This window comes from Salmo trutta, chromosome 16, assembly GCF_901001165.1.
Source record: "Salmo trutta chromosome 16, fSalTru1.1, whole genome shotgun sequence".
Lineage (NCBI taxonomy): Eukaryota > Metazoa > Chordata > Actinopteri > Salmoniformes > Salmonidae > Salmo > Salmo trutta.
In genome coordinates, this window is record NC_042972.1 from 23497637 (window position 1) to 23641815 (window position 144179).

Genomic DNA, 144179 nt, shown 5'->3' on the forward strand with positions numbered 1-144179 from the left:
CTGACAGAGCTTGAGAGGATATGCAGCGAAGAATGGTAGAAATTCCCCAAATACGGGTGTGCCAAGCTTATCAAGCTTATGCCACACATATCTCCCTCACTAGCTTTAAGCACCAGCTGTCAGAGAAGCTCACAGATTACTGCACCTGTACATAGCCCATCTATAATTTAGCCCAAACAACTACCTCTTCCCCTACTGTATTTATTTATTTATGTTGCTCCTTTGCACCCCATTATTTATATTTCTACTTTGCACTTTATTACACTGCAAATCTACCATTCCAGTGTTTTACTTGCTATATTGTATTTACTTCGCCACCATGGCCTTTTTTGCCTTTACCTCCCTTATCTCACCTCATTTGCTCACTTTGTATATAGACTTATTTTTCTACTATATTATTGACTGTATGTTTGTTTTACTCCATGTGTAACTCTGTGTTGTTGTATGTTTCAAACTGCTTGCTTTATCTTGGCCAGGTCGCAATTGTAAATGAGAACTTGTTCTCAACTTGCCTACCTGGTTAAATAAAGGTGAAATAAAAATAAAATAAAATAAATTATAGCATCATACCCAAGAAGACTCAAGGCTGGATCGCTGCCAAAGGTTCTTCAACAAAGTACTGAGTAAAGGGTCTGAATACTTTTTTAAATGTAATATTTCAGTTTTTATTTAGAACAATTTAGCAAAAATGTCTAAAACCTGTTTTTGCTTTGTCATTATGGGGTATTGTGTGTTGATTAATGAGAGAACAAAAACAATTAAGATTTTTTTTAGATTAAGGCTGTAACCTAACCAAATGTGGGAAAAGTACGGAATACTTTCCGAAGGCACTGTACATGTAATCAGGACAAAAATCCTGACCTATGGTTCGTAATGTACCCATGTAGGGAAATAGATCCTGCGAGAAGAGCCCCGTGGCTTCAGGCTATTCGGTCTACACATAGGCATGGCTATGTGTGTGGAAAACATTTAATCAGAGGTAAGACATTTAACTTGTTTAGTACAGTCCGTTTGTAACTCAACTCACTAATTGTAGCTGTTCAGTCTAGCTTAAAGGTGCTACACATAGGATGTTTTTTTGCATTATAATTTCAGAAAATGTCCATAATACCCAAAACATTAAGTACACTTCCTCTTTCCATGACATAGACTGACAAGGTGAATCCAGGTGAAATCTATTATCCCTTATTGATTTCACTTGTTAAATCCAATTCAATCAGTGTAGATGAGGAGGAGAAGACAGGAAAAAGAAGGATTTTTAGGCTAGGATTTTTAAGCCCTGAGACAAGTGAGACATGGATTGTGTATGTGTGCCATTCAGAGGGTGAATGGGCAAGACACTAAGATTGAAGTGCCTTTGAACCCTTGTCTCAGAACATTTTGTATTATTCTGTACGTAAATCTAAGACATTCCATTTAGTATCATATGTTACGTTTGGTATGGTTACATAAGACAGATGGTTACATAAGGAAAAATCAAAAGTTGGTCGGGTGGATGATTGGGGTTGCGAGTTCAAATCTCATCACAGACAACTTTAGCATTTTATCTAATTAGCAACTTTTCAACTACTTACTACTTTTTATCTACTTTGCAACTACTTAGCATGTTAGCTAACCATTCCTCTAACACTACCCCTAACCTTAACCCTTTAACCTAACTCCTAAACTTAACCCTAACCCCTAACCCTAATCCCTACCATAGCTAAAGTTAGCAAGCTAGCTAACGTTAGCCACCTAGCTAGAATTCGTAACACATCATACCTTTGCAAATTTGTGACGTATAATACGTTTTGCAAATTCGTAACATATTGGACATTTGAAAACTTGCAATATATAACACGATTTGCTAATTCATAACATATAGTACATTTTGCAAATTCGGAACATATTATACGAATTGTAATTCTTAACATATCATATGAAATGGGTGATGGACATTCGCAAATTAATATACCAATACGAAACATAACATATCATACTAAATGGAGTGTCTCGGATTTACATCACAGAATAATATAAAATGCTCTGGTGCCAGGTTGTTGAACAGGGTATGGTAGTAGGTGCCAGGTGTGCCAGTTTATGTAAAGAACTGCTACGCTGCTGGGTTTTTCACGCTCAGCAGTTTCCTGTGTATCAAGAAGGGTCTACCACCCAAAGGACATCCATTCAACTTGACACAACTGTGGGAAGCATGGGGAGTCAACATGGGCTCCGTACTGCCCTTTCACACCTGGACAAAAGGAACACCTATGTGAGAATGCTATTCATTGACTACAGCCCACGTTCAACACCATAGTGCCCTCAAAGCTCATCAATAAGCTAATGACCCTGGGACTCAACACCTCCCTCTGCAACTGGATCCTGGACTTCCTGACGGGCCGCCTTCAGGTGGTAAGGGTAGGTAACAACACATAAGCCACGCTGATTCTCAACACGGGGGCCCCTCAGGAGTGCATGCTCAGTCCCCTCCTGTACTCCCTGTTCACTCACGCGCGGCCAGGCACGACTCCAACACCATCATTAAGTTTGCCGATGACGCAAAAGTGGTAGGCCTGATCACCGACAGCGATGAGGCAGGCTATAGGGAGGAGGTCAGAGACCTGACCGTGTGGTGCAAGGACAACAACCTCTCTCTCAACATGATCAATACAAAGGAGATGATTGTGGACTACAGGAAAAGGAGGACAGAGCACGCCCCCATTCTCATCGACAGGGCTGTAGTGGAGCAGGTTGAGAGCTTCAAGTTCCTTGGCATCCACATCACCAACAAAGTAACATGGTCCAAGCACACCAAGACAGTCGTGAAGACTGCTGCTTTAATTATATGTTATTCTTATCTGTAGCTTTTTTTAGGTATTTTCTTAAAACTGCATTGTTGGTTAAGGGCTTGTAAGTAAACATTTCACTGGAAGGTCTACACCTGTTGTATTCGGTGCATGTGACAAATACAATTTGATTTGGATTTGATATGTCCAGGCTGTCACGCCCTGATCTGTTTCACCTGTCCTTGTGCTTGTCTCAACCCCCCTCCGGGTGTTGCCCATTTTCCCTATCATCCCATGTGTATTTATACCTGTGTTCTCTGTCTGTTTGTTGCCAGTTCATATTGTTCGTTCAAGCTAACCAGCATTTTTCCTGTCAGTGCCCATCGTTTCCCAGCCTCTCTTTCATCGTCCTCCTGGTTTTTGACCTTTGCATGTCCAGACCCTGTACCCTCCCGCCTGACCTCTCTGCTTGACCCTGAGCCTGCCTGCCATCCTGTACCTTTGCTCCACCTCTGGATTACTGAACCCTGCATGTCCCTGAGTCCGCCTGCCATCCTGTACCTTTTCCTAACCCTGGTTTATCAACTTCTGCCTGTCTTGACCTGTCTTTGCCAGCCCCTGTTGCTACAATAAACAGTGTTACTTCGACAGTCTGCATCTGGGTCTTACCTTGATTCCTGATACAGGCTGTATCACAGCCCAGCATCGTCCGGGTTTGGCCGGGGTAGGCCGTCATTGTAAATAAGAATTTGTTCTTAACTGAATTGCCTAGTTAAATAAAAAAAATATACACATTTTAAAAAAGTATTATGGACATTTTCTGAAATTACAGTGCGAAAATAAAATAAAAATCCTACTTGTAGCACCTTTAATGTTGCATAATGTGAACACTCAAGAGCAGGCAATGTTGAAAATGACTCTTTAGACATGTTGAACTTTTCTTTAATGTTATTTTGTAATTGACTAAAACAAGCAGACAACAATAAACTTGTGTTTGAAAAATGTGAGGTTTTTTTCTATGAACCAATGGGGTAACCTAGGTAACCACAGCTTGTTTCCCCACAGGCGGGCGGGACCATAACATTCTATCTAATACTGACTGGGACTATAGAGGGGCTGGAATATGTGAAAACCCACATTATTTATATAGATTATGTGAAATCCTATTTAGATCACTGTCTCCTTGGCTCTGTTTACTGCTGAGTGTTCTGTGGTGTGTACTATGATGTGTACTGGTACTGCTCAGTATGCTGTGTGTATGTGTCATGGTAGAAGTTTCCACTTGAAGCATATTCTGTCAGTGTATGCTTTTCCCAGCAGAGGGCAGCCTGATGCTGGTTGACCATGTAGACGCAGCACAGTGAAATGCCATGCTTTGTAACCACTTCAATAACCTGCCAAAATAAATATCAGGAAATCAACTACATACACTGATAAAAACACATGTGTATGATAAAGACTGTGTCCAGAGAAGTAGGGGACTCATACATACCCTAAACCTATAGGATGCCAGGGGCTTATAATGTGATAATAGATTATAAAATAGGCTTACCATTTCCACAAGACAGCACCACATTCCGTTGTGCTTTGGAGCAATCACAGCGAACGCTGACATTACACAAAATCCACTAGTATTATCAAATGTAAGATTTGTCTAACTTATTATGGACCATCTTCAAACAGTCGAGTCATGAAGCACTAATACAGAAGGGAGTTTAAAATGTAATCCAGTTGATTTAAGTATTTTCTCCCAAATCTACTGAGGCATTATTAGACTTTGCCAAGAGGCCCTGTGGAGATTCCGAAAGAATATTGTAAGTGAAGAAGAATACTACTGTCACTCAAGAGGGTTCTGTGCTGTCATGGAAGTGGTGGACTCATAAGAGCAGAAAATGTGTCTGTGCCTGAAGTGAACCGTTGCGGCTTAATGTACTGTGTTTCATATAATGTGCATTGTGCACAAAGTATTCAACTCTGAGCACAGCAAGTGGAGGTTACTAACACACACTGTAGTAAAATGTATACACCCAGAACAATGATAGGCAATCTGCTGTTTAGAAATTTGTTCATTTCAATGTGTCCTAAGCCTGATATTTCCTACTAGGAAATCCAAGTAATAAAGTTATCACCAAAGTTATAGACTACAATCTCAATAATATAGTGACTAGATCAGGATCTAATCAGTGCTATAAAGTCACTGTAAATGTGGCAGATTCCACCCCATACTGAGAGGAGACATATTACAGTAAAGTGTCTTGAAGAAACCTTGACATTGTCATCCTTTTTCAACCTAAAGTGACCTGTACTAATGATCTGGCAGTTAACCTTGTTTCAGCAGTCTAACCTATCAGTGTTACCATCCCAGGGGTCAGTTCAGGGTCAGTCATTAAAAGCCTGGGTGTCTCTCCTCCACTAGTGGCTCATCTCACGGGTCAAATGTCATTTTACCAGATCCTGGCTGTATCTAAAAACATACAGTTGTTCACAAAATAAATTCCTCACCTCCCTCTCAAATCTTATCTGAGAGCAGCCAAGGTCCCTCCCTCAGATCTCCTCCAATGAGCTTTGAGAGGGAGGCAAGGAATTGAGGGATGAAGCAAGGATTTTACAGCTATTAATGTTTTCAGACAGTCCCACCACACTGCATGGGATCCCCTGCTCCCCACTGGTCAGTCAAGAAGGTAAAATGGATAGAGGTCAGTTCCCATTGGCAAGGGAACCACTGTATTAATGAGACCATTGAGAGATATGAAGAGTAGAGTGAGGTATTACTCAAAGGATATGTTATTACCAGGATAAATACCAGTAGGACAGTAAATTATGTGAATTAAAGTGGCATGACTGAAAATAGAATTGGGTAAATGTAACGCAAATGCTCCAGTGCCTCGCTCGCTTTCTGACTTCTTATTGTGCATTGTGCTTAAATATTTTTTATTAAAAACCCTGGGAGTGAGAGAGGATATTATATATAATGTGTTAGTCTTCAGACGCTCACTACAGTAGAGGTTGACCAGCATGGCTCCCAAAGAGGCTAATGTGTTAATGAATTACTCAGGATGCGTCCCAAATAGCACCATACTCCCAATGTAGTGCATTACTTTTGACCAGAGCCCTATAGGTCCTGGTCAAAGGAAGTCCACTAAATAGGGAATAGGGTGCCATTTGGAATGCAGATTGAATGGGAAATGGACAATGGAGCCTTGTTGGGCCTCAAGAACAGGATCCTTCACTGCAATACCTTGGGGCTCTGAGTTGAGTTAGGAGAGATTGGATTTGGGAAAGAGAAGCTTCTCATTCAAGATTCACAGAAATTGCTTCTTGGCTATGTTCAAAGTCCAGTTGTTGGCTGCCACAGGTCAATATCTTGTTCCAAGTGTCTGAAAGAATGCTCTTCTAAAAAATACCACTCTGGAACCATGTGCTCTATTCATGATTTCAAATGCAGTGCCACTGCCAACATACTATTCTGATTTTAATGCTGTCTTTTACTGTGATTTTAATGCTGTCTTTTACTGTGATTTTAATGCTGTCTTTTACTGTGATTTTAATGCTGTCTTTTACTGTGATTTTAATGCTGTCTTTTACTGTGATTTTAATGCTGTCTTTTACTGTGATTTTAATGCTGTCTTTTACTGTGATTTTAATGCTGTCTTTTACTGTGATTTTAATGCTGTCTTTTTAATGCCCTTCATTGCATGACTGCTTATTTTGGATGATATTACAACTAATATCCTAACAGGAGTCATAGCTTTACTTGGAATCAGATATGACATGCAGTAATAGAATTTTAGTAAACTCTTCATATCATTCGTAGATACCATGAAACCTCCAGGCAATACAAATCTGTGGAACATGTCTTTAGACATTCGACCCTGTGCACACGGTTTTGAGAATCAGCAATGCTCAAAAACAGAACGCCTCATGACACAGAATGGTAACAGTTCAAAGCCATCTTCTTTCACTGACTTAGTGGTAAATCTAATCTTCAAACTGTCTTTGAAATGAAGGCTATGTGAGTCATACAGAGTTATTGCTGAGTAATACTTTCCACTGGAGAAACATGAAAACCTATTACCTTTCATCATTCAGACAGCTGTGTCAAAACATAGCATTCAGTGTCATTGACAATTTTTACAACTGTCAACATTGTTGTTAAAAACATCAGCCATGTTGAGGTTAGTGATATTATTAGGCCTACATCAGATAACAAAAAAGCCCTGTCTGTTATGAGGGACATATTCAGAGGGCTGAATTGAGATCTATAAAGCAGCCTTTCCAGGTCACCAGTGTCTGTGTGCTAACGATGATGTGCATCTTTCAATCTCATCATTTTGAAATCTGTCAACGTGTATCAGCAACACTGCTAAATATCTTTGTCAGATTCATGTGCATAACCACTGTAGTGTAATTACCCTCTCTGCATGTGTGTGTATGTGAGGGAGTGTGTCTGCATGCACGTGTACGTGAGGGAGTGTGTATGTGTGAGTGAGAGACTGAGAGTGTATGTGAGCGTGTGAAAGAGTGTGTGAAAGAGTGTGTGAGGGGAGGCGAGTGTGGGAGGAGTCTGAGATGACTTTAGCATCCAACTCTTCCTGGCTTGCTGCAGCAGACCGAGAACTTGCAGGAAAAAGGGCGGCTGGAAGACGCATTGGAAATCGCACGATGCAACACTTGCGCATACACCCTGCTTCAAGGCAGTGGTTATATTGAAACATATCATTTACTGAACATGCAGTAAATGCAGATTCTTTTTTATTTTGTATTTTTACAGACATTCTAAAATGTTATGTTGACGACTGAGGGGAGTTATCCTTATTTGTTTTGCAGTTCAAAATCGCATTGATCGCCTTGCAACCTCAAGTGCAATTTGGGACACTGAAGTTCTCTAAAACGCATGAAGCCCACCCTGCTTTACGCATCTGCCGAAGAGATTTGTAGGGTACGTTGTGGTGTCTTAAGGCGAAGTCTACAGGCTTCCATAATTAATACCTAAAGAATCATGTCATCTCATACGAGAGTCAAGAAGGACAAGGAGATTGTTGGGGATTACGAGACTCAAGTGAAAGGTTGGTACATAGAGATCGCATCAAATTACAAATGTCTATGGGTTGGTATTTGCTTGTGTTTTGACGGTTAGGTTAGACTAATTTATTAGCCTAAATGCATCTAGAGGGAGCAGCAGTAGCCAAGAGTAAACTTGCATAACTTGGAATTCGGGAGTGAACGACATTGATGGCATCAACAAGATGTTGTTTTTACTTCACCATAAATATAAGCATTTCTTTTACGCGCAATGGGCTGTTTTTGTTGTCGTGTGAATTCCCATGGTCAAGAGGTCCCTGAAGCCAGATAAACATCTATTTTCATCAGATAATAACTCCAATTCAACATCATTTCAGTAAAAGCATGACAATGCACCTTACATATTTGCTAGGTGAGTAGGTCTAGTCTGCCCTACCAAACAAAAGAGACAGCTGCATTTTATACATTAAATGCATGCTTTATCTTGTGGACAAATATACTGCCTCCATTGTGTTGTGTATTGGAGAAAATGGGGGGTCATGTTCGCAGTAACTGCAAAAACTTAAGGTGAAACCAAGGAAAAAGTCAGTAACTGTCATCACACACGTCAGTTACTTAGTGCCTTTTACCTTGGTTTCACTGAGCTTTGTGCTGCTGTGTCTACGCTTGACCTTGGTATTATTTATTGTTCTTCGTTGATACAAGTATCAAACTATATGACAAGGACAGCCACATACAAATAAATATATTAACACAAGTTTGTGTTAAAAATAATCATCATGGAAACGTATTCCAGTGGGTGTACCAAGCAAGAAGGCAGTAACTGCCGTCTAGGGACAAAGGTCATGTTAGAGGTCAGGGTCAATATGAATAAAAAATAACCTCATAGTAAGACAACCACATCTCCAATGTTCTGCCTACAATTCATTTGGCTGGACAATAAAAAAACTTTGAAGTCATTTTTCTCAGTTTCACTCTATGAGCAGTTACTGCTCTTTTGCTTGGTAGGGCAGTAGTGCATGGACACTTTCCCACGGAATAGTGAAAATGCATAACACCACATTATGCAGCAATAACATGGTCCACAATATGTGGGGAACTTTATCGTTAATTTGTCCTTAACAAGGGAGAGAGATAGAAAGTGTGTTTGTGTGGCCCGTTTTTCCTTCATTTATAGAATGTAATAGATTACTTTCAGAGCCGAGGTCATCATTACACCAGCTGGTCTGTTGTAGTAGCCTAGTGTCTCAGAGACTAAAGGTCATGACCTCTGACCTGATCACAGCCTTCTCTGACCTATACAGTGGATCATCATCTTAATGCATGACCTGGTGAATCCCAAAGTAGCCCCTCGCCACTACCAACTCATTCTGAATGCCCTCCGTGTCACGTGTTGGTGACAACTCCTAGGTGTGACTTAAATAGAGTAACCTCGTATGAACCATCCTGATCACGCATGCTTACATTCTGTTTGCTACACAGATAGCAGAATGTAAGCTCGTGAGATCAGGGTGGTTCTATGGGGCTATCAATAGAGTAGCGAGGTTATTAATTAATAAACCCATCAACTTTTGGACACACTTGTGATGCAATTTATGTTCCACATTTAAATAATAATGAAACCTCGGTAACAGTTAAACATTCATTTGGGAGGTATTTCATTGGTTTTATGTATCAAGCCTCGAAATCAGGCACAAACAAACATACCTGTAGGGTGTCCAATCAAAATCATGTATTTTGACCAATGGGTAAAATAATATGTTAATTGTGTAGATAATCCTTTCAGAAAAAGAATGGTCCAAAGCTCATGTCTCTATTACCCTTGTAGGATGTTTTACCCATGTAGGATGGCGAAAAATTCGGGTGACTAAATCAATGGCCAGAGAAAAAGGTGGTCAAAAATAAAGACCATTCCAGAGCATTGTGTCAGCTAGGCTGGATGCTTTGCGAGAATGAAGGCTACCTAACAGGCTCACTTTCCTGTTGAATTCGTCATCTTTCTTCTCGATATAGAGGTCAAATATATATTGATTTTGAGACATGACATGTAGTATTTTCACATTTTAGTACATGCTTTTCATATTAATGCTAAATTCCTGTTCTTTTTCTATGATATGTCACAAAAACAAGTGTATCTGTGTGAAATGTCAACAGAGCAAGGAGCACACCACAAGCATTTTATTTACAAAGCCTTTTACATTTATTTCAGCTCATGTTATGCTAATTTAGCTTTTTGCGACCGGCGGAAACAACTTTGAAGACGACCACCACAACATGTAAAAACCTTATGTCGCTGCGAGAAAGCTGCATAATCATATGTTTTCCCGCACTTTGGGCAGACTGGGTGGACACCATAGCACATGTAATATAATTTGGCACACCTCTCAATTCTTTAGTATGAAATTGCGCAAACTCCAAACATATTGCGGTGTGTGTTGGGATAGCACTTTGCTCTGGAACCTGCATCCATGCTGGCTCGGTTGAAGTGGCTATCGAAGGGTCTAGTTAGCCAATACACCCTCGATTATTTTCACTCTCTAAGCTTTGGGACACTTGCGCATATTGCGGAGGCGAGTGTGAACGCACAAATGGAGGGCCTACGGGAAGTGGGTGATTTGGGATTGAGCCACCATCTTTTCACTTCAGTGTCATTTCAGTAGAATTCATATGATATCCATCTATTCAAAGAAAGAGATGGGATGAGAAGAGATCTTTCAAAGATGTCTTGGGATGACAGTGACCAGGGATGGCCTTGTTAATCAGTAACATCCTATCATGTTAAGCCCCAGAGTAAGTTAATGCAACATAAAAAAAAATGTACACTCACAAATAGGAAACTGTTAGTGCTGGAACTATAGAGGGTCTGGCTGCGTAATCTCTCTACCAGCAAATAGCTCAGAAACACCATAAATAATATATGTTGTCAGCATAAATTATGGAACCATGAAAGGGTTTTATTGTCTGACTGCTGCTGCTAAATATGTGAGTGCATCTCAAATGGCACTCTATATCCCTACATAATGCACTACTTTAGGGTGCCATTTGGGACTCCACCTGTGACTGTAGAAGATAGATGGTGGTTCTATCTAATTTGTGGTCTCCTGAGTGGCGCAGCGGTCTAAGGCACTGCATCTCAGTGCTAGAGGTGTCACTACAGACCCTGGCTCGATTCCAGGCTGTATCACAACTGACCGTGATTGGGAGTCCCATAGGGCGGTGCATAATTGGCGCAGTGTCGTCCGGGTTGGGGTTTGGCCGGGGTAGGCCATCATTGTAAATAAGAATTTGTTCTTAACTGACTTGCCTGGTTAAATAAAAAAATATCTAAAGTCAACCCAGCAGAGTTTAATATAGTGTAGATATCTCTACTGCACTCCTCTAAAGCTGATCGCTGCTCCAAGTTGACGCATTAAGAGGATGAAGGTTCAGTACACCCTCTTATTCATGTAAAAAGCCACTTATAGTACAGTGAGTGCATGCATTTTTAGTAAGTGTATATGATCCCTATAATAATTTAACCTACAACCAACCTTGGCATTGCTATAGCCGTGCTCTTACCAACTGAGCCACACAGGATCACATATAGAATCCTCTACCCTCCAACATGTTTATTGAAGAAGCTTGTGGAAGAACAGCTGAGCAGACAATATAGCACTCAAGACAATAATAGTCTGATGAAGTTCAGAATGACATAGTTTGATAGATGACACAATGGAAAGACCCTCTGTTAGAAATGTTTCTAACCAACAACAATCTACACACTTTTTCTCTGTCAATCTATCTTTTACTAAAGAAAGATATACATTGATCTTTTCTCTCCACCAAAGTGTGAGATGCTGTGTTAAGTAGATACCAGACACGTGTAGGGTATTATCACACTTGGATTGAAATATTGTTACTAATTTTAGACTGTACTTGCAGCAAACACTGAAATCCTCTTATCACCCCTTGTGGGGGCAGGGTATGACCGTAGTGCATCATAGACAATCTGAGCTGCTCTCGCTGCTTTTTAATGAGACATGGAGGTACACACTGTAGCATGTTGTGTAGTTTACTGAAGTCTTGGTTGACTCCGTGAGTGTGTGTTTGTACGCTCGTGCATGTGTGTGCGCATGCCTGCATTAATCAATGTCTGTGTACGTGTGTGTGCTTGTGGGTGTGAGAGAACGTCTCAGTTTCAGGAAAAGCTTTTAAGTTGACAGCTCATTTGCCAGGCTGTCTGGGATCAGTTCAGTTGGGTGTAAGAAGGGCTATAAGGGCTACACTCTGGCATCGGGGTCAAATAGTGCTGAGTAGGTAGCTGACTAAACAGAATTTACTGTAGTGCAGTCAGCTGTCAGCCCTCCATTTATAGACCTGCAGCAGATTTCTATACAATTATGTGTTCTTTCTTGGTAGCCTGGTCTCAGATCGGTTTGTGCTGTCTTGCCAACTCCTACAGTCAATGTCACGTCTCCAACATTGACCATAGGAGTTGGAAAGACAGATCTGGGACCAGGCTACTTTCTTTGGAGAATTTGACTTCAACATTGTTGAAGGACCAACCGACAGAACGTTTCCATGATGAACAGTCAATGGCGCTATACCTGGCTATGTTGACATGTCATGACAGATGACGTCATTAGTTACCTTGCCATGACACTGGATGTTGTATGTATGGTATGTGGTCCAACCACTCATTAACAAGCCAGTCACTTCCTATGAATGATGCGTCAAATGCTATGTGTCAGAATGAACTGAAACCATGCGCCATTAATGGTGCAATGTGTGAATATACAGTATAGTACAGTACAGTGTGAATATACAGTATAGTACAGTGTGAATATACAGTATAGTATAGTACAGTGTGATTATATAGTACAGTACAGTGTGATTATACAGTATAGTACAGTGTGAATATACAGTATAGTACAGTACAGTGTGAATATACAGTATAGTACAGTGTGAATATACAGTATAGTACAGTACAGTGTGAATATACAGTATAGTACAGTACAGTGTGAATATACAGTATAGTACAGTGTGAATATACAGTATAGTACAGTGTGAATATACAGTATAGTACAGTACAGTGTGAATATACAGTATAGTACATTGTGAATATACAGTATAATACAGTACAGTGTCAATATACAGTATAATACAGTACAGTGTGAATGTACAGTACAGTGTGAATATATAGTACAGTACAGTGTGAATATACAGTATAATACAGTGTGAATATACAGTATAGTACAGTACAATGTGAATATACAGTATAGTACAGTACAGTACAGTGTGAATATACAGTAGTGATTATACAGTACAGTACAGTACAGTACAGTGTGATTATACAGTACAGTACAGTGTGAATATACAGTATAGTACAGTACATTGTGATTATATAGTACAGTACAGTGTGATTATACAGTATAGTACAGTACAGTGATTATACAGTATAGTACAGTACAGTGAGATTATACAGTATAGCACAGTACAGTGTGATTATACAGTATAGTAAAGTACAGTGTGATTATACAGTATAGTAAAGTACAGTGAGAATATACAGTATAGTACAGTACAGTGTGATTATACAGTATAGTACAGTGTGAATATTCAGTATAGTACAGTGTGAATATACAGTATAGTACAGTGTGAATATACAGTATAGTACAGTGTGAATGTACAGTACAGTGTGAATGTACAGTGTAGTACAGTACAGTGTGCATATACAGTGTAGTACAGTACAGTGATTATACAGTACAGTGTGAATATACAGTATAGTACAGTACAGTGTTAATATACCGTATAGTACAGTACAGTGTGAATATACAGTACAGTACAGTGTGATTATATAGTACAGTACAGTGTGATTATACAGTACAGTACAGTGTGCATATACAGTATAGTACAGTGTGCATATACAGTATAGTACAGTGTGCATATACAGTATAGTACAGTGTGCATATACAGTATAGTACAGTGTGATTATACAGTATAGTACAGTACAGTGTGATTATGGAGCAGGTAAGGAGTTCAGACTGGAATAGACCACATTCCCTTGTTCTGTGCACTGATGTCTTTGCATGAGCGCATGTACAGTATATAGTATTTTGACAATACATTAATGTTTATGGAATTACTCAGCCTGCTTTCATATTAATTTCCATTTTTAGCTCTAGCTCACTTTACTAGCCAGACTTGAGAAAACAGTTTTGAGTGTGTTGGAAGTGGAACCCAGCTGCAGTCTGTTAGCTAACCTTGGTTTGCTTCCATACACATATTTGCATGTTTTCCAAAGAATCTCAGTCGACCAGCTCGACTCCAGTGACACGCCGTTAAACAAACCTCTGGATGTACTGCATGCAGCAAGGCACTGCCGTCTACCCTCAGTAGCACTATCTTCTAGTACCCCCCCACTCCTACTCAACTGAATGAGGGTTGTTAAGTGACCTGGATCATGGGTCATTTCCGTGCCTAGAGAATACTCCCTCTAATGTCATTAGACCCTTTTGGAGTCAATCCATTTAGGTCTTACGCTTAAATGCTTCATTTGGTTTGATCTAATTAGATGCATGCATACATTTCATAGATAGATAAGCACATAGAAACCATGGCAATTCAGGAAGCATTGGTGTTGTAGATCTGCTTTTACCGAAAGATCTTTCAGATTGGAGGATAAAGTAAGAGCAACACATTTTCCGACAAACTGCCTTGTTGGCGCCTTGGGTCGTAAAAATGACTGTGGTGTTGCAGCACGGTTGCGCAATATGTTAATAAGTAAAGGTACTTTACAGTAGTCTTGCCACAGAGGAAGACATTATTGCAGTTTTGTTTCCTTTGATCATTGTAGGAAGAAGAATGAAGAGGCTGTGTTTGTGTGTGTCTAGCTTGTGTTCCTCCTGTCTGTCTCCACCCCATAATACATGTATTGCAGTAGATCTGTATTCCATGACTGTCTGGGCCAGTTAACACCCTTCTGCTCATCAGTATTATTCATGATGGAAACATGCTATGACTTACACTGTCATGAGACATTATGGTTTAATTGGAATAATGTAGCCTGGTCTTATATCTGTTTGTACTGTCTTGCCAACTCCTATGGTGTTTGACGTGACAATTACCATAGGAGTTGACAAGGGAGCACAAACAGACCTGGGATCAGGCTAGCAACAATGCTGCCCCCCCCTCCCCCCCATTCCCACCTATACTGCAGCCTGCCACCCACTCTGTGTGCTATGCTTTCACCCTCACCCCTCTCCCTTCTCCTCTCTCCTTCTGCACTTCTGGTTTTATGTCTGCTGCTATGGTAACATCAACAATCAATGTGAAAATCAGCAATAGATTAAGGCTGAATTGAGAGAGAGGAGTAGGTAACTGAGCTGTACTTCCTAACCTCCTGCCAAATGCATGACCACATTAAAGATACATATTTCCCCACAGACTCACAAATAATTAGAATTTGTGAATTCAACCAAAGAGTGTGTAAAGACATACAGTACTATAGTAATTACTGGTCACAAGCGTTCACAGGAAACGGCCTCACTGCCATGCTTTGTGCCAAATGATGTTGGAGTGTCAGTCTGTGTTAGGTGTCATGTGATCAGCCACGCATGGATAACAGTGGAGAGCGAGACAAGCCCAGAGAGAATGACACTGGCCCACAATGTAGGCTACCCCTCTGCCTGTTGGCTTATTTGCATATTCAAGCCTGTCTCAAAAGACGGCTTGAAATGTAGCCTACACGTTTTGTGCTTTTGTTGGAAGCAGTAACTCCCCATACGTATCTATAACTGGGCTAATAACTTGCTAACTAGCAAAGAACATCAACAAATGGGGTGGCAGGTAGCCTAGTGGTTAGAGCGTCGGGCCAGTAACCAAACGGTTGCTAGATTGAATCCCTAAGCTGCCAAGGTAAAAATCAGTCGTTCTGCCCCTGAACAAGGCAGTTAACCCACTGTTCCTAGACCGTCATTGTAAATAAGAATTTGTTCTTAACTGACATGCCTAGTTAAATAAAATGTGCACTCTCTGTGCTCTTATCTGAACTGATCTGAAATGCGCATTCACTGAAAGACCGCTCATGGGCTACCCCTGCCAATAGAATTCTACTCTGTTGCTCTTTGGCTCTGCCTACAACAAAATCACAGACTCAATCTTGCAAAGTTAGATTTGTTTGTTGCATTGAAAAGGGGCTGATAAAATGTTGATTCGATCATAGAAAAAACGTTGATCTATGTAGTGCAAACTAATGGGGTGAACTCAGTGAAGTTAAATCTCTTATCTTCTTCTTCTATGATATCATGGCAGTCCAGTGTACGATCGATCATGATCTGCCCAATTCTGTACTACCATGAAAAAAAAAATCTAAACCAAATAAATCCCTAACTTCTACCACACCCCCCCCCCCAAAAACCCTCCCCAACCCATTAAACTTGATCTATATCATGCTGAAACACTCCACCCTGTTCAGCATGTCAACCATTTCAACAGTAACACATGATACTCCCAATATCTCTTTTGCCATCTCCACAATAACCTTCATCCTGTCATTTCTGCTTTCCACAACCCGAGTCGTATTGATAACCTTACCAATACAAACTATGAAGTCAACTTTATTCATTATCAAATTGTCCTTTGACAAGATTTCTGAACAGGCCTCTTAACCCTGCCAGGACCATCAGAAGCACCATCCCCGACAGTAGGTCCACTTCTGTCCATGTAAGCTCCGTCAGTCCGCACTGTAGTTCTACCAATCTTTTTTACGGCCTCTGCATATGATACATCATGAATGGTGCTATGTCTCTGAGCCTCTCTAGCCTCTCTCTGTACATGGCATCCACCAAATGCTGCACGGTGTTCTACCCCACAGTTACAGCACTTAACCTTCACATTGCTTCCACATTCACCGTAATCATGTGCCCCTCCACACTTGGCACATCTCTTATTTCCTTTACACTGAGCAGCTACATGTCCCATTCTTTGGCATTTAAAACACTGCAGTGCATATGGGACAAATTCTCGAACATTTAAACTAAGGAATCCTATCTGTACTTTTCCCGGCAAGACTTTCTCAAAACTTAGCATCACTGATAAGCTTTCACTTCTTTGACCCTCTTTCCTACTGATCAACCTTTTGGCCTCAATCACTCTGCCTTCCTTCACATTTTCTTTAATATCATCTATGGACATAGATATTGGGATTCCAGTGATGACTTCCTTTCAATCTAGCATAAGCACCAGGGACATGGCTTTTAATTTTCTTCCAATTAAGCGTTTCCATTTTCAGAATCTTCTTTTGCTGAGCCCGGCTACTACACAATATTAATAATCTACCATTTCCAATGAACCAAGCTAATTTCACTTCACCTACCTCTTTCTCTACGGCATTAGTTAGTCGGACAAGTGAGGCCTTGTGGTCTCATCAAACACTATCACCACTTTCCACTCCAACACATCATTACTCTTGCTTCCTACCTTGGCCCTCTTTATGCTTTCTTTACTAGACGCTCCACTGCTTTCAATATCATGATCTCTCTTCTTCCTATGTCTTTCCACAACCAAACATTCAGATCCTTGACTCTCATCCTCCAGCTCCATATCATCAGAACTGACCCCCATATTGCTCTCATTCCAGCACAGCTGTTGCTTCACCAACTTTTTCTCCATTTCCTCCATTTTGTCCTCGCTACTCGCCGCCATTTCCCATCACTGTGTTCGGTCTGTTAAAATGTGTCAGAACTTTGGCGCCAATCTCTTATGTGTCTCCAAAGCATGGCATTTCTTCTGCATTGCAGTCCTGGAGGAAGTGGGCTGCCGCGCACGTGCACAGTTTAGTGGGAGCATTGCTCTGCAGCAGGGTTATTACTAGCCAAAGCTATTTTCACGATAAGCAGACCTCAGGTTTGTGTAGGAGTCTGGACAGGCAGCAGGGTTGGTTGGCGACCAGACAGCGGTCAAGATGTAGCAACACAACAGCTGAGCCCCAGACAGACCGAACAGGACTAGCTACTACAGTAATTGTGGGAAGGAGAAAAGTGCATTACTGTATTACTGTATCTCTAAACAAATCTGCTACTCCCTATTTTAGGTTTTCCAAACTCGGTGTTGGGGCCCCCGCTGAGTGCATGTTTTGGTTTTTTCCCTAACACTAAACAGCTGAATAAAATAATCAAAGCTTTATGATGATGAGTTGGTGGGGGGGAAATGCAACACTGGACTGACTTAATAGGTGTCTGCAATTATAGTAATGGATAGACCAATTCAGAGACACTGGTTACGGCCGTGGTGATAGAAATCACCTTCTATTTGGGAAAATACCAACATACATGTAAGCACATTAGCTACAGGACAAAATATCTGCACTGTATATATGTACTGTACCTGCTGCACAAGCATCCACATTGCACACAAAAATACATGTAATTATATCCGTACGAATCCAACTGTGTGTGTGGTGAAACAACAGCTGTAAACATCCACCCTCTACTCAGCCCAGACTGACTTGTCTTAAGCAACCAGAGGCTTTCTTTCTGTTTTTTTCTTCATATTTCATTCTGTTTTTAAACTTACCCTCAGGTTTCTGGGAGTAATTCATATTTGGGTTCAAATCCTTGTGAAACCCACCAGACCAGAGCTGTAGCCACTCAGCTTTTACTGATGAAAACAAACACTGTGGATCCGTTCCAAATGGCACCCTATAACCACCATAGTGCACTACTTTTGACCAGAGCCCTATGGGTCCTAGCATTTGACAGGCAGACATGCTTTGTGCACTCATTAATGAAGTCTCACTAACTGTGCCATGGGCTTTGGAACATCTGAGTCATTTTGGCAAAACACATCAGCTACCAATTAGAGATGTTAGTCTGAACTCACCATTAAATAAAATAAACATTGCTCCAAACTACCGTGATGCCTGACTTGACTAAATCAGATCACATTTTGTTATTCTAAGGTAGAAACATCAAGCCCTACATTACATTACATTACATACATACCTGTACGTACCTATATTCCTGCAGGCTTGAAGAAAAGTCAGTGCTCCCAAATTACAGGTATTTATTCTAGAGGTCGACCGATTAATCGGAATGGCCGATTAATTAGGGCCGATTTCAAGTTTTCATAACAATCGGTATTTTTGGCCACTGATTTGCCTATTTATTTATATATTTTTTTTATATATTTTTTATTATTATAAATATATTTTTTTACCTTTATTTAACTAGGCAAGTCAGTTAAGAACACATTCTTATTTTCAATGACGGCCTAGGAACGGTGGGTTAACTGCCTTGTTCATGGGCAGAACGACAGATTTTTACCTTGTCAGCTTGGGGATGCAAACTTATGGTTAACTAGTCCAACACTCTAACCACCTGCTTTACGTTGCACTCCACGAGGAGCCTGCCTGTTACGCGAATGCAGTAAGAAGCCAAGGTAAGTTGCTAGCTAGCATTAAACTTGTCTTATAAAAAACAATCAATCAATCATAATCACTAGTTAACTACACATGGTTGATGAAATTACTAGTTTATCTAGCCAGTCCTGCGTTGCATATAATCGATGTGGTGCGCATTCGCGAAAAAGGACTGTCTTTGCTCCGACGTGTACCAAACCATAAACATCAATGCCTTTCTTAAAATCAATACACAAGTATAGATTTTTTAACCTGCATATTTAGTTAATATTGCCTGCTAACATGAATTTCTTTTAACTAGGGAAAATGTGTCACTTCGCTTGCAAACAGAGTCAGGGTATATGCAGCAGTTTGGGCCGCCTGGCTCGTTGCGAACTGTGAAGACTATTTCTTCCTCACAAAGACAGCCAACTTCGCCAAACTGGGGATGATTTAACAAAAGCGCATTTGCAAAAAAAAAGCACAATCGTTGCACGACTGTACCTAACCATAAACATCAATGCCTTTCTTAAAATCAATACACAGAAGTATATATTTTTAAACCTGCATATTTAGCTAAAAGAAATCCAGGTTAGCAGGCAATATTAACCAGGTGAAATTGTGTCAGTTCTCTTGCGTTCCTTTGCACGCAGAATCAGGGTATATGGAACAGTTTGGGCCGCCTGGCTCGTTGCCAATTCATTTGCCCGAATTTTACGTAATTATGACATAACATTGGAGGTTGTGCAATGTAACAGGAACATTTAGACTTATGGATGCCACCCGTTAGGTAAAATACGGAACGGTTCTGTATTTCACTGAAAGAATAAACGTGATAGTTTCCGGATTCGACCATATTAATGACCTAAGGCTCGTATTTCTGTGTGTTATTATGTTATAATTAAGTCTATGATTTGATAGAGCAGTCTGACTGAGCGGTGGTAGGCACCAGCAGGCTCGTAAGCGTTCATTCAAAATAGCACTTTCGTGCGTTTGCCAGCAGCCCTTCGCAATGCATTGCGCTGTTTATGACTTCGAGCCTATCAACTCCCAAGATGAGGCTGGTGTAACCGATGTGAAATGGCTAGCTAGTTAGCCGGGTGCGCGCTAATAGCGTTTCAAACGTCACTCACTCTGAGACTTGGAGTAGTTGTTTCCCCTTGCTCTGCATGGGTAACGCTGCTTCGAGGGTGGCTGTTGTCGATGTGTTCCTGGTTTGAGCCCAGGTAGGAGCGAGGAGAGGGACGGAAGCTATAATGTTACACTGGCAATACTAAAGTGCCTATAAGAACATCCAATAGTCAAAGGTATATGAAATACAAATCGTATAGAGAGAAATAGTCCTATAATAACTACAACTTAAAACTTCTTACCTGGGAATATTGAGACTCGTGTTAAAAGGAACCACCAGCTTTCATATGTTCTCATGTTCTGAGCAAGGAACTTAAACGTTAGCTTTCTTACATGGCACATAATGCACTTTTACTTTCTTCTCCAACACTTTGTTTTTGCATTATTTAAACCAAATTGAACATGTTTCATTATTTATTTGAGGCTAAATTGATTATATTGATGTATTATATTAAGTTAAACTAAGTGTTCATTCAGTATTGTTGTAATTGTCAAGCGGAAAAAAGCGGCCGATTAATCAGTATCGGCTTTTTGGTCATCCAATAATCGGTATCGGTATTGGCGTTGAAAAATCATAATTGGCCGCCCTCTAATTTATTCACATTTCCTACAATAATGCAGCTGTTAGGGCCTTATGGTTGTATTTATTTATTTAACCTTTATTTAACTAAGTCAGTTAAGAACAAATTCTTATTTCCAATGACGGCCTACCAAAAGGCAAAAGGCCTCCTGTGGGGACGGGGGCCAGGGATATTTAAAAAAATAAATAAATACAATATAAATATAGGATAAAACACACATCACAACAAGAGAGACACAACACTACATAATTAGAGACCTAAGACAACAACATAACAAGGCAGCAACACGTGACAACACAGCATGGTAGGAACACAACATGGTACGAACATTATTGGGCAACAGCACAAAGGTCAACAGCACAAAGGTCAAGAAGGTAGAGACAACAATACGTCATACAAAGCAGCCACAACTGTCAGTAAGAGTGTCCATGATTGAGTATTTGAATGAAGAGATTGAGTTAAAACTGTCCAGTTTGAGTGTTTGTTGCAGCTCGTTTCAGTCGCTAGCTGCAGCGAACTGAAAAGAGGAGCTATCCAGGGATGTGTGTGCTTTGGGGACCTTTAACAGAATGTGACTTGGCAGAACAGGTGTTGTATGTGGAGAATGAGGGCTGCAGTAGATATCTCAGATGGGGGGAGTGAGGCCTAAGAGGGTTTTATAAATAAGCATCAACCAGTGGGTCTTGTAGAATAGTATTTTGCTATGTTATACATTTACAATTTACATTTTAGTAACATTTAGCAGACGCTCTTATCCCGAGCGACTTACAGTTAGTGCATGTAGTGTGGTTCATGTGTGTGTTTCACAGTTCTCACCTGTGCATTGATTCTGTATGTGTTTTTAGGGCTGTACTGCAACTCTGTATAGGCCTGCAGCATCCAGAGAATAGTGCCCATCAAGTGTACCCTCCTTCCATAGCCTTTACTGTTCTATATATAACTAGAGCTAGGGCTCTAGGAAGGGAAACATCATGAGGCTATTATCTTTATCACACTGATCACATTATAATATCAACCAGTCATTTGATCTTCACATGGAGTACATCCCAAATGGCACTTTTGACCAGAGCCCTATATAGGGAATAGGATGCCATTTGGGACGTACACACAGATTACATGATTTGATTTTTCCACTAATTTATCATAAACTACCCCCAAAACAGATAAATAGTTGACAGGTAGGGAAGGTATTACCCCCAACACAGATAAATAGTTGACAGGTAGGGAAAGTATTACCCCCAAAACAGATAAATAGTTGACAGGTAGGGAAAGTATTACCCCCAAAACAGATAAATATTTGATAGGTAGGGGAAGTATTACCCCCAAAACAGATAAATAGTTGACAGGTAGGGAAAGTATTACCCCAAAAACAGATAAATAGTTGATAGGTAGGGAAAGTATTACCCCCAAAACAGATAAATATTTGATAGGTAGGGGAAGTATTACCCCCAAAACAGATAAATAGTTGATAGGTAGGGGAAGTATTACCCCAAAAACAGATAAATAGTATTACGGCTACATAATAAGGAAAAAGCATGCTGTTTGATACTCTATTTTTACATAGTAGGGTTGCGAGGCTGCCTGACACTTTATTACTGCTCCTTTCAGCAGCAGATACAGGCTATTAATTGTCTATTGAGAGACTCTGTCCCTTTTCCCTATTTAATGCAGTACCTTTGAGCAGAGCCCTGGTCAAAAGTAATGCACTACATAGGGAAAAGGGTGCCATTTGAGACACAGCCACAGAAAGTTGCCCTTGTCCCAACCCATGACTGTATATATGAATGGACAAAGCCATCGATCATGTGACACCATTCATTCCTATGTGAAGACTTAATGGCGCATTGAAACCAAAATCAAGTTGATTAAGATGGCGTCTAATGGACACATAACATGCGCAGTTTGAACTACTCTAGGAAGTGTCTCATTGAGTACCTCAAGTTGAAGGCTGACCGGGGTACTGCAGGCTGCCATTAGTAACTAAATTATCCTTACAACTCCTTCAGTTCAAGGACATTCATTTGGTGTATTAGAACCAATTATTGGTACAATAATTCTTTTTTTTCTTCTTTTTTTATACACAAAGATGTTTCCATTCACTATAATGGGGGATCCTGTTTTCTGCTAACAATGCCTGAAGTACCGTGGTCGGCCTTACACTTCCGTGGCTTCAATGAGAGGGGGCAGTAATTCCCCCCTGGTCCTAGCCCAATATGCTAATAAATAGAAGGGCAGCTGGGTGGGAACAGAACACAGAACATACTGGAACTCAGAAGAGGAACTCTGGCCAGGCCAGTGGAGATGCCTCCAGGGTCCTGTATCCAGGCAACTAGGCAGCCATGGAGACCATGTGGATACATTTCCAACAAGGTGGCTGAGAGGGTGAGGGCACACACTTTTGCTCTCTCTCTCTCACACACACACACACACACACACACACACACACACACACACACACACACACACACACACACACACACACACACACACACACACTTGCTATTTTAATTCTGCTTTATTCATCAATACAGAAACGCCATTGAGAAGTAAACAAAAGTGCCTTTCATATGCAGGGGGCAGAAGAATCTGGTTCATTGATATATTTCTACAGACTTCCTGTCTGTTTGCTGAGTAGTGCATGATGAGAAAAAGGCTGCCAAGCTGGAGACTTGGAGTGGCTCAGTCATGAGCTCCATATTTTTGGACAGGTTCTGTTAAGGGAATCAAGAGAAAAGCTCACCACCACTTTATGATGGGAATACTGCATTGGACCATCTCTTCAGAATCTAAAATGTAGAATACAGATTTTCTTATTTTTGTTTTGTTTTACCGTATTAGTTGGATGATGTGTGGATATGATTTTACAGAGCTGCGTGTGTGTAAGAGTGTGTGTGTATGCATGTGCGTCTTTGTCTATCTGTCTGTGTCCACATGCATATGTGTGTGCGTCTTTGTGTGTCTGTTTGAGTGTGTGTTTGACTGCTCATAGCTGCAGTAGCATCCTACATGTGAGATGCATGTCTGCTGATTTAGGCAGACAGGATGGAGAATAGAATGTAGGTCAGGCCTCTGAGATCTACACATTGTGCTGCGAGGGACCACAAAAAAAGACTTTGTCATTGTCATGGATCCCTATTGAACTTTCATTGAGTACACCTGGCCCCTATTCCCACTGATTGTATTTGTATATATGTGCTCTTTGTTCACCATGGTGCTGTCCATTATTGTTACAATGTCCGTTGGAGCGTGTGAGTACCTGTGCTGTGTGTTTTGGTTTTCATGCCGTTGATTACGGGTCTCGTCCCGTGTGTTAATCATTCTGCGCGTGTGTATTTATTCAAGGTACTCCTCGCTCTTTTGTTTGGGTTTCAACCCTGTGTTTTTGTTAAGTGTTTGTTTGGTCTTCGTCCCCGTGCCCTTACCCGGCACGCCGTAATTTGGGGTATAAAAAAAAACGTATTACACATTCCTGCGCCTGTCTCCCGAATCTCTTCATACCAAAAAGTACACATTCTTTGAATTAAAATATGTGTTCTGTGATTTCTATTTATGAGGTTTGGAAACTCACTGCTCCAATTAATAGCCTAACAATGGAAAAAATGCAAAGAGTTTTTGTTTTTTATTGCCATTCTGCAATTATAATCAAAATACCCCTATGAGTGGAAATATGAGTTAACGCATATGTATAGTAACCATGGTTATGTAGTTACTGAACGCCTGTATCTCCAAAGCTCTGGTGTCAGCATAGCCACACCAGTGCCACAGTGACTTACAATGGCTTGAGTCCTATTAGGTGTGTGATCAATCTTGGCTGACACAGTGTGAGGTGATGCTGATATAGTCTGCTCTCTTCCTTTCTCTCTCTGCTGGCTGCAGGCTCACAATACTGCTCTGGCTTGAGCTGGCCAGCAACTTGGCTACAGTATTCTACAGCAATCATGGCGAGCCTAGCACAAAACAGCATAGGCCGTGACACCCCAGCCGGAAGCATAGAACAATCGCCATTCGCGGAGGACCACAAGATCAAACACACAAACAAACAAACACAGACACAGACACACACATTCCCCGTCTAGGTCTAAAAAGGGCCTAAAATGGCCACTTTCATAATTTTTTATAGTTTGTGATACAAATATAAAAAGCATGTCAAACATCCTTCCTACCAATGAAGTTTCTATGTGAGAATTACCAGAACAATTTGAGATCCCCCAAATAATTTGGGGCTACGCTGGCATGGAATCGCCCATATTTGATATTTGCATTCAAAAGTATGAATTTGATTTTTTACATTTTTCTAAGGTATTATCTTAGTTGTACTGGGAAACTTTATGTAAAGTGACATTTTATATCATTATGTGAATGTGTCTAAATAAAATACCATAGACATTAGGTAAGGGATAAATTGTAACATGTGTTACAACTGACCCACAATTACTAATTTGAGTCTAATCTGAGTCTTGAGAAAATACAACAATAATTATTTTCATCAGCTATACCAATCAAAAGACCTCTTCTTACTGATTAAAAGGATATATGATTAGATATAGTAAATGGGGAATGTTCTACAGGTCAATAAAAAAAAAGAGGTGGCAAGAATATTCACTTTAGGCCTCGAAAAACTAAAACAACAAATAATTGATGGGTATTACTACTGACCCTGTGTTACTTTTAGCCCTGGTCTCCCCTACCATTATTTTTGTGAATAAAATATATATATTTTTGCACCTTATCATTTACCTCCTGCATGCCTGCCCTTACGACCTTTTCACACGGCCCCTCTTTGAATCTGTCCTTTCCTCCTTTCTAATTGGCAGAGATCCGTAACCAATTGGTGGAGCAGTTCCGTTGTCTTGAACAGCAGTCGGAATCCCGGCTACAGCTGCTGCAGGACCTGCAGGACTTCTTCCGCCGCAAGGCCGAGCTGCAGCTGGAGTACTCTAGAGGCCTGGACAAACTGGCTGAGCGCTTCTCCGCCAAGATACGCTCCTCCAGGGAACACCAGCACTTTAAGTGGGTACTGTCGAGTGTGTGTATGTGTGTAGGCTACTCTCTGTCTGGTAACCCTGTAATCGTGTTATTGATGTATATTAGGACTGTATGATGAACAGGAATTATATATTTTATACTGATAGAAAGGGAGGTGTGTGTACTGTCTGTCTGGAAATCCTATCTTCTTGTATTAGTCTAGAGAGAGGGAGTGAGGAGAACAGAATAGCCAAGAAAGCTTGTGGCTTCAGACCACTAGAAACTACTGTGCCTTTCCCATCTAGGTCAAACTCATTATTTTCTCCTTCTCTTTTTATGTGTCTTGATGTCATCCCCTGCTCATTTACACACATTCCCTTACTATAACACACAGTATCATATGGGCAATTCTAACAGAATGACGATTTGTCCGGTTGGTGCAGTCATTCTGTTACCAAACTTTGTATCTGCACTGTTCTTAAAGCAAAGTATTTTTTGCAAAATCTTCTCTGTACATTGTTAGAAGTAGTCCTTGTGCTTAGAATTGTATGGTTTGTTAGTCTATGAAATCAATGGATTTTGTTCAGCATATATTTTAAAGTGAAAAATCAGAGTCTCGGTGTAATTCTGTTACAATGAAAAACAATGGAAAAACGCAGTGGAACTGGCTTCGAGGTCCAGAGTTGAGTTTTAGGGCTATATAGTTTCAAGCTTCATTTTTATTGTTACGTGCACAAGTACTGTGAAAAGCTTTTCTTACTCGCTCTTTCCCAACAATGCAGTAATCCAATTCAGCAGTACTCAAAAATGCATATAAAAAAGGTCAAAAACACACGAGAAATAGAAATAAGGAGAGCACGAGAATGTAGGTAAGCTACAGTTGAAGTCGGAAGTTTACATACACTGATGTTGGAGTCATTAAAACGCGTTTTTCAACCACTCCACAAATTTCTTGTTAACAAATTATAGTTTTGGCAAGTCGGTTAGGACATCTACTTTGTCACGACACAAGTCATTTTTCCAACAATTGTTCACAGACAGATTATTTCACTTATAATTCACTATATCACAATTCCAATGGGTCAGAAGTTTACATACACTAAGTTGACTGTGCCTTTTAACAGCTTAGAAAATTGCAGGAAATGATGTCATCGCTTTAGTAGCTTCTGATATGCTAATTGACATCATTTTAGTCAATTGGAGGTGTACCTGTGGATGTATTTCAAGGCCTACCTTCAAACTCAGTGTGTCTTTGCTTGACATCATGGGAAAATCAAAAGAAATCAGCCAAGACCTCAGAAAAAGATTGTAGACCTCCACAAGTCTGGTTCATCCTTGGGAGCAATTTCCAAACGCCTGAAGGTACCACGTTCATCTGTACAAACAATAGTATGCAAGCATTAACACCATGGGACCACGTAACCGTCATACCGCTCAGGAAGGAGACGCGTTCTCTCTCCTAGAGATTAACGTACTTTGGTGCGAAAAGTGCAAATCAATCCCAGAACAACAGCAAAGGACCTTGTGAAGATGCTGGAGGAAACAGGTACAAAAGTATCTATATCCACAGTTAAACGAGTCCAATATCGACATTAACCTGAAAGGCCACTCGGCAAGGAAGAAGCCACTGCTCCAAAACCGCCATAAAAAAGCCAGACTAAGGTTTGCAACTGCACATGGGGACAAAATCATGCTTTTTGGAGAAATGTCCTCTGGTCTGATGAAACAAAAATAGAACTCTTTGGCCATAATGACCATCGTTATGTTTGGAGGAAAAAGGGGGAGACTTGCAAACCGAAGAACACCATCCCAAACGTGAAGCACAGGGGTGGCAGCATCATGTTGAGGGACTGCAGGAGGGACTGGTGCACTTCACAAATGGCATTATGAGGAAGGAAAATTATGTAGATATATTGAAGCAACATCTCAAGACATCAGTCAGGAAATTAAAGCTTGGTCACAAATGGGTCTTCCAAATGGACAATGACCCCAAGCATACTTCCAAGGTTTTGGCAAAATGGCTTAAGGACAGCAAAGTCAAGTTATTGGAGTGGCCATCACAAAGCCCTGACCTCAATCCTATAGAAAATGTGTGGGCAGAACTGAAAAAGCGTATGCGAGCAAGGAAGCCTACAACCTGACTCGGTTACACCAGCTCTGTCAGGAGGAATGGACCAAATTTCACCCAACTTATTGTGGGAAGCTTGTGTAAACATCTGACCCACTTGGAATGTGATGAAAGAAATAACATCTGAAGTAAATCATTCTCTCTACTATTATTCTGACATTTCACATTCTTAAAATAAAATGGTGATCCTAACTGATCTAAGACAGGGAATGTTTATTAGGATTAAATGTCAGGAATTGTGAAAAACTGATTTTAAATGTATTTGGCTAAGGTGTATGTAAACTTCCGACTTCAACTGTATATACAGAGTCAGTTCCAGGGTCAGTGCCAATACCATATTTACAATGTGTACTGATACTGGAGTGGAAGGGTTAGATATGTATGGGGGTAAGGTGACTAGGCATCAGGATATATGATAAACAAAATAGAAGCAGCGTACTGTATATGATGATTGTATGTGTGTGTACATGTGTGTGTATAGAGTCAGTATGAATGTGTGTGCAATAATACAAATCTAATAGAAGGGTCAGCTCAGATCGTCCATGTAGCCATTTTGTTAGCTATTTAACAGTCTTATGGCTTGGGGATAGAAGCTGTTACGGAGCCTGTTGGTGTCAGACGTGTTGCTCCAGTACTGCTTGAAGCGGAGAATAGTCTTTGACTTGGGTGGCATGAGTCTTTAACAATTTTCTGGGCTTTCCTTTGTCACCGTCTGATAAAGAGGTCCTGGATGGCAGGGAGCTTTGATGTATTGGGCTGCCTGCACCACCCTCTGTAGTGCCATGCAATCGAGGGCAGTGCGGTTGCCCTACCAAGCAATGATGCAGCCAGTCAAGATGCTATCAACAGTGCAGCTGTAGAACCTTTTGAGGATTTGAGGGCCCATGATAAATATTTTCATGACTGTTTGTGTGTGTGTGGACCATTTTCAGTCCTTAGTGATTTATTTGGACACCAAGGAACTTGAAGCGCTCGACCCGCTCCACTGCAGACCCCCCCCCCCCCAGATGGGGGCAGAGCATTTGGGAGCTGTTATTTAAAAAACATCCTATGTGTGTGTGTCAGCTCTGGAAGAAAGAATCTTAACATTACAGCGGTAAAAGCGAGGTGGGGTACAGCATAGGGGGAAAAATGTGGGTATCCATCAGCCACTGTGACCAAAAAGTGCATTTCCCACCTTGGCCGTGCATTGCCACACAGTCGTAGGTGAACCGGGAGTACAGAACCGGGAGTACAGGACGGGACTAAGCACACACCCCTGTGGGGCCCCCGTGTTGAGGGTCAGCGTGGCGGAGTACCCAGTTGCAGAGGGAGGTGTTTAGTCCCAGGATCCTTAGCTTGGTGATGAGTTTGGAGGGGACTTTGATGTTGAAAACTGAGCTGAAGTCAATGAATAGCATCACAGATGTACAGTATTCCTCTTATCTAGGTGGGTGACGGCAGTGTGGAGTGCAGTTGAGATTGCTTCATCTATGGGTCTGTCGCAGTGATGATGGACTTGATGTGTGCCATAACCAGCCTGTCAAAGCACTTCATGATTACAGATGTGAGTGCTACAGGGCGGTAGTCATTGTGGAAGGTAGCCTTAGAGTTTTTGGGAACAGGAATGATGGTAGTCAGCTTGAGACGTGGGAATTGCAGGCTGGGACAAGGAGAGTTTGAAAATTACCGTGAATATGCATGCCAGCTGTTCTGCGCATGCTCTTAGAATGCGCCTTGGAATACCACACGGCCCCGTGGCCTTACGAGTGTTGACCGGATTAAAAACCTTTCTCACGTCGGCCTCGGAGAGTGAGATGACCCAGTCCGCTGGGTCAGCAAGGAACCTCATAGATGGCTCAGTGTTGTTTTTGTCAAAACGTGCATAAAATGCATTGAGTTTGCCTGGTAAAGAGGCATCGTTGGGCAGATCACAGCTGGGTCTTCCTTTGTATTCCATAATGGATGGATGCGATGGGCGTCGGAGCCTGTTTAATAGGATTCCACCTTGTTCCTTTATTGTCTTTTTGCTTGTTTGATGGCTCTGCGGAGGTCGTAGCGGGACTTCTTGTACTTGGGTGTGTCCTCAGCCATAGCCTCAAGGTTGGGTGCTATAGCCCTGTGTGCTGTAGCCCTGTCCTTTAGCTTAGCGCTAACCTCTGTGTTAATCCAGGGCTTATGATTGTGGAAGCAGCAAACCTTCACTGTGGGGACAACATCGGCGATGCATTTCCTAATGAAGCCGGTGGCGGAGGTGGTCAGCCCCATCAATGCTATCCGCAGAGTCCGGGAACGTATTCCAGTCAGCGCTAGCAAAGCAGTCTTCTAGCGTAGCCTTTGATTCGGAGGACCATTTCTCAATGGAGAGCGTCATGGGTACTTCCTGTTTGATGTTTTGCTTGTAGGAAGCAGGAGTATATAGTCATGATCTGATTTGCCGAAGGGGGGACGAGGGAGGTCCTTGTGTGCTTGCTTGTGGGTTGACTAACAATAGTCTAGGACTTTATCGCCCCTAGTGGCGAAGGAGACGTGTTGATGGAAGTTGGGTATTACACTTGTTAATGACATGGAATTAAAATCACTGGCAATAAGGAAAGTAGCCTCCGGGTGCATGGTTTCCTGCTTATTTATAGCCTCGTACAGTTTAAGTGCCAGCTTGTTGTTTTTCTTGACCTGAGGTGGAATATATACAGCAGTCACGATAACAGGTGAAAACTCTCTCGGGATGTAGAAGTGTCGGCATTTGACCATCAGGTATTCCAAGATGGGTGAACAATTTGTCGAAACTTCCACTTTGCTAGTGTCAGCACACCATTTACTGTTGATGAAGAGGCATATCCCTCCCCCTCTCGATTTCCCTAAATCTGATGTCCGGTCTGCTCGTTGAATGGAGAATCCATTCTGTTGGATAGCCATGGGGGTATCTTGTCTGAAAGCCATGTTTCAAAAAAGCAAAGCATATTGCAGTTACGAGAGTCGTGTTGATAGAAAATCCTTGATTTGGAGGTCATCCATATTATTATCAAGAGACTGTACATTGGCAAATAGAAGGTAGGGAAGAGGTGGCCAATTTTCCCTTTGCCTGAATCTCACCAGGGCTCCCCTCTCCTGGCTCTTTTTCACCTGCTTTTCCTCTTGGATAGCCTGAAAATAGCGTTGGAATTACAGATGGGTCGAAAATTGAAGCTGGTATTGAGGTGATTATCTGCCGATCTTATGTTCAAAAGTTCTTGTCGATCATAAGAAATGATAGCTGAGACATTTTGTGCAAAAAAGTAAATATAAACATCAAAAGAATCACAAAATAGCAAAGTTCGGTCTGAGCTTGCAAGACGGAAGCCATGCAGTAAGGCGCTGCCTTCTTTGCGGCTTCACTGAGCTAATGAAGCCTGTAGTGACTTTCACATGAAGCTCTACCAAGCTGTCCTTTACGTTGACATACTCCTCAAGACTAAACTGTCCTTTGCAATGGCAGCATCTCAAATGGCACCCTATGATATTGGCATACTTCTCAAGACTAAGATGTAATTTATATTGACATACCCCTCAATACTACTTTTAAAAAGTAGATATTCCAACAGGGGTCATACTGTATTCACTCACATATTGTCAGTCGTTTATTACAGTTAAATCATTATATACAGTGTAGTGCAGTGCTATTAGCAAGGAATACTCAATCAGTAGTATAATGTCAATGAGTATAGTCACAGTATAACCTAAGATAGCAGGTGTAAAATAAGTTGCATTTCTTTCTTTCTGGTCCTGACGAGAGAAAAAAAACCTCTTCTGCACTGTTGAACCAATCCAATAAATGTGGAGGAGAAGTTAAGATGGAGTGTCGCCTTATTAACATCCTAAAGTGGAAATCGCATCACGGACTCCCTTTCCAATTCCCTTGAAAACTGAATGCCTTGACCCCGCAGAGGGTGGCCACAGTACAGTAAGTGCAGACATCAAGGCTGAACTTGACCAAGCCATCCTTACACGGACTTGACCTGACTATGTATCCCCATGCTTATCATCCTTGTTGTCTTTTAAGCAGACTCCTCCATGGTCAATTTGTTTTAGATGAGGCCACCCCACTGTCTCAGTTTCTCCCTCCTCACATTAAATGGTCATCATTATTTATGACTTTCACAGACAGATTGAGAACTCACTGAGTGCTGCACTCACTTGGCTGTTTGAATCTCCACATTTAATAATTCCATCCATGCCTCCCTCCCTCGCTCCTTCCCTCCAGCCTCCATTTATGACAATTGTTATTGTATTTCTAGAGGGACAATCTCAAATTGTCCCTCCAATTCATGGGCTTCATGTCTTCAAGTTAACTCTAAATAAACTTGAAGACATATGAAGTCCATACATTCCACTAAGGTCTTTCATCTTCGCATAATGTTGGTTGGAAATAGCCAGCGTCTAAATAAGATGTTTTCTCTGTCTTCCCAGTAATGTTGAATTATACAATATGCTTCTAATCTAATGATGTGATACAGAATGATTGTCAATCGTCTATCTATGTTTCATCAAAAGCCTTGTAGTGGCTCATTCCCCCTGCTAGGAAACAGGGACTGTGTTCCAAATGACAGCCTGTTCTTTATTTAGTGAACTAATTTTGACCAGGGTCTATAGTGCTCTGGTCAAAAGTAGTGCACTATATAGGGAATAGGGTGCCATTTAGGATTGTCAGGCAGTAAGTCACCTCTACCGACTATTGAACAGATGTGCACTGCAGCTCCAGTTCCCATGCAGTGTTGTGCCAGTGCCAACTGTCCAATGCTGCAGTGCAGTGCAGATCACTGCAGTGGTGCTCCTCTCCTAGTGCTAGTGATCTGTTATCGGCAATGGACAGCTCTATAACAACTTCTTAGACTCTATAATTCTGCCAAGATAGTTTACTTTTGATTCAGATCAAAGCTACTTGCTGGGTTGGGCCCCAATTTGAGTTCCTGGCAGCAGGTTGTATGTCTAGGATCAATCATTCACATCCTCCACCACAGATAGGGAAGTTTTAATCAAAGGATCCTGGATATAAAGAATCAGAGCCCCAGAGGTGTGGACTGTGGCGTAGTCTAGGCTACCTGGAGCATCACTTTAAAGCTAGTCTTTTTTACCTCTCTAAACCAGGAACTTCTTTCCTTATTCTTTTATTCTCTGTTTTGACATCTTTTCCCTTGTCTGGTTGGAGAGAAAGGCGCTGGAGTCAGGAGCCCTTGTTGTGCAGACTCATCCCAAGTCACTTGTTCATTACTCAACCTGTGGTTAATGATGTCTTAGTAGATAAGACAAGAGGTTCCTTACCAAATAGGCTTTTGATTGTGAAGTTATAGGACAAGAGATGCATGCTTAGCAAAAGATCATAGTAGAAAAGGTAACTCCCGCTCACACAATATTACCTTAGCCTGCTTAGCAGAAGATGCCTATCTGACCGTATGTGAAGTTATATAAAGAGAGGTGCACGCTCAGCCAAAGACGCCTATCTGACTGTGATAGTGAGAGTTAGTTTCCTTCTTTCAGCGTGTTCTACTTTCTTCTTCTACAGGAAATTAACAGAATGTGTTAAACGTTTATCTCACCTCCACATCCAGGCTTCTTCTCACCTCCAGGCTTTCATTTATAAACACCTCACTTGATCTGCTGTTCATTTCTACACTATAGTATCTGTTAACCTACGCTGGTAGATTCCAAAAGCTAAACGATAGTGACCACAAACTATAATATTGGTTGAATAGGAATGGTTCCATACTGTGGATGTCAACTGTTAACCGGTTTGAATGACTGGAGAAAAAAAATACTTATTTTCAACCATACTCTACACCCCAAATTGCTTTTATGTTAACGAGACACTTGACCTACACTGTGATGTTCCTTTTGGATGACACTCTGACCTGTGATCTCTAACCTGTTCTTCCAGGAAGGACCAGAACCTACTGTCGACAGTGAACTGCTGGTACCTCGTTCTGAACCAGACGAGGAGAGAGAGCAGAGACCATGCTACCCTCAGCGACCTCTACAACAATAACGTCATTGTCCGCCTGGCACACGTCGGAGAGGATGTCATCAGACTCTTCAAGAAGGTCAGGAAAGAATGTTTATGTTTACTTGAAATTGAAAATTTGACATCCTGCAGACAACTTTTAATAGAGCACTACTGCATAACAAATTTAAGATTTGTTTTAAGAGTTCCCACAGTTATAATAGTGTCGGTCGGGCAATTAATTTGCCATCCAATGCCCCCCCCTTGCACACGCGCGCACACACACAAACTTTGAGATCTGATAACCGAGGGCCTGGCTGGCTATACCCCCATTGTGTTGTCATCTGGCTGGGCTAGCACCAATCTGCTTTACATCTGAAGGTCAGACCTACAGCTGGGAGATCAGCCATATGTGCTACATGTGCTACCTCTTCATCTTCCCCACCTTCATATTCCTTTCCTTCCCTTTCTCTGTATCACCTGCTTCTTCATCTGTGTCTTCCTTCTCCAGCTTCTCCTCCTCCACCTTCTCCTCTGCACCACGTGTGCCTGTCCATTTACTGTATGTTACCAAATGTTATTTCTTAAGTGGTAAACAAACTACATGGTTTCAACATAGAAGATGGTCTCATTCTCAAAGTAAAGTGTAATCTCGGTTTCTGTCCGGTAATTTCCATATCCCTAAATGACAGAAGGATATATTGCTGCATGAATTGTCCCTGTTAATCAATGCAACTGTTTTATCTCAATGTCAAATCATTTCTGTTTAACAGTTAGGTACTTTACTGTGATTGTTTTTAATTAAAAAGATTTAAACAAATAAAAAACATTAGCTTCTTATCATAGAGCAATTACTCAAACTAGGACTGTCTGGGAGTGGTCTGAGTGGGAGGGGAGGTTTGGAACTGTCTTTATTATTGGTTTATTAACTAATTTATTGCCTGGTAACGTCACCTGTCAGGCCAAAATTCCATTACACCAAAACAGCCTGAAATTTAAGGCGGTATTTTCAAACGGCTCTTACACTAAAAGGGCATTGTCATTTTCACAATTTCACAGTATTATTTCAACCTCATCGTGTGGAAATACATATAGAACACAGAAAAATCAAATTTCTTGACTGCACTGGGCATTTAAGTGTACACATTAGACCAATCAGAGCTATAAAGCACGTCTGAGAAAGAGAGGCAGAGGGCAGAGCAGAGAGCAGAAAGTGGCCATGGTTCAGGGACTACAGTATGATGGAACGGTCTGCTGGGGAAAGCAAAGATCAGTATTGATCCACAGGAACCAGGTGGAGTCTCACATGATTTATGTCTTCTTGGCATGGATATGCTGTCAGGGGTGAGCTGTGATGAGGCTGGGTTACTGTAGCCTGGTGGACTGGGTTTGGCTGAGCTGCCTGGTGGGCTGAGCTGCCGAGAGGTGGCTGAGTAACTGCCTGCTGAAAAATGATCAAATGTCTCCCTCAGCAAAAGGTTTCAAGTTGTGGCGTAAAGTTTGTTACAATGCCTAGGCTGATAGCAGTACCACCATCTACTTTATGTGATATATACACACACACCATCGCATTTCAATGTAGAAGCAAATGTTGTGCAACATGAATAAACTAACCTAAAAATAGGGCTTCTGCTAATGAATTAACCATTTAAGTTGTCCTTAGGTGTAAATGTAGTGTTGTTGCCATAGCAGCACCTATCTCTCAGAGGAAAGTTCAATTAATTAGGCCTAACTCACAGCTGCTGGGCCTAACAACAATGACAACCATGGCCGTGACAACCTACCATCACTGACATACTCCACCCTATATACTACACTAACAACACACTTACCTGTGCTTTCACTTGAGGGGTCTGTCTGTAATGTATTACTGAAGAGGAAAACTGTTCCTACTGTTGACGACTGTCTGACTGGAGCCCGTTTTGATCTGTTTATAATTGTATAATAAGCCTAGCAGTAGTAATTCTCATGTTATGGGTTAGATAGAAAGATCTATGTGCATTGTATTTGGGCAGAGGGAAAGAATGATTCTATAAGGGTTGAATAGGAACCATCTGTCTGGAGTTAGAGCTGATAGATTGGAATTACTGTTCTATTACACTGTCTTTACGGATTTATATTTATATTATTAATATGGATTTACAGTGTTTATATACTGTATTCTTAGAGATTGAAAATAGTGTTGGGTTTAGACTCTTTGTGTATGAGAAGTGTAATTATCTAGTGGACTGTAGGAGACTAGGAATGTGTACTCCCATAACTCAAGGCCAGACTGATAAGAAGACCTGTGAAAGGCACTGGACGCTAATACACGATAACCAACATATTCAGTTCCTGCAGAGACTGATTATTGTTCATCCTAGACGAAGAAGGGGGGTCTAGTTGGAAACTGGGGCCTAGTCGGAAGATAGAAATATAATGCTTGTGACCTGTATGTGTGTTTTTTGCAGCTGCGACAATCTACAGTAGCTTGAGTTTCTTGGAGTCTGTGTGGATTATTGTACCAGAAATTAGAACCTAATACCACTTTTACAGGATTTCTTAAACTACTCTGTTCTAGCTGCTTTCCGTACCCTCTCATTGTTGGCTGTACATTCTATCACTGTCCATCACAGACACTCCGCTCCTGCGAGTTACAGTAACTGAGTTGGAATCGTGACTGTGTGATTTGAATATGGTCAGTAGGACACATTAGAAATGTCTATTCTTAGCTGCCTGCAGGAACATTGCATAGTATTCTATAAGGCCTTTTCACAAATAGAGGGAAACAACATTTCACACTGTTCAGTCATCTCTCAGAAACAGACACATACCCAAGTGAAACACATATCTCCAATACAGACACATACCCAAGGGAAACACATATCTCCCATACAGACACATACCCAAGGGAAACACATATCTCCCATACAGACACATACCCAAGGGAAACACATATCTCCCATACAGACACATACCCAAGGGAAACACATATCTCCAATACAGACACATACCCAAGGGAAACACATATCTCCCATACAGACACATACCCAAGGGAAACACATATCTCCCATACAGACACATACCCAAGGGAAACACATATCTCCCATACAGACACATACCCAAGGGAAACACATATCTCCCATACAGACACATACCCAAGGGAAACACATATCTCCCATACAGACACATACCCAAGGGAAACACATATCTCCCATACAGACACATACCCAAGGGAAACACATATCTCCCATACAGACACATACCCAAGGGAAACACATATCACCCATACAGATACATACCCAAGGGAAACACATATCTCCAATACAGACACATACCCAAGGGAAACACATATCTCCCATACAGACACATACCCAAGGGAAACACATATCTCCCATACAGACACATACCCAAGGGAAACACATATCTCCCATACAGACACATACCCAAGGGAAACACATATCTCCCATACAGACACATACCCAAGGGAAACACATATCTCCCATACAGACACATACCCAAGGGAAACACATATCACCCATACAGATACATACCCAAGGGAAACACATATCTCCCATACAGACACATACCCAAGGGAAACACATATCACCCATACAGATACATACCCAAGGGAAACACATATCTCCCATACAGACACATACCCAAGGGAAACACATATCTCCCATACAGACACATACCCAAGGGAAACACATATTTCCCATACAGACACATACCCAAGGGAAACACATATCTCCCATACAGACACATACCCAAGGGAAACACATATCTCCCATACAGACACATACCCAAGGGAAACACATATCACCCATACAGAGACATACCCAAGGGAAACACATATCTCCCATACAGACACATACCCAAGGGAAACACATATCTCCCATACAGACACATACCCAAGGGAAACACATATCACCCATACAGATACATACCCAAGGGAAACACATATCTCCCATACAGACACATACCCAAGGGAAACACATATCTCCCATACAGACACATACCCAAGGGAAACACATATCACCCATACAGACACATACCCAAGGGAAACACATATCACCCATACAGATACATACCCAAGGGAAACACATATCTCCCATACAGGCACATACCCAAGGGAAACACATATCACCCATACAGATACAGACCCACGGGAAACGGATGTATTCATGCCTCAGTGAAACAAAGCCAGGTCTATTCAAGGTAAGATATTCTTCCAGTCACCTGTGAGATTGATTCACATGCCTGTTGTTCCTGTTTTTTGTCCCAGAGCAAAGAAATCGGGGTGCAGATGCACGAGGAGTTAGTGAAAGTCACGAACGAGCTCTACACTGTGAGTAAACAACAAAATTTAATTCTCTCTCTTTCTCAATCTCTCTTTCTTTTTTTCTCTCTTTCCTTCTCCCCCATCTGTCTGTATTGTACAGAATCTCTCCTTCCATCCACTCCCCCTGTTTGTTAGTTTGCCTGAAGCTAACAGGCTAACTCCATTTGGCTAGGCCCACCTCAGACCCTCTCAGACTCTCTGCTCTGTAGTGTCAGGATAGAACAGGACCTGCCCAGAGCAGAATAGCTTTATCAGCAATCGGAAGGTAACCTAGCAGTTAGGAGCGTTGGGCCAGTAACTGAAAGGTCGCTGGTTCGAATCGCCAAGCAGGCAAGGGGGAAAATCAGCCTTTGTGCCCTAGAACAAGGCAGTTAACCCCCAACAACAACTGCTCCCTGGGTGCTGATGACGTGGATGTTAATTTAACACAGCCCCCACTCCTCTCTGATTCAGAAAGTTAGGTTATGTGGGGAAGACAAATTTGTGCAAATGACTAGGTATCTCCCTTACAGCCTTGCTACACAGGTCATTTGGTTCTACACTGGAGGACATGATTTGTTTTTTTTACTCCCGCCGTGAGAGAAGTTGCAGTTGAATGAAAAACTCTATATGCCTTGGCTCTGCTCCAAGCCGACTCACTTCCCTTGCAGTGGAGAGCTGCTTACTGCCAAGGTGTCACACCATCATCACATAGTCACATATTCAGCGCATGCTACACAAAATCAAACACAGATCTGTCATTAAAGTTAATAGTCATCCTTCTTTTCTCTCGATACATTGACTGTGAACATACATAGAAGAGTATGCATACACACGCCCGCACACACACACACACACACACAATAATGTATGCTTGAACACACTCACACAAGCCTGTCTTTGATGCTTTGACATCAACGCTCCCACGCCACCTAACCACCCACACCAACCACATTGAACCTTCAAAGCCTACCCTTTCTCGCTTTCATGATTTCATGTCAGTATATATGACTCTATTTCCATTTTCCATATATGACTCTATTTCCATTTCCAATGTGATGCCTATGTTTGCAATAACAATAAAGACAAACAATGAGCAGTGAGCACATGCAGAGCAACATAGGACAAGCAACATGTAGCAAGCAGGCAGACAGAGCAACAGCACAAAAAGCATTGATTGATTCAATGGTTGTAAAGATGAGGAGAGGTCTGTCCGTGATAGAGATGCTCTGCTTTTTTGACAACACAGTCCACAAAGCAAGTCCTTTTGGCTTTAGTTTTATCTTATCTTAATTATTATCCAGTCATATAGTCAGGTGCTGCAAAGAAAGACCTTTGTTAAGCAACAGCTGGCCCAGAAAATAGCGGCACATTTTGTTCTTTATTGTAATCAGAGGGCTAATATCAATAATATGCATGCCAGTTTCTCTTGGCTAAGAGTTGAGGAAAGACTGACTGCATCACTTCTTTTTTTTATAAGAAACAATGTGTTGGAAATTCTAAATTGTTTACATAGTCAACTTACACACAGCACTGACACACACACACACTTACCCCACCAGACATGCCACCAGGGGGCTTTTCATAGTCCCTAGGTCTAGAACAAATTCAAGGAAACGTAAGGTATTATACAGAGCCATGAGTGCAATGTAGAAAATAGTAAAAATAAAGAAAAATCCTTGAATGACTCGGTGTGTCCAAACTTTGGAAAGGTACTATACATTGATGTGCTGTAGGCAGGCCAGTGTGCATTGGTGTCACGGCTGTCGAAAGGAGCAGACCAAAGTGCAGCGTGGTTGTAGTTCCACATTTTATTAAATCCGTGAAACTTTGCAATACATAAATAACTGAATTGACAAAACAACAAAGTGTGACGCAGCGCGAAGCAAACACTACTGAAAATATAATAACCCCCAAAACACAGGAAGAAAAACCCCTACATAAATATGATCTCCAATTAGAGACAATGAGGACCAGCCGCCTCCAATTGGAGATCAACCCAAAAAACAACAACATAGAAATAAAAAACTAGAACTTAAACATAGAAACACAAAACATAGAAAAACACAAAACACCCCCTGTCACGCCCTGACCTACTCTACCATAGAAAATAGCCTCTTACTATGGTCAGGACGTGACAATTGGAAGGTAACACTATCACACTGTGCAGCAGGCATTGCTACCCTTAGAAATACTGTCACTTAAAATACATGGCTTAATGGCCACAAGAGAATGATTCTGCATGAAAAACAGCATAATACATTGATGCAGATGTTCATTTATTGGCCTTTCTAAACAGCTTTCTCTCTGTATGTCTCATACTAATATGTTCACATACACGCAGTAGGTGACATCATTCATAGTACTTGTACAGTGCTTTCAGAAAGTATTCACATCTCTTGGCTCTTTACAAATGTTGTTGATGTTTTTTTTGTCACTGGCCTACACACAATACTCCATAATGTCAAAGTGGAATTATTTTCAGAACATTTTTTGACAAATTAATAAAAAATGAAAAGCTGAAATGTCTTCAGTCAATAAGTATTCAACCCCTTTGTTATGGCAAGTCTAAATAAGTTCAGGAGTAAAAATTTGCTTAACAAGTCACATAAGTTGCATGGACTGTGTGCAATAATAGTGTATAACATGATTTTGGAATGACCACATCTTTGTACCCTACACATACAATTATCTTCAAGGTCCCTCAGTCATGCAGTGAATTCAAACACATATTCAACCACAAAGGTTTTCCAATGCCTTGGAAAGAAGGGCACTTATTGGTAGATGGGTAAAAAAGCAGACATTGAATATCTCTTTGACTTTGAGCATGGTGAAGTTATTAATTACACTTTGGATGGTGTATCAATACATCCCAGTCACTACAGAGATACGTGTCCTTCCTAACTCAGTTGCCGGAGATTAAGGAAACCACTCAGGGATTTCACCATGAGGCCAATGGTGACTTTAAAACCGTTACAGAGTTTAATGTCTGTGATAGGAAAAAACTGGATGGATCAAGCCCAAATCTACACTGGAGTTGCTTACCAAGAAGAGTGGCTGAGTTACAGTTCTGAAAATCTGTGACCTGGAAATAGTTATCCAATTTGACAGAGCTTAGAGAATTTTGAAAAGAATAATGGACAAATGTTGCACAAGCCAGGTGTGGAAAGCTCTTAGAGACTTAACCCAGAGATACTCACAGCTGTCATCGCTGCGAAAGGTGCTTCTACAAAGTATTGACTCAGGGGTGTGAATACTTACGTAAATTAGATATTTCTGTATTTCATTTTCAATACATTTGCAAAAAAATCTAAAAACATTGTGTGGATGGATATTGTGTGTAGATGTGTGAGACAAAAATGTATTTAATCAATTTTGATTTCAGGCTGTAACACAATAAAATGGGGAATAAGTCAAGGGGCATGAGTACTTTCTGAAAGCTCTGTATATTGTTGTACATGTTTTATGCACTGTATTGATGTATTATGCACAATGTGAGAGCTTTGCATTAACATGTCTTCAGCCTTTTCTGGCTTCCAGTCAGAATAAAGGGCTCCTCTCTTGTTTCACACCCAGCAACAGTCAGAGGAAAAAGGAAATGTTCTCTATTACATAGTTAGAGGAAAGTTTCTCTGTAACAACCAGTACTATGTGAGTACCTAACAGTGTGTGCCATAAGCACATCTGAAGTATCCTATAAGTATAACTGTAGAACCTTTTTTTTTTAGTGTAGACTAGAGGAATGGTTCTCTGTCTCAACTAGAGGAAAGGTTCTCTGTAACGTAACTAGAGGAAAGGTTCTCTGTAACTTCGCTATGACAGACTTCCTGTTGATTGATTTCACTTGCTCTCTCCTCACATGTATTACTTAAATCAGAGTTGTTAGTAGACCTGTAAGAGAGAGCATGATATTTTAGTGTGTGAAGGGAAAGGAAATCAAGAGAGGTAACCTAGTTTTAGCAGTCAGTCACACATCCACAACATATCTGACAGTAGCTGTCTTTCTGTCTTCTTATTCAGTGTACAATATACAGGTGGATTTATATGCTGAATCCTCTTTAGATATCCATGTCTAACTAATCTTCCATTGACATTAAAGTGATTGAACGGGATCTTAAGCACTTTTTCACAATATATTGTACAAATTGAAATTCGTAACGTATACTACGAATTGCAGGGGAAAATGATTATAATTATTTTAGAAAGAACATTTGCAGTTACATATCATGAAATGGATGATGCCATACACAATTGTGCACAATTTTCTGGGACCTACTTGCGCTACTTTCAAACTGCTGGCGGAAATGATAAATTATACAAAATATTCACGCTTATCGTGAGTTTGGTGTTTATTGTGTGGTTACTCCATTGAGATAGGGAGTTTCCCTCATGACCAATGTAAACGTCTAGACCCAGAACCTTCTAGTGAACTTAGTGTGCATGTAGTTGACTTTAAGGTATGTTTTGTATGTATGTTTTGTGTCCTGGGCAGGTGATGAAGACCTACCACATGTACCACACAGAGAGCATCAGCGCAGAGAGCAAGTTGAAGGAGGCGGAGAAACAGGGAGAAAAGCAGATTGGCAAGGCCAATGATGTCAGCACCAGCCTCCTGCGCCATGACGACCGCCAACAGCGACGCAGCGCTGTCAAGAAGATGGAGAAGATGAAAGAGAAGGTGTGGCTTTAGCTGTGTGTGTATGTGTCCAAATGTATGTAAAAGCTCGGAGAACTTGGATGCATTAGCCTTTAAAATGTAATGAGCAAAAATATTAAGTGGTTTTGTTGCCATGGTAAGACTAGACCTCTATTGTCTCATATGGCACATGCACATTTTTTTGATAAAATTACACCTCTTTAGATGGAACAAACTGTATTACATCTTTAGTTTACAAATCCATTTAGAGAGAAATCGATATTCTATGGTATACTGACGCTCTCTCTCTGTCTCTCCGTCTCTCTGTCTGTCTGTCTCTGTCTCTCTCCCTCTTCTTTCCCTCTCTCCCCAGAGACAAGCCAAGTACTCGGAAAACAAGCTGAAGTGCACTAAAGCACGGAACGACTATTTGTTGAACCTGGTGGCAACCAATGCTCTGGTGGCCAAATATTACATCTACGATGTCTCTGACATGATAGACGTGAGTGGTACAGTACATGCTGATTCTAACAAAGTGAGAATAGTAGATACACAGGAAAAATGCATCCATTTGATACACAAAAGCTCAGTAGCATCTTGTAACACATTATTCTAAGTTACCGTTCTATTGATTGCAATGACAAATAGATACAGTAGTTTGATCAATTGAAGCATAGCAGCATCTTGTAACACATCATCTCTCCCCATTGGTCTGTAACTAACATTAAGGATTCCCAATGGTGGTAATGCTGTCCATGCCTCTCCCCAGAGCTGTGACATGGGCTACCATGCCAGCCTGGCGCGGACCCTGAGGACCTACCTGTCTGCAGAGTACAGCCTGGAGACGTCCCGGCACGAGGGGCTGGACCAGCTGGAGGGTGCCGTGGATGCCATGGATGTCAGGGGGGACAAACACAGGGTCATGGACATGCACAGCCAGATCTTCTGCCCGCCTGCCCACTTCGACTACCAGCCACACATGGGCGACGAGGTGAGGGAGAGGTGATTGGAGGGGTGATTGTGCCTCCCACTATGTCTGTGTTTCCTCTGTCTGGTCCTGTGTGGCTTGCATCAGCAATGCCAGCATCTTGGGTCAGTTCCTTTCTGGCATCCCAAACAAACACTACTATAAAATCTCTTTCTCTCTTCCCCTCCCTCCCTCACTACCTACTAGGTGTGTCAGGTGAGTGCCCAGCAGCCGGTGCAGACAGAGCTCCTGATGCGTCACCACCAGCTCCAGTCCCGCCTGGCCACACTCAAGATCGAGAACGAGGAGGTGAGCTCTGAAACCCTGGCCTTTACCCAAAACCTGTCTCATTATCAGTCAGTGAACTCCCCACCTGGGCCATGTTCAGTAGGTAAAATTGTGGAACATTTGCCGTCTGCCTGTCTGCCTACCTCCCTCTGCTGCTTCAGTGAGTCAGACAGATGTGTGTGTAAAGGTCACCATATCGCTCCTATGAATATGGAGGGGCTCTGTTCATTCAGCCACTTCCTCTGTACCTCTCACATAGACAGAACACAATTTATCTTTCTATTTATCTTCACACAGTCACACGCGCAACCGGATGTCCCCTACCAGGTTGACTGAACTTTACATTATATATATTATGCATGCGGTTGGTGTCTGTGCAGAATCCATACTAGTATATGGGTAATTCCATGAAATGAGTACCTTTTGCATCCCTTTGATATTTTAAGTAGAAATTGTCCACAAATATTGCATTTTAAAAGCTTGTTATATTAAATAAAGTGCCCTTTAATATAGAACACATGAAAACCTTTTAATATGAATAAAGACTTGCTAAAGTGCCAAAATTCAGCATTTTGTCATATCCCTCTGTGCATCCTCTGTGACTTCTAAGAAGATATTACCCCACTTAAACCCAACATTTCTCCAAGTTTTCCCCATCATTGTAAAGCCCCTGTTATTTTGTTGCTTTGACAAAGTCATATCTTAAGATTTTTATTTATTTCATGTTGTTAGTGATTCATTTTAAGGGAAAAAATAACAACCCTGTCCCTCATTTTAATTTCAACCCTGTTACATGAACTGAAATCTCATTTTAATATGGTGAAACTATTCCTTTTTTAAATATGTTTTTTCCTAAAGAGACATTGCACATCTAGTAGTCAAACCATAGTTTAAAAGTAGGTGAGATGGTTCTACTCTTTTTGGCCATTTGCTGGTATTCTGAAGTGGAAAACTGAGTGGGTTGAGCATAACACGTCAAACCAATTACCCATAGATAGACAGGAAATACATTTTTTTTTCAATTTAAATGTTTTAGTGAAGCTTGCATTCAATTGCCCCTCACTGTTATACATACACAACAAGCGTCCATTCCCCCTGTCAAGAAGGGAATTTATGGATGAGTTAAGAGGATGTTGTCAACCCTGTTAGTCTATCCTGTTACATTATTTGGCATTTAACAGTGTTTAACAATGTTAAAATTATATGAAATGAAACTTTTTTTACCTAGCTGGACTACTCAAAGGCACCGAATTGAATTGGAACGACCCACGTGTGATATTTGGTTCTTCAATTTGAAATTTTGCCCTCAAAGAGCATTATACCATTCCATTTCCCATTACAATCTTTGATGTCTCATTAGCTATGTTTCCATAAACTTGTCCAGGGATTTTTTATCGACATTAGGAAAGTTTGTATAGAAAATAGATGCGACAATAGCCTACTAGGGTGTTTCCATTGAACTATCGGGTGTTGATAAAAACAGCTAATGACGTCACACCTACAAAAAAATAGTTTTTTTTCCTCAAAAATCTAGTGTCGAATAAAAATGTAGTGGTTGAGGTGTTTCCATTACCCATTTAGGGAAATTGCACATTAATAAATTGGCGACAGCCTGTATGCCCTCCCACCTATCTGTTTCATGTCTCAGGTAGCCTGTGAAAGCCAGCATGAATATAGAATGCAATAATTTACAAATATTTTCATTTTCATATTCTCATGTGCCAAAGCATCACCATGGTCCATGCCATGGTGAAATTTGCACTCCTGTAGATCTGAAATAATTGGATGATGAAACTTGTATCCAGCCAACCAGAAAAACAAGGCGAAGTAATTCAGGCATTCTTGAAAGTCAAGAAACATGATTTCTATAGTTGAAACATTTATTTTGCAAACAGTAGGCATTTAGATTTAAATTGAAACTTTATAGTTACACTGTAAAATAACGTGCCCCGCATACCTTCAAAAAATGTTGGTAATCATATTTTATTTAAAAAACACAGTTCCCATAAAGAAAATTCGCAATAAGGAAGGTGTGACAAAATAAAAATCCACCCCTGTCGAACGGATAAATGTTTCTCGATCTTTAGAAAATGTATCCTAAATCGGACATACCCATTACACATGGTGAAAATATTGCTTTTGTTGAATAAACCTGGATCAATGGAAACCTGCCTATTGTGTGCAGGGAAAACACAGTAAATATAAAAGTTGTAACCCAGCTAAATGACTCTCCTCTCTTTCTCTTCTGTCTTTCATAGGTGAGGAAGACTCTGGATGCCACCATGCAGACACTGCAGGACATGCTGACAGTGGAGGACTTTGATGTGTCTGAGGCTTTCCTACACAGCCAGTCCACTGAGTCGGTCAAGTCTGCCTCGTCCGACTCCTACATGAGCAAAGTCAACGTTGCTAGGAGACGAGCCAATCAGCAGGAGACCGAGGGCTTCTACTTCACTGTGAGTGGCTCTGACAACCAACACCACTTAAAATGTATTAGAAATGCTTTTTCAATTGTATTTGTATGAATGCATGCTGAGCTAGAGTGCTAATGAAAGCTTCAGTCATACTGGTATTAAGTACTTGCTCTAGGGCTCTGACAAGGTCTTGTGGCTCAGTTGGTAAGATCATTGTGGTCATTGTAGCTGGATGTTCTACAGTACCCATAATGCTTTTGCACTATATCCAGGTTTATCTTACTTAACACATTCCTAATGCTAACACTATAGTGTCCTGTCTCCTTATTTTTACAGTCATGGTATCAATTACCGCAGGATCACAAACACATAATACAAATGAATGCACTCACTGTAAATGTACTGGAAGTAACTTTACAAAGAGCGTCTGCTAAGTTGCATATTATTATTATATTCCCACAACTTAAAGTGCAATAGAAATGTTTTTTCTATGTTTATGAATGCATTGCATACTGATATTAGAGTACTGAGCAACTCAGGTTTAGTGGCTTGCTCCAGTGTTCATCAATTTGCAGTATTATGCCCTGTGGAATTCAGACAGGCAATCTGGTTGTGAGTTCATTCTACTGCTATTGGCATCAGGCTTTGGTGATACGAGTCATTTAAATTAATTCTGAAGTTAACCTTTTGATGTAATGACATAAAGCAGTAGTCACTGTAGCCTACAATCACAAGTGTGGTCTTGTGTGGCTCAGTTTGTAAGAGTGTGTTATTAGCAAGGTCATGGGTTCAATTCCTGCAGGGATCACACACAAAAAATGTGTTTAAATGTGTCAACAATCTACACAAAATACTCTGTAATGTAAAAGTGGAAGAAAGGTTTTTTTTTTTTACTAATGAAAAATAAAACACTATCTTCATTAGAAAAGTATAGTTAATAATTTCACCATGCTCAAAGGGATATTCAATGTCTGCTTTTTTATGCCCTTCTTTGTGAATCATTAGAAAGCCTCCCTGGTCTTTGTGGTTGAATCTGTGTTTGAAATTCCCTACTAGACTGAGGGACCTTACAGATAATTGTATGTGTGGGGTACAGATATGAGGTAGTCAGTCAAAAATCCTGTTAAAAACAATTATTGCACACAGAGTGAGTCCATGCAATTTATTATGTGTTTTGTTAAGCAAATGTTTAATCCTGAACTTACTTGGGTTTGCCAAAACAAATGGGTTGATTACTTTTTGACTGAAGACATTTCAGCTTTTCATGTTTTATTAATTTGTACTTTTGACACTGACATTATGGGGTATGATGTGTAGATCAACGATACAAAATCTAAATTTGATCAATTTTATATTCAGGCTGTTACACAACAAAATGTGGATAAAGTCAAGGTTGTGAATACTTTGTGAAGGCATTGTAAGTAGCATTGGATCAAAGTGTCTGCTAAATGTCATATTTTCTACTTTTCTTTTGCCCTGTATAGAAATTCAAAGAGTACCTGAATGGCAGCAACCTTATAGTGAAACTACAGGCCAAGCATGATCTACTGAAGCAGACTCTGGGAGAAGGTGAGAACACTTCTTCACATGGTTACAACATTGTTGTGTCACTACTGGAGCACAATGCCATTCATAGGGTCATTACCTTCCCTTTATCACAAGCAGCAGCTTGCCAATTTGAGTCTTCATATGGTTCAAACATTGTTGTGAAATTGTGTAGTTAATTAGTGGGAATCTTAACTGCCATATCAACCACCAGTAATAAACCATATTGTATCTTTAGCCATATTTCTTTCAGAAAATTGTATGATGGTCCAGCAGCAGCCAACCAGTTGGCTCCAGTATTTCCAGGAATTCATTGTGGTTGGTCAGACAGACAGACAGACAGACAGACACAGACAGACACAGACAGACAGACACAGACAGACAGACACAGACAGACACAGATAGACACAGACAGACACAGACAGACACAGATAGACACAGACAGACAGACAGACAGACAGACAGACAGACAGACAGACAGACAGACAGACAGACAGACAGACCAACTCCATATTAACGCCCATGATTTTAGAATGAGATTTTCGACGAGCAGGTGTCTACATACTTTTGGTCATGTAGTGTATATCATCTAGTTGGCCCTTCTGGGAAGGCTTTCCACTAGATGTTGGAACATTGCTCCCGGACTTGCTTCCATTCATCCACAAGATCATTGGTGAGGTTGGGCATTGATGTTAGGCCTGGCTAGCAGTTGGCGTTCCAATTCATCCCAAAAGTGTTCGATGGGGTTGAGGTCAGAGCTCTGTGCATGCATCAAGTTCTTCCACACCGATCTCGATGAACCATTTCTGTAAGGACCTCGCTTTGTGCACAGGGGCATTGTCGTGCTGAAACATGAAAGGGCCTTCCCCATAGAATCGTCTAGAATGTCATTGTATGCTGTAGCATTACAATTTCCCTTCATTGGAACTAAGGGGCCTAGCCCAAACCATGAAAAACAACCTCCGAACATTATTCCTCCTGCACCAAACTTTACAGTTTGCACTATGCATTGGGGCAGGTAGCATTCTCCGGGCATCTGGCAAACCCAGATTTGTCCGAAGCTTGACTCATCACTCCAGAGAACGCATTTCCACTGCTCCACAGTCCAATGACTGCGAGGTTTACACCGCTCCAGCCGACGCTTAGCCTTGTGTGCGGCTGCTCGGCCATGGAAACCCATTTCATGAAGTTCCCGACGAACAGTTCTTGTGCTGATGTTGCTTCCTAAGGCAGTTTGCAACCGAGGACAGACTATTTTTACGCGGTACGTGATTCAGCACTCAGAGGTCCCATTCTGTGAGCTTGTGTGGCCTACCACTTTGCGGCTGAGCCGTTGTTGCTCCTGGGTCTTTCCACTTCACAATAACAGCACTTACAGATGACCGGGACAGCTCTAGCAGGGCAGAAATTTGACGAACTGACATGTTGGAAAGGTGCCATCCTATGACGGTGCCACGTTGAAAGTTACTGCGCTCTTCAGTAAGGCCATTCTACTGCCAATGTTTGTCTATGGAGATTGCATGGCTGTGTGCTCGATTTTATACACCTGTCAGCAACGGGTGTGGCTGAAATAGCCAAATCCACTAATTTGAAGGGGTGTCCATATACTAATGTGTATATATAGTGTATCATGTTACAGTATATAATTACTGCACAGTTACTACTATATTGCACAAACCCAATGCAGCCAAATGCGGCCTTCCTCACACTCACTCAACCTTCCCTCCTCCTTCCCGGTTGTCCCTGGATATGCTTACTTTCATTGACATTCCGCTCTGAGTTGTCAGGGTCCGCCCCCTCCGGCTCTCTATCTACGGTTTCTAGGGCGACCGCTAAATGACCGCTGGCTGGCTGGCTGTATGTGATTCAGAGAGGCGGTCATGGAGCCCACACCATTGAGCCCGTCTGAATAGGTGCCCGTGTTCTCATAATGCCCTTCATCCCTCGCCCCTCGCTTCTGTCTGCCCCATCTGCCAGCTCTGTAGACAACCAGGTCTGGCTCAGAATGTACTCAACCATGTATCTAAGCATTGTCTTTTCTCTCTCTCACAGACACATGCACGCAAGCATGCACACACACACAAACACATTCTAATTTTCTCTCGCTCTATTTCTCCCCCTCTCTCTCCATTTCTTCCCTCCTTTCTTTTAGGGGAAAGGGCTGAATATGGAACAACACGGTAAGAAAAGAGGGCGAAAAGAGGAGGAATAAAAGCATGTCAAATCCTTCCTGTTTTCTGGGAAATAGAGGAGATGATGTCATGTTAAAGTGAATAGCAGTTTGGTCCCGAGCCTCTGGAAAATCAGGGGTGGAATTCCAAATAGGGAGAGGGGATGTGGTCTGTCTGTTGATGAATAAACAGACTTCTGAGCAAACTGGAGTTTGCAATGAAGCAGCTATGGGGAGATGATCTGGCTGTCAGACGATCTGTCACCTATCAGTCACTACAGTGGCCATAAGTGGCCTTGTTAAACACTACAGTATTGTACAGGTATCTGCTAATCAGAACAGTACTGTATATTAACCACAGATATTAGTCATATGAACAGTAGTAGCAGAGTTGAGACATTGATATCTCCTCTCAGCTCACAGGCCTGTTACAGTGTTTATATTGAATTCTCTGTGTCATTACTCATGTGCTTTGACTGTAATCATGTTTTTATGAACTGACTTATTTGATAAGTTCCCCAGAGTCTTTCAAGTCAGGTTATTCAGGGTTTAGCTGAAACAGCTGTGATAAAAGTCAAAGCATACTTCCTCTGCTCTGTGACTCCACTTGTGTGTTAAAATAATATTATGGTTTGTACTGTGAGAGGAGGGGAAGGAATAGGACATGCACAGTTATCTAGAGCCATATACTGTATATAGTGGCTCTAGATATGGGTCTGCATATACAGTTGAAGTCGGAAGTTTACATAGACTTAGGTTGGAGTCATTAAAACTTGTTTTTCAACCACTCCACAAACGATAGTTTTGGCAAGTCGGTTAGGACATCTACTTTGTGCATGACACAAGTAATTGTTCCAACAATTGTTTACACACAGATTATTTCACTTATAATTTACTGTATCACAATTCCAGTGGGTCAACAGTTTACATACACTAAGTTGACTGTGCCTTTAAACAGCTTGGAAAATTCCAGAAAATGATGGCATGGCTTTAGAAGCTTCTGATAGGCTAATTGACATCATTTAAGTCAATTGGAGGTGTACCTGTGGATGTATTTCAAGGCCTACCTTCAAACTCAGTGCCTCTTTGCTTTACATCATGGTAAAATCAAAAGGAATCAGCCAAGACCTCAGAAAAAGAATTGTAGACCTCCACAAGTCTGGTTTATCCTTGGGAGCAATTTCCAAACGCCTGAAGGTACCACGTTCATCTGTACAAACAATAGTACGCACCATGGGACCACGTAACCATCATACCGCTCAGGAAGAAGACGCGTTTTCTCTCATAGAGATGAACGTACTTTGGTGCGAGAAGTGTAAATTAATCCCAGAACAACAGCAAAGGACCTTGTGAAGATGCTGGAGGAAACCAGAGTTTCCAAAGTATCTATAAACCAAAGTATCTATATCCACAGTTAAACGAGTCTAATATCGACATAACCTGAAAGGCCACTCAGCAAGGAAGAAGCCACTGCTCCAAAACCGCCATAAAAAAGCCAGACTAAGGTTTGCAACTGCACATGGGGACAAGATTGTACTTTTTGGAGAAATGTCCTCTGGTCTGATGAAATAAAAATATAACTGTTTGGCCATAATGACCATCGTTATGTTTGGAGGAAAAAGGGGGAGGCTTGCAAACCGAAGAACACCATCCCAACCGTGAAGCGCGGGGTGGCAGCATCATGTTGTCGGGGTGTTTTGCTGCTGGAGGGACTGGTGCACTTCACAAATGGCATTATGAGGAAGGAAAATTATGTAGATATATTGAAGCAACATCTCAAGACATCAGTCAGGAAGTTAAAGCTTGGTCGCAAATGGGTCTTCCAAATGGACAATGACCCCAAGCATACTTCCAAAGTTGTGGCAAAATGGCTTAAGGACAACAAAGTCAAGGTATTGGAGTGGCCATCACAAAGCCCTGACCTCAATCCCATAGAAAATGTGTGTGCAGAACTGAAAAAGCATGTGCGAGCAAGGAGGCCTACAAACCTGACTCCGTTACACCAGCTCTGTCAGGAGGAATGGGCCAAAATTCACCCAATTTATTGTGGGAATCTTGTGGAAGGCTATCCGAAACGTTTGACCAATGTTAAACAATTGAAAGGCAATGCTACCAAATACTAATTGAGTGTGTGTAAACTTCTGACCCACTAGGAATGTGATGAAAGAAATAAAAGCTGAAATCAATCATTCTTAAAATAAAGGGGTGATTCTAACTGACCTAAAACAGGGCATTTTTACTAGGATTAAATGTCAGGAATTGTGAAAAACTGACGTTAAATGTATTTGGCTAAGGTTTTTTTGAAACTTCCGACTTCAACTGTATCTCGAAAAACATCCCACTGATTATACAGAATGAAATACATGTTTCAGTCCTTTTTGTTTTTCATCATAGCTCATGTGTATCTGCACACCCTTCACCAACCTCCTCCTCCACCATCAGCCCCCCCACTCTTCCTGCTAAACCCAGGAAAATGCAGAAGCCTAGACCTTGCTCCGTTTTTAATCATAAACTCTTTAACGGCAATTTGGAGGCCTTTATCAAGGTACTGACTGACTGGCCCCTATGTGGCCCCTCACTGAACTCTATGTGGTCTCTCTCTCTCTGTCTAAATGTCAGCAATCTCTACTATCAGCTCTGGGGGTTCTACCTTTATGTTCTGTCTTTGACTGCTCTCTCGTCTACTCCAACTTCAGCTTAGCTCACTGACTATCCCTTCTTTCATGGCCCTGTGCTGGGCACAACAACTGTTTAAATAAATAGACTAAACAGCTGAGATTCCTCTCCATTCATTCCTATAAGGGAATTCTCTGACTGGGCAGTCCATTGGCTTGACAGCTAGGAAAGGTAGTGTTTGTCTCTCTGGTCTGGAGAAAAGGCAATTCCACAAAGCTAAGTTTCAAGGTTGTTTAAGTATCAAATGTAGTCAGACTCTGGTCGTGTGGGGTTTGCTTATGACATTAATGCCCATGTTATAGCACCTGAACCCTGAACTCTAGACGTTAAACACATTTTGGTGACGGGCCAGTTGCCCCAGGACTAAACATGTCAGGCTATGGAAATAAACAAACAGGGCCGTTTCCTCTGCATAAGTCAGGATCCAACATTGGCACACTGACAGAAAGAGTGTGTACACATCAGTGGAGTCCACTGGGGCTGTTAGTGTCAGACTGTCATGGTCCTAGTGCCTCCAAGTGAAGTCTCAGGTGTATTCTCAGAGATAATAAAATTGCCCCAGTCAACCATGGTGTAAAAACTGAGCCTCTCTTGCCACTCGTCCACTGTCCCAGGCCCATCGCCCTTGCCTTCACCAGAACCCCCAACCCTCCCCTCCCCCCAGCCCCATTCTACCAAAGCCTCCCCAAGCTTGGGTCTCTCCTGTTGGGCCTCCCCCATCCTTCTCTCAGGCTTGACCTCTTACCCCCTCCCTCTAGAGGTCATATCTGTTTCCCTTTGCTTCTCTAACCTTGTTGTGGTTCTTCTTGCCTCTCTTCCTCTGTTCTGTTCATCCTGCTGCTGCCACTGCTTTCTGCCTGCCCCAGGGGAAGACGGAATACCCGCGCCCGCAACCAGGTATTCTGGTTATTCTGTCATAGAAGGGGTGAAGAGTAGCCTGGTCCCAGATGTGTTTGTGCTCTCTGCCAATGCCAAAGTCTATAGGAGTTGGTAAGACAACACCAACAGATCTAAGAATCAGGCGAGGGGTGAATATGTTTGGGTTGTATGTGTACACTAACTAAACAGCATCTCTCTGCCTGCCTGGTCCCTCTGTCCTTTATCATGTGATAACCAATGAATAATGTACAGTACCAGTCAAAAGTTTGGACACACCTACTCATTGCAGGGTTTTTCTTTATTTTTACTATTTTCTACATTGTACTATTTTCTACATGATCCCATATGTGTTATTTCATAGTTTTGATTTCTTCATTATTATTCTGCAATGTAAAAAATAGTAAAAATATTGAAAAACCCTTAATAAATGAGTAAGTGTGTCCAATCTTTTGACTGAGACTGTATATATGAATATACACTGACTGTACAGAACATTAGGAACATCTTTTTAATATTGAGTTTCACTCCCTCCTTTTGCCCTAAGAACAGACTCAATCTGTTGATGCATGGACTCTTCAAGGTGTTAAAAACGTTCCACAGGGATGCTGGACCAATGTTTCCCACAGTTGTGTCTTTGGGTGGTAGACCATTCTTGATACACACGGGAAACTGTTTAGCGTGAAAAACTCAGCAGCGTTGCATTACTTGACACTCATACCGGTGCACCTACCACCTACTTCCGTATCCTGTTCAAAGGCACTTAAATATTTTGTCTTGCCCATTCACCCTTTGAATGGCACATATACACAATCCATGTCTCAATTGTGTCAAGGCTTAAAAATCCTAATTCAACATGTCTCCTCCCCTTCATCTACACTGATTTGAAGTGAATTGAACAAGTGACATCAATAAGGGATCATAGCTTTCACTTGGAAAGAGCAGGTGTTCCTAATGTTTTGTACACTTAGTGTATAGTGTGTTTATGAATATGGTGGTAACCTTGTGAGGAAACAGAGGGTATCAGAAGAACACCACAATCACTGATGCCCTCTGCGGACCATATGTGCTTGCTCAGTCAGAGAGTTGAAAGTCTCTCAGTTAATATTTAAATTATGTAAATAGTCTTGTGAAATGGTTATATGATAATGTACTTATCTTTGGTCATTATTCACGCAATTAGTTGGTTGATGGACTCATTTTACACAGAATTTAAGAGAACACATATTGTATCTCTATGGTAGTTGCCATGATTATACATGATTCATTCTGTGTACCTAGACAGATCATTCATTTATTCATGTGCTTTGTTTACACTCATAAGCTGTTGAGTCACCTTAGTCACCTTACCTCTCCCTCCCTATCCCTCTCTATCCCTCTCTCTCCATCCCTCTCAAACCCACCCTCTCCCTCTCAATCCCTCCCTCTTCTCTCTCTCTCGCTGCCTCTCTCTCTCTCTCTCTCTGCCTCTCTCTCTCTCTCTCTGCCTCTCTCTCTGCTTCTCTCTCTCTCTCTCTCTCTGCCGCTCTCTCGCTCTCTCTCTCTGCCTCTCTCTCTCTCTCGCTCTCTCTCTCTCTGCCTCTCTGTTAGGACTCAGGGCAGGCTATACCAGTGGTGGTTGAGAGCTGTGTCCGCTATATCAATCTATACGGTAAGAGATTAATTGATAGATACTGTATGTAGTCCATGTAGTTGAATATACTACTGTAAAGCCTCCATTTTGGATCTCTGTGATGTAGTTTCTCATCTTGGAATATTGAATATTGAAACTACCATGTAGTGGACAGACAGAGAATATGTTTCTGCTGTTTGGGCTGTGGATATACTACACTCAAGTTTCAGTTTAGTGTGTGTATGTGTGTGTCCGTGTCTGTTCCTGCCTGTGTGTGTGTTTTCCGGATATGTTTCCATCTTAACGCTGACTTGGGGTGCTCTGCTCCAACAGGCCTTCAGCAGCAAGGCATATTCAGGATTCCCGGCTCCCAGGTCGAAGTCAACGATATAAAAAATTCATTTGAGAGAGGTCTGTCCCAGCGAGGCTCCAGCGCGGCTGCCACAGACCTTCGCTCTAGGACTGTAAAGTGCAGACAGATACATAGAGAGCACATTGGTCATGTATGACACTTGTCATGGACAAGCTATTTGAGATGTACAGCAGCAGTACTTACCACATTCTTAACAGGAATGCTATACTTGGATGAAAATACTGTAGTGACAAACGTACAAATATATCTTCATTATTTTTGTCGGCTAACTAATATGTTTATAGAGAAAGCTTAGGCAAATATTTTCCTACAGACTAGTTAATGAGGTGTTATATTGTATTAAATGACAGCTGACTGTGTTCTTACAAGCTTACACAGTTTACAAAGCAGATGTACATTCACAGTTTTACAGATGTACTTTTTCAGCATGACTTGGGTTATATAGATTCAACATTCACAGTTGAATATCCAGCAAGATTAAAGCAGTGTGACTGGATGATTGACAGCTTGTGTGACTCTGTGCTGTATCATGTGATGCCCCTAGGTGAGGACCCATTGGTCGACGACCAGAGTGACCATGACATCATGGCGGTGGCGGGAGTTCTGAAGCTGTACTTCAGGGGGCTGGAAAACACACTGTTCCCCAAGGAACACTTCCTCGACCTCATGTCTACCATCAGTAAGTACTACTAATGTACTATGACCTCATAGCAACCATCAGACTACTGTACTCCACTGGGGTGGATGCAGGATTTAGATCAGGGTGGGCAATCTTTTTGGCTCAAGGGCCAGACCGGGATTGTAAAATTCAATGGGGGTGGTCCAGATTTTTTGGGACTGATTCGTAAGTCAAAATCTATTTGCGTGCCAGAAAAAGGACAATTATTGTAAAATATACAGGTCCATTATCATTTCTACATGCTTTCTATTTGGTTGTAGATGTTCAAGAGTGGCCTTGAGAGTTTTCTAACCCCCAACAAAATGTTTTTTACTTAAACCTCTGTAGTTTGCCCACTCATGGTTTAGATAGTAATTGATTTAATAATTGATTGGATTTATATAGTAAATAGGTTTACTATCGTAAAGTAGATATACATGGCATATTGTATACATCAAAATGATTGTATGCCTCTGTCTCTCTCCCCCCTTTCTCTATCTCTCAGAACTAGACTCTGGTGCAGAGAGAGCTCATCACCTTCAGCAGATTGTTGTAACTCTTTCTCACCCCGTCATCATCGTCATGAGATATCTGTTTGCATTCCTCAACCAGTAAGTATATATTAATCAGTAAGTCTAAACATCAATCAGTAAGTCTAAACATCAATCAGTACGTCTAAACATCAATCAGTACGTCTAAACATCAATCAGTACGTCTAAACATCAATCAGTACGTCCAAACACCGATCAGTACGTCCAAACACCGATCAGTACGTCTATGCATCAATCAGTCGTCAGTCGACCAGGACTGGTCGTCTAGTACGTTTGGAACAGAGAGTAAAATGAGAAGGTTTCTGGGCACGTAGAATAGGTTCAAGGCATAATGTACAGACAAAGTTATCATAGGATGTGAATACAGTGGAGGTAAACCTATGCACTGAGTGACGATGAGAGAGATATTGTCTCTCAAAACACAATTTAAACCAGGTGAGGTCACCGCATGTGTGGGAGGTGGAATTAAAGGGTTAACTAAGGTGTATTGAGCAGGGCTAGCGGCTTTACAGTGAAATAAGACAATAATTACTCACCAAAACAGCAATGGACAAGGCATATTGACATTAGGGAGAGGCATGCGTAGCCGAGTAATCATAGGGGTCCAGTGAGTGGCTCGGGCCGGAGACACGGCGATTCAGGCAGCTAGCGGGACGGGACTAGCAAGCTAGCAGTAGGACCTTAGAGGGACGTCGTGACGGAAGAAAGTCTGTTGTAGCCCTCTCGTGCTGTTACGTCTGCAGACCAGTCGTCGTGGATCAGCAGGGCTTCGTGTGGTAAAAGGGTTCTAGGCCAATTGGCAGAATAGGTATAGTGGCCAAAGGATTTGTCCGATGGGCCTCTTAAGCTAACAGTACGATATGCTTTAGACAGCTAGCTGGCCGCGGCTAGCAGGCTAGCAGATGGGCTTTCAGGGGACGTCGCGACAGAGGAGCCAGTTGATAAACCCCCTCGGGCGAATTACGTCGGTAGTCCAGTCGTGAAGTGTCGGCGGGGGTCCAGGCCAATTGGCAAAATAGGTATTGTAGTCAAAGGAGTGGCTGATGGACCTCTTCGGCTAGCCGGGAGATGGGCCTAGCAAGGCTAGCTCCAGGCTAATTGGTTCTTGCTTCGGGACAGAGACGTTAGCCAGGAGTGGCCACTCGGATAGCAGCTAGCTAGCTGCGATGATCCAGGTGAAAAGGTTCAGAGCTTGCGGTAGCAATCCGGAGATATGGAGAAGAAAAATAAGTCAGATTTGCTCATCGGCCAATGGATGACCATCTAAGTGCCTTGACAGCGTGGGGGAAACATCTCCATGGTTGCAGCTATCTCTGAAGATGGTCTGGTAGGACGTAGGCCATTACTTGGATCCTACAACGCTGCACACCTCATTGTGTTTCGCAATACAATTGAGCAGACCGGCATGTTAAGGTGAATGTCATTGCGTGGGACAATGTCAGGTTCCACCATGCAGAGTTGATTCAGGTCCATCATCGATTAGTGACCCTATACCTGCCCCCATACTCTCCTTTCCTCAACCTTATTGAGGAAATGTGGAAGGTGGACGATCGCCATCTCCATGAGCGTGCCACCCTCCTTCTGGCCATGGATGAGGCATGTGACGATATCAATGCAGACCAATGTCAAGCTTGGATTCGCCAAGCTTGACATCGGTGCATGAACAATGAGGATATTCACTGTGATGTGGAGGAGAAGTGATGTTGAAATGCTCAAGACAGCCTTGATGCAAATTAATGGGTACTAAATGTTATGTTTTATTTTCATTCATTTAATTTGTTTCATTTCATTTCTTACATTTGATTACAGACACCTACAGTATGTAGCAATTATATCTGAAAAATACAATGTTTTTTTGCACTAATGAATGACTGTAGAGGACATCTGGATAGATATTATTTTGTTGGGTAATACATGTAATTTAGATGTTTATACTTTACAAACACACATTTCACTGTTCCCCGGGCGCCGAAGATGTGGATATCGATTAAGGCAGCCCTCCGCACCTCTCAGATTCCGAGGGGTTGGGTTATATGTGGAAGACACATTTCAGTTGAATGCATTCAGTTGTACAACTGACTAGGTATCCACTTTCCCCTTTTATTTCTGTAGCTCTCAAAATCCATATATAGTAGACAAACTAGTTCAAAATCTATAGGTTTAGTGATTAACCGTTAAGCGCAGTTGGATTAAGTGATGGTCAAATGTATTTAAACAAATGAGAAGAGAATCATATGAAAAGTAATGTGAGCATTGCATTGTGAAAGGCAGTGACTTTATATGAAAGGTATTTCTAGATGAAACACTGATTTAGGTTTGGTGAAAAAGTTACTGTGATTTTGTGTGCTGTACTTAGTCAAATGAAAATGTGCATAAACAAAAAAAATCAGCCTTTTTTGAGTTTTGAACTAAAAGTTGTGAAATTGTACCAAAGTGATAAAATAACTGTAATTCTCCATTGTTTCTCTCCAGTCTATCCCAGTACAGTGATGAGAACATGATGGATCCTTATAATCTGGCTACCTGCTTCGGCCCGACTCTGATGCCCATACCTGATGGTCACGATCCTGTGGCCTGTCAGACACACGTTAATGAGGTCATCAAGACCATCATCATCCACAACGAGGTCATCTTCCCGAGCCACCGTGAGCTGGACGGACCAGTCTATGAAAAGTGCATGGCTGGAGGAGAGGAGTACTGGTTAGTGATGTTATAATATACTGGGCCTTGGATCTGCTTGGATGGGAGAGAAGATGGAGATTAACCAATGTAGAGAAGGGGGTTAGAGGACTGTTCTGTGTTTCAAATGACTTCACCCTTTTGTTGGGCTAGTTTAGTCGAAAGCACTATACTATGTCCTTCTTTATCATTGTCTGAATCTATCAATCAATGTATGTATCTATCTACAATATATTATTGTCTCTATCTCTCTACACCATTTAGTGACAGTCCACAGAGTGGGCCAGGTGCCATTGATGAAGTGGACAACGGTACAGGACCTCACACCAGTGATGATGAACTGGAGCAGATCGAGGCCATCGCTAAGTTTGACTATGTGGGGCGTACTCCCAGAGAGCTGTCCTTTAAGAAGGGGGCATCACTGCTGCTGTACCTGAGAGCCTCTGATGACTGGTGGGAGGGACGACACAACGGAGTGGACGGACTCATCCCACATCAGTACATTGTAGTGCAGGACATGTAAGTCCAATATTTCTGTGTAACTGCTCAAATGCTACATGCCTCTGTTTAGGATAAACACTTCTATTGTAATAGTCAGTAGACGAGAGACAGACTGTGCACCCCGACCATGGGGCCTCCAGGTCATGTGAGTCCATGTCAGTAACAGTGAATTGATATGTCAATAGTCAATAATAGTGAACTGTGCCCAAAGTGCATTAGTCTGATACTGTGTCAATGCAGCAGTTGGCATACAGTAAGCACCAGACAGTATGTTATTGTATCAATTATGTAGTTAGCATTTATAAGCACCAAGCACTTCAAAGCAAATAAATCCCCAATTAGTAATTAAACGAGATGTCCTCTCCTCAGTCTCCTGAACCAACACTTCCTCATGATGGATGGATGGAACATTAAGGTCACTCTGTAACTGTAACTGGTAATTTATCCTCTATGGGACCGGCGGGACGAATTCGTCCCACCTACGTAACAGCCAGTTGAATCCAGTGGCGCGATTTTTAAAACGTTTGAAATACTCTTACTTCAATTTCTCAAACATATGACTATTTTACAGCTATTTAAAGACAAGACTCTCGTTAATCTAACCACACTGTCCGATTTCAAAAAGGCTTTACAACGAAAGCAAAACATTAGATTATGTCAGGAGAGTGCCCAGCCAGAAATAATCAGACATCCATTTTTCAAGCTAGCATATAATGTCACAAAAACCCAAACCACAGCTAAATGCAGCACTAACCTTTTATGATCTTCATCAGATGACACACCTAGGACATTATGTTATACAATACATGCATGTCTGTTCAATCAAGTTCATATTTATATAAAAAAACAGCTTTTTACATTAGCATGTGACGTTCAGAAAAAGCATACCCCCCGCAAACTTCCGGGGAATTTACTAACAATTTGCTAAATCACTCACGATAAACGTTCACAAAAAGCATAACAATTATTTTAAGAATTATAGATACATTACTCCTCTATGCACTCGATATGTCCGATTTTAAAATAGCTTTTCGGATGAAGCACATTTTGCAATATTCTAAGTACATAGCCCAGCCATCACGGGCTAGCTATTTAGACACCCGGCAAGTTTAGCCTTCATCAAAATCATATTTCCTATAAGAAAAATGGTCTTACCTTTCCTGTTCTTTGTCAGAATGCACTCCCAGGACTTCTACTTCAATAACAAATGTAGGTTTGGTCCCAAATAATCCATCGTTATATCCAAACAGCGGCGTTTTGTTCGTGCGTTCTAGACACTATCAGAATGCTAAACCACGGTCGTGCGCCTGGCGCAGAACGTGATAAAAAATTTCTAAATATTCCATTACCGTACTTCGAAGCATGTCAACCGCTGTTTAAAATCAATTTTTATGCAATTTATCTCGTAGAAAAGCGATAATATTCCGACCGGGAATCTGCAATGAGCTAAACAGCCGAAGGAAATAACTCCACGGGGTCGAATCGCGCACGCGCCTAATTCTATTGTCCTCTGATGCGACACTTGGAAAAGGCGATAATGTGTTTCAGCCTGAGGCTGCCTCGTCATCGTTCAGGTTTTTCCCGGGTTCTGAGAGCCTATTTGGAGCCCTAGGAATTGTCACGTTACAGCTAAGATCCCCACTCTTCAATAAACAGAGACAAGAAGAACGACTCCTTGTCAGACAGGCCACTTCCTGCATGAAACCTTCTCAGGTTTTTGCCTGCCATAGGAGTTCTGTTATACTCACAGACACCATTCAAACAGTTTTAGAAACTTTAGGGTCTTTTCTATCCAAACCTGAACAATAATATGCATATTCTAGCTTCTGAGTTGGTGTAGGAGGCAGTTAACCTCTTCATACTCTCATCCCGTTAGCGGGATCATTTTCCAGCGAAAAACTCCTAGCGACATGAGCATAACGAAATTCAATATATATTTTTTTCAAATATATGACTGTCTCATATCGTTTTATAGATACACCTCTCTTGAATCGACCCTCGTTGTCCGATTTCAAAAAGGTTTTACAGGAAAAGCACAATATTAGATTATGTTAGAGGAGTACATGGTAAAAATAGCATCATATGAATTTTCCGACCAGGCACACGCATCACATATAACCAAAAAACAGCTAAATGCAGCACTAACCTTTTACAAACTTCATCAGATGACACACCTAGGACATCATGTTACACACAGCATGCAATCTTTTGTTCAATAAAGGTCATATTTCTATATAAAAACAGCATTTTACATCGGCACCTGACGTTGACTAACTATTTTTTCATAAAATGCGTCCCGGGAAACAGTGCTACAATTTTATAAATTACTATTCGAAAACGTTTTTTTTTTTTTATATTGTCAATCTAAGATTTATAGATGAATATCTCTTGAAAACACCCGTCATAACAGATTTTAAATTAACTTTACAGGGTAATCACACTTTGAGATAAAGGGGATGCGATACCCAGAAAATGAGCAAGAAAGCCTAGCTCGTCGCCATCTTGAATCAATCGCACATCACATCTGATCTTGTATAATATTGCCAATAATCCCTCACCTTTAGTTGTCTTCATCAGAAAACACTTCCCGGATTCCCAGGTCCACGACAAATGTATTTTCGGTCGAAAAAGTCCATCCTTTATGTTCCATTAGCTTGCTTTTGTTAGCGCGTCAGAATGCTGTAGCTCAGTTGGTAGAGCATGGTGTTTGCAACACCAGGGTTGTGGGTTCGATTCCCATGGGGGGCCAGCACAGAAAAAAATAAAATAAATGTATGAAATTGTATGAAATGTATGCATTCACTACTGTAAGTCGCTCTGGGTAAGAGCGTCTGCTAAATGACTAAAATGTAAAATGTATACGGGCGCGGAACCTGCGTAACGAAAAATGACTTTTTTGACTGCTGTAGGTTCGTTCAAACATGTCAAACGTTGTATAACATTAATCTTCAGGGCCTGTTTCAACAAGAGAGCCAATCAGATTCGAGTGGGACGATTTCATTGTGTTCAAAATGTTTCCAAAGGTGGGGGCAGACACGGCCGCCGACGTCACAATGCTGATGGCCCTCCTACTGTGACCAATTGCCACATCGTCTCCTGCACTGAGTTTCGACAGTAGAAGCTTCAAAACACTTTGTAAAGACTGGGGACATCTAGTGGATGCACTGGAAAGTGCTCAATTATCATTTTTTCACGTTGTGAATTACAGGGAAGGCTGTGAAGTCGAGTCCACAATTCAGAATCCCACTTCCTGGTTCAATCGGTCTCAGGGTTTTGACTGCCATACGAGTTCTGTTATACTCACAGACACCATTCAAACAGTTTCAGAAACTTTAGGGTGTTTTCTATCCATATAAAATAAGTATATGCATGTCCTAGCTTCTGAGTTTGATTAGTAGGCCGTTGAAAATGGGAACGAATTTTTTCCAAAATGCGCTGTGGCGCCCCCCAGTGGTAGGATATACGCAAGAGGTTAAAAATGGGCACATATTTTTTCCAAAATTCTCAATGCTGCCCCCTAGCCCGTAGAAGTTATCCTTCCCGGAGCACTATAAAGGGAATAATGTGTAATTTGGGATGCAGGCACACTCATCTCCAACTGATCCTGGTGACCAAAACTGGGATATGCTTAACACCTCGGCCATCCTACAATCTAAGCTAGATGCTCTCAATCTGACACAGATTATCATGGAACCTACCAGGTACAACCCTAAATCCGTAAACACGGGCACCCTCATAGATATCATCCTAACCAACCTGCCCTTTAAATACACCTCTGCTTTCTTCAACTAGGATCTCAGCGATCACTGCCTCATTGCCTGCGTCTGTAATTGGTCCGCGGTTAAACGACCATGCCTCATCACTGTCAAACACTCCCTAAAACACTTCAGCAAGCAGGCCTTTCTAATCGATCTGGCCCGGGTATCCTGGAAGGATATTGACCTCATTCTGTCAGTAGAGGATGCCTGATTATTCTTTAAAAGTGCTTTCCTCACCATCTTAAATAAGCATGCCCCATTCAAAAACTTTAGAACTAAGAACAGATATAGCCCTTGGTTCACTCCAGACCTGACTGCCCTTGACCAGCACAAAAACTGTGTGTACTGTGGCATACTGCATTAGCATCGAATAGCCCCTGCGATATGCAACTTTTCAGAGAGGTTAGGAACCAATATACACAGGCAGTTAGGAAAGCAAAGGCTAGCTTTTTCAAACAGAAATTTGCATCCTGTAGCACAAACTCCAAAAAGTTCTAGGACACTGTAAAGTCCATGGAGAATAAGAACACCTCCTCCCAGCTGTCCACTGCACTGAGGCTAGGAAACACTGTCACCACTGATAAATCTACGATAATCGAGAATTTCAATAAGCATTTTTCTACGGCTGGCCATGCTTTCCACCTGGCTACCCCTACCCTGGTCAACAGCTTTGCACCCCCCACAGCAACTTGCCCAAGCCTCCCCCATTTCTCCTTCACCCAAATCAAAAGAGCTGATGTTCTGAAAGAGCTGCAAAATCTGGACCCCTACAAATCAGCTGAGCTAGACAATCTGGACCCTCTTTCTAAAATTATCTGCCGCAATTGTTGCCAGCCCTATTACTAGCCTGTTCAACCTCTCTTTCGTATCGTCTGAGATCCCTAAAGATTAGAAAGCTGCCGCGGTCATCCCACTCTTCAAAGGGGAGACACTCTAGACCCAAACTGTTACATACCTATGTCTATCCTACCCTGCCTTTATAAAGTCTTCGAATGAAAAGTTAACAAACAGATCACCGACCATTTCAAATCCCACCGTACCTTCTCCACTATGCAATCTTGTTTCCGAGCTGGTCATGGGTGCAATTCAGCCACGCTCAAGGTCCTAAACAATATCATAACCGCCATCAATAAAAGACAGTACTGTGCAGCTGTATTCATCGACCTGGCCAAGGCTTTCGACTCTGTCAGTCACCGCGTTCTTTTCGGCAGACTCAACAGCCTTGGTTTCCCAAATGACTGCCTCGCCTGGTTCACCAACTACTTCTCAGATAGAGTTCAGTGTGTCAAATCGGAGGGCCTGTTGTCCGGACCTCTGGCAGTCTCTATGGGGGTGCCACAGGGTTCATTTCTCAGGCCGACACTTTTCACTCTATACATCAGTGATGTCGCTCTTGCTGCTGATTCTCTGATCCAACACAGACGACACCATTCTGTATATTTCTGGCCCTTCTTTGGACACTGTGTTAACAAACCTCCAGATGAGCTTCAATGCCATACAACACTCCTTCCGTGGCCTCCAACTGCTCTTAAATGCAAGTAAAACTAAATGCATGCTCTTCAACCGATCGCTGCCCGCACCCGCCCGCCAGTCTAGCATCACCACTCTGGACGGTTCTGACTTAGAATATGTGGACAACTACAAATACCTAGGTGTCTGGTTAGACTGTAAACTCTCCTTCCAGACTCACATTAAGCATCTCCAATTCAAAATTAAATCGAGAATCGGCTTCCGATTTTGCAACAAAGCATCCTTCACTCATGCTGCCAAAAATACCCTCGTAAAACTGACTATCCTACCGATCCTTGACTTCAGCGATGTCATTTACAAAATAGCCTCCAGCACTCTACTGAGCAAATTGGATGTAGTCTATCACAGTGCCATCCATTTTGTCACCAAAGCCCCATATACTACCTACCACTGCGACCTGTATGCTCTCGTTGGCTGGCCCTCACTTCATATTCGTCGCCAAACCCACTGGCTCCAGGTCATCTATAAGTCTTTGCTAGGTAAAGCACCGCCTTATCTCAGCTCACTGGTCACCATAGCAGCACCCACCCATAGCACGCGCTCCAGCAGGTATATTTCACTGGTCACCCCCAAAGCCAACTCCTCCTTTGGCCGCCTTTCCTTCCAGTTCAAATCAAATCAAATCAAATGTATTTATATAGCCCTTCGTACATCAGCTGAAATCTCAAAGTGCTGTACAGAAACCCAGCCTAAAACCCCAAACAGCAAGCAATGCATGTGAAAAAAGCACGGTGGCTAGGAAAAGCTCCCTAGGAAAAACTCCCTAGAAAGGCCAAAAACCTAGGAAGAAACCTAGAGAGGAACCAGGCTATGAGGGGTGGCCACTTCTGGCTGTGCCGGGTGGATATTATAACAGAACATGGTCAAGATGTTAAAATGTTGGTCAAATAATAATAATAATCATAGTAGTTGTCGAGGGTGCAACAAGCACGTCCGGTGAACAGGTCAGGGTTCCATAGCCGCAGGCAGAACAGTTGAAACTGGAGCAGCAGCATGGCCAGGTGGACTGGGGACAGCAAGGAGTCATCATGCCAGGTAGTCCTGAGGCATGGTCCTAGGGCTCAGGTCCTCCGAGAGAAAGAAAGAAAGAGAGAAAGAGAGAATTAGAGAGAGCATATTTAAATTCACACAGGACACCGGATAAGACAAGAGAAATACTCCAGATGTAACAGACTGACCCTAGCCCCCCGACACATAAACTACTGCAGCATAAATACTGGAGGGTGAGACAGGAGGGATCAGAAGACACTGTGGCCCCATCCGACGATACCCCCGGACAGGGCCAAACAGGCTGCAAATGATTGGAACGAATTGCAAAAATCACTGAAGCTGGAGACTTAAATCTCCCTCACTAACTTTAAGCATCAGCTCTCAGAGCAGCTTACCGATCATTGCACCTGTACATAGCCCATCTGTAAATAGCCCACCCAGCTAACTCATCCCCATATTGTTATTATTATTTTTTGCTCCTTTGCACCCCAGTATCTCTATTTGCACATTCATCTTCTGGACATCTATCACTCCAGTGTTTAATTGCTAAATTGTAATTATTTCGCCACTATGGCCTATTTATTGCCTTACCTCCCTAATCTTACTACATTTGCACACACTGTATATAGACTTTTCTATTGTGTTATTGACTGTATGTTTGTTTATCCCATGTGTAACTCTGTGTTGTTTGTGTTGCACTGCTTTGCTCTATCTTGGCCAGGTTGCAGTTGAGAACTTGTTCTCAACTAGCCTACTTAGTTAAATAAAGGTGAAATAAAAAAAAATCAGGGGCCTGGGGAAACCAGAAAACCGGGGAATGGGTGCTGTACTTATTAATAATAACTTGAAGAGGTCCAACATCTGGCAGCAGGAGATGAGTTAGATTATGATTCCGAAGGATTGTTTGTTGACATAATAATTTCGGATCATCTCTGGTGTAAGGGTATCCAGATGATTTGCAGTGACTCGTTAATAAAATTTTATAATTGTTTATGCATTTTGCCAGCATACAAAGAACTAATGAATAAACCCCCCGTCTGCTCTCTGTCTCCCCGTTACCTCAGGGACGATGCGTTCTCAGACAGTCTGAGTTGGAAGGCTGAGAGTGAGGCCAGTAGTGGACCCCACCAGGAGGACAGAGACCGAACCTCATCCAGGAACCGTGACCGCAGCTCCCCCTGTGAACACAGACAACATACCCCTGAACATCACTATGGAGATGCTCTTGGAAGGTGGCTACACATTGACTTTGTGATGATTCATGCTCACAGTTCACAGAATCTGAAGAAATGCAGGTTAACACAGGTTTTCTAGACACATGCAGGATGAGATGTTTTCCTCCATGAAGAGGCTACACAATAATGCTTAATTTAGTGTAGTTGTATTGAATGAGCTATATTTTATTTCTGCACCATGTCTTCTCTCTGTCCTTGATGCTGTCTTGAGAGTCTGTCTGCACCCTGTGTTGTGGCCTTTCAGGGTGAGGGTTCGTTCAGACGGTGCTGTTATCCCTCACCACAGGAGCACCGCCGACACCCACAGCCCCACCCGAGGTATGGACACGCCCCCTAGGGTCATGCCCCGCCCCTGCAGTCCTCACAAGATTGCTGTCAACAGGGGCCGCATGGACAGTCCAGAGAAACGCCATCTCAGCACGTTCAGCAGTACAGGAAGTATCAACCATCCAGATAGAAAGTGCTTCCGTGATGGCCCCGCCCTCAGACCCTCCCCCGGCTCCACCCGCCACGGTAGCCTTGGCGACCAGAAATCACTGGCAGAGGTGAGCGTCTATGAAGTAAAAAAATAACAAAACGCACACCCAGCCTACTGGTGGGGTGCTGACTAACAGAAAATAAACTAACCAATTAAAAAAAGAAGGTTGCCCACTCATCTCTCGTTACTTGTGGATTTATTTAACAAACGTTTTGTCAAAAGAGCATTTATCAGGGTATACAGAGGTGAGAATCTAATCACTGCAATAAAGACTTAACGATTATCAAAGCAATTGATTTAGTGGGTGAAGTCAGGCAAGACCGAACTTCCCTTGTTATTCTTAATATAACTATTTCCTGCCAGTCCAGCCATGCTTGGAGTTGTGCAGTCGAAGCTAATGAGGATATTCTCCTGTCTGTTGTTCAGAGAGATGACGAGACAGGCAGACAGACAGAAAAGACCGACAGACAGAGGGAGAAATATTTCCAGTATAGTTTATGGATCCCAGCCAGTACTCAGAGGGACAAAGTCAGTGGGAAGGACATCTGAGAGAGAGGCCCACATTGCCCTCTGTCTCTCATCTCCTAATTACTGTTCAGTCTGTTAGCTGCTGCTAGCTCCACATTTAAATATGGCTCCCTTTGTGTGCTTCATTAGAGAGAGAATATTGGAACCATTTGTGAAGTGTTAATTTGTCCATTTGTCCCTGCTTTCAAGAAGAAACAGTTTCGTTTTTATTGGGAGGACTTGGTATGTCAGTATTTTGTTTGAGGATGAACAATAAGAGCAGATGTCTGAATGGGCCATTCTTTTTTCTGTGTGTGTGTGTGTGTGTGTGTGTGTGTGTGTGTGTGTGTGTGTGTGTGTGTGTGTGTGTGTGTGTGTGTGTGTGTGTGTGTGTGTGTGTGAGAGAGAATTGTCATCTACTACTATGGACAGCCCAGATGGAGTGTGTTGCAGGACATAAGACCCTGGATTAATATCAGTGCTGAAACTGTGTGTATTACAGGACATAGAGAAGACCATGAACACTGCCCTGCATGAGCTGTCTGAGCTGGAGCGGCAGAACGTGGCCAAGCATGCCCCCGACGTGGTCCTGGACACCTTGGAGCCCCTGAAGCAGCAGCACCTCTCCTCCTGTGGGTCCAGACCCCTCTCTGAGTCCCCTGGCAGCCCCCTCCACACCAACACCATGGCCATCCGGGACCCTGACGCCGCCCTGCGCCGTAGCAGCAGTTCCTCGTCCTCCGAGACCATGAGCACCTTCAAACCGGCCCTGACTACACGGAGGCCCAGCGCCCCCCTCAGGCCGCCTCCGGTCAGACCGCTCCGGCCTGCTCCCATCCACCTGGGACATGGCCAGGGACAGGGACATGGCCAGGGACAGGGGCATGGCCAGGGGGGACAGGGGCAGCACAGGTCCAGTAGTTCCAGCTCCTCAGGCCTGGGTAGTCCAGCATCTATCACCCCCACAGACAGGGTGTTCCCCAAGGCTCCGTCCCCGTCCCCCTCCACTTCCTCCTCGTCCTCAGACAAACAGTGTCACATGTAGCCTGGCTAAGCAGGCTGCTGCAGTCACAGAAAGAGCCCAGGAACTATAGAGACAACTGACTGAGCAGGCTGCAGCACACAGCCACAGGTCAGGATATGCATACAGTAGTAAGAATGGAGTAGGCTGCAGCCATAGCCCTGTACAGGAGCTATAGTAGGAACTGACTAGACAGGGCACAATCTGATCACAGCCACAGCCCAAGAGATACAGTACAGAAGGAAGTGATTCTTTAGAGCACCGACTGACTGCTCATAATCAGCATCTTCTTCATTTCCTTCTGGCTGTGACAACATACACATTGAGACCTTGTCTCTGTGGGAACAATATCGACCACTAACTAGTAGGAGGTTGGATTCAACATGTAGGATTAAGGCTGATTAATTGGTTTATTGACAGCTGAACGTCCACCAGTACTAACTGTCTGCTTGTCGGTTGAGATTATGAATCACTCAGAAGAAACATGAACTGTACTATGATAATCATTAGAAAGGATTTTTCTACTCCCTCCATGTGGCACAGAACTGCCACAGAACAAACCTGATCAAAGGGATGCACTGGATAACGCTTTGTTTACTGTTCTAGCCATCTGTGGTTGTAGCCTTCTAGTTTGTCTGAATAACAAACTATCTCAAACGGAAGTTTGGTGTTTTTGAGCTGGTAGCGCCTTCTTCGTCTGCAGATAGGAAGACTTAATACACTCTCTTGATCTGTCTTTCTCGCTCTCTCTCTCTTTCTGTCTCACTCTATCTCTCTCCCCCAGATTAGCCATGGTACCTCAAGAAAAGAGCAAACACCTTGTCATGATTTGACCCAGTCTACTAAAGATGCACTGATCTGGTCTGGTCATTTTCGATGAGCCTGTACTAGTTGATCCTGCATTCTGTGTGTGTGTGTGTGTGTGTGTGTGTGTATGTGTATGTGTATATATATATATATATATATATATATATATATATATATATATATATATATATATATATATATATATATATATATATATATACACAGTTACGTGTTTGAAGACATAGGAGAATCAATGTGTAACAGGGTTAGTTGTGCTGTTACATGTGGACTGGATCTCTTACTTGGTGAACTAGATTGGATTCTCAATTCAGGCCCATTGTGTGTAACCACAGTTTTCTTATAGTACTGCTTTGAAGTTATACAGTATGTAGATGGGCTTGCTTGCTTGGTGGTATGTGTTCCTGTATGTATTATATGAGGGATTATTATTCAGCAAAACACATGTTTAAAGTGTTATGGATATGTTTTGAATGGAAAATAATATGCATAACGTTGAAAACTACCTGTATGTATGAATAACATGGTATGCTAGAAACGGGATATATATTATCATTAACCTTGCAAAGACAGTAACAGAACAAGATAATAAATGTGGGGAATCTGTATCCGAAATGCCCTTTTGGTACTATTTTGTTGAAATTCTAACAAACGGACACTTAGTGGTGAAATGTTGCACGTATATCTGTCTTAACAGTACAGCAGAGTCCAGTTGGTAAATGGTTTTGTAGCTCCTCTTAGTGGTAAAGATAGAAAAAACACTTAGTGTTTTACCACCGTAGTAATTTGAGGCATTTGCATTGTCCCATGTCTCATTATCTGTCACAAGGTGGCGACTGTGTTACACTGAGATTTTATTCCAGCTAAATCCCAGAACAACTAAAAACCTGACGTGTCAGTACTTCCCACAAATCTAAAAGCATTGGATTGGTGGAGGTGTTGGCTAGTGGGAATTTCCACCATATATCTTATACCAGTCATTTCCTTTCAAATAATTTATATTTTTGTCATCTAGCAGACACTCTTATCCAGAGTCAGTGAAGAGAAGTGAACAAGTGCACACTGAGAGGAAGAAGAGATAATTGGGACGTAGTCCCAATCTTACTGTAGATTCATCAACTTGAGAAATTGGTATTGGACTATTATAGCATAACAAATCATACACTTGAACAGCAACATATTTCCTGAGTTTGAAAGCAAGTCAAATAATGTTTACATACTGTACGTAGGTTAGTGATGACATCATATCCTCTTTGGTTCACTTATTCCTGTCATGCCTGCTCCCACTCTTCCCTTGAGCGCCAGGCTCTCTAGCATAATGCACTCCTGCCACCATCATTACGCACACCTGCCTTCCCCCGTCACACGCAACAGCGATTACTGGACTCACCTGGACTCAATCACCTCTGTCATTACCTCCGTTATATCTGTCTGTTCCCCCACTCTGCTCCCCGCTTCAGCATTGATTTTCTTATGTCCTTGTATACCTGTGTGCTGATGCTGTTCCTGTCTTGTTCCATGTCTTTTCCGATTAAATGTTTGACTCCCCGTACCTGCTTCTCATCTCCGGGAACGGTCCTTAAAATTCCAGATAATTTCTCCCTATGAAGTGGTCGAAGCAGGCATGTAAAAGTGGATAAGACTTTCCATGTGGAGGTCAATGCCCTTAAAAAAGTGCTGACAATATCTAAATGTATCTACCAACTACTCAGACATTCAAAGAACCCAATTAAAAGGGCTTAAAATGAAGTTGGAGGATGAAAGGAAACCATTTCGGAGATTGTTACACACTCTGAAGTTAAATACCCCATATTTCCATACTAATTTACCATAAAAAAGCAATCCGAGGCATTTAATTTGTCCTTCAGCGTCCTGATCAAAGTAATACTGTGGTTGTGCTTTTGGGCTTTTGTCTTGTTCCTCTTCTTGTGCTGCGCTGTGGTTTCTCGCACCTCTCAAAGGGAGTCTGGCCTGGTGTAATCACTTTATGTATGTATGGTCACGGAGATGGCTGTGAGGAACCAATCAGATTATGTCCCGGCCAGAGGAAAGGCCAGTGTGTGTGACAGCTGTAAGGCGCAGGCCACCCACCCAGAGAGACTAAGACCGAGTCGTCACCCAGGTAGTATAGAACCAGGCTGTTCCAACCGTCTGTGTGTGGCTCTTACAGTTCAAAGGACTTAGCTAATTGATAAGGGGGTATGATAGGTCAAGGCACAATCGATATGCCAAGTGCAACGTCAAGGCTTTGGGTCTAAGCCACGTACTGTCTAAGTGTTGTGTTCTCAAGCATGTGTTGTGATCCGGCCCACTGTTAACCCATTAGTCACGTTGTAACACTGACATGGCATCAGTGATTAAGGTCTTTCTTTGAAGATAGAATTTCTCACTTGCTTTTTGGCATTTACTAGGTTCTTAGAATTAGAAATGTTGCCATGGAAATTACAGCCAGAGCAAAAAAGGAAATCTCTACGACACTTATGGGGAGGTAAGGTGGGGTTGGGAAAGGTCAGAGGGGAGGACAGGACAGAGAAGAGGTGGGGTGTATAAAGAACAGAGGAGTAGAGGTAGGATGGGGCTCATCCCATACGACAAATAGTGAACGTCATCTATGCAAAGTTGTTTTTGTTCCTCACTTCTATCATTCTGATCCTTTTATTGTTGTTTTTCTAAGTTAATTTGAGTCCAGAAAACGGAAACAATCACACTTATCTGATCAGTGGAATCTCCCATAACCTGGCATCAGATTAACGTTTCTTGAAACTGAGATCCGCATTTGGTGAAACAGCGGCACTGTTCACCCCAGGCGCATTTGTTATTGTTTTTGTTCTGTTAATGAAACGGGGCAGAGGAGCATCATTATTGTGCAATGTTCTCTTAGGGAAAAAACGGTGTTCGTTGTTTGAAAAAAACATATTTGTTCTTGTAATATTGCAAATGTAGGTGCCAGTTTCACCACTACAGATTACAGCTTTCATTTAATTGAATTCAATCTGCCTGAGGCACTCTAGGGGGAGACAGTGGTCCAGACCTATCTCTACCACGGTCATCTAAACTAAGCGAACACAGACACAGGCTCATATGCTGACACTCGCCTCTATCTGCCTGCATGCATTAATAGGTTAATGAACAGATTGTAACAGATTGTCATCATTCCTCCAGATAGGAATGGTCCATCAATAACTGCTCTCTGCCTCTTCCTCCTCATTCTGAAGAGGGACTGATTATTAAGATCCAAACTGTAGAGTTGGAGGAAATATAAAAGCTCTACACTTTATACAATGTTTGACTACAATTCAATTGTTGTGGATTTTCCATACTGCTCTTTAGAAGTGTATTTGATTTGCACAGCAGTGTGTGGAGGGAGATAACATCAGACCTGGGTTTCACATTTTATTTATCCTTTATTTAACTAGGCAAGTCAGTTAAGAACAAATTCTTATTTACAATGACAGCCTAGGAACAGTGGGTTAACTGCCTTGTTCAGGGGCAGAACAACAGATTTTTACCTTGTCAGCTCAGGGGTTTGATCTAGCAGTCAAATACTTCAACAATAATTTCAAATGCTTTATCTTTAAAAAATATATATATATATTTCACATTTATTTAACCAGGTAGGCCAGTTGAGAACAAGTTCTCATTTACATCTGCGACCTGGCCAAGATAAAGCAAAGCAGTGTGACAAAAACAACAACACAGAGTTACACATGGGATAAACAAACGTACAGTCAATAACACAATTGAACATCTGTATACCGTGTGTGGAAAGGCAATAAATAGGCCATAGTGGCGATGTAATTACAATTTAGCAATTAACAGTGGAGTGATAGATGTGCAGATGAGGATGTGCAAGTAGAAATACTGGTGTGCAAAAGAGCAGAAAAAGCAAAAAACAAATATGGGGATGAGGTAGGTAGTTAGTTGGATGGGCTATTTACAGATGGGCTGTGTACAGCTGCAGCGATCGATAAGCTGCTCTGACAGCCGATGCTTGAAGTTAGTTAGGGAGATATAAGTCTCCAACTTCAGTGATTTTTGCATTTCGTTCCAGTCATTGGCAGCAGAGAACTGGAAGGAAAGGCGGCCAAAGGAGGTGTTGGCTTTGGGGATGATCAGCGAAATATACCTGCTGGAGGGCGTGCTACTGGTGGGTGTTGCTATGGGCTTGCCTGGCTTAATAAAGCAATAGAAAAGTCCCCAAACTGCAAACCCCGCCCATTTGGCACTTCAGGCAGACTCAAGCGAATGTTCAAAGTATTTAAAATAATTTTCAAGTATTTGAGCCAGGTCTGGTAGACACTCAATTTAGGAATCACTAATACTGTTTCCTGTGCCCGATTACTTCTCAGCCAGTTTGTGTGGTGGCAGGTGACGCCATGGGATTTAAGATTTCTAAATAAAGTGTAAACTAAAATCCTTCCATCTGGACACTGCTTTGCAAATCCATCATACACACTTCTGAAGGTTTGTTGCAGAAAAATAACCCTATGTCTTGAATCTCATGCCACTTCAAATGATAATAAAGAGATACATCATGTTCTTTCTTAGTATGAAACAGTCCTAGAGGGATGGGGGCTTGAAATCGATTGTGCAACCATGTTTTGACAACACATGGTGGACATAACCATGTGAATGACTGCTAGAGAGAGAGCCGTCATTATTCATATTTTAAGTGGATAAAAGTTCCAAGGATTACTTCGATGGACGACTCCATATTTCTTCTCAGATTGCTTTAGTGAAGATCAAACCTCTGATGTGTTTAATTGGTCCCATCCCCGTGAGCTACTCATGTTGTTCTACTGTTTTCAAAGCACAAAGATCACTAGATGTTTGATAGATATTGAGAATTCTATGTTTCTTGTTTCAGCAGAACCACAAGATGTCATATTTTGTTCCCATCTACAACATTCTTCTCTAGAAAGTTAATATTCTATTTGATGATAGACCCCAGCACTAGGGGACAAACTTCAGGACATTATTAGCGGCACACTATGAAAAGCCAGTTACGGCTTTACAATCTTCTGTGGATTGTAGCTGGGGAAAAAAGCAGCGATACATCACATTCTCTGCCCCTTCTAAAGCTCCAGTATTTTTACCCTTTCACATCTTGATAAGGTTTGTCCTCTGTGCCCTCCCTACTACACGGTCCTAAGGCTGTTTGGCTCCAGGGGCCTCGCTGCTTGCTAATATGACTTAGTACTGTCTTCATCCTCCTTCTCCTCTTCCTCTTTTTCTCTTCTTCATCCTCATCTCCTCTTTCTATCTTTCTCTTCCTCCTCCTTGTCCTCCTCTTTCACCCCTCCTCCTCCTCCACTTCCTCCTCCACTTATTAGAAAGGTCAGAACATGGCACTTTATATGTAATTAATTGATAAGGAGCTTATTAACACAGGTCTGGCAGGCAGCAGTAAACTTCAAACTTCTTTATGCAGTATTGACTTATTACACTGCATTAATATGACCATTCGATCTCAGAGTCGTCAGGACTCAGGAGTACTCCACTACACCCGCAATAACATCTGCTAAATAAGCATATGTGACCAATATAATTTGATTTGATTTGTGAGTTTTTCACTACCATGAGACTAATTGGAAACCGGAATTTCAACTTTTTAATAAAAAGTCTTGCCTTGGAACAACATGTTAGGCAAGCTGTGATGGGATGTTGCATTAAGGTTCAGGCCCATTAACCCCTGTCTATGTATATGCTCTCATGCGTTACCCCCTTGATATCCACTCACAGGCTGTTATGTGCTCTCTCTCTCCTTCATGCTCAATTTCGTTCTCTAACTCTCTCTTTCTTCCTCTCTCTCTCGCGCTCTCTCACTCTCTCACATTGGCTCAGGGATTAGAGCTATTTAAACAGTTAAATCACACTGGGTTAAATCAATTCAAATGACTGAGAACTTTGCGGTGGTTATTAGTGTGAAACATCCTCAATCCCTCTAATTCACTATGTCAACATCAAGGTCTTTGTACCAAGGCAATCTGTCCAAAAGTATTTTGGACAGTGACACGTTTTGCTGTTTTGGCTCCAGCGCATTGGATTTGAGATGATACAATGACTATGAAGTTAGAGTGTAATTTGTGTAAGTGTAAGTTTTAGTTTGAGGGTATTTTCATCCATATAGGGTGAACCGTTTACAAAATACAGGACATTTTGTGCATAGTGCCACCATTTTAGGAGACCTAAAGTATTGGGACAAATTCACTTATGTGTATCAAAGTAGTCATAAGTTTAGTATTTGGTCCCATATTCCTAGCACACAATGATTACATCAAGCTTGTGATCCTACAAACTGCTGTTTGTTTTGGTTGTGTTTCAGATTATTTTGTGCCCAATAGGAACTGAATGGTGAATAGTGTATTGTCATGTTGAAGTCACTTTTATTGTAAATAAGAATATAATATGTTTCTAAACACTTAACTACCATGATTTATGGATAGTGCTGAATAAATTGTGAATAATGAGAAAGTTACAGACACACAAATATCATACCCCCAAGACATGCTAACCTCTCACAATTACAATAACAGCAGAGGTTAGCATTTTTGGGGAGGTGTATTATATTTGTGCGTCTAACTCTACTTAAGGATATCCTATCACCCTCCTTGTCTTCAAGAAAATGTTATTCCCCTGACTTTTCATGGATGGTGCAGGACAACTGTTTTATAAGTCAATGTGGAGACAATTTACAGTGCATTTGGAAAGTATTCAGACCCCTTGACTTTTTCCACGTTTTGTTACGTTACAGCCTTCTAAAATGGATGAAAACGTTTTTTCTCCTTATCAATCTACACACAATACCGCATAATGACGAAGCAAAAACAGTTTTTATTTCAGTCTTGCAAATGTATTACAAATTAAAAACAGAAATATCTAATTTACATAAATATTCAGACCCCATACTCAGTACTTTGTTGAAGCACCTTTGACAGATTACAGCCTCGAGTCTTCTTGGGTATGAAGCTACAAGCTTGGCACACCTGTATTTGGGGAGTTTCTCTCATTCTTCCCTGCAAATCCTTTCAAGCTCTGTCAGGTTGGATGACGAGTGTCGCTGCACAGCTATTTTCAGGTCTCTCCAGAGATTTAAGATCGGGTTCAAGTAAGGTCTCTAACTGGGCCACTCAAGGACATTCAGAGACTTGTCCCGAAGCCACTTCTGCGCTGTCTTGGCTGTGTGCTTAGGGTCGTTGTCCTGTTAGAGGGTGAGCCTTCACCCCAGTTTGAGGTCCTGAGCGCCCTGGAGCAGGTTTTCATCAAGGATCTCTCTGTACTTTGCTCCGTTCATCTTTGCATCGATCCTGACTAGTCTCCCAGTCCATGCCGCTGAAAAACATCCACACAGCATGATGCTGCCACCAACATGCTTCATCGAAAGGATGGTGCCAGGTTTCCTCCATCTGTGACGCTTGGCATTCAGGCCAAAGCGTTCAATCTTGGTTTCATCAAACCAGAGAATCTTCTTCCTCATGGTCTGAGAGTCCTTTAGGTGCCTTTTGGCAAACTCCAAGCGGGCTGTCATGTGCCTTTTACTGAGGAGTGGCTTCCGCCTGGCCACTCTACCATAAAGGCCTGATTGGTGGAGTGCTGCAGAGATGGCTGTCCTTCTGGAAGTTTCTCCCATCTCCACAGAGGAACTCTGGAGCCATCGGGTTCTTGGTCACCTCCCTGACCAAGGCCCTTCTCCCCCCGATTGCTCCATTTGGCCGGGCGGGGGTGGTTCCAAACTTCTTCCATTTAAGAATGATGGAGACCACTGTGTTCTTGGGGACCTTCAATGCTGCAGAAATATTTTGGCACCATTCCCCAGATTTGTGCCTCGACATAATCCTGTCTCAGAGCTCTAAGGACATTTCCTTTGACCTCATGGCTTGGTTTTTGCTCTGACATTGCACTGTCAACTGTGGGACATTATGTAGACACGTGTCCAATCAATTGAATTTACCACAGGTGGACTCCAATCAAGTTGTAAGAACATCTCAAGGATGATCAATGGAAACAGGATGCACCTGAGCTCAATTTCAAGTCTCATAGCAAAGGGTCTGAATAATTACATAAATAAGGTATTTCTGTTTTTCATATGTAATAAATTTACATTTACATTTAAGTCATTTAGCAGACGCTCTTATCCAGAGCGACTTACAAATTGGTGCATTCAGCTTAAGATATCCAGTGGAACAACCACTTTACAATAGTGCATCTAAATCTTTCGGGGGGGGGGGGGTAGAAGGATTACTTTATCCTATCCCAGGTATTCCTTAAAGAGGTGGGGTTTCAGGTGTCTCCGGAAGGTGGTGATTGACTCCGCTGTCCTGGCGTCGTGAGGGAGCTTGTTCCACCATTGGGGTGCCAGAACAGCGAACAGTTTTGACTGGGCTGAGCGGGAGCTTCCTCAGAGGTAGGGAGGCGAGCAGGCCAGAGGTGGATGAACGCAGTGCCCTTGTTTGGGTGTAGGGCCTGATCAGAGCCTGAAGGTACGGAGGTGCCGTTCCCCTCACAGCTCCGTAGGCAAGCAGCATGGACTTGTAGCGGATGCGAGCTTCAACTGGAAGCCAGTGGAGAGAGCGGAGGAGCGGGGTGACGTGAGAGAACTTGGGAAGGTTGAACACCAGACGGGCTGCGGCGTTCTGGATGAGTTGTAGGGGTTTAATGGCACAGGCAGGGAGCCCAGCCAACAGCGAGTTGCAGTAATCCAGACGGGAGATGACAAGTGCCTGGACTAGGACCTGCGCCGCTTCCTGTGTGAGGCAGGGTCGTACTCTGCGAATGTTGTAGAGCATGAACCTACAGGATCGGGTCACCGCCTTGATGTTAGTGGAGAACGACAGGGTGTTGTCCAGGGTCACGCCAAGGTTCTTAGCACTCTGGGAGGAGGACACAAGGGAGTTGTCAACCGTGATGGCGAGATCATGGAATGGGCAGTCCTTCCCTGGGAGGAGGAGCAGCTCCGTCTTGCCGAGGTTCAGCTTGAGGTGGTGAGCCGTCATCCACACTGATATGTCTGCCAGACATGCAGAGATGCGATTCGCCACCTGGTTATCAGAAGGGGGAAAGGAGAAGATTAATTGTGTGTCGTCTGCGTAGCAATGATAGGAGAGACCATGTGAGGATATGACCGAGCCAAGTGACTTGGTGTATAGTGAGAATAGGAGAGGGCCTAGAACAGAGCCCTGGGGGACACCAGTGGTGAGAGCACGTGGTGCGGAGACAGATTCTCGCCACGCCACCTGGTAGGAGCGACCTGTCAGGTAGGACGCAATCCAAGCGTGGGCCGCGCCGGAGATGCCCAGCTCGGAGAGGGTGGAGAGGAGGATCTGATGGTTCACGGTATCAAAGGCAGCAGATAGGTCTAGAAGGATGAGATCAGAGGAGAGAGAGTTAGCTTTAGCAGTGCGGAGAGCCTCCGTGACACAGAGAAGAGCAGTCTCAGTTGAATGCCCAGTCTTGAAACCTGACTGATTAGGATCAAGAAGGTCATTCTGAGAGAGATAGCAGGAGAGCTGGCCAAGGACGGCACGTTCAAGAGTTTTGGAGAGAAAAGAAAGAAGGGATACTGGTCTGTAGTTGTTGACGTCGGAGGGATCGAGTGTTGGTTTTTTGAGAAGGGGTGCAACTCTTGCTCTCTTGAAGACGGAAGGGACGTAGCCAGCGGTCAAGGATGAGTTGATGAGTGAGGTGAGGTAGGGGAGAAGGTCTCCGGAAATGGTCTGGAGAAGAGAGGAGGGGATAGGGTCAAGTGGGCAGGTTGTTGGGCGGCCGGCCGTCACGAGACGCGAGATTTCATCTGGAGAGAGAGGGGAGAAAGAGATCAAAGCACAGGGTAGGGCAGTGTGAGCAGGACCAGCGGTGTCGTTTGGCTTAGCAAACGAGGATCGGATGTCATCAGCCTTCTTTTCAAAATGGTTGACGAAGTCATCCGCAGAGAGAGAGGAGGGGGGGAGGGGGAGGAGGATTCAGGAGGGAGGAGAAGGTAGCAAAGAGCTTCCTAGGGTTAGAGGCAGATGCTTGGAATTTAGAGTGGTAGAAAGTGGCTTTAGCAGCAGAGACAGAAGAGGAAAATGTAGAGAGGAGGGCGTGAAAGGATGCCAGGTCCGCAGGGAGGCGAGTTTTCCTCCATTTCCGCTCGGCTGCTCGGAGCCCTGTTCTGTGAGCTCGCAGTGAGTCGTCGAGCCACGGCGCAGGAGTGGAGGACCGAGCCGGCCTGGAGGATAGGGGACAGAGAAAATCAAAGGATGCAGAAAGGGAGGAGAGGAGGGTTGAGGAGGCAGAATCCGGAGATAGGTTGGAGAAGGGAAGAGATGATAGGATGGAAGAGGAGAGAGTAGCGGGAGAGAGAGAGCGAAGGTTGGGACGGCGCAATACCATCCGAGTAGGGGCAGAGTGAGAAGTGTTGGATGAGAGCGAGAGGGAAAAGGATACAAGGTAGTGGTCGGAGACTTGGAGGGGAGTTGCAATGAGATTAGTGGAAGAACAGCATCTAGTAAAGATGAGGTCAAGCGTATTGCCTACCTTTATGAGTAGGGCGGAAGGTGAGAGGGTGAGGTCAAAGGAGGAGAGGAGTGGAAAGAAGGAGGCAGAGAGGAATGAGTCAAAGGTAGACGTGGGGAGGTTAAAGTCACCCAAAACTGTGAGAGGTGAGCCATCCTCAGGGAAGGAACTTATCAAGGCATCAAGCTCATTGATGAACTCTCCAAGGGAACCTGGAGGGCGATAAATGATAAGGATGTTAAGCTTGAAAGGGCTGGTAACTGTGACAGCATGGAATTCAAATGAGGAGATAGACAGATGGGTCAGGGGAGAAAGAGAGAATGTCCACTTGGGAGAGATGAGGATTCCAGTGCCACCACCCCGCTGGCTCGATGCTCTAGGGGTATGCGAGAACACGTAGGCAGACGAGGAGAGAGCAGTAGGAGTAGCAGTGTTATCTGTGGTAATCCATGTTTCCGTCAGCGCCAGGAAGTCTAGGGACTGGAGGGTAGCATAGGCTGAGATGAACTCAGCCTTGTTGGCCGCAGACCGGCAGTTCCAGAGGCTGCCGGAGACCTGGAACTCCACGTGGGTCGTGCGCGCTGGGACCACCAGGTTAGAGTGGCAGCGGCCACGCGGTGTGAAGCGTTTGTATGGCCTTGGCAGAGGGGAGAGAACAGGGATAGCCAGACACATAGTTGACAAGCTACAGAAGAGGCTACGCTAATGCAAAGGAGATTGGAATGACAAGTGGACTACACGTCTCGAATGTTCAGAAAGTTAAGCTTACGTTGCGAAAATCTTATTGACTAAAGTGACAAATGCTAGCTAACTAACACAACACTACACTAATCAAGTCGTTCCGTTGTAATGTAATAGTTTCTACAGTGCTGCTAGTCGGTAGAGGTTGGCTATTATACAAAAGCAACTTTGTAGCTAGCTAACATAACACTAATCAAGACGTTCCTTTGTAATGTATTTAGTTTCTACAATGCTGCTCGTCGGTAATAGTTGGCTGGGTATGGAACAATGGCGTCGCGGGGGACGGAAATAGCTGGCTAGCTAACCTAGCTAACCTAGCTAGCCTCGATAATTACTAAACTACACAATTATCAAGCTATGACAAAGACAGCTATGTAGCTAGCTAGCTAACACTGCACTAGTCAAATCGTTCCGTTGTAATGTAATAGTTTCTACAGTGCTGCTAGTCGGTAGAGGTTGGCTATTATACAAAAGCAACTTTGTAGCTAGCTAACATAACATAACACTAATCAAGACGTTCCTTTGTAACGTATTTAGTTTCTACAATGCTGCTCGTCGGTAATAGTTGGCTGGGTATGGAACAATGGCGTCGCGGGGGACGGAAATAGCTGGCTAGCTAACCTAGCTAATTCTAAACTACACAATTATCAAGCTATGACAAAGACAGCTATGTAGCTAGCTAGCTAACACTGCACTAGTCAAATCGTTCCGTTGTAATGTATTAGTAATTACAGCGCTGCTAGTCGGTAGCGGTTGGCTAGCTAGCGGTGTTGACTAGCTAGCAGCTAGCAGGCAGCAGTGTTGACTACGTTAGGAGGACGAAAATATAGCTGGCCTCGATAATTACTCTAAACTACACAATTATCTTTGATAGCTAAGAAAAAATTGTTCAGATCAAACAAACCAAACCGTTGTAATGTAAAGAAGTGTAATATTACCTGTGGAGCGAAGCGAAATGCGACTGCTTGCTCCGGACCGGAAGTACAATAATTTCTAAAAACCTGTTTTCCCTTTGTCACTATGGGGTATTGTGTGTAGATTGGTGAGGAAAATGTTTTATATTATCCATTTTAGAATAAGGCTGTAATGTAACAAGATGTGGAAAAGGTCAGGGGTCTGAATAATTTCCGAATGCACTGTATATAAATTGTGAAATAGGTAACCACCTGGCTTTGCTTTGAAGCAGCCAGCCTAGCACACAGTGTGAAACCGTCTCTTGACGTGATTGTTGCCGCTCTGATAAAAACTTGACTCCGGTAATGTTTTGTACAGAGGTAATTCAGCAGAAAGATAAGGGTTTCCTGCAGCGAGCGAGCCTCAGATAGGCAGCGGGTCTCTTAAGTCCCACGTCAAACACACCAAACATGTCAATTCATATGACTTTAGGAATTACCGCCTGGCTCATTAGCTTGTGAGTGAGCAACACAAGGAGGGTTGTTTAATAACGGTGTGTGTGTGTGTTTGTGCGTTATCAACCGAGAATGTAAAGTGCCACCTCTTAGATACAGTTGAAGGCAGAAGTTTATATACACCTTAGCCAAATACATTTAAACTCAGTTTTTTCACAATTCCTGACATTTAATCCAAGTAAAAATTCCCTGTCTTAGGTCAATTAGGATCACCACTTTATTATAAGAATGTGAAATGTCAGAATAATAGTAGAGAGAATGATTTATTTTAGCTTTTATTTCTTTCATCACATTCCCACATTGTCAGAAGTTTACATGCTAACAAATACTAATTGAGTGTATTGCCTTTAAATTGTTTAACTTGGGTCAAATGTTTTGGGTAGCCTTCCACAAGCTTCACACAATAAGTTGGGTGAATTTTGGCCCATTCCTCCTGACAGAGCTGGTGTAACTGAGTCATGTTTGTAGGCCTCCTTGCTCGCACACGCTTTTTCAGTTCTGCACACAAATTTTCTATGGGATTGAGGTCAGGGCTTTGTGAAGGCCACTCCAATAACCTAGACTTTGTTGTCTTTAAGCCATTTTGCCACAAATTTGGAAGTATGCTTGGGGTCATTGTCCATTTGGAAGACCCATTTGCGACCAAGCTTTAACTTCCTGACTGATGTCTTGAGATGTTGCTTCAATATATCCACATAATTTTCCTCCCACATGATGCCATCTATTTTGTGAAGTGCACCAGTCCCTCCTGCAGCAAAGCACCCCCACAACATGATGCTGCCACCTCCGTTCTTCACGGATGGGATGGTGTTCTTCGGCTTGCAAGCCTCCCCCTTTTTCTTCCAAACATAACGATGGTCATTATGGCCAAACAGTTTTATTTTTATTTCATCAGACCAGAGGACATTTCTCCAAAAAGTACGATCTTTGTCCCCATGTGCAGTTGCAAACCGTAGTCTAGCTTTTTTATGGTGGTTTTGGAGCAGTGGCTTCTTTCTTGCTGAGACTTTCAGGTTAATGTCGATAAAGGACTTTTACTGTGGATATAGATACTTTTGTACCTGTTTCCTCCAGCATCTTCACAAGGTCCTTTGCTGTTGTTCTGGAATTGATTTGCACTTTTCGCACCAAAGTATGTTCATCTCTAGGAGACAGAACGCATCTCCTTCCTGAGTGGTATGACGGCTGTGTGGTCCCATGGTGTTTATACTTGCGTACTATTGTTTGTACAGATGAGCGTGGAACCGTCAGGCATCTGGAAATTGCTCCCAAGGATGAACCAGACTTGTGGAGGTCTACACATTTTCTTCTGAAGTCTTGGCTGATTTATTTTGCTTTTCCCATGATGTCAAGAAAAGAGACACTGTTTGAAAGTAGGCCTTGAAATACATCCACAGATACACATCCAATTGACTCAAATGACATCAATTAGCCTATCAGAAGCTTCTAAAGCCATGACATAATTTTCTGGAATTTTCCAAGCTGTTTGAAGGCACAGTCAACTTAGTGTATGTAAACTTCTGACCCACTGGAATTGTAATACAGTGAATAATCTGTCTGTGAACAGTTGTTGGAAAAATGACTTGTGTCATGCACAAAGTAGATGTCCTAACCGACTTGCCAAAACTATCGTTTGTTAACAAGAAATGTGTTGAGTGGTTGATAAATGAGATTTAATGACTCCAACCTAAGTGTATGTAAACTTCCGACTTCAACTGTAAGTTACGATTACACCCAGGCAAGGCGTGATGTGATGGAGGAGGACATTTTGTGAGAACGAAGAAGTGTACCCACCGTTAAGACTAATTACAGGAGAAAACACACACACACAGCAGCGTCTGAACATTCACACACTGCATGGGTGAATGGCTTGGTGAATTTTTTATTTTATCTTTATTTATACAGGTTTTTCTCATTGAGATAACATCTCTTTTCCAAGAGAGACCTGGTCCAATAGCAGCAGGGGGAACAACGTTTCAGACAAAACACCTTACATACACATACACTAACACAACATTAAACAAAACTATAAAAACACACATACAGTACAACAATTACATATTATGTTAAAAACACGAAAGTCTTGACTAAAAACAGCTGTCCTAAAGACAATTACACTCTTCTATGATGTATTCATTGATCAAGTGCTTAAACTCCACCAACTAAACTAGATCATCAAATTTTAAAATGTTCAGGAGAGAATTCCAGGACAACGGAGCTAAGTAACAAACTATTTCTACCATGACCTGTTCAAATTTTTGGTACTGTTAGAAGCAAATGAGAATGGGACCGTAACTGATATTTATTTACCGACCTGACTAAAAAAGAACAGAGATAAAATGGCATTTTACCCAATATGGCCTTATAAATCAGTGTATACCAGTGTTGAAGCCTACGCAAGGTCAATGACGACCAGCCAACAGAGATCACAATGATGTGTTAGACATTTTTGATTTGTAATGAACCTGAGGGCTGCATGATACACTGAATCAAGTGCTCTCAGGGTAGTGGTTGAGGCCTGCATATATATATCATCACTAAAATCTAAAACCGCCAGTAATGTACATCATACCAGCTCCTTCCTGGAACAAGCCTTATGCCGGTAATAAAAACCTGTTCTCAGCTTGAGCTTCCTTATCAAGTTCTCTACATGCACAGTGAAGCTCAGCTTATCATCAACCCACGCTTTAACTTGCTCTATATTACGTCCAGCCAATGCAGCAATGACATGATTAGTAACATGCCTGGTATTTGAAAATACCATGCATTTTGTTTTACCCAAATTTATGGGTAAAACAACCATCCGCCATTACACATTGTGTACGATTTGAAAGATAATTTATAAACCAATCTAGAGCATGACCAGTAATTACACAACATTTTAACCTTTGCACTAACACAGCATGGTCCACGGTTTTAAAGGCCTTCAACAAATCAATAAAGACAGACACACAATGTAACTCCTTATGAAGAGCACAATGGATGTCATTTAAAACCTTCAATGTTGCTGAAACAGTGCTGTGGCCAGACCTATAACCTGATTGCATTCCATTTAAGATGTTGTTTTCTTGGAAGTAGGCCTTTAGCTGCCAGCTAACTAAGGACTCCAGTTCCTTTGATAGTACAGACAGCGTTGATATGGGCCGATAGTTGTCAAGTAGGGAAGGATCTCCACCTTTCAGGAGAGGCAGTACAAAAGCAGATTTCCATAACTTGGGGATTTCCTTAACATCAAGCGTGAGGTTAAAAATACATGTTAAGGGGGGAGCAATGATGTCTGCAGCTAGGTGTAGGAAGCGGGGTCTAGTTCATCAGGGCCACGGGATTTTTTTCATCAATTTCTTTCAGGGCTTTACACACTTCTGAAACAGAGAAGGTTGAAAATGAGAACCTGGTGAAGGAGTGCACAGGGGTGTCAGATAAATTCATGGGGGCTCAATTATACCTTTGACCTTTTCAAATAAACTGCCTGCATCTAAAAAATGCTGATTCAAGGCTTTCAGAATGGAGGTTCTCTCAGTTACAATCTGTGTCTACCAACAATTGTTTGGGAAGTTGTTTTTCTTTTTTGTACTACAAACCTTTCACTACTTGCCAAAATTTGGATGGATTATTTAAATTATGTGAAGTAGTAAATTATGTGAGTGGCTCATGCAATAGCATAGGCAACAGTAGAGAGACAGGAAATGACAAACATCTCCTCTCACCGATGTCCCTTAGAGCATGAGTATTACAGGTGATGGAAGTCAATACATACCCCCCCAGACACAAATATGAATACTTTGGGACTGAGAGAGGTACTGTGTGTCTATGGCCTGAAGCTGGAAAGATATTCAGCAACTCTTGAAGTGTGTTAAAAAGAACATCTATTTGTATTATTAAAATGTAAGCTCTATGGCCTAAAAGGATAGGGGAAAGAGACAGGAACTTGCTTTCCCCCCTTCATGCAGTATCTATTTCTCAAACTCTGCCTAAAATCAAAGCATGCAGGACCTCCGTCAACAAAATGCATTGATTCAGGTCCTGAATACAAGCCACAGGTACACAATCTACGACCTGTACAGCAGCACACATTGACAATTTAAAATTTGTGGTCACACATGAAATGACACATGAATTTACATAAGAACATTGAATTAACATGTAGCATGTCAACAGGGTAAACATGTCAACATAGCAGCACCTTAGTAAGGGAAGGTAGCAGTCGTGAGGGCAGGGAGTAAGTGATTTTGCTGTAGTGGATTTGCTCTGTGTGTGCGTATGCGTGGGGGTGTGGGTAGGTGAGCTCCAGGGAAGCTCCACAGTGTGAGCCCCTGGTCAGGTGTCATGTTAATGGACATAACGTGACACTTCCTTTCAGTAGGGTATTGCAGGAACCACAGAAGGATTAGTACAGGGGCCTCAGCATGTCTATATGTACAGTATCCCTCACGTCTCATATATTGAATATATCGATTATTTGGACAGGGACAACACATTGATGAATTTAATAAAAAGTAATCCGATGCGTTGCTCTACAGCCTATATATAGCTTATGTTCAACTCCTGTCCTTAGTTACAACATACAACACAACATACAACATAACGTACACTATATATACAAAAGTATGTGAAAGCCCTTCAAATTAGTGGATTTGATTATTTCAGCCACACCCGTCGCTGACGGGTGTATAAAATCAAACACACAGCCATGCAATCTCCATAAACAAACATTGAAAGTAGAATGGACTTACTAAAGAGCTCAGTGACTTTCAACGTGGCACTGTCATAGGATGCCACATTTCCAACAAGTCAGTTCATCAAATTTCTGCCCTGCTAGAGTTGCCCGTGTCAACTAAAAGTGCTGTTATTGTGAAGTGGAAATGTCTAGGAGCAACAACGACTCAGCGGCGAAGTGGTAGGCCACACAAGCTCACAGAACAGGACCGTCAAGTGAAGCGCGTAAAAATTGTCTGTCCTCGATTGCAACACTTACTACAGAGTTCAAAACTGCCTCTGGAAGCAGCGTCAGCACAAGAACTGTTCGTCGGGAGCGTCATGAGATGGATTTCCATGGCCGAGCAGCCGCACACAAGCCTAAGATCACCATGCGCAATGCCAAGTGTCGGCTGGAGGGGTGTAAAGCTCGCCGCCATTGGAGTCTGGAACATTGGAAATGCGTTCTCTGGAGTGATGAATCACACTTCACCATCTGGCAGTCTGACTGACGATCCTGGGTTCTGCGGATGACAGGAGAACACTACCTGCCCCAATGCATAGTGCCAACTGTAAAGTTTGGTGGAGGAGGAATATTAGTCTGGGGTGGTTTTTCATGGTTCAGTCTAGGCCCCTTAGTTCCGGTGAAGGGAAATCTTAATGCTACAGCATACAATGACATTCTAGACTATTCTGTGCTTCCAACTTTATGGCAACACATTGGGGAAGGCCCTTTCCTGTTTCAGCATCACAATGCCCCTGTGCACAAAGCGAGGTCCATACAGATTGCACACTTGCTCACTTTTTGCAAGCACCAGGATAACAATCACACATTTTCAACCATTGTGTCACAAATGTTAATTACAGATAATTAATAGTTCTCATGATTCTCTTCATAAATCCTTTTAAGTTCATGTTAATGTAAAGTGTTTACCTGTTTGATAGTTCATTAACCTCCTCACCCCGTCCCCAACCTCCGTCTTCAACCCGACCTCAAAATCCGTCCTCAACCCCGCCCTCAACCACCGTCCTCAACCCCATCCTCTATCTTTTAATAACTGTGAAGTTTGTGTCCTGTCCAAGTTATGGAGTGGTAGGAAGCATAGTGGTTAAGAGAGTTGGGCCAGTAACCACAAGGTTGCTGGTTTGAATCCCCGAGCCGACTACGTGAAAAATATGTTGATGTGCCCTGGATCAAGGCACTTAACCCTAATTTATCCTGTAAGTTGCTCTGGATAAGAGTGTCTGCTAATGACTCCAATGTAAAATACACATCCTGTGTTCTGTGTACAATATAGGTTACATCATGTGGACCCATACTTTTTCTATATAAACAGCTATGTAGAGCTGGAACCCCACCAGGGTTTAGATTTGATACGGATACAGTTTCACATGTTGTCACCACGTCATAGTGATGGGAGAGTCCCCTGCATCGCATTGATTTCACGGGTATCGTCTGTCTCTGCCGTTTTATATCAAATGCAGATGGAAGTTTATATCCCCTTTCCCACATTTGCTTGGGAATTCCATCTGGCTTATGAAAGCGTTACGAGATGTTTGTTTGTCCTCTGCTCTGTCCTCCTTCCTTTGTATGGATAGCAGAGCGATAGACAGTGGTCTGTGCGTTGTGGTATCAGGTTGCAGTAGTCTCGTGATAGCCTGGTCCCAGATCTGTTATTGTACATTCCTGAAGAGCCAACAGTATCATAGGGATCAGAGGGCAGAGTGTAATTGGCTAGGTGTGTCGAAACAGTACTGATCCCTTGTACCTCAGTCCTTTCATCCGTGTGACTGGAGACACTAGTCTGGTCTCAGATCTGTTTGTGTTATATACCACCTCTATATGGTGGTTGTCTCCTATGTATGGCATGACAACAACCATAGGAGTTGGCAAGACATACTATAGGGGTTGGCAAGACACACTATAGGAGCTGGCAAGACATACTAAAGGAGCTGGCAAGACATACTAAAGGAGCTGGCAAGACGTACTAAAGGAGTTGACAAGACATACTAAAGGAGCTGGCAAGACGTACTAAAGGAGCTGGCAAGACGTACTAAAGGAGTTGACAAGACATACTAAAGGAGCTGGCAAGACATACTAAAGGAGCTGGCAAGACGTACTAAAGGAGTTGACAAGACGTACTAAAGGAGTTGACAAGACATACTAAAGGAGTTGACAAGACATACTAAAGGAGTTGACAAGACATATTATAAAGCGGAAAACAGAAGCCGGCGATGCAAGCAGAGCGATGTGGGTGGAAAGAACGGGACATGTAGAGCAGTGACTGTATGCTAGCAGGATAGTCCATATCTCCAATCATCTTTGCTGATAGCGATGTTGTTTCCATAAGTGGATGAATTAGTCTAATTTTGCATGTATGGTAAAGCCTCAACCCTTAGCTACATCTTCCATTTCAAACATTGTTATTATTTCACGTGATTACAGCACCAGCGATAAATTGCAAAACAAGTGTTCCGTTCTAATTGAGCAAGGCGTCAAAGCAGACTAACCGCCAGCCCGGCTTCGTTTGGGTCATTAGAATTCCAAACAATGCATTCTAAAATAAACCACACACACACCTCACACACTCGCCTTTGGTGACTTTAGGACATAAGAGTTGGCAAGACAGTACAAACAGATCTGCGACCAGACCAGACTAGTCCAGTGACTCCAACCCCACGGATGGGAGGATGGGAGAAGGACAGTAGGGTTCAGGTATGAGAGATCAGAATATGTTTACACACTTAGTCCCATTACACTCTGAACTCTGACTCCTATGCCCCTTACTGACCCATAACCACTGCTTCTCATGAATCTCCTCCAGGCTCGTACAATAACACACTAAAAGGAAAGTGTGTGTTTCTACATTACAATCATTTAGGATTGTTCACCCTTCTTTTAGAGATATTACTAAATTATGATTTATTATTATATGAAGTCATGAAGTGTCCTTAATTGAACTTTTTGGCTTTGCAGTTGCTTTCACAGAATAATTAATTACAATGTTTTTGAAGTTTTCATATTCTGACTCAGATATGTCAGTATTTGTTTTCTTATAGTAGCACATTCATGCATTTGATAAAATATGTTCATTGTAAGTGAATCTAAGCGAACTGAAAAAAAAAATGTTTTATGGACTAAGTTTCCTGTCATCACCAAAACATTTGAGTTGCCCATTAATCCTCCCGTGCTCGTGTCTTGCATTATGTTTCAAAACTTTTCTTTCAAATCTACTGACACTAATCAAACACAAAGCTAACAATCTGTTTTATCTCTTAAGACTCCAGAACTCCTTTATTTTCAGGATGTCAACTGTGACGTAAATGAAAACAGATGCCTGTGTCTGGTAAGGTGTGCAGAATTGGAGGTTTGATTGTCAGGGCCGGGAGGTAAATTACCTCTCCCAGAGACAAACCAATTCTTTTTTTCTTTTTTTTCACCTTTATTTAACCAGGTAGGCCAGTTCAGAACAAGGTCTCATTTACCACTGTGACCTGGCCAAGATAGAGCAAAGCAGTGCGACACAAACAACACAGAGTTACACATGGGATAAACAAATGTACAGTCAATAACACAATAGAAAAGTCTACATACAGTGTGTGCAAATGTACTAAGATTAGGGTGGTAAGGCAATAAATAGGCCATAGTGGCAAAATAATTACAATTTAGCAATTAAACACTGGAGTGTGGGATAACAAGGTGAGACAGCTCATCCATTGCTTAATAGTTTGAGTGGTTGTGCCCTTACCTGTCTGTCTGGAATGAACCATGTATGGCTGTGAGATAAAACATCACTTAACCTGTGACCCTTGACCCCTGACCTTAACCTGTGATCAACTGACCTGTGTGATCTTTCCATCACACACACCTACTCAATTGACTCTATACAATCCCATCAACCATAAATAATACAACATGAAACCCCTTTATCCATACGTTATTCATTCCACAATCCACTTTCCGACTTCTTGAACCACTTTCTTGACTAACATGCGGTGTGTAGCATGGTGTCTGCTAGTGTTTTGCTTTATTGTTTGGATGGTAATCGACATCCTAAACCCAGCATGACATCTACAGGAGGCCACAGGAGGCCATCAACATAGGAGCTTATCAGAGAAGTAGCAGAGAGCAGACCACAATAGGGCATCATCATGGCTGGGATGGGGCAGACTTACTTCGTTCCTCTGGTGAAGCGGTAACACTGTTTTTTTGAGAGGACAGTAATCAACATCCAAAACCAGCAGGTCATCTCCATTTAACAGGCCCAGGTCTATACAGAGTAGGAGCTTATCAGTGAAGCAGCAGAGAGCAGACTGCAGTAGGGTATCATGTCTGGGCTGAGCTGAGTCAGACGTCATTCCTCTCTCATACCTCTGATAGAGAGGTTGTCTGGATGATTAAGCATTATCACCATTGAGATTGCATAAGTTTAGGAACAGTATATTAGGAAAGATAGGGAAACAGCAGGGAAAGCTAGTGTTCTCATAAATACGTGGAAGAACAGTCTCGAGATCAAAGGCTCTCTCTGGCATATTTACTTGGACAGCAGCAATAAACACAATATTTTCTGACCTTTCATTGCATTCCAGAACTTTTGTTTGGAATGCATGTGGACTTTTCTCTACCTCCATCTATCTCCCAACAGTACATCTCTCTCCATCTCCCCTCCGCCCCCCCCCCGATCACTCTCTATCTCGCTTCATCTTTCTTTCTCCCTCCCTGTCTCACCCTCCATCCTTCTCTCTCTCTTTCTATCTCTCACCGTCTCTTATATAAGTCTGTTTAGCAGCAGTTTTATGCATGTCACCAGTGACTCTGTCGAGAGTGTTGTGGCTGCAGCGCCAGGACCATATTGCTCTGATGTAGATGAGATTAATCACACGCATAACACGACATGTAGTGACGCAGACCATAGACGGGTCCTAAATGGCACCCTATTTCCTACATAGTGCACTACTTTTGACCGGAGCCTTATGACTGGTGCACTATAAATGGAATAGGCTGCTATTTGAGACACAGCCCATGTCAAAGGACAGGCCAACCAAAGCCAACCTGCTTCAAGGCTTCAAAGCTGCCATTATACTGGTTCAAGGCAGAGGCAGTGCACAGAGGTACCTGTGTAGAGCAGGAAGTGCCTAAGGGGCTGTAGGTCTGGTATCACACATCACTGGAGGCTAAAGTATAGAAGCCACCCAAGCACAAAATACTGTAACGCACACACTCAAGACGAATAATGTTTTCTGATTATCATGTATGTAATCACTTTTCTGTTCAAGAAAAATTGTGTTTAATGTAGGCTAGTTCATATGTGAAGAACAAGACTGGAATACTAAACAAACTATATGTCACACCCTGACCATAGAAATATGTTATTTTCTATGGTAGAGTAGGTCAGGGCGTGACGTTTTTTTCTAGTTTAGTTTATCTATGTTGTTACGTTCTAGTTTTGTATTTCTATGTTGGGTTTTGTTTGGGATGATCTCCAATTAGAGGCAGCTGGTCCTCGTTGTCTCTAATTGTAGATCATACTTAAGTAGGTTTTTTTTCCCACCTGGGTTTGTGGGAGATTGTTTTTGAGTAGTGTATGTTTCAACTCTGCGTCACGGTTTGTTGTTTTTGTTCGTTTAGTTTATTGTGTATGTATTGCATAGTTTCACAGTTCAATAAAAATGTGGAACGACACACACGCTGCACTTTGGTCCGCTTCTCCTTACGACAACCGTGACACTAAAAGCCCTGCGGTGCCATGTACTTGGCTTTGCTCTACCAAAGCATTAGGGTTTAATATTTTATATTTTCTGAGAAAGCTCCCACTAGACTTAATGGATTGGATTTGGATTCTTAGGGATACACACACTAGCTTGACATCTCATTTGTCTTACAGACTATAGTTTAGTTTAGGTTTAAATACAGGTAAAGCCACATATGTGTGATGTGAGTCAGGAGATCTCTGGAAAACTATTTGAAGAATATGATTAATATCGAATAAATCACAGTTTTAAAAACTGTTCATGTCTTTGGCATAATCTGCAACTCCTAGTTAATTCAGGAGAAAACGTTTCCAGGAAAGTTAAAACATTTTTTGGGAGGGTTACATCATGTGAATGACCAGGTGCAGTACAGGAGAGTAAGCTCATTAGCTGCACTGGCATACCGGACACCCCTGAAGCCCCGACAAGGCGGTGAGGCCCACGACCTTTGACAGTAACCCTCCAAAAAGTCATTCATAAACCTCCTTTTTTAAATTCCATATGTACTAGGAAGCTACATGTTTGTTTCTTAAGCTTCAGGAATGTGACTGAAAAAGAAAAAAGAAACTGATTGAAAGTATAAGGGGATATCAGTGAACAAATGCCATGGTCAAGGCAACTACTGCGCCAGTGCAATGAGTGGCACATTATCAGGTGTTCAAAAGCGCTTGTCAGACGGAGAGCCTAATGCTTCTTAGGTAGTTCTTTATGAGTTTTAGTTTAGAATATGATCTCTCTGCAGTATCTGCTTGATTGCCATAGCAACATCAGGAAAACTGTGCAGAAGGGAGTTGTGCTTGAAATACAGCAGTTCTGTAACATCTTTCATTGAGCGTCTCATTCTCCTTTTAATTGCCAGCCTCAACATGTTACAGAAAGAGATTAACTGTATAGGAAGCTCTGGGGACAGGTCGTCTGGATACTTGACAGCAAATAAATTGGCAGATACAAACAGATGATAATTTTTAGCAGACAACAGTTCTTGAGGGCTTCAACAAAAAAATCTGTTTGCGATTTTGATCATTCTGGTAAACCAGAGTTTGAGTTGTGTGGTTGCAATATCAACAGCCCTTTATCTCTGGAATATCTTGGCATGCATCATTCAAGACATATAATGAATGATACGATGTCTCAGGAAAGATTGTCAGGGTTGGCAATAGTCAGTATAGAAAACAGTCAGATCCGCAACCTTGACCTACAGGTTGTGGTGAAAACATTTGCACACAAAAAAGTAGGACTTCAGGACACCAGGGGAGTCTCTCAAGTTGGATTTAATTTGATTTCATTTTCCTTGATTATTGCAGCCCATTTGTGTCGGCTATTAGCCAGACAAAATCCACTGAGTTCAACAATGAATAGTGGCTGAATTTATCCTCAAGCCGACTACTGTATTCCTCAATGTCAGGCTACTTGATGTGTAATTTGTATCAGAAAATAGTGTATAAATAGCAGCTAACTACGGTATATATCTACACTGAGTGTACAAAGCATTAAGGACACCTGCTCTTTCCATGGCATAGACTGACCAGGTGAATCCAGGTGAGAGCCATGATCCCTTATTGATGTCACTAGTTAAATACACTTCAATCAGTGTAGATGAAGGGGAGGAGGCAGGATAAAGAAGGATATTTAAGCCTTGAGACAATTGAGACATGGATTGTGTATGTGTGCCATTCAGAGGGTGGATGGGAAAGACAAAAGATACATAGTAAACGTAAATCCGGGACACTCAAATTAGTATGATATGTTACATTTGGCATGGTTATATAAGACTTATATAAAAAATAATATTTAACTAGGCAAGTCAGTTAACTTCCCTGGGCAAGGTCGCGTGGCGCGAAATACAAATACCTCAAAAATGCTATAACTTCAATTTCTCAAACATACGACTATTTTACACCATTTTAAAGACAAGCCTCTCGTTAATCTAACCACGTCGTCCGATTTCAAAAAGGCTTTACAGCGAAAGCAAAACATTAGATTATATCAGGAGAGTACCCTGCCAAAAATAATCACACAGCCATTTTCAAAGCAAGCATATATTTCACAAAAACCAAAACCACAGCTAAATGCAGCACTAACCTTTGATGATCTTCATCAGATGACACTCCTAGGACATTAGGTTATCTTGTTATGGATAGGGGGCAGTATTTTCACGGCCGGATAAAAAACGTACCCGATTTAATCTGATTATTACTCCTGCCCAGAAACTAGAATATGCATATAATTATTAGCTTTGGATAGAAAACACTCCAAAGTTTCTAAAACTGTTTGAATGGTGTCTGTGAGTATAACAGAACTCATTTGGCAGGCCAAAACCTGAGAAGATTCCAAACAAGAAGCGCCCTCTCTGACCATTTCTTGGCCTTCTTGATCATCTCTATCCAAAACAGGGGATCTCTGCTGTAACGTGACATTTTCTAACGCTCCCATAGGCTCTCAGAAGGCGCCAGAATGTTGAATGATGACTTTGCAGGCCATGGCTGAAAAACAGTAGCGCATTTGGTAAGTGGTTGATCTGAGAACAATGACACTGGCAAGCGCGTGCAAGAGACGACTCCATGTTGACATTTTCAGTCTTTGAACGAAAACAACGACTCCCGGTCAGAATATTATCGCTTTTTTTACGAGAAAAATTGCATAAAAATTGATTTTAAACAGCGTTTGACATGCTTCGAAGTATGGTAATGGAATATTTTGAAATGTTTTGTCACGAAACGCGCCGGGCGCGTCACCCTTCGTTACCCTTCGGATAGTGTCTTGAACGCACAACAAAACGCCGCTATTTGGATATAACTATGGATTATTTGGAACCAAACCAACATTTGTTATTGAAGTAGAAGTCCTGGGAGTGCATTCTGACGAAGAAAAGCAAAGGTAATCCAATTTTTCTTATAGTAAATCTGAGTTTGGTGAGTACCAAACTTGGTGGGTGTCAAAATAGCTAGCCCGTGATGGCGAGCTATCTACTCAGAATATTGCAAAATGTGCTTTCACCGAAAAGCTATTTTAAAATCGGACACCGCGATTGCATAAAGAAGTTCTGTATCTATAATTCTTAAAATAATTGTTGTTTTTTGTGAACGTTTATCGTGAGTAATTTAGTAAATTCACCGGAAGTGTTTGGTGGGTATGCTAGTTCTGAACGTCACATGCTAATGTAAAAAGCTGGTTTTTGATATAAATATGAACTTGATTGAACAAAACATGCATGTATTGTATAACATAATGTCCTAGGAGTGTCATCTGATGAAGATCATCAAAGGTTAGTGCTGCATTTAGCTGTGGTTTTGTTTTTTGTGACATTATATGCTAGCTTGAAAAATGGGTGTCTGATTATTTCTGTCTGGGTACTCTGCTGACATAATCTAATGTTTTGCTTTCGTTGTAAAGCCTTTTTGAAATCGGACAGTGTGGTTAGATAAAGGAGAGTCTTGTCTTTAAAATGGTGTAAAATAGTCATATGTTTGAAAAATTGAAGTTTTCGGATTTTCGAGGTATTTGTATTTCGCGCCACGCCCATCATTGGATATTGGAGCAGGTGCTCCGCTAGCGGAACGTCTAGATGTAAGAGGTTTTAAACAATACATGCATGTTTTGTTCAATCGAGTTCATATTTATATCAAAAACCAGCTTTTTACATTAGCATGTGATGTTCAGAACTAGCATACCCACCGCAAACTTCCGGTGAATTTACTAAATTACTCACGATTAACGTTCACAAAATACATAACAATTATTTTAAGAATTATAGATACAGAACTCCTTTATGCAATCGTGGTGTCAGATTTTAAAATAGCTTTTTGGCGAAAGCACATTTTGCAATATTCTGAGTAGATAGCTCGGCCATCACAGGCTAGCTAATTTGACACCCACCAAGTTTGGCGCTCACTAAACTCAGAATTACTATTACAAAAATTGGATTACCTTTTGCTGTTCTTCGTCAGAATGCACTCCCAGGACTTCTACTTCAACAACAAATGTTGTTTTGGTTCCAAATAATCCATAGTTATATTCAATAGCTCCGTTTTGTTCGTGCGTTCAGGTCAGTATGCGAAGAGTGACGCGCGAGCGCATTTCGTGACCAAAAAATTCAAAATATTCCATTACCGTACTTCGAAGCATGTCAAACGCTGTTTAAAATCAATTTTTATGCTATTTTTTCTCGTAAAATAGCGATAATATTCCAACCGGGTGACGTTGTATTCATTCAAAGGCTGAAAGAAAAAAATTGAGAATTCTCATGAACGTGCATCTCCAGTGTCACTGTTCCCAGCCTGACCACTCACAAAATCTCCTGCTGTTCTTCGCCCAGAGACAGGAGACACGTCATTCCACTTTCTGGCACCTTCTGAGAGCCAATGGTAGCCTTAGAAAATGTCACGCTACAGCAGAGATTATCTATTTTTGATAGAGATGCAACAAAAGGACAAGAAATTGTCAGACAGGGCACTTCCTGTATGGAATCTTCTCAGGTTTTGGCCTGCCATATGAGTTCTGTTATACTCACAGACACCATTCAAACAGTTTTAGAAACTTTGGAGTGTTTTCTATCCAAAGCTAATAATTATATGCATATTCTAGTTTCTGGGCAGGAGTAATAATCAGAATAAATCGGGTACGTTTTTTTATCCAGCCAAGGAAAAACTGCCCCCTAGCACCAACAGGTTAAGAACAAATTCTTATTTATAATGACGGCCTACCCCAGACAAACCCAGACGACGCTGGGCCAATTGTGCAACATGGGCCAGCATCCCTGTGGAACGCTTTCGACACCTTGTAAAGTCCATGCCCGGACTAATTGAGGCTGTTCTGAGGGCAAAAGGGGGGAGTGGGTCTCAACCCCGCCGTGTGCAATTGGGTCCTGGACTTTCTGACGGGCCGCCCCCAGGTGGTGAAGGTAGGAAACAACATCTCCACTTCGCTGAGCCTCAACACTGGGGCCCCACAAGGGTGAGTGCTCAGCCCCCTCCTGTACTCCCTGTTCAACCACGACTGCGTGGCCATGCACGCCTCCAACTCAATCATCAAGTTTGCAGACAACACAACAGTAGTGGGCTTTATTACCAACAACGAGTAGACAGCCTGCAGGGAGGAGGTAAGGGCACTCGGAGTGTGGTGTCAGGAAAGCAACCTCTCACTCAACATCAACAAAACAAAGGACATGATTGTGGACTTCAGGAAACAGCAGAGGGAGCACCCCCCCATCCACATTGAAGGGACAGTAGTGGAGAAGGTGTAAAGTTTTAAGTTCCTTGGCGTACACGTCACAGACAAACTGCAATGGTCCACCCACACAAACAGTGTGGTGAAGAAGGCGCAACAGCGCCTCTTCAACGTCAGGAGGCTGAAGAAATTTGGCTTGTCACCTAAAACCCTGACAAACTTTTACAGATGCACAATTGAGAGCATCCTGTCGGGCTGTATGGCGGCCTGGTACGGCAACTCCACCGCCCTCAACCGCAAGGCTCTCCAGAGGGGGGTGCGGTCTGCACAACGCATCACCAGGGGGAAACTATCTGCTCTCTGTTGCACCTTGCCTATGCCGCTCGGCCATCGCTCATCCATATACTTACATGTACATATTCTCATTCACCCCTTTAGATTTGTGTGTATTAGGTAGTTGTTGGGGAATTGTTAGATTACTTGTTAGATATTACTGCACTGTCGGAACTAGAAGCACAAACATTTCTCTACACTCTCATTAACATCTGCTAACCAAATAAAATACAATTTGATTTGATTTGATTGATTTGATATGAATATTAGAATGGTGTCCTTAATGCTGTGTACATGCGATGTATAGATCGTACACTGCATAATGAAACAATCCCTAGTGTTTTGTGGGTGGACTGACTGTATTATTTGGCATTAATAGACTGGTTTTATGCACAACTTTCTGTCCAAGCTGGGAGAGAGTGCAAGGACGGCTCATGTCATTCAGGTTCAGGTAGCCTACATGACAGTTGTATATTCAAAACAATCTATTGGTATTGTTAGTATGTTGTTGCATCTAACAATTATTTACAATCTGTAATGTTTGAATTTCCTACTTTAATTACTGAACAAGTAATTACATTATTACCACCAGCCAGCAGTCTAAAAATGGCAACGTTGCGACACCATGTATAGCTTAGTGAAATGTTAGGCTTAACATGAGAAAATGACGACCAAATAGCCCTACCAATAAACATTTATCCTTTAGCTAAAGCAAAGCTATTCATGCCCTGGCACCACAGAAAGCCTATCATCGATTCAATAGGTCTTGCAGGCGACTATAGACGTCACAATTTCAGCACCATGGACAGCTATTGGTAGTCTATACTTTGCGGGGTCCAGACAAACTAGGTTATGCCATTGATCAGCTGTACAGTAAGAGGGGAGAGAGGGAGGGAACCATGGTGTGAACACACTCAGTTGGAACATATGTGTTTACAATACAAACTTCCACTTAAATTCTTCCTGCCTGGCTATCTGTGAAGCATGGCTCCAGCATGACCATGCCTGGAACCCTGGAACACTCTGTTTGCGAAACAAATGGCACCATATTCCCTATATCGTGTACTACTTTGACAAGAGCCCTATGGGACTTTTAGGGCTGGCATCAGGTCACCATCTGAAGGAGATGAGCTGAAAAATGAGGGGTTCTTATTTCAATCTCCTGTTGTGTTGCTGCAGCCTCAGCCCTCTTCCTCTAATTCTTCCTTCCTTTACATCAATTACAAATATCTAGCAGTGTCAATGGGAGGGAGGAGAAATAGATAGATAGAAACAGAGAGAGAGAGAAAAAGAGAGAGAAATACAGAGAGAGTTGGTGGGTGTTGATGGATGCCACATTACATCACAGGGAGGGTCTGAATACCAACACTACAGAACTGTAATTAAAACAAGGAAACCATCCTTCAAAATGTGTAGGGTCCTGAGTTCTCCTGACCATGTGGCTTGATCAGATCAGGAAATGAACTTGAGATTGGGCAGACACTCCTCTATAGAGGTTTACTCTGACAATTGATACATCAAATGCCTTCTCTCTCCTGCTCCAGGTAACAAATTACAACCCAGTTTAAAATCAAAGAACAGATGTCAAAATGGAAAAGAAAATGCTTTCAACAATGTGATTTCATTTTGTTCAGTACTTATCCACCATACACAGTGATGGAAATATTGTCACATCAAAGTAACCTGAGTCACTACATTACAAGACTACGAAACAACTTCATGGGTTTTAATCCATTATTGACCTTGGAAAAACCTCTCCCATGTCAAACCATTTGAAGGAAATGCTCAACACATTACAGTTATAAACATAGATTATAGTTGTTAGAATAGTGAGGGAGAGCTGTTGAGTACACACTGGCTGTCATCAAGGGGCATGGATCACTTCATCACGTTGTGTTGATTAATGACCGCTCTATATTCTGATGAGTGGACACAGAGCTGACTGTAGATTTGATAATCAGTCTGACAGTAATATATTAGTGTGTCAAACTTGACCCTCGACAACATTTGGTTTGACCTGCCAGAGGCTTTCAGAATTATATTATCTATTGATGAAAATGCCACCAAAAATGGGCACCCCTGGGTTAGGGTAAGATTAGAATACACAATCACATCAAAACAAAAACACTCCAAAGTTATAAACGCCACAACCACAATGTTATGCCATCCTGTCACCTGTGTGATGGTGGGAACGAGTGGAAGTAGCCAAAAATAATGTGCTCCCAAAATACATGCTATTGAATTGAGCCACAAAAGCTGGCAGTTTCCCGAAACACCATTGACCCAGAGGAGAGTGTGTCTGATGTTGTGGTTGTATATATACACTGCTCAAAAAATAAAGGGAACACTTAAACAACACATCCTAGATCTGAATGAAAGAAATAATCTTATTAAATACTTTTTTCTTTACATAGTTGAATGTGCTGACAACAAAATCACACAAAAAGAATCAATGGAAATCCAATTTATCAACCAATGGAGGTCTGGATTTGAAGTTACACTCAAAATTAAAGTGGAAAACCACACTACAGGCTGATCCAACTTTGATGTAATGTCCTTAAAACAAGTCAAAATGAGGCTCAGTACAGTGTGTGGCCTCCACGTGCCTGTATGACCTCCCTACAACGCCTGGGCATGCTCCTGATGAGGTGGCGGATGGTCTCCTGAGGGATCTCCTCCCAGACCTGGACTAAAGCATCCGCCAACTCCTGGACAGTCTGTGGTGCAACGTGACGTTGGTGGATGAAGCGAGACATGATGTCCCAGATGTGCTCAATTGGATTCAGGTCTGGGGAACGGGCGGGCCAGTCCATAGCATCAATGCCTTCCTCTTGCAGGAACTGCTGACACACTCCAGCCACATGAGGTCTAGCATTGTCTTGCATTAGGAGGAACCCAGGGCCAATCGCACCAGCATATGGTCTCACAAGGGGTCTGAGGATCTCATCTCGGTACCTAATGGCAGTCAGGCTACCTCTGGCGAGCACATGGAGGGCTGTGCGGCCCCCCAAATAAATGCCACCCCACACCATGACTGACCCACCGCCAAACCGGTCATACTGGAGGATGTTGCAGGCAGCAGAACGTTCTCCACGGCGTCTCCAGACTCTGTCACGTCTGTCACGTGCTCAGTGTGAACTTGCTTTCATCTGGGAAGAGCACAGGGTGCCAGTGGCGAATTTGCCAATCTTGGTGTTCTCTGGCAAATGCCAAACGTCCTGCACGGTGTTGGGCTGTAAGCACAACCCCCACCTGTGGACGTCGGGCCCTCATACCACCCTCATGGAGTCTGTTTCTGACCGTTTGAGCAGACACATGCACATTTGTGGCCTGCTGGAGGTCATTTTGGAGGGCTCTGGCAGTGCTTCTCCTGCTCCTCCTTGCACAAAGGCGGAGGTAGCGGTCCTGCTGCTGGGTTGTTGCCCTCCTACGGCCTCCTCCACGTCTCCTGATGTACTGGCCTGTCTCCTGGTAGCGCCCCCATGCTCTGGACACTACACTGACAGACACAGCCAACCTTCTTGCCACAGCTCGCATTGATGTGCCATCCTGGATGAGCTGCACTACCTGAGCCACTTGTGAGGGTTGTAGACTCCGTCTCATGCTACCACTAGAGTGAAAGCACCGCCAGCATTCAAAAGTGAGCAAAACATCAGCCAGGAAGCATAGGAACTGAGAAGTGGTCTGTGGTCCCCACCTGCAGAACCACTCCTTTATTGGGGGTGTCTTGCTAATTGCCTATAATTTCCACCTGTTGTCTATTCCATTTGCACAACAGCATGTGAAATTTATTGTCAATCAGTGTTGCTTCCTAAGTGGACAGTTTGATTTCACAGAAGTGTGATTGACTTGGAGTTACATTGTGTTGTTTAAGTGTTCCCTTTATTTTTTTGAGCAGTATATATATACCCGTCGCAAGACACACTCGTTGCTTATTTATAAAACCCTCTCAGGCCTCACTCCTCACTCCCCCTATCTGAGATATCTACTGCAGCCCTCATCCTCCACATACAACACCCAATCTGCCAGTCACATTCTGTTAAAGGTCCCCAAAGCACACACATCCCTGGGTCGCTCCTCTTTTCAGTACGCTGCAGCTAGCGACTGGAACGAGCTGCAACACACACTCAAAAGGGACAGTTTTATCTCAATCTCTTCATTCAAAGACTCAATCATGGACACTCTTACTGACAGTTGTTTCTGCTTTGTGTGATGTATTGTTGTCTCTACCTTCTTGCCCTTTGCGCTGTTGGCTGTGCCCAATAATGTTTGTACCATGTTTTGTGTTGTTACCATGTTGTTGTTATGTTGTTTTGCTACCATGCTGTGTTGTCATGTGTTGCTGCCTTGCTATGTTGTTGTCTTAGGTCTCTTTCTATGTAGTGTTGTGTTGTCTCTCTTGTCGTGATGTGTGTTTTGTCCTATATTTTATTTGTATTATTTTTAATCCCTCGTCCCTGCAGGAGGCCTTGTGCCTTTTGGTAGGCCGTTGTTGTAAATAAGAATTTGTTCCTAACTGACTTGTAAAACATAAAAAATTCAGCAAAGCGATGCACCATGGTGGAGGAAAGTGTTGTTTTAGAGAGACACTGTAGCTCTCATTCACTTCCTGTTGTTGCTCTCTGTTCTGCACTCTGTGCCATGTGTTCCCCTGTGTAGAGAGTCTGGCACAGTGACAGTTGTGTTTGATACTTGTCACCCCCCCCTCCCACTCCCCCCCTCATCCTGCCAGGCAGGATGAGCTGTAGAGCCATAGAGCAGGGTTTCCCAACCCTCTCCTCGGGCCTCGCCAGACGTTTCACATTTTTGTTTTAACCCTAAACTGTCAGACATAGGTTGTTTATTAAATGTTCACTCCCTTTACTTGCTTCTCGTCTCCCAGCGTCTGTCCTTACAGAATGCTGACAACAATTCGAAGCATCAAGGAGTTATTGTTTTTTAATTTTTGTTGGTGACGTTGGGTCCGGGTGCCGCTGCCGGAGGAACTAGGGGTGCCTCAGCTGGCTCGTTGGGCTTCCACGCCTTTGCTGGCTCGAGAGGTTTCCTTGCCTCGGTTGGCTCGGCAGGCTCGCATCCCACGTCATGCTTCAGCCGGCTGGTCGGGCTCCCATGCCTCAGCCGGTTCATCAGGTTCCCATCCCACGTCATGCCTCAGCCGGCTCCCATGCCTCGGCCGGCCCGTCAGGCTGGTGGCATCCCTAGAGGGGGGTACTGTCACGCCTGCTCCCATTCCCCCTCTCTGGCACTCGAGGGCGCCAGGCGGCCTTCATTATGCACACTTGTCACCATCATTATGTGCATCTGCCCAATATTGGACTCACCTTACTTTGTTGATTGCCCCTCTATATCTGTCTGCTCCTCAGTTTGTTCCCCGTGTCAGCATTATTGTCGTTATGTTTCCCCTGTCGAGATGCTGTCCTTGTTTGTTTCTTGTCGGTTATTTATTCATTGTTCACTCCCTGTGCTTGCTTCTCGTCTCCCAGCGTCTGTCCTTAGCAGATACTGACTGGTTTTCTGATCCAAACCCCTACCTTTTTTCTAAGGTATCTGTAACCAACAGATGCATATCTATATTCTCAGTCATGTGAAATCCATAGATTAGGGCCTAAGGAATTTATTTCAATTGACTGATTTCCTTATATGAACTGTAATTCAGTAAAATCTTTGAAATTGTCTCATGTTGCATTTATATTTTTGTTTAGTATATTTTGTGCTTTTCTATCAAATAACAACTTATGTACTGTGTATTCTTTTTCCATTAGGCATGTTAGCTTCCTTGCTAATCTCAGAATTGCTAAATCATTGCATTTATGTTTCTAATGATCCATAAGTTATGTTTCTGTAGGTATGAGGGAGTTACATTGCTATGTCCTGTAGATATGAAAGTGAATAGATGGAGCCAGAGTCTTATATTGAGACAAAATATATTGCTCTGGATAGAGCTATCATGTGTGCTATCCTAATCCACCATCCTGTCTTTGAGTTGTGACGTGGACTATGGGAACTAACCCCAGACACACAGAGAAATCATCTCTCTGTTTACCACTGAATCAATAGCTACAAGCTCTGTGCTGTATGTCCACTGACTGAAGGCAATACGCAACACATTCACTTGCTATATTTAATCTTTCAAATTGAATTTTAAGTATATTAGGTTTATAGCCTAGACAAAATCCTCACAATCCCTTACTTTGTTCTACAAATCCCTGACAATGTCAGTTAATTTATAACTTTTTATCGGGGTGACATGGTCTCCATAACTTTCAGTCTCATGCTATAATGTAGGGTTTAGGCTTTGCTCTATTGTTTAGTGTAGATGATCCTCAGTATTCGCTGTCATCCAGAGGGATAATGTTGAGCTTGTGTCAGATTTAGTTTCTGTGGTTCTCTTGTTTTTGAGAAAACTAATTCTCATGAGCCAAGCAAGAAAAGTATACAGTATTGCATGTGCACTTGAAACTCTAGAAAAACACATTTTGTCGCCAGAACTGATTGTAATTGAAAATACTCTCCATGTGGATTGTTAAGTGAAAACAAAACAATGGTGCCATGAACTTGATGAGAGACGGACCAAGGCGCAGCGTGATTAGAGTTCCACATCTTTTAATAAAAAGTGAAACTTCTACAAAACAATAAATCAACAACAAAACCTGAAAGTAGTGGTGCTACATGCACATACGCAAAACAATATCCCACAAATGCAGGTGGGAACAGGGACACCTTAAGTATGATCCCCAATTAGAGACAACGATAATCAGCTGCCTCTAATTGGGAACCATACTCAAACCCAAACATAGAAATATATCAACTAGAACACCCCCTAGTCATGCCCTGACCTACAACACCAAGGGCTCTCTATGGTCAGGACATGACAAATGGAATCATCTGATAATGTGGTCAGTTTCAGCTGATTGTTTTCATGGTCACATGATATAATATATTCCATTTAGCAGATGCTTTTATCCAAAGCAACTTAATATCATGTGTGCATACATTTTACTTGTTTGGCCCAGGGAATTGAACCCACAACCCTGGCTGTGACAGTGCCATGCTTTACCATCTGAGCCGTACAGGACCACATCACAGGTATGCTCATTGGCATGGTGCCTCCCTACCACCCTGCAAAATACTCTACCGATTCTATCATACAATGTATGTCTCAGCAGTGCAAGTAAGACTGTAAGTCTATAGCTTTAAGTTAGAATTTGCCTGATGCAGTACTCACAAGTTTGATTTGGTATAATGATCTCCATATAGCTCTTCCACAAGCTTAAAGCATTCTGTCCAGTGTTTCCAGATTTCTATTAAATATGACCTATAATTAATTACAATATGAGTGAATCAGTTTTCCTTTCAAAAATATTTTAGTAAGAGTGGGGTGGCAGGTAGCCTAGTGGTTAGAGTGTTGGACTAGTAACCAAAAGATTGCAAGATCAAATCCCTGAACAAGGAGGTTAACCCACTGTTCCTAGGCTGTCATTGAAAATAAGAATTTGTTCTTAACTGACTTGCCTAGTTAAATAAATGTAAATTAACTTAAGTATGTTGAGAAGCAGCTTTTCTGTGTTGGAATGGTGTGGATGTATGCCAACAATAGAATGGTTTGGGCATATACCAATCATTAAAAATATGAATGTTGGCCTCGGGAGGATGACATCATCCTGTATGAAGAAATAGCTTTTTTCAAACGGTCTGTTCAGATACAAGTTTGAGGTGGAGTTTTTTCTCCAATTCATGCTTTGGCTACAAATACAAGTATAAGATGAGTCAACAACCGTTCAAAAGTTTGGGGTCACTTAGAAATGTCCTTGTTTTCCATGAAAACATACATGAAATGAGTTGCAAAATGAATAGGAAATATAGTCAAGACGTTGACAAGGTTATAAATAAGGATTTATAACGGAGTGCTGGCCACTCCATTATAGACACAATACCAGCTGGCTGCTTCTTCCCTAAATAGTTATTGCAGAGTTAGGAGCTGTGCTTTGGGTCATTGTCCTGTTAGAGGAGGAAATTGGCTCCAACTGCCCCATCCACAGGGTATGGCTTAGCATTGCAAAATGGAGTGATAGCCTTCCTACTTCAGCATCCCTTTTACCCTGTACAAATTTCCCACTTTACCACCACCAAAGCACCCCCAGACCATCACATTGCCTCCAACAAGCACTCCTCCAGCATCTTTTCATTTTTTCTGCATCTCACAAATGTTTCTCTTTCTGATCCGAACACCTCAAACTTAGATTTGTCTGTCCATAACACTTTTTTCCAATCTTCCTCTGTCTAGTGTCTGTGTTATTTTACCCATCTTAATCATTTTTTTTATTGGCCAGTCTGAGATATGGCTGTTTCTTTGCAACGGAGTCACCTTTTCACTGTTGACGTTGAGACTGGTGTTTTGTGGGTGCTATTTAATGAAGCTGCCAGTTGAGGACTTGTAAGGCGTCTGTTTCTCAAACTAGACACTCTAATGTACTTGTCCTCTTGCTCAGTTGCGCACAGGGGCCTCCCACTCCTCTTTCTATTCTGGTTAGAGCCAGTTTGCTCTGTTCTGTAAAGGCAGTAGTACACAGCGTTGTACGAGATCTTCAGTTCCTTGGCAATTTCTCGCATGGAATAGCCTTCATTTCTCAGAACAAGAATTGGCTGACGAGTTTCAGAAGAAAGTTCTTTGTTGCTGGCCATTTTGAGCCTGTAATTGAACCCATAAACGCTGATGCTCCAGATACTCATCTATTCTAAAAAAGGCCAGTTTTAGTGCTTCTTTAATTAGTACAACAGTTTTAAGCTGTGCTAACATAATTGCAAAATTATTTTCTAATGATCAATTAGCCTTTTAAAATTATAAACTTGGATTAGCTATCACAACGTGCCATTGGAACACAGGAGTGATAGTTACTGAAAATGGGCCTCTGTACACCTATTTAGATATTCCATTAAAAATCAGTTGTTTCTAGCTACAATAGTAATTTACAACATTAACAATGTCTACACTGAATTTCTCATCAATTTGATGTTAAGTTAATGGACCAAAATTAGCTTTTCTTTTAAAAACAAGGACATTTCTAAGTCACCCCAAACTTTTGAACGGTAGTGTATACACAGTTGAAGTCGGAAGTTTACATACACCTTAGCCAAATACATTTAAACTCAGTTTTTCACAATTCAGAATAATAGTAGATAGAATGATTTATTACAGCTTTTATTTCTTTCATCGTCTTCCCAGTGGGTCAGAAGTTTACATACACTCAATTAGTATTTGGTAGCATTGCCTTTAAATTGTTTAACTTGGGTCAAACATTTCGGGTAGCCTTCCACAAGCTTCCCAAATAAGTTGGTTGAATTTTGGCCCATTCCTCCTGACAGAGCTGGAGTAACTGAGTCAGATTTGTAGGCCTCCTTGTTCGCACGTGCTTTTTCAGTTCTGCACACAAATTTTCTATAGGATTGAGGTCAGGGCTTTGTGAAGGCCACTCCAATACCTTGACTTTGTTGTCCTTAAGCCATTTTGCCACAAATTTGGAAGTATGATTTTGGTCCTTGTCCATTTGGAAGACCCATTTGTGACGAAACTTTAACTTCCTGACTGATGTCTTGAGATGTTGTTTCAATATATCCACATAATTTTCCTCCCTCATGATGCCATCTATTTTGTGAAGTGCACCAGTCCCTCCTGCAGCAAAGCACCCCCACAACATGATGCTGCCACCCATGTGCTTCACGGTTGGGATGGTGTTCTTCGGTTTGCAAGCATCCCCCTTTTTCCTCCAAACATAACGATGGTCGTTATGGCCAAACAGTTTTATTTTTGTTTCATCAGACCAGAGGACATTTCTCCAAAAAGTATGATCTTTGTCCCCATGTGCAGTTGCAAACCGTAGTCTGGCTTTTTTTACAGCGGTTTTGGAGCAGTCGCTTCTTCCTTGCTGAGCGGCCTTTCCGGTTATGTTGATATAGGACTCGTTTTACTGTGGATAAAGATACTTTTGTACCTGTTACCTCCAGCATCTTCACAAGGTCCTTTGCTGTTGTTCTGGGAATGATTTGCACTTTTCGCACCAAAGTACATTCATCTCTAGGAGACAGAACGCGTCTCCTTCTTGAGCGGTATGACGGCTACATGGTCCCATGGTGTTATTCTTGCATGCTATTGTTTGTACAGATGAACGTGGTACCTTCACGCGTTTGGAAATTGCTCCCAAGGATGAACCAGACTTTTCCCATGATATCAAGCAAAGAGGCCCTGAGTTTAAAGGTAGGCCTTGAAATACATCTACAGGTACACCCCCAATTGACTCAAAATATGTCAATTAGCCTTTCAGAAGCTTCTAAAGCTGCGACATCATTTATTGAAATTTTCCAAGCTGTTTAAAGGCACAGTCAATTTAGTGTATGTAAACTTTTGACCCACTGGAATTATGATACAGTGAATTATAAGTGAAATAATCTGTCTGTAAACAATTGTTGGAAAAATTACTTGTGTCATGCACACAGTAGATGTTCTAACTGACTTGCCAAAACTATAGTTTGTTAACAAGAAATTTGTGGAGTGGTTGAAAAATGTGTTAATGACTCCAACCTAAGTGTATGTAAACTTCCGACTTCAACTGTATATATATATACACTGTATATATCCATCTCTCTATATATCTCTCTCTCCCTCTCTATTTTCTGATATTCTACTGACAAGTTTAGAAAGAGAGGAAATACAACAAAAACAAAGTTTAAGGGTAATCGCACACTGATTGAAATTAAGTCTCAAGTATAACTCAATTTCTCTCCTCTCAGTTCTTTTTTCAATTTTCACAACACCTTGCTCTACTGCAAGTCCACACAATATTTGTGGGTTCGTGTTACACTTTTGGCATACAAGACTGCTGTGTTATTTTATTCACATGAATTAACAAAGTAGCCGACAGAAGGGCAGCATGCACTTCTCCAATGTTCCTTAAGCTCTTTTGTATGTAACTTTCTTCTCTACTATTGCTGCTTTCGGTAGAACGTTTGAATGGTCTGGTTAACCTGGTTAACCTGGTTAACCTGGTCTGGTTAACAGGTTAACATATATTTGCCAGCCATGCAATATTTGGTATGAACATCTCAGCTGTAACATTCAAGGGCATTTTATGGTTAACCTATGGGGATACCAGTCTGTTTCAGTGTATGTTTTTCTGCATGCATTAGCAAGCTGTATCATCAAAGGAAAAAGGCTGATTGAAGCTGAGATGAGACTGACAACCAAGTTAATGTGTGATCAGCTAATAGACATGGGATGGGTCCAAAATGGTACCCTATTCACTTATATAGTAGGATGGGTTCTGGTCAAAAGTAGTGCACAATATAGAAAATAGGGTGACATTTGGGACACAGGCATGGCCTCAGTCACATCACACTGACTGAATCAACTCGGTTCGTTCTTTGATTGTCATAATCATGAATGGAACTTTGATGGAATGTTTATGTATCAAGGCCTGACTGATGGTTTAAAACTTCAAACTACATTGTAAAAGCATTCATTTCAAGACCTTTTGGACACTATGAGTTGGACTTTGGGTTCAAAGGACAGTATCAAGTGGAATGCTTTGAACAAGGGCCAGGACGTATAGCATTGACAAGGCGTTGACAGAACTACTCTTTTTGAGACTGCTTTTTAAATGGAAACAACATGTTGCCTATGTTATGTGATACTGACACATAACATAGGCAACTATAGTACAGCGTTTCTCAACTTTTACTGTACCAGTGACTGGTGAAACATAGTCCTCCTCCTTTTTAAGCAAATTTTTAGCATGGGCTCAGCGTTCAACATCATTGTCCCCTCCAAGCTCATCATCAACCTTAGGACACTGGGACTGAACACCTCCCTCTGCAACTGAATCCTGGACTTTCTGACGGGCTAACCCCAGGTGGTGAGGATAGGCCACATCACCTTCACCACGTTGACCCTTAACACGGGGGCCCCACAGGGGTGCTTAGTCCCCTCCTGTACTCCCTGTTTACCCACGACTCCAACACCATCATCAAGTTTGCTGACGACATGACGGTGGTAGGCCTGATCACCGGCGATGATGAGACAGCCTATAGGAAGGAGGTCAGTGACCTGGCAATGTTTTGCCGGAAAAACAACCTCTGCCTCAATGTCAGTAAGACCAAGAAGCTCATTCTGGACTACAGGAAACAGGGGGGCGCGCATGCCCCCATCCACATCAACAGGGCTGTAGTGGAGCGGGTCGAGTGCTTCAAGTCCCTCAGTGTCCAAATCACTGAGCACTTAAAATGGTCCACACACATGCGAACAGACGTAAACGAAGGCGCGACAGCAAGGTTGAAAAGGTTTGGCATGGGCCCTCAAATCCTCCAAAAATTCTATAGCTGTACCTCAGAGAGCATCTTGACTTGCTGCATCACTGCTTGGTATGGCAACAGCACCACTCTCGATTGCATGGGGCTACAGAGGGTGGTGCGGACAGCCCAGTACATCGCTGGTGCCGAGCCCCTGCCATCCAGGACCTCTATGTCAGGCGGTGTGAAAGGAAGGCCTGGAAAATTGTTAAAGACTCCAGCGACCCAAGCCATAGACTGTTCTCTCTGCTTTTGCACAGCAAGTGGTACCAGTGCATTAATTCTGACAACAGGCTGCTGAACAGCTTCTATCCCCAAGCCATAAGACTGCTAAATTGCAAACTAAATATCTAACAAAATGGTTATACGGAATATCTGAGTTGTCCCTTATATTTTATTTAAAAAATGTGCACTGTCTCTATGCGCCCTCACAGGGCCCTACACACTCATGCACACTCCAACACACACACAAACACTAATTTCATAATTTGATCATACACATAATATGAACATACATTTATACTGAATCTACACACACACACACTAACATACAATCATCATATACGCTGCTGCTACTCTGTTTATCATATATCCTGATGACTATGTCACATATATCTACTATGAAATATACTTAATACAATATACAGTCAAAATATTAGGCATAACTTGTAGTAGTAGGCTACGTGTCAGAGCAATAGCATGTCTTTCTCTGTTTTCTTCCTACCTTCACTGCACGACAGCAGCTGATCTGTCATTTCTCACAGACACAGCACTTGGACCAGCAGAACCAGAAAATTGAACAAATAAGTTGCTTAATTTCACACATTTAACAGCCCTTTTTTGGTCTCTCTAACTTTTTCGGCACCACCCTTCCATTTTTGTTTTGACTGAGTGATTGACAGAGTCAGAGCAGGTCTCACTCTCTTTGACAATACGGGTTTAATTTTGAATCTGAATATGTGCCACCCCAGCTCAGAAAATCAGCAAATCTGGGGCCGGCCGTTGCCCACTCGTCAGCCAAATGCCCCAAATAGACAATTATAACGACAGAGAAATAGCACAAAAATCACATAAAAAAACAGGCTCATGTGCCCCTGGCCGTGTCCATAGTAAAAAAATATATGAATATATATATATACATATATTATTATTTCATTTCAACACTATTGCTGTTCTGATTTTAATGCATGTCACTGAGGACTGAGAAAGCTTCTCAAAGTAAAGGCATTTTAATACTGAACTATTACATTGGATTGAGGAAGCCAACAGCCGCACATGTAGTACTGCACTATAATGTTAACCAGATCAGAATTGATAAATGTATCTTTTTATCAACAAGTGAAGTTAATCCTTAATATCACTAAGTATAAACCCAAACTGTCAGCTGGACGAGAAACTGACATTTACATGGTCGCGGTAAACTTCAATTTTACGTAACTTCATTATTTTGCCCTTCGTTAAGCGGAAGGTTTAGATAATAGCGTAGCAAAACAAATGCTGGATAAAGGATGAATAAATACATATTATCTGATTAGTTAAGAGTTACATGCAAATAAAAAATCCAATGAGTAATACTACCCTACAAAGCAAAAGAGCAGTAACTGCACATTTGGTAAAAAATGTGTTGACCCTTGATACATTAAAGACATGCTGTATCATGTGGACAAATATCCTGCATCCACTGTGTTGGAGAAAATGGGGTGTCATGTTTGCAGTAACTGAAACAATGACAGTGAAATCAGTAACTGCAATCACTCACGTCAGTTACTGGGCGATTTAAATCAAATAAAATGTTATTGGCTGCATACACATATTTAGCAGATGTTATTGCGGGTGTAGCGAAGTGTTTGCATACCTAGCTCCAACAGTGCAGTAATATCTGACAATACACAACAATACACACAAATCTAAAAGTAAAAGAATGGAATTAAGAAATATAGAAACATTAGGACGAGCAATGTCGGAGTCTGGAGTATAAATATATGATGGGATGTATAGACATTATGGACAGTATGTGGACAGAATATATACTATATCTGAATAATATGTGGATAGAATAGTATATGTACAACAATAGTTGAATAGGATGGCCTTGACTAGAATAAAGTATATACATATGAAATGGATAAAATAGTATGTAAACATTATTAAAGTAACAAGTGTTCTATTATTAAAGTTACCAGTGTTCCATGTCAATGTACAGTGAGGGAAAAAAGTATTTGATCCCCTGCTGATTTTGTACGTTTGCCCACTGACAAAGAAATTATCAGTCTATAATTTTAATGGTAGGTTTATTTGAACAGTGAGAGACAGAATAACAACTAAAAAATCCAGAAAAACGCATGTCAAAAATGTTATAAAATGATTTACATTTTAATGAGGGAAATAAGTATTTGACCCCTCTGCAAAACATGACTTAGTACTTGGTGGCAAAACCCTTGTTGGCAATCACAAAGGTCAGACGTTTCTTGTAGTTGGCCACCAGGTTTGCACACATCTCAGGAGGGATTGTGTCCCACTCCTCTTTGCAGATCTTCTCCAAGTCATCGAACCTTCAACTCCCTCCACAGATTTTCTATGGAATTAAGATCTGGAGACTGGCTAGGCCACTCCAGGACCTTAATGTGCTTCTTCTTGAGCCACTCCTTTATTACCTTGGCCGTGTGTTTTGGGTCATTGTCATGCTGGAATACCCATCCACGACCCATTTTCAATACCCTGGCTGAGGGAAGGAGGTTCTCACCCAAGATTTGACGGTACATGGCCTCGTCCATCGTCCCTTTGATGCGGTGAAGTTGTCCTGTCCCCTTAGCAGAAAAACACCCCCAAAGCATAATGTTTCCACCTCCATGTTTAACGGTGGGGATGGTGTTTTTGGGGTCATAGGCAGCATTCCTCCTCCTCCAAACACGGCGAGTTGAGTTGATGCCAAAGAGCTCCATTTTGGTCTCATCTAACCACAACACCTTCACCCAGTTGTCCTTTGAATCATTCAGATGTTCATTGGCAAACTTCAGACGGGCAAGTATATGTGGTTTCTTGAGTAGGGGGACCTTGCGGGCGCTGCAGGATTTCAGTCCTTCACGGCGTAGTGTGTTACCAATTGTTTTCTTGGTGACTATGGTCCCAGCTGCCTTGAGATCATTGACAAGATCCTCCAGTGTAGTTCTGGGCTGATTCCTCACCGTTCTCATGATCATTGCAACTCCACGAGGTGAGATCTTGCATGGAGCCCCAGGCCGAGGGAGATTGACAGTTCTTTTGTGTTTCTTCCATTTGCGAATAATCACACCAACTGTTGTCACCATCTCACCAAGCTGCTTGGCGATGGTCTTGTAGTCCATTCCAGCCTTGTGTAGGTCTACAATCTTGTCCGTGACATCCTTGGAGAGCTCTTTGGTCTTGGCCATGGTGGAGAGTTTGGAATCTGATTGATTGATTGCTTCTGTGGACAGGTGTCTTTTATACAGGTAACAAACTGATATTAGGAGCACTCCCTTTAAGAGTGTGCTCCTAATCTCAGCTCGTTACCTGTATAAAAGACACATGGGAGCCAGAAATCTTTCTGATTGAGAGGGGGTCAAATACTTATTTCCCTTATTAAAATTCAAATCAATTTATAACATTTTTGACATGTGTTTTTATGGATTTTTTTGTTGTTATTCTGTCTCTCACTGTTCAAATAAACCTAACCTAACATTTTACCTGTCAGATATTGTAAAATGTCTATCTTTGGCTCCAAGTGCTCTGAACCTCCTCGAGAGGACATTAAAACAGAACATTTATTGCAGAATAGGGATGACGAAGACAGGATAGAGGGAATATGGAAAAATAAAATGTATTTAAAGAACCTAGCTAGCATGAGCACACACACACACACACACACACACTAATGCCAAAATATGGAGGGTTGATGCTAGACAGATATGGCAACTTTTTACAACATAGGCAGGCCTGTGTCAACAATACATGTCAGTAATGCCATATTATGTTATCTCGCTTGCCAAACTCATGGCGCTCCACAGCGGCTATAGGAAGATACCAGTGGTGTGTATTCATGGATGCGAAGGGAAGCCAGGCTTCCCCAAACGAATTATAATGAAAAATATATACATATACATATAATAATTTAGCTTTCGTATTTCATAATTTTCCTTCAGGTCGAAAGAGGCTGAATGTATCTCACCGGAGAAAGCATCCGAGTAAGCAAAACAGCGCCCATCTGTCTCTGTACAGTATGTGTAGCCATCTATCTGATGTTGTCTGGTCAAAAAGAGTTGGATATTGTTGACGTCCATAGCGTTGATCGCAAGGGAAGCCAGCAAACTTTTGGCCTCCCCTGATTAAAAAATAAAAATAAAAATAATAGCCAATCAGTGTTGCGCTAAACTGAGTGAGCCAGTTTGGATTTGGCTTCACACCAATCACATTGCATTAAATACCAAATGGAATTTATGGAAAAAATGTAATTGTTACAACTAGTGTGCGTCAACATGTTTTCTTCTACTTGCACTCACACACACAGTGTGTGTATATATATATATATATATATATATATATATATATATATATATATATACACACACACACACACACACACACACACACACACACACACACACACACACACACACACACACACACACACACACATACATCAGATCCATTGGACAGCCACATCATATTTACCTTATGTTGATTGGACAAAATTGTTTTTTGGTATCTTTTAGTTGTCACTGTAATAGACTAAGCATAGGTGATTTGATGATGTTGAAATTCTAGTTGAAATGGTGCTGGAATAGTGAGGCTGCTCCTGTTTTCTTTGTGACTTGTGGTAACTCTCCGTGGTTCTAAAACAATGGTTGTCTAGTAGTCCGAAAATGTTGCTTGACCATGCTGTGGTTATTAGTGAGTCACTGTAACTGTTTGTTACATGCAATATGCTATGTGGACTTCATTAGACAGATGTTGCTCTCCAGTTTTGTGATCAAACAAAGGTGTGGTTGAATTTATTCTGCCACTGTGTCTTCTTATTGTCTCGACCTTTAGGCCTATATATCATGGTGGCAAAGCATATGAACTAACAGGTTGTAGAGCAAACAATGCAATTATCACAGCACATAGGTTGTAATATGACAATTTGTTAATTGCTTTGCTTCCCCAATAATTGTACCCACTCACAGCTACTGGAAGAGACTTCACATAGTGTAGGATTCTATATCTACAATGGTGCTTTCTTTGACCAATGTCTTGTGCATTGAAAAAGCAGAATTCTATGAAGCTCTGGGCCTTGTATCCGAGAGCCTTTGTAGTGTTAAGATAATAGAGAGTGATTCTACCCCAGGACAATCTGAAAATATTTTGGGTATCTCAGATTGTTCTGCCAATTCTCACATAGAAACTTCATTGGGAGGAAGAATTTTTTACATGCTTTTTACATTTGAATAATAATGTTTTCGTTTTGAGAAAATCATGATGAAATTGGCAATTTTAGGCCATTCTTAGACCTATATATGTCTCCTCTATGACCCTGTAATCTGTGAACCGTACATGATACAGACAAGATCTTGGTGTCATTATACTACTTATCATGTGCTCTTAAATATGGAGTATGTCTGGAAAATCAAACGTAGCATATTTTTTGACATATTGTTCAAACACGTCAAATTTCCAAAGTAGGCTCTCTGTTACTTTTAATGATGTGACCCTCCTTTAGGACTGCACATGCAGTAAATCACCAGCAGAGGGAGTTCCCTTTGAATCCATTTTCCCATTCACTGTGTTGGTGGTGCTCATAAAATTGCTCATAACTCCAGAATTATCCGAGAGCCCACTCTGGAAATGTGATATACTTGTAGAGAATATGCAAACAATATGTCTTAAAATGAACAAAATCAAAAAGGGTACAGTTGAGATATTAATATTTGTAATGTTGAATAAATTAATGTGGACATTTGTATTTCAGAATCTACACATAAGACATATATTAGAGTATAATGACACCAAGATGTTGTCTGTATCATGTATGATTCACAGATCATAGAGTTTTACAAGAGGAATGCATAGGTCTAAAAATACAAAAATGGCCACTCATCATGATAAAAAAAAGTGTGATACAAATGTAAAAAGCAGGTCAAAAATCCTTCTTCCCAATTAAGTTTCTATGTGAAAATTGCCTGGACAATCTGAGATTCCCAAAATATTTTTGGGCTATCCTGGGGTGGAATCACCCTAGAACCGTCTTAAATTGTTAAGTTAATCGAATGCGGGAAACACTGGCCTGGACTATTTGAAAGATAAATTAAGCAAATATTATTTAAAAATGTTCTTTGACTTTGTTCATTCATTCAAAAGGAATATAGACAGGATGAAAGAAGAAATAAGCTTCAGTCAGCTTTTAGCTACACTACAATAAAAAAGGAGAATGTGTAAAACATGGAAAATGGGAATTGTAATGTGTACCATATGACTACAGGGCTCCAGATAACCTAACATCTTATCCTCCCACTAAGCATTCTGTAAATTGAATTTTCCAATCAAAATGTTTATTTTATCAGGAATGTGTGGTGAGGAGAGCACATTGTGAGACACGGTTGCAGTAATGAGACAATCCTAGGCTATGTCCCTAATTGCACCCTATCAATATATAGTGTACTACTTTTGACCAGAGCGCAATGGTCACAACTGGTCAAAAGTAGTGCACTAAAATGGTGTGGTTTGGGACTTCTTTCTAGTGTTGTTTTTGAGAGAACAATCAGGAAGGCCCTTCTCCCAGATATGCTCAGTGGTTAGAGATGATACTGATATTTTCAGAAGTGTGGAGAAGCTTATGTCATCCCAACATTCAGTATTTCCTTAGCCTGGTCCCAGATCTGTTTGTCCTTCTTGCCAACTCCTATAATGGCCATTGTCAGACCGAAGATGGCACAAACAGATCTGGGACCAGGTTAGTAGTTTGTGTATTCCCCCAGTCCAATCCACAGAGAGAGCTTGATTTGCAACATTCTAAATAGATTTGTGTTCATTTGAATGTGTTGCGTTTTTATATTAGATACAGTAGCCAACGAGCGCAGGGGGAGTTATTGGTATGGACTGATTGCAGGGACATGGAGCTATTGTAGAAGGCTTAATGCTGCTCCCAGTGAAACTGCAGATAAAACAAATTGTTGTATTCTCTATCAGTATGCTACTATGATGCCCCTAGCTAGGTTATCTTTCCTGGTTAGTATAGTTCCAATCTACTGGCCGAATCTGCTCTGTGTTTTATGTTATGGAAATCATTATGGAATTGACTTTGGATACAGTTTGATACATCATGCCCTTCATCGTATGGAAGAAGGGCTGGGCGGGGGGTTGCCGCCAGACACATATCTTCAGTATATAGTAGTTGTGATAAATGCTACTATTGAAAAGGTTACCACTGACTCTAAAGACTAAAACACACTATTTTGAACTCACTTGGTCAGGTCCCAAATGACCCCTATTCCCTAAATAGGTTACCACATTTGACCAGGGTCCCTATGGTGCACTGATTTGGAACAGAGCTCTATGGGCCCTTGTCAAAAGTAATAGGGTGCAACTGGGACACACACTTGACATCAATTGTTATTCACGATGTTCAGAGTGATCTTTAAGACAGAGTGCATTTGGAAATTATTCAGACCCATTGACGTTTTCCATATTTTGTTACAGCCTAGTTCTAAAATTGCTTAAATAATTTTTCCCCCCCTCATCAATCTACACACAATACCCCGTAATGGACGAAGCAAAAACAGGTTTTTAGAAATGTTTGCTAATTTAATCAGACCCTTTCATCAGTACTTTGTTGAAGCACCTTTGAGAGAGATTACAGCAGCGAGTCTTCTTGGGTATGATGCTACAAGCTTGGCAAACCTGTATTTGGGGAGATTCTGCCATTCTTTTCTGCAGAGCCTCTCAAGCCCCATCAGGTTGGACGAGGAGCGTTGCTGCACAGCTATTTTCAGGTCTCTCCAGAGATGTCCGATCGGGTTCAAGTATGGTCTCTGGCTGGGCCACTCAAGGACATTCAGAGACTTGTCCCAAAGAAACTCTTGTGTTGTCTTGGCTGTGTGCTTAGGGTCATTGTGCTTAGTGTCATTACTTGATCCCGATGTTCGATTGGAAGGTGAACCTTCGCTCCAGTCTGAGGTCCTGAGCGCTCTGGAGCAGGTTTTCATCAAGGATCTCTGTACTTTGCTCCGTTCATCTTTTCCTCCATCCTGACTAGTCTCCTAGTCCCTGCTGCTGAAAAACATCCCCATGCTCAATTTGGCTGGGCGGCCAGCTCTAGGAAGATTCTTGGTGGTTCAAAACTTCTTCCATTGAAGAATGATGCAAGCCACTGTGTTATTGTGGACCTTCAATGCAACAGACATTTTCTGGTACCCTTCCCAAGATCTGTGCCCCGACACAATCCTGTCTCGGCGCTCTACGGACAATTCCTTCCACCTCGTGGCTTGGTTGTTGCTCTGACATGCACCATCAACTGTGGGACCATATATAAACAGGTTCTGTTTATATATGTAGAATAATAGTGAAGACATCAAAACTATGAAATAACACATATGGAATCATGTAGTAACCCAAAAAGTGTTAGATTCTTCAAAGTAGCCACCTTTCGCCTTGATGACAGCTTTGCACACTCTTGGCATTCTCTCAACCAGCTTCATTAGGAATGCTTTTCCAACAGTCTTGAAGGAGTTCCCACGTATGCTGAGCACTTGTTGGCTGCTTATCCTTCACTCTGTGGTCCAACTCATCCCAAACCATCTCAATTGGGCTGAGGTTGGGTGATTGTAGAGGCCAGGTCATCTGATCCAGCACTCCATCACTCTCCTTCTTGGTCAAGTAGCCCTTACACAGCCTTGAGGTGTGTTGGGTCATTGTCCTGTTGAAAAACAAATGATAGTCCCATTAAGCGCAAACCAGATGGGATGGCGTATCGAGTTCCAAACTGCCTCTGAAAGCAACGTCAGCACAAGAGCTGTTCGTTATGAGCTTCATGACATGGGTTTTCATAGGCGAGCAGCCGCACACAAGCATGAGTTCACAATACGCAATGCCAAGCATCTGCTAGAGTTGTGTAACGCTCACCGCCATTGGACTGTGGAGCAGTGGAAACGCGTTCTCTGGAGTAATTAATCACGCTTCACCATCTGGCAGTCCGACGGACGAATCTAGGTTTGGCGGATGCCAGGAGAATGCTACCTGCTTGAATGCATAGTGCCAACTGTAAAGTTTGGTGGAGGAGGACCAGACCACTTAGTCTAGACCACTTAGTTCCAGTGAAGGGAAATCTTAACTCTACATCATACAATGACATTTTTTACTATTTTATGCTTCCAACTTTGTGATAACAGTTTGGGGAAGGCCCTTTCCTGTTTCAGCATGACAATGCCACCATGAACAAAGCGAGTTCCATACAGAAATGGTTTGTCGAGATCGGTGTGGAAGAACATGATTGGCCTGCACAGTGCCCTGACCTCAACCCTTTCGAACACCTTTGGATGAATTGGAACGCTGACTGAGAGCCAAGTCTAATCCACCCACATCAGTGCCCGACCTTGCTAATGCTCTTGTGGCTGAATGGAAACAATTCCTCGCAGCAATGTCCCAACATCTAGTGGAAATAACAGCAAAGGCAGGACCAACTCCATATTAATCCCAATGATTTTGGAATGAGATTTTCAACGAGCAGGCATCCACTAACTTTTAGTCATGTTGTGTACAGTTTGTGCCTTCAGAAAGTTTTCAACCCCTTGACTTTTTCCACATTTTGTTGTCTTACTGCCCGAATTTCAAATGGATTAAGTACTGTATACTTGTTTTGTCACTGGCCAACACACAATACTCCAAAATGTCTAAGTGGTATAATGTTTATGGAAATGTTTACAAATTAATAAAAATGAGAAGACAATGTCTTGAGTTAATAACTATTTAACCCCTTTATTATGGCAAGCCAAATAAGTTCAGGAGTATACATTGTCTGAACAAGTCACATAATAAGTTGCATGATTTTTGAATGACTATCTCATATCTGTACCTCACACATACAATTATGTGTAAGGTCCCTCAGTTGAGCAGCGAATTTCAAACAGATTCAACCAGGGAGGTTTTCCAAGAATGGCACCTATTGTGAGATGGGTAAAAGAAAAGCAGTCACTGAATATCCCTTGGTGAAGTTTTTAATTACAATTTATTTTGTATCAATACATCCCCAGACTGGCACATCCAGTACCAGTACCACGCATCAGGCTTCCAGTGCGTCAGCCCAGCCTCGAGAGTTCGGCAATAGTGTGCAGTCCAGAGTATCCGGCATCAGTGTGCAGTCCAGAGTATCCGGCATCAGTGTGCAGTCCAGAGTATCCGGCAACAGTGTGCAGTCCAGAGTATCCGGCAACAGTGTGCAGTCCAGAGTATCCGGCACCAGTGTGCAGTCCAGGTGATCCGGAATCGAGGGAGTCTGCCTGTGACCCGGAACCGAGGGAGTCTGCCTGAGACCCAGAACCGAGGGAGTCTGCCTGCGACCCGGAACCGAAGGGGTCTGCCTGCGACCCGGAACCGAAGGGGTCTGCCTGTGACCCGGAACCGAAGGGGTCTGCCTGTGACCCAGAACCGAAGGGGTCTGCCTGCGACCCACAACCGGGTGAGTCTGCCTATGACCCGGAACCGGGTGAGTCTGCCTATGACCCGGAACCAAGGGAGTCGATCAGCAACACCGGAACTGAGTAAGTCTGTTGACAATCCAGAACTAAATATGATTAACTGTGTATCAAATGAGTCTGCCTACAGTGTGGAACGGAAGAGGTCTGCCTACGATCCGGAACGATGGGAGTCTGCCTATGGCCCGAAACTGAGCAAGTCTGTCTGCATTCTGGAGGACAGTAGGCCGGAGCCAGAACCACCTCCTGTATAGGTGGGTTTGGGAGGGGGGGTGTAGCACAAGTGCCGTCGGTGATGGCAGCCACCCTCCCTTCCCTCTCTTTAGTTTAGGGGGATTTTTATTGTTGTTGTTGTTGTTTTTTTATTTTTTTTATTTATGAGGTGCATCCGGGGTCTGCACCTTTAGGGGGGGGGGGGTGTACTGTCACGTCCTTACCAGTATAAGGGTTATTTGTTATTGTAGTTTGGTCAGGACGTGGCAGAGGGTATTTTGTTTATGTGGTTCGGGGTGGTGATTTATGTAGTAAGGTGTTTGATTTATTATTTCCGGGTTTTGGTCTATGTTCTATGTTTTGTATTTCTATGTTCTTTCTGGTTTGTGGTATTTCTATGTGTAGGTTAATGGGGGGTTGGACTCTCAATTGGAGGCAGGTGCTTTCTCGTTGCCTCTGATTGAGAGTCCTATATATCGGTAATTGTTTGGTGTAGTGTTGTGGGAGATTGTTTCTTGTTTTGCCTGTGTGAGCGTGACAAGACTGTTTTGTTGTTCGCGAGTTCTTCGTTTTTGTTATTTTGGTGTTCTCTTTATTTAAAAATAAATACAAGATGAGCATCCACATTCCTGCTGCGTTTTGGTCCTCTATTCCCGACGACAACCGTTACACAAACAAAGTTCTGTCGGCCATGATGGAAGAGGAATTGAGGGACATTGTCCTCCCCAGTGACACTCATTAAACCTAAAATTGCATTGGGATGGCATTAGAGCCATAAGTCTAGAGAGTTTGGCCAGGTTTTAGAACGGCTGCCATGTTAGCGCCTTTATTCTTGAAATGTTGGTGATGTAACAATACGAGAGCGTATGAAATTATCTGCTGTAAACAAGCAAAACAGAGCAGTGAATTTAACAGACATTTTTATTGATTTGCATTCTGGATAATGTGTATCCAAGTCTGTACTGTGTTGGGGTGTCAAGAAATTGTATATCTGCTTTCATAGATTTTGAAAACGATCAGAAATAAACAGCACAATGTGGAAGCGTCAATTATCACTTAGCAATGGCTATGGAAGATAAAGCAGTGCTCTCAGAAGAAATCAGACAGAAATCGTATTGCCCCAACTCTCTATATACAGTTTAAGACTCTGGATGGCACCTGACAGACATCACATTGCCACAAGCTTTAAATAGCCTCTTTAATAATGTAGGACTATAGGTGATTGTGTGAATTAGTACATGCCCTCTAGACAAGTTCAACTGAGGGAAATACATGGGCATGCATTTTCATATTTTCATGATGGGCTCTTGCAGAGTGAGTCATCTGTTCAAAGTTATTTTAGGTCACAGTAAGAAGAAGAAGAATATGCATTTCCTTTACATTAACGCTACAACCACAGACATCAATGAATATAAAAAAATATGTTTACAGTGAATTCTTGTAAACAGGAAATTATGACTCAGAATCTATGAGAATGTATTGCCAACATGTTGTCTTCCCAGCTGGAGTGTTTCAAATAAGAATATTTAAAGTTATTAAAATAGTTATTAAAATCATGTAGTGATTACATTTGCATATACTGTACTCTAAACTTCAAAACTATATACCCATGTTTTACTCTCTGCTTTAAAAGAGTAAAGCATGCTGTGCTACCTTTCATGTAGATGAAAGATTCACTGAAGCAAAGAATAGTTATTTGAAGTACTGTGGAATCAGGCCTTCCTGTCCTTTACTAAAATGTTAAGAAGATTAGGTTAGGATACAAGTCATAACCAGCAGCATATGCAAATTATTCGTCATATGACCCAGGGAACATTCACCTGAACAGTTTATACCTTGACTCTACGGTAATCATTTGCATCCCTCTCTATAAACCTCTTTTGGAATCAAGGGTGTTTGTATGTCTTGAAAATTAGGTCTAGTCTACCTCATATGCAGCTAGAACACAGACAGGTGTTAGGTTAGAAAGCACTTGCATATGTTAATGTAGTGACAACCTGAGGCTGCTTGGTGCTCCTATTGTTCTGTAAGCGTTCACAGTATGTTTGGCATCCAGAACGTGCATCACTGTCTTAACATTCATATGCTAATCCACAGCAATCTATCATTGATTCAATTAAATATTACAAAATGATTGTGCGTGCAGTGAACATAACCAGATGGAGGGACCACTTACATGTGATGTTCCAATCAGGCTGTAAACATTTAATTGTGGTTGAGGATGACACTGCTTCACTTGTCTATGAGATTCTTTCTCATTCATATTCAACACACATCACACAGGAAAACTTCCCCAAAACCATTTTGAACATGCCTTTTGTATCACAATGATGAAACCATCAGGTCAGAATGAAACTCAGGTCTTGGACGCCATAAAAAAGGCGAATCATTCATTGTGCAAACGAAACCAGACTAACAAATGTGACCTCTAATCTATCCCTCCCAAAAAGAACTAACTTGCTCAGCGAAAGTGAGAGTGAAGGGATGAGCTTTCTGCCAAGCAATGACTGAGCTCTCTGCATGAATCTTGTTTGATTTCAGAACTCGGACACGGTACAATGTAATTACCGTGAATGAAGGCAATTTGAATAAGATGCTCGTCCGTCAGAACGTCTGGCACCGTTTCACAGCTGTTTATGAGTGTTTAAGCTTAGCCCTGGGTAACCCAGCCAGCACCCTGCCAGTTACAGAGCCCATCTGGAGGAGTCCTCAACGCCTATTGAAAAGGTGTTGAGTGGAGATTTGGGCTTGTACAAAAAAACCTGATCTAGGATCTAGGATCACGTCCCCCCCTGTCTAAATAATCATGTTCATCATGATCTGAAGGGCAAAACTGATAAGATACAAGCTGTTGCTAACAATATTTTACTGTGTCAGAGCACAATCATTCTTCTGGCCAGGCAGAATACCTGAGGGGCAGAGCCAGAGACATTATTTAAGTCCTCTGAATGAATCATAATGGCCATATCTTATCCATGCCTAGAGAAAAAAGCAGTGAGAGAAACGTCTCTTCTCTGTCCTCCTATAGGCCGACATGCAGCTAGTTTGACATTTGCAAATCATTTTGAAATGTATTTCTTCAAAAAGAGATGCCGTCCCTTGACAACTTGTTATCATGGTTAGTGTTCTATTTTGAATAATCTCTCCATGGAAGGACTGGAAGCTGTTGGTATGAAACAACACCTCGGAACCAAACGCACAGATCAGTGGATGCCCCAGAGAGTGACTCATTTCTCTCTATAACAGGTAGACTAATAAAAAGATGGCCTGGTGGTGGAGAATGCTGATCAAGTCAAGTAAAGTTTATTTAAATTGCATTTTAAACAGGTCTCAACACACTTTACATAATGAGGCAAGGGACGAAAAAGGAACAAACTATGTAGGAAAAAGGGAGGGGAATAATAATGAACATAATAACCAAGAAAGCTAATAATGTAGGGAAAGGGAATAATGATAGTGATTAAGACACGGTATGGCAATAGGAGGACTGCTCAGTGTACAAAATACGTAGAAAAAACAGACATTTTAGAAACATATTGTTTGATTTGTTTGGTTGTTTTGGTTGATTGGACATCATTATTTTACCCTTTATGTCTCAAATCATGCCCTTAACCAACAATGCTGTTTTAAGAAAATACCGAATTAAAAAAAGTAAGCGATAAGAATAACAAATAATTAAAGAGCAGTAGTAAATAACAGTACATGTAGGTAGAGTTATTAAAGTGACTATGCATAGATAATAACAGAGAGTAGCAGCAGCGTTCCAGAGGGGGAGGGAGGGGGGGACAATGCAAATAGCCTGGGTAGCCATTTGATTAGCTGTTCAGGAGTCTTATGGCTTGGGGGTAGAAGCTATTTAGAAGCCTCTTGGACCTAGAATTGGCGCTCCGGTACCGCTTGCCGTGCGGTAACAGAGAAAACAGTCTATGGCTAGGGTGCCTTGCAGTTGGAGGCCGAGCAGTTGCCAAACCAGGCAGTGATGCAACCCGTCAGGATGCTCTAGATGGTGCAGCTGGAAAACCTTTTGAGGATATGAGGACCCAATGCCAAATCTTGGTTTTGTTGTGCCCTCTTCACAACTGTCTTGGCGTGCTTGGACCAAGTTAGTTTGTTGAAGACGTCTTGATTGCTGACTATATCAAATATTTTTCTGACCCCCAGATACTAATCAAAATGTATGAACATTTTTACATCGTACTTTGTGTTTTCGTTTGGGTGTTCATCATTTTATCTTAATGCTGTTCAAACTGCTCTTTTGACTGGCTGATTTGATATTGTAGTCGTCAGGCAGGCTTCACTAAAAAAACTAAAATGTATCTTTACCAAAGGTCATACATACAGTGTGCTGATTTGTGATCTATTGTAAAGATTACATTTTTTTGTTGTTGTAATTTTGGTCTTCGTTTCTGCACTTGAGGCAACACTACCTTTCGAACGAGATGGAATAAGAAAAATTCCAATCTTCGAGATGACCACGCCTTTTTATCAGTTAACGAGTCATTTTAGTCATTGCTTTTGTCACACCCTGATCTCTTTCACCTGTCTTTCTGATTGTCTCCACCCCCCTGCAGGTGTCGCCCATCTTCCCCATTATCCCCTGTGTATTTATACCTGTGTTCTCTGATTGTCTGTTGTGAGTTCGTTTTGTTTCGTCAAGCCTACCAGCGTTTTTTCCCACTGCTCCTGTCTTGTGATTGTTCCTGTTTCTTAGTTTTCCCGGTGTTGACCATTCTGCCTGCTCTGTCCTTGAGCCTGCCTGCCTGCCGTTCTGTACCTTTGCCCCACCTATCTCGATTACCGACCTCTGCCTGCCCTTGACCTGTTTTTTGCCTGCCCCTGTTTGATTAATAAACTGTTGTTACTTCGATGTTGTCTGCATTTGGGTCTTACCTGAAACATGATAGTACGAACTGGCCCTGACTGACCCAGCAGACTCGGACCAGCTGCGCAACGCCATCTCCTCCCAAGGAGCCACCATTGGTAGGCACGAGGAATTGCTGCGTGGCCTTATGAAGGGGGACCATACCTTGGCCGAACTCCATGACCGGGTGTTGGACATTTTGCTTTAGCAATTCCGCGTGTTGGCTGGGAGGCAGCCTACTATGACGGTAACCTCACAGCTCCTCAGTAACTCGGCTGTTAGCAGCGCAACCTCAGCGGTCATTCTGCCTTCCCGGGAGCCCCGCTTACCTCCCACAGAATGCTTCAATGGAGAGCCGGGAACCTGTCCGGCGTTTCTAGCTCAGTGTGCCCTCATCTTCGAGCTTCAGCCCTACTCCTTCCCCTCGGACTGCCCTAAGATAGTGTACCTTATCATGCTGATGTTCGGGATGGCGCTCACCTGGGATACAGCTGTATGGGAGCAACAGTCGGCCATATGTATCAGTCTGGAGGAGTTCGTGGGAGAGGTCAAGAAGGTGTTTGATGCCCCATTCTCCGTGAGAGTGGCTGCCCGGAAGCTACTCCAGCTTCAGCAGGACTCCCGCAGTGTGGCAGACTATGATATGGATTTCCACACGTTGGCAGCTAGGATGCCCGGAATCAGGAAGTGCTGTTTAACATGTTCCTACACAGAGTCTTGGATGAGGTCAAGGACGAGCTTGCAGCCCGGGAATTACTGATGGATCTCAATTCCCTTATCGCCTTGACCATCAGGATCACGGGAACGACGGAGGGAGAGGAGATTCGATTTTGCTCGCCCGTCCATGGCTTCCACCTCGCCTCCGAGGCATCCTGGAAGTCCCCAACGGCCCCGTTGCCGAGAGAACCTGAGGCTACCCGAGGATCCCAGAGAGTCGCCAAAAACGTCTGAGTCACCGTTTCCAGAGCCTATGCAACTAGGCAGAGCTGGGTTTTCTCCAGTGGAATGGCTATACAGGCTCAACACTAAGAGTTGCCTGTATTGTGAGACTCGTGGTCATTTTGTGTCCTCTTGTCCGTTAACTCTCTGGGATAGTCGTCCCGCTAGCAGGACAACTTCCAGTGAAACTGGAGGGCACGCAATTCAAATAAATAATCATACAAATTATGGATATTAAACATTTAGGTACATATAAGTGTGTCGGTTGAAAGCTTAAATTCTTGTTAATCTATCTGCACTTTCCAATTTACAGTAGCCATTACAGCAAAAGCATGCCATGTGATTGTTTGAGGACAGCGCCCCACATTAAAATATTTTTCCACCGGCACAGGTTTCATAAATTCACAAATAGCGACTAAATATTCACTTACTTTTTGAAAATCTTCCGCTTTGTCATCCAAAGGGTCCCAGCAATAACATGTAGTGTTGTTTTGTTAGTTAAAATCCTTCTTTATATCCCAAAAAGTCTGTTTAGTTGGCGCCATCGATTTGAGTAATCCACTCGTTCAACGTGCAGAGAAAGGAATCCAAAAATCTACCGCTAAACTTTGTTAACCTGTTGGGGATAGGGGGCAGTATTTGCACGGCTGGATAAAAAACGTACCCGATTTAATCTGGTTACTACTCCTGCCCAGAAACTAGAATATGCATATAATTATTAGCTTTGGATAGAAAACACCCTAAAGTTTCTAAAACTGTTTGAATGGTGTCTGTGAGTATAACAGAACTCATATGGCAGGCAAAAACCTGAGAAGATTCCAAACAGGAAGTACCCTCTCTGACCATTCCTTGGGCTTCTTGGCGCTGTTTATTGAACATTTAGGATCTTTGCTGTAACGTGACACTTCCTACGGCTCCCATAGGCTCTCAGAACCCGGGAAAAAGCTGAATGATGTAAATCCAGCCGCTGGCTGAAAAACTTTAGCGCATTTGGATGGTGGTCGATCAGAGGGCCATCAGACTGAGTCTCGTGCACGAGGGGATCCCATGCTTTTATTTTCTCTCTCTTTGTACTAAAAAACGATTTCCCGGTCGGAATATTATCGCTTTTTTACGAGAAAAATGGCATATAAATTGATTTTAAACAGTGGTTGACATGCTTCGAAGTACGGTAATGGAATATTTAGAAATATTTTGTGATGAAATGCGTCGTGCTCGTCACCCTTCTTTACCATTCGGATAGTGTCTTGAACGCACGAACAAAACAGAGGATATTTGAACATAACTATGTATTATTTTGAACCAAACCAAAATTTGTTATTGAAGTAGAAGTCCTGGGAGTGCATTCTGACGAAGACAGCAAAGGTAATAACATTTTTCTTATAGTAAATCTGACTTTGGTCAGGGCTAAACTTGGTCGGTGTCTAAATGGCTAGCCCTGTGATGCCGGGCTATCTACTGAGAATATTGCAAAATGTGCTTTCACCGAAAAGCTATTTTAAAATTGGACATAGCGAGTGCATAGAGGAGTTCTGTATCTATAATTCTTTAAATAATTGTTATGTTTTTTGTGAACGTTTATCGTGAGTAATTTAGTAAATTCACCGGAAGTTTGCGGGGGGTATGCTAGTTCTGAACGTCACATGCTAATGTAAAAAGCTGTTTTTTTTATATAAATATGAACTTGATTGAACAAAACATGCATGTATTGTATAACATAATGTCGTAGGGTTGTCATGTGATGAAGATCATCAAAGGTTAGTGCTGCATTTAGCTGTCTTCTGGGTTTATGTGACATTATATGCTAGCTTGAAAAATGGGTGTCTGATTATTTCTGGCTGGGTACTCTGCTGACATAATCTAATGTTTTGCTTTCGTTGTAAAGCCTTTTTGAAATCGGACAAATGAGTTCTGTTATACTCACAGACACCATTCAAACAGTTTTAGAAACTTTGGAGTGTTTTCTATCCAAAGCTAATAATTATATGCATATTCTAGTTTCTGGGCAGGAGTAATAATCAGATTAAATCGGGTACGTTTTTTATCCAGCCGTGAAAATACTGCCCCCTATCCATAACAGGTTAACGAGAGTCTTGTCTTTAAAATGGTGTAAAATAGTCATATGTTTGAGAAATTGAAGTAATAGCATTTCTAAGGTATTTGAATAACGCGCCACGGGATTCAACTGGCTGTTGAGTAGGTGGGACGATTTCGTCTCGCCGACCCTAGAGAGGTTAAAACAAGTCAAAATATGTTTCTATTGACTCCTCAGGTACCCTAAAATGTAATCAAGCTATATTTCATACGGAAAGAAGTATGTTCTATAGGAAACCAATATTAGCAGGTGCGTCTTGTCTTCATCGTGTGCGCATACACAAATTTCCTATAGTGTGTCCCAGTACTTAAACTCATTATTCTTACTCGTTTTGGAAGAAACAAGCCTGAAACCTTGACCATAGAGTGCTATTTCCCTATAGTTTATTTTCCTATTCTTTTTGAGAGCATGGGCTCTCAATAAAAAAAAAAAATCAGGTTGGTTCGTCTTTGGATTTTCTCATACCATATCTATTGTGTTATAGTCTCTTACATGATTTTAACATTTCAACAAACTTCAAAGTGTTTTCCTTCCAATGGTACCAATTATATGCAAGTCCTGGCTTCAGTCCCTGAGCAACAGGCAGTTTACCTTGGGCATGTCAGTCAGGCAGAAATTCAGAAAAAGGACCCTAGCCTGACGAGGTTATTAAAAGACCAGGCTCACTGGTAGGGGCGAGTACTCTGGTGGGCCATATGGATAACTTTTCTGCTTCCCTTACTCGCACTCTGTTTCATGCCATTCTGCTATGGGGAAACCAGTCAAAATCTCTCCGGATCCTCAGCGATTCTGGGGCTGATGAGCGCTTTTAGGACTCTACCCTGGCTTCCGAGCTGGGCATCCCCACTCAGCCGCTCTCCATTCCCATGGATGTTAGAGGGCTGGACGGGCACTCTATAGGCCGGGTCACCCACCGCAAGAGTCCCATCAACCTACGTGTGTCAGGGAACCACAGCGAGGCTATCCAGTTGCTGCTCATTATGTCTTCTCAGATTCCCGTGGTATTAGGATTCTCCTGGCTCCAGCGACACAATCCCCTCATCAACTGGTATACTGGTGCCATCATTGACTGGAGCCCGGTCTGCCACGCCCATTGCCTGAAGTCTGCACAACATGCCCCGGGACATCTTCCTGGGGGCTTGGAAGTTGCCCCGGACCTCTTCGCCATTACCTCGGAGTACCAGGGCCTCCGGGAGGTGTTCAACAAGGCCCGGGCCACTTCGCTTACGCTGCACCAACCAAATGACTGCGGGATTGACATTCTCCCTAGCACTACTCCGCCCCAGGGACGACTGTACTCTCTGTCGGGACCAGAGACCAAGGCGCTTCCCTAGGTGCAGGATTCATCTGACCTTCTTCCTCTCCCGCCGGCGCAAGGTTCTTCTTTGTGGAGAAGAAGGACAAGACCATGTGCCCATGCATCGACCACTGGGGTCTCAATGACTTAACGGTGAAGAACTGCTACCCGCTACCCCTCATCTTCTCGGCCTTCGAGCCATTCCAGGGGGCCACTGTGTTTTCCAAGCTGGATCTACGGAACGCCTACTACCTGCTGTGGATACGGGAAGGGGACGAGTGGAAGACCGACTTCAACATGGCCAGCGGTCACTACGAGTATCTGGTCATGCCATTTGGCCTTATTAAAGCCCCTGCTGTGTTCCAGGCTCTGGTTAATGATATTCTCCACGACATGTTGAACCAGTTCGTCTTTGTCTACCTCAATGACATCCTCGTCTCCTCCCGCTCCACCCAAGAACATTTGCTCTACGTCCAACAGGTTCTCCAACGCCTCCTGGAGAACCAGCTGTTTGTAAAACCTGAGAAGTGCAAGTTCCATCGCTCCACCATCCCTTTTCTGGGTTACGTCTTCGCTGCAGGGAGTGTACAAATGGATCCTGGGAAGGTGAGAGCAGTGGTGGATTGGCCCCACCTACTTCCAGGGTGCAGCTGCAATGCTTCCTGGGGTTCGCCAACTTCTATCTCCACTTTATCCGGGGTTACAGCACCCTGGCTTCTTCCCTGTCTGCACTCATCTCACCCAAGGTTCTGTGCACGGGGTCTCCAGCTGCTGACTGGGCGTTCTGGGACCTCAAACATCGCTTCACCACAGCTCCCATCTTGGTTCATCCTGACCCATCCCGTCAGTTCATGGTGGAGGCCGATGCTTCGGATGTCGGAGTGGGGGCTGTCCTGTCCCAGCGTTCTGCCCTGGACCTCAAGCTACATCCCTGCACCTTCTTCTCCCATCACCTCAACACAGAGAAGAATTACGATGTGGGGAATCGTGAGCTTCTCGCGGTGAAGATGGCGTTGGAGGAATGGAGGCACTGGCTGGAGGGGGCAGAACATCCGTTCATCATGTAGACCGACCACAAGAACCTGGAGTATCTCCGCACCGCCAAACGCCTCAATTCCAGACAAGATAGATGGGTCTTGCTGTTCACACGGTTCAACTTCTCCCTCTTGTACCGGCCGGGATCCAGAATGTCAAGCCAGATGCACTGTCACGTCGCTATAGCCCCACGACTCCTACCCCTGATCTGTGTTCTCTGTTTGTCTGTTTCCAGTTTGTTTTTCTTTCGTCAAGGCTACCAGCGTTTTTCCCTCTGTTCATGTCTCTCGATTGATCCTGATTCCTAGTTTTCCCGGTGTTGAACATTCTGCCTGCCCTGACCCTGAGCCTGCCTACCATCCAGTACCTTTGCCCCACCTTTCTGGATTAGTGACCTTTGCCTGCCCTGACCCTGAGCCTGCCTGCCTGCCATCCAGTACCTTTGTCCCACCTATCTGGATTACCGACCTCTGCCTGCCCTTGACCTGCTTTTTGCCTGCACCTGTTCGATTAATAAACTGTTGTTACTTTGACATTGTCTGCATCTGGGTCTTACCTGAAACGTGATAGCCTTGTGTCTAATGTTGATCCATACGTTGGTGGTGTTTTTCCCCCAATCCATTTACAATGCTGGACATAACAGAGTCATACACTTTATTTGTTACCTTGTGTCTACACTGCGCATGACTTCCCCATACCTTGATGTTCTTTTACAATCCACTTACAGTGTTGTTGGAAGACCCGTCATTCAGGGCAGGTGCATTCATTCATGTCACATATCAGTTTAGCAAACAATGTAAAAAGTAAATCTTGAGTTAATAAAGCAGCATACAAACTTGGTCTAAGGCAGCTCCAAAATGCAACTGTTTCAGTCTAGCTCAGCGCTTTCTGTTGTGGAGTGGCAGCCAGCGAAAGCACACAGAGTAGGCATTGTTGCGCCGTGATTGGCTCAGGGGTCTGTCATTCATGAGCAGTGTCAACCAGTCATTCTCTGCCCCAAGTTTGAGCCACACATTTTTAGCAAAAAATGCCTGTTTTGCATGTTATTTTGGCATTTATACGTGTCACTTATCAGTATGCAAACAATGTAAAAAAAAATTTATAATCATTGAGTTCATAAAGCCGCTTACAAACATGGTCTCTTTTTTGTTTTCTTGAGTAAGACAGCTCCAAAATGCAGGTGTTTCAGCCTAGCTCATTGCTTTCTGTGGTGGTGGGGCAAGCCAGCAGAAAATACATAACGCTGCGCCATGATAGGCTCAGTTTTCTGTCACTCATGTGGACACTACATCACCGCCAAGTCTAAAGTTTGACCCCGAAAATTCCAGCCCCTTGGGTGCTGGCATAGAGTTACATTACAAGTAGTTTTGATTGGACTGATCATGTCAACATCATACTTTCAAAATCTTAGCTAGCAGTCATCATCATGAATCAAGTTCACAATGTACTGGAAAATCCTTTATAATCCTTGTCATATCAAGAGAAATAATGAAGAAGAATTATAGATAAAACGTATCGGTTCTCATCTTCCATTGGACATAAACATTACACAACAAGTTGGAAATCGCAAATTCAACAATGAGTGGTTTGAAAGGAATCATTGATATTGGCTGTGTTGTCCCAAATCTGTGATTAAGGGGGTAGTTTCCAAGTTTAAAATGATAAACATTCAACATTGGCCATGCTGTCAATGAAGCATGATTTGTGCCGTGCTCAAACAATTGTTAAATAGGAACTGCGAAAACTTGACTTCCGTAAGTTCAAGACAACTGGGAAGTTGGGAATAAATGAGCTCCGACTGGGAAAATACATTTTGAACGGTCATCGAACTCAGAATTGTAAATCTGGCCTCTTTCTAGAGATACGACCTGAAGATCAATGACGTCATCATGATTCAACCTTGTTTTTTTCCAAGTTCCCAGTTGTTTTGAAAGCACCATAAATCCAGAGAATGCCAGACTTTAATTACAAAATTTTCCCATAAAGGACCTCCGCATCACCTTCCTATTAAAGTGAGCACAGCAGAACAAGGTGAGTCCAAAAATGTATTGTATGGTGCTGCATAAATTATCTAATATGCCAGGGAGATATGTACTGTCACGCCCTGACCTGAGAGAGAGGGTTTGTTTCTCTATGTGGTTAGGTCAGGGTGTGGGGTGGGCATTCTATGTTTTGTATTTCTTTGAGTTGGGCCGAGTATGGTTCCTAACCAGAGGCAGCTGTCTATCGTTGTCTCTGATTAGGAACCATACTTAGGCAGCCTTTTTTCCACCTGTGTTTGTGGGATCTTATCTTCTATGGGCTACGTGGGACGCTAGCGTCCCACCTGCGGGACACAGCCAGTGAAATATCAGGGCGGCAAATTCAAAAACAACAAAATGTCATAATTGAACTTTCTCAAATATACAACTATTTTACATCGTTTTAAAGATACACTTCTCCTTGATGTAACCACATTGTCCAATTTCAAAAAGGCTTTACAGCAAAAGCAAAACATTTGATTATGTTAGGAGAGTACATAGACAAAAATAATCACACAGCCATTTTCCAAGCAAGGACATGTGTCAATAAAACCCAAAACACAGCTAAATGAAGCACTAACCTTTGACGATTTTCATCAGATGACACTCCTAGGACATTATGTTATACAATACATGTATGTTTTGTTCGATAAAGTTCATATTTATATCCAACAACAGCATTTTACATTGGCGCATGATGTTCAGAAAATGTATTCCACCAAAACTTCGGTGAATGTGCACATCAATTTACAAAAATACTCATCATAAACGTTGACAAAATAGATAACAATTATTTAAAGAATTATATAGATAGACTATTCCTGGATGCAACCGCTGTGTCAGATTTTAAAATAGCTTTACGGAGAAAGCACATTTTTCAATATTCTGAGTACATAGCTCAGCCATCACAGCGAGCTATACAGACACCCGCCAAGTTAGGGGCAACCTAAACTCAGAATTAGTATTAGAAATATTCTATTACCTTTGCTGATCTTCGTCAGAATGCACTCCCAGGACTGCTACTTCCACAAGAAATGTTGTTTTTGTTCGAAATAATCCATATTTATGTTTAAGAAACAGACACCTCACAAGTCCTCAACTGGCAGCTTCATTAAATAGTACGTGCAAAACACCAGTCTCAACGTCAACAGTGAAGGGCGACTCTGGGATGCTGGCCTTCTAGTGCACTAAATAGGGAATAGGGTGCCATTTGGGACTTAATCCATGTCTCTGTTTGATCACCGGTTCAGAGCTTGTTAACACAGCACAATCCATTTATCTCCCTCAGACCTCATGAAATCATCACTTACACAGCCAGAAATAGACTTATGTTTTAAAAGGTTATATAATGGTTATAATTAAAAGACAGATTAGAGGTAAGATTGTGAAATACGTTGGTTTTACTTCCTTAGTCCTCCAAGTCTACTCTTTTATTCATGGGGATTGAGGTAGTGGCAGTGTTCTTTTCCCTTTATATAATGGTTAAATAACTCAACGTTTCCCTTCAAATCTAATCTGGCTGAGACCACATTACAGGTTCCAGCAAAAATATCTCCACTTCAGATGAGTCTCTTCACCGGCCTGTCATATAGTTTGGTATGAGTACCTCACTGTGTTTTCGATCTTGGCTTAATAACTATAATAAAACATTTACTCCAGTTATGCAGCCCTACCACCTTTGTAAGGCAGAGGATGAGGCAAATTCTACTCATCCACTTGTCTCTGTTATGGTGGAGCCATTCCTGTGTGAATGTCAAATGGGTTTAAAACTTTATTTGTGTATGTTAAATGATTCAGTTAATACATGATAATCCCACACTAACACGCTGAGACGTGTCTGGAGGGTTTATCTAGGTGCCTGCCCGTAAACACATATGAAGAGGCTAACTATGTGTGTTACTTGCTATTTGTCCTGTTAGTGTACAGCAGAACTGTTTCTTCCAAGCCCAAATATGGTCCATCATCTCAAAACTGTTTACGATATAACCTTCGATGAATAGTAGGCTATGGTAGCTATTCTAGAGACGAGATGCCACTTTTGTCATCATCATTATCCTACACTAGGGGTGCTCAGAAACGCTGCCGTTATCTCCATCACCCCATGGAGCCGAGAAAAGTGAGCTTTGTTTAATATATTGAGAAAAGTACTGGATTTTGGATTTCCTCCTCTCCACTCTCTGTTCTTACCCATCACATGTCAAAGTATTACATTATTTATATTACATTACATTATATATTACATTACTTTATATTGCTTGATATAAGTATTGCATTATCGATATTACACATATTGTATCAGAAGGCTAAATAAGTTGTTTTCTCTCTCTCTCTCTGTCTCTCTCTTCCATGGTATAGTGTTTTAATTAACCTTGTGGTGAAATCCTTACAATTGATAATTAGATAATTAGGTGGGTGGTTAAAATTTCCTATTTCACACGTGCAAGTGCATGTGTGAATTGCTGAGCTATTTGGAAACATCTGTGGGATGTCAGGAAGACCATGGCAGGACTCTCAGGAAGACCATGGCAGGACTCACCTTCCTGTTATCTTGACTCTGTGGGGCACAACATATGGTGGCACAACGTATGGCACCACACCTTAATGAGGAGGTGGTCTCCCATAATGGGCTTGGCTGTTATCCACCTCTCAACACTGTTCTGAGTGAAGCCATTGTTGCGGTATTACTTTTCAGCAATCAAAATAGCACCTATGGACCTATTCCTCAAAATGTTAGAAATATAACAGGGCTACCTACACAATATTTTCTAAAGTATGTGGACAACCCTTCAAATAGGTGGATTCGGCTATTTAGGCCACACCCATTGATGACTGGTGTATAAAATCGAGCACACTGCCATGCAATCTCCATAGAAACAATGGCAGTAGAATGGCCTTAATGAAGAGCTCAGTGACTTTCAATGTGGCACCGTCATAGGATGTCACCTTAGTCAAATTTCTCTAGCTCCGCTAGAGATACCCCGGTCAACTGTAAGTGCTGCTATTGTGAAGTGGAACACGCGTTCTCTGGAGTGATGAGTCACGCTTCACCATCTGTCAGTCCGACGGACGAATCTGGGTTTGGCGGATGCCAGAAGAACTCTACCTGCCCCAGTGCATGGTGCCAACTGTAAAGTTTGGTGGAGGAGGCTTATGGTCTGGGGCTGTTTTTCATGGTTCAGGCTAGGCCCCTTAGTTCCAGTGAAGGGAAATCTTAATACTGCAGCATACAATGACATTCTAGACGATTCTGTGCTTCCAACTTTGTGGCAATAGTTTGGGGAAGGCCCTTTCCTGTTTCAGCATGACAATTCTTTTGTAATTGTTTTATTTAACCTTTATGTAACTAGGCCTACCCCGGCCAAACTCTAACCCGGACGACACTGGGCCAATTGTGCGCCGACCTATGGGACTCCCAATCACAGCTGGTTGTGATACAGCCTGGAATCGAAACCAGGGTCTGTAGTGACGTCTCTAGCACTGAGATGCAGTGTCTTAGACCGCTGCGCCACTTGGGAGCCCAATGCCCTGTGCATATAGCAAGGTCCATACAGAAATGGTTGTCGAGATCGATGTGGAAGAACTTGACTGGCCTACACAGAGCCCTGATCTCAACCCCATTGAACACCTTTGGGATGAATTGGAACGCCGACTGCGAGCCAGGCCTAATCGCCCAACATCTGTGCTCGACCTCACTAATGCTCTTGTGGCTGAATGGAAGCATGTCCCCAGAGGAATGTTCCAACATCTAGTGGATAGCCTTCCGTGAAGAGTGAAGACTATTATAGAAGCAAAGGTGGGACCAACTCCATATTGATGAACATAATTTTGGAATGAGATGTTCGACAAGCAGGTGTGAACATACTTTTGGTCATGTAGTGTATATCACAAAGAATAACTTTTATTGCTCAATGCAGACGTTTTTTGAACAATATCAAACCATTTCTTACTGTAATAGGTTTCAATTAAAATGGGTAAAAAAATAGCTTTTTAGCAAACAACTACTTCTCAAGCAATAATTTTGCTACTGTAGGACTTTCTGGGAGTGGTCTGAGTGGGGAGGGAAAAACTAAAAACTAGCTGTTATTGGCAGAGAGGTTTGAAACTCTCTTTGTGATTGGTCTATTAACCAATTTACCACTTTGTGATGTCACCGTGGAAAGCAGAAACTTCTGCCCATGCAAACCCGCTGATTAGAAGGTATTGTATTTTCAACCAGCAACCATAAGGGAATAAAACAGATGAAATTTGTTCGCACTTTTACAGTGTTAGTTTCACAGGAAAAACACAGGAAAACATAATTTGACTGCACTTGGCCTTTAAGCCATGCCTAACATTAGCAGACAAGGTCAATACTTTAAAACCAAACAAAACTTTCAGCCTTCAAAACATACCATAAGTTCGTGTCAGTACTTATCCTTGGTTCTCTCCATGACAGACGGTGGTTGATGCATTGCTATGAGGTCACACCAACCAGCGAAATACACTCTATGAAACTGTACTCACTCCATTCAGACCAAGCATTTAATAACTGAATACATTATTATTTATTACAATTTTATTTATTACTACCATTCAGAATAAGTATTGAATAACGTCAGATCATAGCTCAGCGTTGTCAGAAAGCCAACTAGGCTGTATAAATGATAAATTGATAGTGTGCCCATTTATCTTTTAGAGAGAATGGTGTTGAGTCTTTTGTCTTGTGTCATCTCTAATCTTATGAGCTAGCTCTCTGTATGAGTAAAGAGACAGCAAAGAAGGCGTAAATGATGCAAGGTGCTCAGCTTCACTTATCAATGGCAAGACATTTATACCGTGGCCCTAAGGGAAAAAGCAGCTAAATCACTTCCCATGTTCACTTGTTTTGTCATTTTTTAACATTGCCTTCTGTGCTGAAATATGTCATCTAATGTTTTGTTTATAACCATATTAAATATTAGGAGGTTCACCGATTCGGATTCACTTTTTGAGAGTTGATTCCATCCCAAAGTAAGACTTTGCCACCTACTACTTCTGAGCTGTCCAGAGATGTGAACTTGAGGCGCCTTGCTATTCTCAGAGTCTGGTCCTCCAGCGCAACTATCTGACTGGACCCAAGTGGAAAACACCTGGTATAGAGCTTTGGTCATTTTTCAGTCACTACGTCTAATCTAATACCATTGGCTATTTCTCTAAACTCTCATAGATTGTGATGGAGACTGTATAGCATTGAAATTACCGGTCAGTTGATGAATAATGTTTTACCTTGGGAGTTGAGACTATGCTACCTGATGTTTCAGTCACAGAATCCCCATACCAAAAAAAGTTTAGAACAGCTATTTAGCTCAAATGAATGCACTTACGTTACAGTATGTATCACCATTATTGTAGGTATTGACATAAACAAGTGAAGAGTTTATTTCTAAAATGCTATATCCACCAATTTTTCACATTTGTGTTTGTTCATCAGAAATTATTTATTATGGGTACCTTCATGTGTGTGTAAAATATGAAAGTTCTCAGATTTTTTATTCATATATGTTTGCAAAAATGTGTTTTTTACAAAAGTCCATATATACATTCTTTAGCTGGAATGGAATGTTTGTATCCTGTATATTTGTCTCATGTAGCTATTTTAAGATTAATGCACTAATTGTAAGTTACTCTATATAAGAGCATATGTTAAATTACTAAAATGTCAAATGTAAATGTTTTACATACAGATCTCTTACTGAAGTATTGAATTATTATATATACACTACCGGTCAAACGTTTTAGAACACCTACTCATTCAAGGGTTTTTCATTATTTTTACTATTTTCTATATGGTAGAATAATAGTGAAGACATCAAAACTATGAAATAACACATATGGAATCATGTACTAACCAAAGAAGTGTTAAACAAATCAAAATATATTTTATATTTGAGATTCTTCAAATAGCCACCCTTTGCCTTGATGACAGCTTTGCGCACACAGAAGTGAGTGCTACGCACCTGTATTCATTTAGGAGGGTTACCTTGGCATTCTTGGGCATAGGGACTATGGTGGTCTGCTTGAAACATATAGGTATTACAGACTTGGTCAGGGAGAGGTTAAAAATGTAATCCTGTTAATCCGTCTGGCCCCGCAGCCTTGTGAAGGTTGACCTGTTTAAAGTTCTTGCTGACATCGGCTACGGAGAGCGTGATCACACAGTCGTCTGGAACACCTGGAGCTCTCATGCATGCTTCAGTTTTGCTTGCCTCGAAACGAGCATAAAAGGCATTTAGCCCTTCTGGTAGGCTCGTGTCACTGGGCAGATCGCGGCTAGCGTTTTCCTATGTAGTACGTAATAGTTTGCCAGCCCTGTTACATCCGACGAGCGTCTGAGCCAGTGTAATAGGATTCATACTTAGTCCTGTATTGACGCTTTACCTGTTTGATGGTTCGTCTGAGGGCATAGCGGGATTTCATCTACACTGATTTAAGTGGATTTAGCAAGTGACATTAATAAGTGATCATAGCTTTCACCTGGATTCACCTGGTTAGTCTATGTCATGGAAGGCGTAGGTGTTCTTAATGTTTTGTACACTAAGTGTACATTGTGAAGGAAAAAACGAAAATGTAAAGTATTATTAGCTCTTGCTCTTAGTAACACCCACTAATGATATCAATATGCTTTGATACGCTACATGGCCAAACGTTTGTGGACACGTGCTTGTCGAACGTCTCATTCCAAAATGATGTGCATTAATATGGAGGTGGTCCCCTCTTTGCTGCTTTAACAGCCTCCATTCTTCTGGGAAGGCTTTCCACTAGATGTTGGAACGTTGCTGCGGGGACTTGCTTCCATTCAGCCACAACAGCATTAGTGAGGTCGGGCAATGATGTTGGTCGATTAGGCCTGGCTCGCAGTCGGCGTTCCAAATCATCCCAAAGGTGTTCAACAGGGTTGATGTCAGGGTTCTGTGCAGGCCAGTCAAGTTCTTCCACAGCAATCTCGACAAACCTTTTCTGTATGACCTCACTTTGTGCACAGGGCATTTTCATGCTGAAACAGGAAAGGGCCTTCCCCAAACTGTTGCCACAGAGTTGGAAGCACAGAATCATCTAGAATGTCAATGTATGCTGTAGCGTTAAGATTTCCCTTAACTGGAAGTAATGGCCTAGCCCAAACCATGAAAAACAGCACAAGACCATTATTCCTCCACCAAACTTTACAGTTGGCACTATGCATTGGGGCAGGTAGCGTTCTCCTGGCATCCCCAAACCCAGATTTGTCCGTCGGACTACCAGATGGTGAAGCATGATCCATCACTCCAGAGAACGCGTTTCCACTGCTCCAGAGTCCAATAGCGGCAAGCTTTACACCACTCCAGCCGAGGTTTGGCATTGCGCATGGTGATCTTAGGCTTGTGTGTGGCTGCTCGGCCATGGAAACCCATTTCATGAAGCTCCTGACGAACAGTTCTTGTGCTGGCATTGCTTCCAGAGGCAGTTTGGAACTCGGTAGTGAGTATTGTTACCGAGGACAGATGATTTTTACGCGCTACGTGGTTCAGCACTCGGCAGTCCCATTCTGTAAACTTGTGTGGCCTACCACTATGTGGCTGAGCAGTTGTTGCTCCTAGAGGTTTCCACTTCACAATAACAGTACTTACAGTTGACCGGGGGCAGCTCTAGCAGGGGAAAAAATGTGTGAACTGACTTGTTGGAAAGGTGGCATCCTGTGATGGTGCCACAATAAAAGTCACTGAGCTCTTCAGCACGGGCCATTCTACTGTCAATGTTTGTCTATGGAGATTGCATTACTGTGTGCTCAATTGTATACACCTGTCTGCAACGGGTGTGGATGAATTAGCAGAATACATACATTTGAAGGGGTGTCCACATACCTTTTGCCATGTATCTTGTTTTGCCGTGCCATGACAGAAATACAGGACAAAGAATAATTTGTATTTGTATTTAGGCAGCAGCTACTCTTCCTTGGATCCAGCAAAATTAACACAGTTTATACAATTATAATAACATTACAATACATTCACAGATTTCAAAACACACTGTGTTCCCTCAGGCCCCTACTCCAGCACTACCACATTTCTACAGTACAAAGTCCATGTACGTGTATGGTGCGTATGTTATCATTTGTGTTTATGCATATATTATGTTGGTGTTGCTTCACAGTCCCCACTGTTCCATAAGGTGTATTTTTATCTGTTTTTTTAAATCTAATTTTACTGCTTGTATCAGCTACTTGATGTGGAATAGAGTTCCATGTATTCATGGCTCTATGTAGTACTGTGCGCCTCCCATAGTCTGTTCTGGACTTGGGGACTGTGAAGAGACCTCTTGTGGCATGTCTTATGTGGTATTTATGGGTGTCTGAGCTGTGCGCCAGTAGTTCAAACAGACAGCTCGGTGCATTCAACATGTCAATACCTCTCATAAATACAAGTAGTGATGAAGTCAATCTCTCCTCCACTTTGAGCCAGTAGAGATTGACATGCTTATTATTAATATTAGCTCTTTGTGTACAGTACTTTGAAGGGCCAGCCATGCTGCCCTGTTCTGAGCCAATTGCAATTTTTCTAACTCCCTTTTTTGTGGCACCTGACCAAACGACTGAACAATAGTCCAGGTGCGACAAAACTAGGATCTGTAGGACCTGCCTTGTTGATAATGTTGTTAAGAAGGTAGAGCTGCACTTTATTATGGACAGGCTTCTCCCCGTCTTAGCTACTGTTGAATCAATATGTTTTGACCATGACAGTTTACAATCCAGGGTAACTCCAAGCAGTTTAGTCATCTCAACTTGTTCAATTTCCACATTATTTGTTACAAGATTTAGTTTATATTTTGGTTTAGTGAATGATCTGTCCCAGATACAATGCTTTTAGTTTTAGAAATATTTAGGGCTAACATATTCCTTGCCACGCACTCTGAAACTAACTGTAGCTCTTTGTTGACTCAATGTCTCTGTGAAAAATAATTTACAAATAAACCCCTTGCCCTCTCTTCTGTTTGAAGTATAGGTCAGTTGTCATGGTAGAAGTGGTGTGGTTCTGGCTTGCCTTGGATAATTTTCGTGAGCATGGTTCGTGAGCATGGTTTCTTCGTGAGCATGGTTTCTGTGCATCAGAGGGATGTGCCATCGACTGCACGCACACACACGCATGCAAGTCCGCCTGCACGCGCACACACATACACACACACACATGGTTGTGAGAACCAGAACTAGGACATGGGCCTGAGACCGTGCTATAGGACCCCAGTGGGACAGAGCTGATTCATATCCAAAACATTCGAACTGTCTGACAATTTCTAGGTCCCATGGAAACTGCACTGTTCAGGGCTGTTCATCTTTAGTTTCTTCTCTACAGTCCTAAAGAGAAATGATTTCTAGCACTAGCTTAATTTGTTGGAGGCATTGGGGCGTATCTCTTTGGAATCTGGTGTTTGGGGAGTAACAGTCCATGCAATGGGATGGAAATATCTAGATCTTCCTTCCACGTCTTAGCTTGAGGATCCAACATTTCAGGAAGATCAACGATTGAAGTAACCAATCAAAAAGGCTAAAGGTTGAACTGCCTTTAGATATATTCATTTCCACTATAATGTATTAAGACAAGATCACT

General features: G+C 42.2%; 1 protein-coding gene across 7 annotated transcripts; it reads left to right on the top strand.

Moving 5' to 3' along the window:
* Nucleotides 1–7340: 7340 nt before the first annotated feature.
* Nucleotides 7341–70497, top strand: LOC115150336 (SLIT-ROBO Rho GTPase-activating protein 3). 7 transcript variants are annotated; one of them, XM_029693520.1, is made up of 21 exons: nt 7352–7831; nt 25688–25883; nt 33857–34019; nt 38187–38249; nt 42715–42900; nt 43232–43360; nt 43628–43849; nt 44033–44134; nt 46372–46569; nt 48012–48096; nt 50225–50252; nt 52637–52787; nt 55385–55445; nt 55740–55817; nt 56324–56458; nt 56943–57048; nt 59461–59688; nt 59932–60186; nt 67511–67678; nt 67926–68226; nt 69169–70497. In XM_029693520.1, exons 1-21 carry the CDS (start codon nt 7765–7767, stop codon nt 69709–69711), a joined length of 3465 nt encoding a protein of 1154 aa, XP_029549380.1. In that variant the 5' UTR covers nt 7352–7764; the 3' UTR covers nt 69712–70497. The 7 variants fall into 7 exon arrangements, 5 of the variants coding, with proteins under 5 accessions (XP_029549383.1, XP_029549385.1, XP_029549380.1 ...); XM_029693521.1 differs by having other exon boundaries at nt 52685–52787; XM_029693522.1 differs by lacking the exon at nt 52637–52787 and adding an exon at nt 53785–53815 and having other exon boundaries at nt 7353–7831.
* Nucleotides 70498–144179: the final 73682 nt, after the last annotated feature.

Bases quoted from the DNA above. Each gene is read 5' to 3' on its own strand.
- LOC115150336 (XM_029693520.1), top strand. From the start codon at position 7,765: ATGTCATCTCATACGAGAGTCAAGAAGGACAAGGAGATTGTTGGGGAT. The intron at 42,901-43,231 runs GTGTGGCTTTAG...CTCTCTCCCCAG, and splicing joins TGGAGAAGATGAAAGAGAAG to AGACAAGCCAAGTACTCGGA. The intron at 46,570-48,011 runs GTGAGTGGCTCT...TGCCCTGTATAG, and splicing joins CCGAGGGCTTCTACTTCACT to AAATTCAAAGAGTACCTGAA.